Here is a 144,179-nt window from a genome sequence, read left to right on the forward strand (position 1 = left end):
CCTTTTGACCCAGCGTTTCAGCCTTATTCTGGACAGGTAACATGGGACAATGTATTCTCTTCTGGAACTGCTTCAAGCTGGCTTTGGGGCATTGTTGTCAGGTCCCCAAAAAAGGTTGAAAGGCTGGTCAAAGGCTGGATATAGCTGAAAGTTTACCTGTCTCCCACCCAGTCCACAGCCACTCAGACCCAAGTAAACACACAGAGGCTTATATTAATTAAAACTGCTCAGTCATTAGCTCAGGCTTACTATTTACTAGCTCTTGCACTTAAACTCAGCTCATTTCTGTTAATCTATATGTCACCACGATTGCTGTGGCCTTACCTCTGTGCCATTACATGTTGCTCCCTAGATGGTGGGCTGGTATCTCCTGCCTCAGCCTTCCTCTTCCCAGAATTCTCATTGCCTGCTTATCCCACCTATACTTCCTGCCTGGCTACTGACCGATCAACATTTTATTAACCCAGTGTACAAAAGCATTATCCCACAGCACTTCACCTTTTCTGTTTAATTAAAAAGGAAAGTTTTAACTTTAACATAGTAAAATTACATATAATAGAACAGTTAACAAGCAAGAATTAGTTACAATATCTAGTCTATTTGTACATAGCAAAATTAAAGAAAATATTCTAGTTATCCTATATTTGTGAGTCTAAGGTTTCATATCTAACTTATCTCTTATCATAAACAAGGAAAACCATAATTATAACTATCTAGTCTTCAACTACATCAAAGACCTCAGTTTCTTGCTCAAATGGCTATTTTTGCCAAGAAGAAGTTAAACTCCATATGGAGTGTCTTTGACACCTATCTTTCTCTTTGAAGTAAATCAATGCTCCCAGGTACAGATGTGTCTCATTGTCCAGAAAGTCTAAGTTTTTAAAACATTTTAAATGCCATATTCTGTAGGTCTTTGAAGTGTTTGAAGGTTACCTACTTAATTGAAATATATCTATGTTTATCTAGAAAACTTAACATGACTATAAGTTTGACTATCATAGAAGAATAATTATTAATCTGTATTTCTTCATTATACAGTACAATTTCAAATGAGATGAACAAAAGTACTTTAAACAAGAGTAGAAATAGACATACAGTATAACAAAATTAACTTTAAATTTGTATCAATAAACTAAAATCCATAGCAACATAAAACAATTTAAATAAGTAGGTTCAACAATCTTTCCTTTTATCCTATCATATCTATATCCTATCCCCTTACTATTTTTTTAGAAAGATATTGACTATGACCAATAACAATTTGTTACTAACAACCTAAATAAAGACAAACATCCATAATCCATTTTTTGGTAATATGGGCATAGTTTTCTAGGCCACTTCCTGCTGATAGAGGGCACTGGTAGTCTTACGGAGATCCTGAGAAAATTAAGAATTATGGTCAATTCCTGACTGGAGTAGTCTGTGAGGCTGCATTGTGTGAGCCAGTTGCCTTGAAGCCATTATGGGATGTTGGATCATCTGGGCCTCTCAGGGGGTCTTGACTGGTCAAACCATATTAGCCTGGAAGTAATCCACAGGTTCTCATCTTCTGTGGAAACAAAAGCAGAATCTCTTTTCCAAAGCAACATATCCTTAAACATAAATTTTGAGGTCAAGATAACTTTAAAATATACATATTGGTTTAACTGAGCAGCCTTTACAATCAAATGTCTCTCTGCAGTTAAAAATCCCAAAGACAATATAATCCAGACTCTCTGTGTAATATCCATCTTTATGTGGCTTATTTTTATATTCCCTTTATTGTTTCTTTAAAGACTTTACTTTCTAAAACTATTTTTATATAACTGTCTATATTCATTTTCTTCTCCCTTCCAAGCCTACATACATTTTTACACACATTGTAAACCATTTAAAGTCTTATTCCATCTGAATCTGTCTTATGGAGAAACTATAGCTTTAAACTGCAGTGATCAGTACTGAAGCAGCAGCCTTGGCTGCTGACTCCGCCCATCTCAGCTTCTCAACATGGTGGAGATAATTCGTTGCCACCTTTGGGAGCCAGGCTGTCCACTGATTCTGGGAGGCAGTGAGTCTATGCTTCTATCAATGCAGTGTGTAGTCCAAAAGTCTCTTTTTTCCATATGTACTAGCAAAAGTGAAATCCACCACCTGATCCGCAGCTGCTCAGACCCAAATAAACACAGAGAGTCTTATATTAATTAAAACTGCTCATCCATTAGCTAAGATTTACTACTGACTATCTCTTGCACTTAAACTCAGCCCATTTCTGTTAATCTACATGTCACCACATTTGCCATGGCTTTACCTGTGTGCCATTACATGCTGCTCCCTGGATGACAGGAGCTTTCCTCTTCCCAGAATTCTCCTTGTCTGCTTATCCCACCTATACTTGCTGCCTGGCTACTGGCCAATCAGCGTTTTTATTTTATTTTTTTTTTTTGTGGTTTTTTTTTTTTCCCCCCTTTGGATTCTTTTTTTTTTTTTTTTTTAATTTTTATTTTGCAATACAATTCAGTTCTACATATCAGCCACAGATTCCCTTGTTCTCCCCCCTCCCGCCCCCCTCACCTTCCCCCCAGCCCGCCCCCCATTCCAATCTCCTCCAGGGCAAAGCCTTCCCCACAGACTGAGATCAACCTGGTGGACTCAGTCCAGGTAGGTCCAGTCCCCTCCTCCCATGCTGAGCCAAGGGACCCTGCATAGGCCCCAGGTTTCAAACAGCCAACTCATGCAATGAGCACAGGACCCGGTCCCACTGCCTGGATGCCTCCCAAACAGATCAGGCCAATCAACTGTCTCACCCACTCAGAGGGCCTGATCCAGTTGGTGACCCCTCAGCCATTGGTTCATATTTCATGTGTTTCCGTTTGTTTGGCTATTTGTCTCTGTGCTTTATCCGACCTTGGTCTCAACAATTCTCTCTCATATAAACCCTCCTCATTCTCGCTAATTGGACTCCCAGAGATCCACCTGGGGCCTAGTCATGGATCTCTGCCTCCAGGTCCATCAGTAGTTGGATGAGGTTTCTAGCACGACAATTAGGGTGTTTGGCCATCCCATCACCAGAGTAGGTCAGTTCGGATTGTCGCTCGACCATTGCCAGCAGTCTGTTGTGGGGGTATCTTTGTGGATTTCTGTGGGCCTCTCTAGCACTTTGTTTCTTCCTATTCTCATGTGGTCTTCATTTACCATGGTCTCCTATTCCTTGTTCTCCCTCTCTGTTTTTGATCCAGCTGGGATCTCCCACTCACCCAAGCTCTCTTTCCCTCGACCCTCGCCCTTCACTACCCCCACTCCTGTCCAGGCTGTTCATGTAGATCTCATTCCATTTCTCTGTCGTTGGGCGATCCCTGTGTCTTTCTTGGGGTCCTGTTTTCCAGGTAGCCTGCCTGGTGATGTGAGTAGCAGTCCAGTCATCCTTGTTCCACATCTAGTATCCTGTTATGAGTGAGTACATACCATGTTTGTCTTTCTGAGTCTGGGATACCTCACTCAGGATGATTTTTTCTAGATCCATCCATTTGTCTGCAAACCTCATGATGTCATTGTTTTTCTCTGCTGAGTAGTATTCCATTGTGTATATGTACCACATTTTGTTTATCCATTCTTCAGTTGAAGGGCATCTAGGTTGTTTCCATGTTCTGGCTATTACAAACAACGCTGATATGAACATAGCTGAACAAGTGCTCTTGTGGTGTGGTTGAGCATTCCTTGGGTATATGCCCAAGAGTGGTATAGCTGGATCTTGGGGGAGATGGATTCCCAATTTTCTAAGAAATCGCCATATTGATTTCCAAAGTGGTTGTACAAGCTTGCATTCCCACCAGCAGTGGAGGAGAGTTCCCCTAGCTCCACATCCTCTCCAGCATAAGGTGTCTTCAGTGTTTTTGATCTTAGCCATTCTGACAGGCGTAAGGTGGTATCTCAGAGTTGTTTTGATTTGCATTTCCCTGATGATTAGGGATGTTGAGCAATTCCTTAAATGTCTTTCAGCCATTTGAGTTTCCTCTGGTGAGAATTCTCTGTTTAGTTCTATAGCCCATTTCTTAATTGGACTGTTGGGCATTTTGATGTCTAATTTCTTGAGTTCCTTATATATTCTGGATATCAGTCCTCTGTCAGATGTGGGATTGGTGAAGATCTTTTCCCATTCTGTAGGCTGTCGCTTTGCTTTGTTGACCGTTTCCTTTGCCCTACAAAAGCTTCTCAGTTTCAAGAGGTCCCACTGATTGATTGTTTCTCTCAGTGTCTGTGCTACTGGTGTTCTATTTAGAAAGTGGTCTCCTATGCCAATGTGTTCAAGACTACTTCCTACTTTCTCTTCTAGCAGGTTCAGAGTAGCTGGATTTATGTTGAGGTCCTTGATCCACTTGGACTTAAGTTTTGTGCACGGTGATAGATATGGATCTATTTGCAGCCTTCTACATGTTGATATCCAGTTTTGCCAGCACTATTTGTTGAAGATGCTTTCTTTTTTCCATTGTGCACTTTTGGCTTCTTTGTCAAAAATTATTTGTTCATAGGTGTGCGGATTAATATCAGGGTCTTCAATTCGATTCCATTGGTCCACATGTCGGTTTTTATGCCAGTACCAAGCTGTTTTTATTACTGTAGCTCTATAGTACAGCTTGAAGTCAGGGATCGTGATGCCTCCAGAGGTTGTTTTATTGTACAGGATTCTTTTGGCTATCCTGGGTTTTTTGTTTTTCCATATGAAGTTGAGTATTATTCTTTCCAGGTCTGTGAAGAATTGTGTTGGTATTTTGATGGGGATTGCATTGAATCTGTAGATTGCTTTTGGTAAGATTGCCATTTTTACTATGTTAGTTCTGCCTATCCATGAGCATGGGAGATCTTTCCATTTTCTGACATCTTCTTCAATTTCTTTTTTTCAGGGACTTAAAGTTCTTGTCATATAGGTCCTTCACTTGCTTGGTTAGTATTACCCCAAGGTATTTTATGTCATTTGTGGCTATAGTAAAGGGTGATGTATCTCTGATTTCCTTCTCCGCTTTTTTGTCCATTGTATATAGGAGGGCTACTGATTTTTTGGAGTTGATCTTGTATCCTGCTATGTTGCTGAAGGTGTTTATAAGCTGTATCAGTTCCTTGGTGGAATCTTTGGGGTTGCTCAAGTATACTATCATGTCATCTGCAAATAGGGAAAGCTTGACTTCTTCCTTTCCAATTTGTATCCCCTTAATCTCCTTATGTTGTCTTATTGCTCTGGCTAGAACTTCAAGTACTATATTGAATAAGTATGGGGAGAGCGGACAGCCTTGCCTCGTTCCTGATTTTAGTGGAATTGCTTTGAGTTTCTCTCCATTTAATTTGATGTTGGCTGTTGGCTTGCTGTAAATTGCCTTTATTATGTTTAGGTATGTTCCCTGTATTCCTGATCGCTCCAAGACCTTTATCATGAAGGGGTGTTGGATTTTGTCAAATGCCTTTTCAGCATCTAGTGAGATGATCATGTGGTTTTTTTCTTTGAGTTTGTTTATATGGTGTATCACATTGACAGACTTTTGTATGTTGAACCATCCTTGCATCCCTGGAATGAATCCTACTTGATCATGGTGGATAATTGTTTTGATGTGGTCTTGGAGTCTGTTTGCCAGTATTTTATTGAGTATTTTTGCATCAATGTTCATGAGGGAGATCGGTCTGTAGTTCTCTTTCTTTGTTGTATCCTTGTTTGGTTTGGGAATCAGGGTAATTGTAGCCTCATAGAAGGAGTTTGGTAATGTTCCTTCTGTTTCTATTGTATGGAACAATTTAGAGAGTATTGGTATTAACTCTTCTTTGAAGATCTGGTAGAATTCTGCACTGAAACCATCTGGTCCTGGGCTTTTTTTGGTTGGGAGACTTTTAATGACTGTTTCTATTTCGTTAGGGGTTATTGGACTATTTAAATAGTTTATCTGGTCTTGATTTAATTTAGGTATGTGGTACCTATCCAGAAAATTATCCATTTCTTTTAGGTTTTCCAGTTTTGTGGAATAGAGGTTTTTGAAGTATGACCTGATGATTCTCTGGATTTCCTCAATGTCTGTTGTTATGTCCCCCTTTTCATTTCTGATTTTGTTGATTTGGATGCTCTCTCTCTGTCTTTTGGTTAGTTTGGATAAGGGCTTGTCTATCTTGTTGATTTTCTCAAAGAACCAACTCTTTGTTTCATTAATTTTTTGTATTGTTCTCTTTGTTTCTATTTTATTGATTTCAGCTCTCACTTTGATAATTTCCTGGCATCTATTTTTCCTGGGAGACTTTGCTTCTTCCTGTTCTAGAACTTTCAGGTGTGCTGTTAAGTCACTAGTGTGAGATTTCTCCAGCTTATTTATGTGGGCGTTTAGTGCTATGAATTTCCCTCTTAGTACTGCTTTCATAGTGTCCCATAGGTTTGGATATGTGGTGTCTTCATTTTCGTTGATCTCTAGGAAGTCTTTAATTTCTTTCTTTATTTCTTCCTTAACCCATTGGTGATTCAGGTGGGTATTGTTCAGTTTCCATGAGATTGTAGGTTTTCTGTAGTTTTTGTTGTTGTTGAAATCCAACTTTAGACCATGGTGGTCTGATAGAACACAGGAGGTTATTCTAATTGTTTTGTATCTGTTTAGATTTGCTTTGTGACCAAGTATGTGGTCAATTTTAGAGAAGGTTCCATAGGGTGCTGAGAAGAAGGTATATTCTTTTTTGTTAGGATGGAATGTTCTGTAGATGTCGATTAAGTCCATTTGAGTCATGACATCAATTAAGTCCTTTATTTCTCTGTTAAGTTTCGATTTGGGGGATCTGTCCAGTGGTGAAAGTGGGGTGTTGAGGTCTCCCACTATTAATGTGTGGGGTTTTATATGTGATTTAAGCTTTAATAATGTTTCTTTTACATATGTGGGTGCCCTTGTGTTTGGGGCATAAATGTTCAGAATTGAGACTTCATCTTGGTGGATCTTTCCTGTGATGAGTATGTAATGCCCTTCTTGATCTCTTTTGATTGATTTTAGTTTGAAGTCTATTTTGCTGGATATCAGGATGGCTACACCCGCTTGTTTCTTAAGACCGTTTGATTGGAAAGTCTTTTCCCAGCCTTTTATTTTTAGGTAGTGTCTATCTTTGAATTTGAGATGTGTTTCTTGTATGCAGCAGAAAGATGGGTCCTGCTTTTTTATCCATTCTGTAAGCCTATGTCTTTTTATAGGTGAATTAAGTCCATTGATATTGAGGGATATTAATGTCCAGTGATTGTTCATTCCTGTTATTTTTTGGTGGTGATGTGTGTGTACTTTTCTTCGTTGGGGTCTACTGCTGTGGCTTTATCTATTGCCTGTGTTTTCGAGGTTGTATCTGACTTCCTTAGGTTGGAATTTTCCTTCTAGTGCTTTCTGTAGGGCTGGGTTTGTGGATAAATATTGTTTAAATCTGGCTTTGTCATGGAATGTCTTGTTCACTCCATCTATGACGATTGAAAGTTTTGCTGGGTATATTAGTCTAGGCTGACATCCATGGTCTCTTAATGTCTGCATTACATCTGTCCAGGACCTTCTGGCTTTCAAAGTCTCCATTGAGAAATCGGGTGTTATTCTGATAGGTTTGCCTTTATATGTCACTTGGCCTTTTTCCTTTGCTGCTCTTAATATTCTTTCTTTATTCTGTGTGTTTAATTGTTTAATTATTATGTGGCGAGGGGACTTTTTCTGGGGGTCTAGTCTGTTTGGTGTTCTATAGGCTTCCTGTATCTTCATAGGCATTTCCTTCTTTAAGTTGGGAAAGTTTTCTTCTATGATCTTGTTGAATATATTTTCTGTGCCCTTGAGTTGGTATTCTTCTCCTTCTTCTACCCCTATTATTCGTAGGTTTGGTCTTTTCATGGTGTCCCAAATTTCTTGGACATTTTGGTTCATGACTTTGTTGACTTTAGTGTTTTCTTTGACTGATGAATCTATTTCTTCTATTGTATCTTCAACGCTAGAGATCCTCTCTTCCATCTCTTGCATTCTGTTGATTATACTTGCATCTGAAGTTCCCAATCGTTTTCTCAGATTTTCTATTTCCAGCATTCCCTCTGTTTGTGTCTTCTTCATTTTTTCTATTTCCTTTTTCAGGTCTTGGACTGTTTCCTTCATTTGTTTCATTGATTTTTCTTGATTTTCTTTCAGTATTTTATTGTTCTCTTCCAGGACTTTATTGATTTCTTCTAATTTGTTTGCCCTTTCCTCTAGTTGTTTACAGCGTTCTTCACATTTTTTTGTCTTTTCCTCTACACGAGCCTCTAGCTTCTTCATGATGACATTCATAAGGCTATTTTCTTCTGCTTCTTCCAATTTCTGATGTTCAGGTCTAGGTGTTGGAGGAGGGCTAGGGCCTGGTGATGGTGTATTACTATTCATTTTGTTGTATGTGTTTCTGCCTTGACGTCTGCCCATCTCCTTGTGGTTCGTTCCTGGCCTTATCCGCACACTTGGTTCAGAGCTGACAGATTCAGGAAGTCTCTCTCTCTTGTCCAGATGGGAGCTCTCTTGTCCAAATTGGAAGTCCGGGGCAGGATGGAAGCTCTTGTTCAGAAGGGAAGTCCGGGGGAGGATGGGTGCTCTTCTCTCTCTCTCTCTCTCTCTCTCTCTCTCTCTCTCTCTCTCTCTCCTCCAGATGGGAAATCCACGGCAAGATGGGAGCTGGGGGCCGGCCTCTAAGTCTCAGGAAGAGGCTTGGGGCTCAGGCAGATGGGCGTGGGGGCAGGGCGTGGAGACTGCAGGGTCTGCCAGGGGTCTTGGAGAAGGGGATCCTTCCCGGTTGGGGTAGAAGGGCACCTGCCCGGGGTCCAGAACCTGGGCCCAAGTTGGGCAGGTCTTCCCCGGAGTGGCTGGTGCCCAGGGATGGGGTCGGGGGCAAGCTAGGGCACTCACCTGTGCTTCAGAAGGGAAGTCCGGGGGAAGATGGGAGCTGGGGGCTGGCCTCTAAGTCTCAGGAAGAGGCTTGGGGCTCAGGCAGATGGGCGTGGGGGCAGGGCGTGGAGACTGCAGGGTCTGCCAGGGGTCTTGGAGAAGGGGATCCTTCCCGGTTGGGGTAGAAGGGCACCTGCCCGGGGTCCCGAACCTGGGCCCAAGTTGGGCAGGTCTTCCCCGGAGTGGCTGGTGCCCAGGGATGGGGTCGGGGGCAAGCTAGGGCACTCACCTGTGCTTCAGAAGGGAAGTCCTGGGCAAGATGGGAGCTGGGGGGCCTGGCCTCTAAGTCTCAGGCAGAGGCTTGGGGCTCCGGCGGATGGGCGTGGGGGCAGGGCGTGGAGACTGCAGGGGCTGCCAGGGGTCTTGGAGAGGGGGATCCTTCCCAGTGGGGCTAGAAGGGCACCTGCCCGGGGAGCAGAACCTGGGCCCAAGTTGGGCAGGTCTTCCCCGGAGTGGCTGGTGCCCAGGGATGGGGTCGGGGGCAAGCTAGGGCACTCACCTGTGCTTCAGAAGGGAAGTCCTGGGCAAGATGGGAGCTGGGGGCCGGCCTCTAAGTCTCAGGAAGAGGCTTGGGGCTCAGGCAGATGGGCGTGGGGGCAGGGCGTGGAGACTGCAGGGTCTGCCAGGGGTCTTGGAGAAGGGGATCCTTCCCGGTTGGGGTAGAAGGGCACCTGCCCGGGGTCCCGAACCTGGGCCCAAGTTGGGCAGGTCTTCCCCGGAGTGGCTGGTGCCCAGGGATGGGGTCGGGGGCAAGCTAGGGCACTCACCTGTGCTTCAGAAGGGAAGTCCGGGGGAAGATGGGAGCTGGGGGCTGGCCTCTAAGTCTCAGGAAGAGGCTTGGGGCTCAGGCAGATGGGTGTGGGGGCAGGGCGTGGAGACTGCAGGGTCTGCCAGGGGTCTTGGAGAAGGGGATCCTTCCCGGTTGGAGTAGAAGGGCACCTGCCCGGGGTCCAGAACCTGGGCCCAAGTTGGGCAGGTCTTCCCGGAGTGGCTGGTGCCCAGGGATGGGGTCGGGGGCAAGCTAGGGCACTCACCTGTGCTTCAGAAGGGAAGTCCTGGGCAAGATGGGAGCTGGGGGCCGGCCTCTAAGTCTCAGGAAGAGGCTTGGGGCTCAGGCAGATGGGCGTGGGGGCAGGGCGTGGAGACTGCAGGGTCTGCCAAGGGTCTTGGAGAAGGGGATCCTTCCCGGTTGGGGTAGAAGGGCACCTGCCCGGGGTCCCGAACCTGGGCCCAAGTTGGGCAGGTCTTCCCCGGAGTGGCTGGTGCCCAGGGATGGGGTCGGGGGCAAGCTAGGGCACTCACCTGTGCTTCAGAAGGGAAGTCCTGGGCAAGATGGGAGCTGGGGGCCCTTTTTTGTGGTTTTTCGAGACAGGGTTTCTCTGTGTAGGTTTGCGCCTTTCCTGGAACTCGCTTTGGAGACCAGGCTGGCCTTGAACTCACAGAGATCCGCCTGGCTCTGCCTCCCGAGTGCTGGGATTAAAGGCATGCGCCACCACCGCCTGGCCAGCGTTTTTATTAAACCAGGGTACAAAAGCATTATCCCACATCAGCTGAGCAATGGGGCATTTGTCAGAATCATGTGGCTATCTAACCCTGTAGAGACAGGGAACAATTACATTGGCTGGTCTGGTCCACATCAGCTTTGAGCAAGTCTGGAGCTCATAGTTGTCTGGAGCGGTGTGCTCAGCAACTGAAGCTTGGAGGTGACTGCCAGCCAAGTAGAAATCTGTTGAGACAAACTTAAATTAGGAAAAGAAGTTAAAATTTATGAACTTATTTTAAACCCTTAGGTCCACATTCTTAGTAACTGGGAAGAGCAGGAGTCACAAGACCAGGAGAGAGAAAAATATACCATCCTTAGATGTACTTATCTGGGGTCCTTCCAAGCTCTATGAAGTGGATCCAAGTTTTATGACTCTTTTAATCCTCTGAGGCCTACATGAACTATCTCACAAAATGACATAAAAGTTTTAGATATATTAGTATTACCAATCTATACTGAAATCCATATCATAGATGAAGCAGATGATGGGTATCTGTAAAACAGCAGAAGTAGACTCATACCTTTGAGTCCCAGTAAGAACTACAAATTTGGGTTAAAGCTTGTGCATTTTCCTTCTGTCCAGAAAGACAGGTATAAATTGGACAGAGACTTTTGGCCTGATGAGAAGCACTTGTAGGTTTATATTTATATATATTTAGATGACATTTAAAATGTTAAGCTTGTGACTGAACAGTAAGTAGTCATTGCTCTAACAGCTTATCAGAGCTCTATTGTTTTGTGAATTCTCTGTTTAGCTCGTTAGCCCATTTTTCAATTGGATTGTTCAGTATTTTGATGTCTAGTTTCTTGAGTTCTTTATATACTTTGGCGATCAATCCTCTGTCAGATATGGGGTTGGTGAAGATCTTTTCCCATTCTGTAGGCTGTCTTTTTGTCTTATTGACTGTGTCTTTTGCCCTGCAAAAGCTTCTCAGTTTCAAGAGGTCCCATTTACTAATTGTTGTGCTCAGGGTCTGTGCTGTTGGCGTTATATTTAGGAAGTAGTCTCTGGTGCCAATGCGTTCAAGAGTACTTCCTACTTTCTCTTCTATAAGTTTAGTGTAAATGGATTTATGTTGAGGTCTTTTATCCACTTGGACTTGAGTTTTGTGCATGGTGATAGATATGGACCTATTTGTAATCTTTTACATATTGACATCCAGTTATGCCAGCTTTTCCATTGTATAGTTTTGGCTTCTTTGTCAAAAATCAAGTGTTCATATGTGCATGAATTAATGTCAGGGTCTTCAATTCGATTCCATTGGTCTGTGTGTCGGTTTTTATACCAGTATCAAGCTGTTTTTGTTACTATAGCTCTATAGTAGAGCTTGAGGTCAGAGATGGTGATGCGTCCAGAGGTTGCTTTATCATACAGGATTCTTTTAGCTATCCTGGGTCTTTTGTTTTTCCCTATAAAGTTGAGTATTTTTCTTTCCAAGTTTGTGAAGAATTGTGTTGGGATTTTGGTGGGGATTGCATTGAATCTTTAGATTGCTTTTGGTAAGATTGCCATTTTTACTGTGTTAATCCTACCTATCCATGAGCATGGGAGATCCTTCCATTTTCTGATATCTTCTTCAATTTCTTTCTTTAGAGATTTAAAGTTCTTATCAAAAAGGTCCTTCACTTGTTTAGTTAGTGTTATCCCAAGGTATTTTATATTATTTGTGGCTATTGTAAAGGGTGATGTTTCTCTGACTTCTTTCTCAGCCCTTTTATTATTTGTGTATAGGAGAGCTACTGATTTTTTGAGTTGATCTTGTATCCTGCCACTTTACTGAAGGAGTTTATCAGCTGTAGGAGTTCCCTGGTAGAATTTTTGGGGTCACTTATGTATACTATCATATCATCTGCAAATAGTGAAAGTTTGACTTCTTCTTTTCCAATTTGTATCCCTTTGATCTCCTTTTGTTGTCTTATTGTTCTATCTAGAACCTCTAGTACTATATTGAATAAATATGGGGAGAGTGGACAGCCTTGTCTTGTTCCTGATTTTAATGGTATTGTTTTGAGTTTCTCTCCATTTAATTTCATGTTGGCTGTTGGCTTGCTATAAATTGCCTTTATTATGTTTAGGAATGCAGAACTCTGTTAAATGTTAAGCTCTGAACTGTTATATCATAGAATGGGAGAGCGATCTGAAACATTTCTCATAATCTAAATCATTTATTTGTATCTTTACAACTTGCATTTATATCTTAAACCATTGTCTGTTATTCTCAAAGATTATAAGCTCTCATATCCTCAGATATTTCTTAGACCCATATTTAAATCTTTATGAATTATTTAAATTTTTATATCTTAGAACATTTTCTTAAAAATGAGCTAACAAGCTGGCTATAGCCTTGTGGAAGGATCTGGTTGTCTGATGCTGCCAAGCTGACAAAGTTATAGCTAACCTAGCCGTCAGTACTATCAGAGATCTGAGAAGGATAAACTATATCTGAGTGCAGACCAAGCAGCTTACAATTCTGTAAATGACAGGGACCAGTCCATACCCAGGTCTTCATAGCATTGGAGTACAATTGTCAGAACAGCATCATCTTCTTTGGTCATCAGGCCCATCAGGCAGAGTTTTTCCTGTGTAAGACAGACATGGGAAAGACTGATCTTTCTTTGTTTTGGCTAAAAGGGGTGCAATCAATTCCCCAATGTCATGCTGCTTGTCCACAGTCTGGGCTGGGTCCTGGCAGCAGACATTGCATTGGGGCGTCTTACCTTGTGGTCAGTGTTGTTGTAATCCAGGCAGAGACATTGTGGCACCCCAGATGTAATCTTCTTTGGAGACCTCAGGTCACTGCTAGGATCTGGAAGTCTGATATAATAAGCTTTTAGATCTTTTAGAATATCATATTCTGCAGATCTCTGAAGTATGAGGTCTGTGCAGGTATATCTGAATAGACAAACTTTCTTTCTAATTACTTGTTTTAAGCTCAACCCTGAAAACATATGCAAGGGACTGAGTAAAGCTTATCACTGTAATTAATTACATCAGTATTTAGTAAAAAACTTGATTATTTATGACTGACTATTTACTTATGTTCTCTAACAGTCTATAATAAGTAGCCTTAAAAACAATGATTTTTAAATTGAAGCTCTTGTAGTATCAAATATGGTTCAGTAAAGAAACTAAAACAAAATATCAATATAAAACACATATATGATTCAGTTTATCTAAATAGCTTAAGCATAACAAATTTAGCAAAGACAGGAGGCTAGACAAAATTCTTAAATCTCACTGGTTCTCAGCTTTCTCGATGCTATTTCATAACTGCAGATTTGCAGAGTTATGAATCTCAATGCAAACATCTGATATACAGGTGGTCCTAGGTTAACCCTGTAAAAAGTTTTTCAACCCCTAAAGGGTCAAGACTCATGGAGTCAGAAGCTGTTCTAAGCCTTTGTCAGACTGTTTAGGTCATTGTCTTGCTGCATCACAAGAAATGAACATCCCATTTTCTGGTTAGTATTTGGTACTTATGGCTGTGACCCTAATTTTTAGCCTTTTATTTTAAGTCCAAATATTAACAATATAGAGCATTTTATAAACTTAAAATATCGCATAGCACTATAAATTTAAATATTTAAAAAACTGTTCTTAAAAAGGTTAAGATCTTTCAAATGTCTTTCTGCAATTTCAACAATAAATTACTATTTTTATTTTAAGAGGGAGAAAACATGGCATCATCACAATCTGCATAAAGCAAAACCAAGCTCCAAAGTGCAAACAATCCCAAAGTTCAATATCTGGGATTCATTCACAATTCTTTTGATTCTTTTACTTTAGAGGCCTGCATGATTTCTTTGGTCCTACCCTTAGCAGCATATACATAGCCTGCCTTCTAGATTTCAGCTTGCTCCATTTCATTGTGGCTGGTGCTTCTGGTGACTGTCAACTGGGTGACTTTTAAATTACAAAGTTTCACTGCCAGAGAAAGGTACATTCTTGTGTATAAAAGCATTGAGGTGCAGCTTTAATGTTTATCAAATACCTTATTTATTAAACACATGTAGCCATCTATTTAAATTCTTTAGAAGCTTGCTGTTGAATACTTGGTAAAGACATAAGTACTTAGGTGGAAATCTCTAAGTTAGCTTTTGTTAACCTGAATGGATCTTTATAACCTTTATTAAAAGATGGCTGCCAGCCATGTGGCTGCCTATGAGGTCACCAGCCAAGATGGAGGAAAGCCACGTGGTTGCTTTTTAAAACATGTTTTTCTAAACAATAATTACTTGCCCACACATGCATAGTTGGATCCAAGTTACATACATTAACATACAGTTACAACTGTGCTGATAACCATGGATTCTGTGTGCTCATGAGAGCAATGGCCTCATCAGATCCAGAGGATGGCATTTCCCAGCTTTCCTCACCATCCTGCAGCCCCAACATCTTTTTTATTTGTTACGGTAAACAAGCTTTTGTTGTTGGTTTTGTATGTTTTAACAGGTTTATTTAAGATTTGTTTGTGTGTGCATGAGTGTGTGTGTGTGTGTGCGTGTACATGTGTGTGTGCGTGTGTGTGTGTATGCATGCCTACAAGGGCCAGGAGGGTACTGGATCTCTAGAGCTGGAGTTGTAGGTGGTTGTGAGCCACTTGATGTGGGTGGCTGGGACTTGAACTGGATCCTCTACAAGAGCAGTACATGCTTTTAACTGCTAAGCTATCACTCCAGCTTCTAGAGTGGTATTTTAAATGAAATTTTACTTTGGAAGAAAGAACTCAGAGAAAATTGGTTTACTTGAAACAACAAATAATAATCACTCAGTTACTATTTCAAAAGTTTAAAGAAATGTCCATAGATTTCTGCCAATGTTGGCAAAGGCATTTTTGAGTATGTACACACTCAAACCCCAAAATTGAATGAGAACATTTTCAACACAAATTTTATTATCAAAGAAAGTTATTAACCAATTTGTTAGGATACCTTTTGAGAAATATTTGATCATATGGATGAAAAAATAGCAACTCTATGGATTCTGTGATTATGTCAATGTGAGCAACTTTTATCTAGAAAATAACAGAATGCAAGCATCCCTTTAGGTGTGAAAAAAATTTCATAAGAGTATATGCTTTTAGTTAAAACTATTTAAGAGCATCTCTACTTAAAATATTAAGTTCAGAGGCAGAGGCAGGAGGATCAGGAGTTCAATGTCATCCTTAACTACATAGTGAGTTTGAGGCCAGCCTGGACTGCATGAAGTTCTGTCTCAGTATACTAAGAAACAAAAAACAAGCTCAACTATGTACAGAATACTCACACAATGGACTATTGTGTCATAGTGGAATACTATGCCATTCAAATAGTTATTCACGTTCTGTGAAAAAATGTCAGTCATGGGGCTGGGGAGAGGGTTCATTTGCTATAGTAGTTGCCCTGAAAGTATGAAAGCATGAATCTTACTATCTACAGAAAATATAGTGGGATGGTAACAATGAATTGCTCAGATGTGGGACCTTGAATATTAGTGACTTTTAAGTCAATTTAGGAGCCAATGAGGATAAGAATTTTATTTCATTTTTCCTCAGTTATCACTATTAATATTCTCATGAACATAGTTAGAGCACACATTTCTCTTGAGTGACTGTTGACATAAACTACTGTTTAAACTAAAAATTTCCAAAATCTCCCAGTATGATGAGCAAGTCATTCCACAAAAGGTCATTTTTTTATTATTATTTCCTCTTTCCTTTTCCTTCAGAGAACATCTCACCATGAAGCTCTGGCTAGTGTGGAATTTGCTATATAGACTAGGCTGGCCTTGAACTCACAGAGAACTGCATCCAGAGTAAGGAGAGCAAAGGCATGAGCCACCTCATCTAGCTCATTTCCTCTTTTTAATAATTTACTTTAATTTGATGGTAAAGCTAATACCAAATTACTGCAAAATAGTAAGCATATAAAATAGAAAATACGAGTTTCTCATGGTTGAGCTCATTAAATAAACATTTCTAGCAACTGTTAACTATATTGCATATCCCTTCAGACTCCTTTATAAATGCCATATTAGTGTAAATAATCACCACCATCACTGTCATTGCCATTATTGTCTTGTAGGATTGACACAGTCATGGAATTTCTCTGTTATTCTCAACTCGATCAGCTACTGGGTTATCTCCCCCATGTCAAGTCACCACAGATCCAGTTTAACCTTTGGCTGATACATATCTTTTCACAATATGTATGCTATAAAGGTAAATAATCTTCAAGTGGATCTTTATTTCCAATAACTTCAAATATTTATTTACATGACATTTATTCTAAATGTCACAATTTGCAATAACCATTCTTGTACATATATTTTGTTCACTATTTGTACATACAGATATATGTAGCATACTTGTATTAGGATGCAAAGAATAAATGATAATCTTCTCTCAAGTGTGTATTTAAAAGACAGGATGCCCACCTTCCTTGTATTTACTGAGCAGTTACATTTCTTTGTCAATATTTCTGTTCACAACTATCTTCATTTGGGAATATTTCCTTTCTTCCTTCCTCCCTTCCTTTCTTCCATCCTTCCTTCCTTCCTTTATCTCTCTCTCCTTTCCTTCCCTCCCTTACTCCCTTTCTCCCTCCATTTCTTCCTTCCTTCCTTCCATCCTTCCTTCCTTTGTGTGTTGGCTAGTTTTATGTCAACCTGACACAAGTTATAGTCATCTTAAAAAAAGGAACCTTGATTGAGAAAATGCCTCCATAAGATCATGCTGTAGGCAAACCTATAGGGAATTTTCTTAGTGATTGATGAGTGAGGGCTCAAGCCGTTGTAGGTGGTGCCATCTCTGGACTGGTGGTCCTGGGTTCTATAAGAAAACAGGCTGAACAAGCCAAGAGGAGCAAGACAGTAAGCAGCACCCTTCCAAGGCCTCTGGATCAGTTCCTGCCTCCAAGTTCCTGCTCTATTTGAGTTCTTGTCCTGACTTCCTTTCATGATGAACAGTGATGAGGAAATATAAGCCTATAAACCCTTTCCTCCCCAAGTAGCTCTGATCATGGTATTTCATCACAGCAATAGTAACCCTTTTAAATGTAAGAATTTTTCTTTTTGTCTGTCTTGTGTATTGGAGTATATGCATTCACCATGCACTTGTGAAGACCAGAGGACCACCCATGGGTGTCATTTCGCTCCTTCTACAAAGTGAGGCCCAGGGACTCAGGTCATCAGGCTTGAGAGCAATTGTCTAGTCACTGAGCCATCTGATGAGTCCCTATAATATTACTATTTTTCATGTTGATTATACAAAGTCTCTACACATTGTCCCAGAAAATTCTGCCATGTTTCTCTCTGCCTTTGAAATTTCATCATGTGCATTTGGCCATGAATTTTTTCAAACCAGGAGAGGGAGGACATCACCTCTCTCAAGGATCTCAGCACAGATGGAGGGTTTTCTTCAGCACTGCATGGACCTCCCTATTCCGCAAGCAGTAGAGGATTGGGCTACACATGGGCGTGGCCACTGTGTAGATGACTGACAGCACCTTGTTGAGGTCTGTGGATTTGATATGTCTGGGCCTGGAATACACAAAGAGGACCACAGAGTAGAAAATGCCCATCACGAGGAGGTGGGAGGCACAGGTGGAGAGGGCTTTGTGGCTTGCAGCAGCTGAAGACATTCGGATCAGCACCCTGCTGATGGCCACATAAGAGGCCAGAGCAACTAGCAATGACCCACAGAAGATGATGGTGGCTGAAATAAAGTCAACCAGCTCTGTGAGGACCACGTGGGTGCAGGACAGTTTGAGCAGAGGAGAGACATCGCAGAAGTGGTTGAGGACATTGGGGCCACAGTAGGACAGACTTGCAATGCATGTGGTCTTGATCACAGAGACCAACAGTCCACCCACCCAGGAGGACAAAGCCAATCCCCAGCAGACTTGGGGCCTCATGAGCAGTGGGTAGTGCAGTGGGTGGCAGATGGCCACATAGCGGTCATAGGCCATGGAGGCCAGGAGGGTGCACTTGGTACCAATGAAAGAAATGAATAAAAACAATTGAGCCATGCAGGATGTGAAGGACACGTGGCAAGGGCAGGACCTCAGGCTCTGGAGCAGGCTGGGCATGGTGACTGACACATAGCACATCTCCAGGCAGCTGAGGTTGCCCAGGAAGAAGTACATGGGCTTGTAGAGTAACTCATGGTGGCTGCAGATGAGATAGATAACTAGCATATTCTCTAAGAGGATCAGCAGATAGAGGGCCAGAAAAATAACAAACAGACCATCCCTGATGTCTTTCCTGGCAGACAAACCCAGCAGGATAAAATCCTGGTGAGTGGACCTGTTGGCCAGTTGCAGAGATCTCTCCATCTAAGTGAAGAAAGAAATAGATTTATAAAGACTTTTCTGAAGTATAAAGGCATCTATGGTCAAACCTTCTCAGAGCTAAATCAACTTGGCAAGGGATTGATCTGGGGCAGGTGGAGCAATAAGGAGAAACTGGAAAACTGCAAAACCAGAAATGGAAAATTAACACAAACCTGAATTTACTGAGTCCAAAATTTTAAGCAAGACATCCAACCTTATGATCCTCCATTACTGTATGGGTAAAACAGAGGCGAGGGGCTGGTGAGATGGCTTTGCAGTGAAGAGCACTGGCTGCTCTTGCAGAGGACCTGGGTTTGGTTCCCAGCACCTACATGGCAGCTCACATTCATCTGTAGCTCCAGTTCCAGATGATCCAATACCTTCTGACCTCTGAGGGCCCCAGGCACACATGTGGCACACAGACATACATGAAAGCAAAACAGTCATACACATACTATAAAATAATAAAATCTAAAGAGAATTAAATGGAATGAAATCCATCCTCATGAAGCCCTCGGCCATTGTGAATATTTAGTTTATAGGTGTTTGTTTTCTTTGCACTGCTGAGAATTGAACCCAGGGCCTTGCCCTTCTTAGATAAGTGCTGTACTACTGAGCCACAACCCAGCCCCTTCATATGATATTTAAGTATTACAATAGATGAGAGTGTGTTTTATCAAATAAGGAATGGTGGTTATTTTCTTACATTTGATGACCTCAAGTGATTGCTTCTGGGTCAGATTTCTTTCTTTGGAAACCCTTCATGACCCCAGAGGTTGTGTGCACTATTTTAAATAGAAGAAGACTTACAACAGTCTTTTGTGGGTATATCTCCCTTAACTGGGCTCATCTCTAACGGAAATGTGTCACTAGTAGAAAAAGGTGCCACTATAATAATCTTTCCATGACAATCTTCCTCCATGACCACATGACCACAGAAGATGGCAAAGGCAGGAATGAAGTTGACCAGCTCTGTGAGGGCCACCCAGGTGAAGGACAATTTGGGCAGGAGAGAGCATTTAGATTTATTTATTTTATGTGTCTGAGTACTTAGCCTGCACATATGCATACACGTCATGTGCAGCCTGGTGCCTGCAGATGTCAGTATAATGCACCTGGAACTGGAGCTAGGGACGGTTGTGCGTCGCCATGCAGGTGCTGACAATGGAACCTGTGCCCTCTGCAAAAGCAACCAGAGCTAGTAAGCTTGACGCCATCTTTCCAGCTCCTCACCTCTATTAGAACAATACAGCAACTAAGACTCATAAAGCTTGGGTAAAGGAAATTCTTCCAGAATGACAATAGTTTTGTTTGTTTGAGTGTGTGTGTGTGTGTGTGTGTGTGTGTGTGTGTGTGTGTGTGTTTCTGTTTATCTGTTCATATGTATGTGTGCATCTGTGTATGTGCATGGGTAGGTGTGTATCAATGTGTTTGTGCATGCATGTGTATGTGCATGTGTGTGTTTTTCATGCACATGGGTGTGCATATGCACCCGTAAGTGTACATGCAGTGGCCAGAGTAGAACATTGGGTGTCTTTCTAAACCACTCTCCACCTTTTTACCTTAAGACAGAGCTTCTCAGTGAACTGTAAACTTACAGTTTCCAGTAGGCTGGCTGGCCAATGAGGTCTCCAGACCCACCTGTCTTTGCCTTTCCATGCTGGGGTTACAGGCTCCTGCAGCCATACAAGGCTGTTTATGTGAATGCTGCATATCTAAACCCGGGTCCTAATGCTTGCTTAGCAAACACTTTTACTCACTGAGATATCTCCTCCATCCCCAGTGACCTTTTTAAAGGAAAGAAACTATGCATATTAAAATAATTTAGAGTCTACAGAGTATTCTAAATAAATATCATGCATAGGCACTGATCCAATCATGCATGTATGCAACTGTACTGGAGCTCATGAATTGTAAGTAACTTGTTCAAAGGAATTGTGACAGGTCCTTCCTGTCCTGTGCCAGTAACACTATAAGAAACAGTGTCAAGAATGGACAGTGCAATGTTTCAGCCCATTCAGCAGCAAATATCTAGTGTATAGTCCATCCCAGGCACTTGAAATAAAACAGTAAAAAAATGAGTCTTTGCAACCTTTTGAAATTTTTGTATTCTAAGTAATGAGAGATTAAAAAACTCAAATAAAAGGTCAAATGTAAAAATGACATCGTAGGCACTCAGGAGCAGTCACACAACTGTGACTCCTGTGCTGGCTTTGGGGAAGTTCTGGGTGGGTCCCCGGAGTTCTCTGGCCATATAGCTTAGCCAAACTTGTAACCCATAGGCCAGTGAAAGACCCTGTCTCCAAAACTACAGTAGGGAGAGACTTCAGAAGTCACCAAATGTCAACCTTTGGCTTCTACATACACTTGCACATACACACACACACTGAAAGAATTTCAGAGGATGGATGCTAAAGAAAAAAAAAACAGTGGGATTGTACAATGCCTATAATTCTCCAGGTCTGGAGTAGAACATTTTAAAAGTCAAAGAAGAATTCACTGGGCAGGATAGTAACATTTAAAGTTATTCTTGAATGCAAGAAAGGAAAAAACACACCTGAATATTGAAATAGTGGGAAAGCCCTCCACACGGATCAGAAAACTGTGTGCCTTTAGTTATCTGCACCGAAACACACACACACACACACATTCACACACACACACACACACACACACACACACACACACACACACACTCCAAGAGTGCCATTTTTGATCAGATGAAACTAAGAATTCAATGTGGATGTCTCTTTCAGATCGAGCACTGAACAGTTATTTATCCTCAGCATTTGAGCCAGTCATGAGTTTCTGTATTAACTGGTACCAACTGCAAAGAAGAAGCCACTTCTTCTTGCCAGAGAAGTCACACATAACATCACAATAAATAGAAAGATAGATAGATAGATAGATAGATAGATAGATAGATAGATAGATGGGGGGAGAGAGATTGTCGGGCCTGAAGGATGGGGAGGGGCCCTAAATGTCCTGTCTGCAGCAGGATAATGAAATTTTGAACGCGATGCAGCTGTGGCTACCTATGTAAGAACTGCACAAGAAGTATGACCTGAGAGCAGGAAAGGTCTAGTTGGGAAGAAGAAATGGGTAGTCAGGAGCGTGAGGCAGATAAGAGAAAGCATCTGGAGTGAAACTGTTTATACCATTGTATACCTGTATGAAATTGTCAAATTTTAATATATGCATTCAAAACATCCTCTAGATTTTCAGAGAACAGTGCAGAAGCATGTCTTTATGGCCTTTGGTGTACATAAAACAACCACAAAGGAAATGCATTTAAAATATCTGTCTCGTCAATGATCATATGTGCTCACAGAGACCGAGGCAGCAAGCACGGGGCCTGCACGGGTCTGCACCAAGTCTTCTGCGGATGTGTTATCGCTTCCAGTTTAGTGTTTCAATGGGATTCCTGAGTGTGTGAGTGAGTGGGTCTCTGATTCTTGTGACTTCTCTTGGGCTCTTTTTTTTCTGTTGGATTGTCCTGTCTGCCTTCGCTGTGACACTTTTATCTCCTTATATTTTATTTTGTTATATTTTAATATTATCTCTTTTTTCTAGTGCGAGACAGAAATGGGGTAGATCTAGACGGGAGAGAAAAATAGAGGGAGGGGGAACCCTCATCAGGATGTATTTTGCAAGCAAAGAGTCTACTTTCAATAAAAGGGTGACATTTTAAAAGAAATAAAACATCTGCCTCATATAAATTAAACATTTGCATGATGCAGAAAAATTCTGATCACTAGAGGGGAAAAAGTTACAAGTTAGGAAAATAGCCCCAGTGCATATTACTGACAAGGGACTTCTCTATAGAATATACTAAGACATTGGTTGATTGGCGTGGAGAGCAGATTTTTCACCAATCAAAAAAAAATAGATAAAGAATTAGTTAGTGGTGTTCAACCTGTGGGGCGTTTACCCAACCACCCCCACAGTTCCCCAGAGTTTTCTTGAGTGCGAGCATCAGGAAATATTAGATAGAAGGAATTATTGTGGAGAATATCACAGAGATAAACAGATAGAAAATAAAGGATAGCCTCGAGAGGGCCTGGAACCTATTCCAACGGGCCCTGATTGTCTCTGCCCCAGGGTTTTTATAGAGACGCCAAGGGGTGCAGCAAAAGACCTCCTCCCCCAGCACAGCCAAGTGCAGACCATCTCAGACACCTGTACTCAAGGCCCGTGGTCCTAATCATCCTCTATGCGGACCTGATGGGTAAAGCCACGAGGAACCCGAGAATGGGCTCCCACATCAACCTTCTAATGCTGGGACCCTTTAATACTGTCCCTTGTGTTGTGGTGACCCCAAGCATAAAATTATTTCATTGCTACTTCATAACTGTAATTTTGCTACAGTTATGAATCATAATGTAAATATATGATGTGCAAAGTATCTGATATGTGACTCCCCCAAAGAGGTCATGATGTACAGGTTGAGACCCATTGTCCTAAAGAAATACTTTGACCAAAAATAACTAATAACTTAAAACTAGGAAATTTTCCTGTCTTATTAGGAAACAAGGAATGGAAATTTAAGCTGAAATGAAATACCAGTTTTTACAGCCAAAGAGCTGTCGTGAATATGAACATTTGGACACATTAAGCTTCACTTTATGTTTTTCATACAATTTGGTGGGGGCCTAGATGAGTGTTGATTCTTGGAAAACGAAGTTGTAACCACTATCTAACAAATTTTAGAGTGTGGCTGCTGCATTAACAGTAGCACTTTTTGGTACCACCCCAAAAAGTGTCTCAACATTGCTAACGTTCAACAATAAAACTAACACATAAATCAAGCCCTGTTTTATATAATGAAGTGCTACTTTGTAAGTAAATGAGTCTAGCATCCTCCCTGGGCCATCTCAGAAGCTTACTCCTGCACTAAAAGAAAGATGCCTAAGCATACAACTGGTATAAAACTGCAAAAAAAGTTAGAGGCTGGGAAGGTGACTGAGCAGGTGAAAGAGCCTGGCCTACAAGCTCTTTAAATACTCTATAAATATTTCTACCAGACAAGCCTATTGAGACTCAAAGACGAGGCTAAAAGTGCTTTTCAGACCATCAACCTTTGTACTGGTCAGCCTGGATTTCTTTGACACCTAATTAGTGTCACCAGCAGAGATGTCCTGTACCTGAAATAGGAGTTGAACAACCTTGGAGTTGTCCCCGGTGCTGAAACAGTATCTGCTTTCCGGCACTGTGCTCTGTGGGCCATCTCTGGGTTCACGGAGCTGTCTGTGGTACTGAAACTAGTTCCTGCTAATCTTCCACTACAGAGGTTTCCTCCTCAGTTGAATGATTTCCTTCTCTGGTCTACTTATTCCTTGGTCATTTCTCTTCCATCTTTTCCATAATATACACCCTGCAGCTGATATAACTTCTCCTGAATGCCTCTTTATATTACCTTGGTTGTCTGACAACATAAGATGGACCTATGATCCTGACTGATTTTCTCAAGAATGATGACAGCATTTTAAAAGGTACTGGATTATCTGGAATGAGTCAAAAATAGCTTAAACCATGTATGGGAGAATAGACTTGACCTACTGTAGTCCATTCTGGTTTCAGACTCATTATATAGTGAAAGATAAGCTTAAGCTCTGACTGTATCTCCTGATTTCTGGGATTACAGGCATAAGGACCACATCCAGACCTACTAGTACCTTCTTTTGAATTATCTGTTACATAAGAACAGAGTTTGTAAATGACATTAAGCATCATAGCTTCCACCCGCTGCCTGTGTGCCAGGTATGTAATTTTATACGAATAGCAAAAAGAAAGCATTTTCCATCATGAATATGTCACAATGGCATGTATACATAAACACCAAGGACACCTTTTTAAAAGTTTAACAACACTCACCTTTATGTCACATGACTAGGTTTGACAGTGTCTTCACTTATGACAGACATGACTGGAGATGTTCTATTCTGTGTCATTTTAATGTTATTATTGATGCAATATTGTTCAATATTATCATTGACCCAGTAAGTTGACTTTATGAACTTCAGCTTGAAATGCACTGCCAACTTAAGAACAGAGTTTGTAAATGACATTAAGCTAGTTCTTATATTTTTGGTTGTGAGCCTAGCCTTTAACGGCTGAGCCATCTCTCCAGCCCGACATTAAGCTAGTTCTAATCTGTCTCTGTCTGCATATTCTCTGGCCTTATAAAGCTCACATAATCATCAGGCAGTGGTGACATAAGCCTTTAATCCCAGCACTCGAGAAGCAGAGGCAGGCAGATCTCTGTTAATTTGAGGCCAGCCTGGTCTACAAAGCAAGTTCCAGGACAGGCTCCACAGCTACACAGAGAAACCCTGTCTCAAAAAAACTCACATAATCATCTGCAGTATAAAAACAATATCCCATTTTCTTTTAAAAATATCTTATTATTGTATGCATTCATTGCAAACAATGTTAAGATAGGTGTAGACAACTACTTTTAAATATACTATGTATTTTGAACAGATTTACATCTTCCCAGTTCTTCCCTTTAGTCTCCCATCCTCTTTCCAGCTAATCTACTCTTCAATGCCTTTTCTGGTTTCATAGATGGCCTTGAATTCTTATGGTTGCCATGGAGAGTCATTCCAATGAAGTTGTGTATCATCCAGGCTGTTTCTAGCATCAATAGACATCCTATAGGAGAGAAAACTTTTTGTTTTTGTTCTCCTTGAAATCACACAATTGTACCTTTTTACCTCTCTGTTAAGGCAAAGTGAGTCTTCTTTCTTCCTTTTTAATAACATCCAGTTTCTCTCCTGGACATAAATGAAGATGTCAGCGACTTAAGTGGTTGGACAATGAATTCAAAGCCAACTGTTTGGAAAAGTTACCTTTAGTTCTGGGCAATGAGTTCTCAAGTAGGCTCTCCACATTTCAATACTTTTGTGTTTTCAAGAGAGTTCTGTTCTTCCAGCTGGCTGCAAGCAGAAGGGCCAACTTAAATCCAAGAGCTGGGCCTTGGAGGGCTCTTAGTCTCTGTGGATTTGGAGCAAAAATTCAAGTGAAGCTTTTCATCAGGTTGTACTGGGGCTTGTAAGGGTGACCCAAAGGCAGCATTGGTTCCAAATCAGTTCCCAGACAGTTTGCATCTCCTAACAGGACCAAGGACTTGTATCAGATGTTGGCATCAAACAGGCATGTGAAATCCAATCACTGTTCTCCAGCTGCTCCCAAGATAATGAAGGATACTGAACCTACAAAAGGCATTTATGAAATCTTGTAATAAATGGCGAGTGACATGCCATCTGCAGAGGGTGAGAATCTGGAGACTTGGAACTATTTGTAGGATGTATGTATGAACTTGGCCTCTCAGGGGTATCACAAGAACATGAGTGTTTGGTACAAGACAAGAAAAAAGAGGCAGAAGTTCCACCGACTCAAAAAAATTAAAATGTCTCCCAACACCACTAGCTGAGCATTGTGAAATATGATAAAATATTTTTATTATAAAAGAAAGACACGCTTAGCAGAGTAAGTTGACAGCAGACAGCAATGTGAGAAGCAATGCCTCCCACATGCTCCCACATGAAGATAATCATTATTAAACATTTAAGGCAATAATTTCTAAAACCTATTCTAGTTCTTACATAGAAATTGCATTTTTAAATTTGTTTTTGAGAGAGTCTCAAGTAGCCTTGGATACCCCTGAATTCACTGTGTAGTCAAAAATGACCTTAAACTCCAGATCCTTCTGCTTCCACCTCTCTGGCTTTGGGATTACTGGCATGTACCCTACACCCCAATTATGTAGAGCTTTGACTCAAACCTAGACTTTGTGCATGCAAGGCAGAAACTCAACTAACTGAGTTATATCCTCACCCTCCTAATGTATTTTTTCAAAACTGAAATGTAAACCTACTGTATGAAGCTGGGTATATTTTTTCAGATTTATTTATTTTTATTTCTATGTATGAGTGTTGTGCCTGGAACTGTGTCTGTATGCTGCATGGGTTTCTAGTGACTGCAGATGCCAGATGAGGTGTCGGATCTTCTGAAACTGGAGTTACAGATGGTAGTGAGCCACTGTGTGGGTGCTGGGAACCCAAAAGTCCTCTGCAAGAGCAGTCTGTGCTCTTAACCACTGGGCCATCTTTCTAGCTCCAGACATGGTTTTGTGACCTAACTTTTTGACATGACAACAAGTAACCATCATAGTTCGTGACATTCTTATGAGTAACTATAGCTATGTACTTGGGCTCTGTGTTTATCACACCATTTGTGTGGATGTGATAGTTTATATCATTGGACATCTATAATTGAATTTTCCCCAATAGCTCTCCATTAAAAGCACAAAATGGAGCTGGAGAAATGGCTCAGTAGATAAAAGCATGGCCTCTTCTGCAGAGGACCTGAGTTCAGGTCCCAAAACCCACATCAGGGAACTCACAACCACTTATAACTCCAGCTGCACATGAATCTGATGCCCTGATGCCATCTTCTAGTCTCTGAGAGCACCTGCACATGTGGGCATGTGCACACACAAATGCACTGAATAAATAAATAAATCTCTCTTAAAATACAAAACGTCATAAAGATGGTTACAGGTACATCACATATCCTAAATGATTTTCTTTGCAAAGCTTCTTTCAGTCATGTTCTGAGTCAACATTCATACACACTCACATATGTGATGCATACTGCAAAAGTCCCCTGACCACTGTATCAATTTTCGTTAATACGTTTTAATTATTATTGAAGTTTACAAATAAAAATTCACACTGTCCTTGATTTTTTCTTGGTTTCTCAAAAAGCCCTGTGCATATGCTCATTGGATGTATTTAATCTTTGTTTAAAGACATTTTACTCAAATATTTCTAAATTATAATTTTACTCAAAAGTTCAAATTTAAGGTTACAAACTTTACATACATTTTGTACACACTTCCTCCATATATCCCCCAACACATCCCTCTCCTAACCACACATCTTGTCATTAATTTTTTTTTCTGTAACTCATGGAGTCCCGTTAGTGCTGCTTGCCGGAATGTTGCTTGATTGTGTGGCGGTGACTGCAGCTGAGGTAGGTCATGGAATATTTGTTTAACTAGGCAGAGATGTGTTCCATTTGCTAATGGTACATTTGTTTAACTATGTAAAGATGTGTCGCGTTTGTGTTAATTAAATAAAATGAACGTAGGCTCAGAGAGGTGGGGTTGTCAACTAGTTGACAGGAAGCATCAGGGTGGAGCAAGCACAGGTTTTTTTCTTGTTTGTTTGTTTATTTTTTTTTTAGCTGTGGCAGTTTGGAAGGGAAAAGCGTTCTGGGATGCCAGCTAACAGAGAAAGTTAGACAGTTGCTACTCTAACTCTCTGAGCTTGCACATTTTCACCCTAGCCTTTGAATCTTGAGTTTTCTTAGAACAATAGAGATTTAGTAAAGCTACCTTTGTGGGCAGCAACAGAGCCATTGTCTGGGGGAACAGATTTTCCCCTAGCCTATGGCCTGAGCAGCCTGGCTTCTAGTAGCTTAAAGAGCAGTCACTGTGAGGAAGGTAAAAAGCAGCTCTGAGTTCATGAGTGCAGCCAGTGACCATGCCATGTTCTGAAGAGAGAAGTTCATGTGCACCCCTCCAAGGCCTCAACTTCTGCATCTTATATTTCTTCTGGTTTTTATTTTCATTTCCATTCTCCCTCCCTCCCTTCCTCCCTCCCTCCCTTCCTTCCTCCCTCCCTCCCTCCTTCTCTCCGACCTTCCGTCCCTCCCTCTCTCCTTCCTTCTTTTCCTCCTTTCCTTTCCTTTTACATTACTTTCTTTTTAACCCCAACACAAAGGAATGTATAGTTAGTTTGGTTGCCTGCCTTCTGTTTCTGTTCTCTGTCTCCCTGTCCCCACTTGTCTCTTCCACCTCCAGGCTCCCCGCATCCACTTTCATGTCACATGTGTTCTATTACCATCCCCCATCTCCCTTTAACTGTCCCTTCCTTCTTATGGGCTCATTTCTAGTGTCTTGGCCTCTGTACACATTCACTTCCACATAAATACACATGCACACCAATTAGAAACTGGGATCAACATGCTGTTTTAATGCATGCATGCATATGAATGTGAGGGTGTGCATGCCTGTGCATGCACATGCAGACTACAGAGCGAGGCATTAGGTGTCTCTCTATTCTCATCTGCCATGTACTCTTGAGACAGGGTCTCTCATTGATCAGCAAGCTTGCCAGAATGAAGGGCTGTGTTTGCTTGCCCATTGAGAAGTCTGTGCAAGCCTTCCTAATTTATCTTCTTTATTCACTCACCAGCTGAAGTAGAACTATGGACCATGGGCTTCTCATACCCAAAACTTAATCCCTTCTCAGTTTCCCTGCCATAGCTAGGAGCCATTGGCATATAGAGAGTTGTGCCATGACATGGTAAGACATGAAGATGCATGGGTGGTCAGGAGAAATCTTTAGGGACATTATAGGCCAGTGAGGAGACTGTGGATTTCTTATGTGTAGCTAAAGGCAAACACAGTCCAGTAGGTCAGAGGAAAAACCAGGAAGAGAGAAGTATGGCAAGGACAATGGTCTCTGGGGGAAGCAGTGGCTCCAGACTCTCTACCTCCTCTGTCTTCACATGGGGGCACAGAAATATGTAATGAGCACAAGTCTCCAAGGGTAGAGTCTGTAGGGCTCTCATTTTCTGTCCCGAGCCAAAGACTGAAAGCATTGGTTTTCTGAATCCCAATCAGCCCCAGGAGCTCCTGGTTCAAGGGAGTAGCTTTGTCACAACTTAGTTCCAGGCAGAAAGAGAAGCAGAAGGTGAGTGAGTTCTTCATGAAGGACAAGGCATCAAGCTGCAGGGAAGAATAAACATGGTCTCTGTTTAACTAACAGATACTGTAATGATCTTTGGGAGCAGAACATCAGCATTCTTTTTTACGTTCTTTGATGACGATACTGATGGAGATGTTAATCATGATGATGAAGGTTAAGATTATATCAATGTGGTGATTCTGCTGTTGCTGCTGTCGGTGGTGGTGGTAGTGGTGGTGATGATGGTGGGATGATGGAGAGATGATGGTGGTGATGATGATGATGACGATGATGATGATGATGATGATTAAGATTATAATGATTTAGTGATTATATGATTATGGTGGTGATAAGTAAGATTATAATGATATGGTGATAATGGTGGTAATGATGGTGATAAAAAGATGGTAAATGATAAAATGATTCAGATGACAATTTTGATGGTGACAATGGTAAAGATAACAGTGATGATAGTGATTGTGATGATGGAGTGATATTGTTTGTGATGGAGGAGTATGCTGAGAGTGCTGGTGATTATGAAGATGATGATGATGATGGCTAATTGCCATGGAAGCTTTTGAATCTCAGGACTTTGAACCTCAATACAGCCTCAGTTAATTCTCACTGACATTTTAGGAGCAGATACCACTAATTTCATGACTTTCCAGATAATGGAAAGAGAAGTTAATCCATTCTCACAATTACTAAATGGTAGAGTTTGGATTCAAGTTTCTATTCCACTCTTGGAAACACTTGGGGGCACCTATTCAGTGACAAATCTTTCTATTCCTTCTTTCTTTGAGCCCCAGATATATTATGAACTTCCCTTCACAGGTGGATGGAGGAGCACTCATCAAGGTAGAGGTCACACATCGAAGCCCTTGCTTGCTTTGGGTTATGCAGATCCCAATATAGGATTGTGACTTCCACCTCTCATTCCAGCTTCTTGTAGGAGGCACTGAGTCTTTGCTGAGAATTAGCTATCAACCCACAGCTTTTTTTTTCCCATTGAGAGATGGGCATCCTGGATTCTATTGGAGCTGTGTGGCAGGAACTGCTGGGTCCTGAAAAGTGCTGGTGACTCAGGCATGTGATCCTAGACATTGAGAGTCTGAGTCAGGGGGAATCTGCATACGTTGGAGGCCAGTCTGAGCTATGTTGTGAGTTCCAGACCAATATTAGTTGTACAGTGAGACCCAGTCTTTAAAAAAAAAAGAATGTTGTATTCTTTGTTTGCACATCCTAACATAGGGTGGGGTTCAGAGGGATGTTAGAAACATTTCTTATCCTTGGTCTATTCCATGATCATATTTTAAAGTGCTCTAACTCATTAGAAGAATATTGCTCTGGTGCTGTATTTCTTGGCTCAGGAATGGAACACAAACTTGATCACAGGAGATTCTGATTTGAGACACAGAAAGAATTTGTTTTTCCTCTTTGGGTGATGGAGAATTTAAAGGAGTGAGAGATCATAGCTCTGATTCCAGTTGCATGATTCTATTTGAAAAAAAAAACAACAACAAAACAATTACCCACAATGATTAATATCCAATCCAAACGTACATGCTGAGCCTGTGTGTGTGTGTGTGTGTGTGTGTGTGTGTGTGTTGTGTGTTGTGTGTTTGTGGTAGTGTGTAGTGTGTGTCTGCATGTCACCGTGCAGTGTGGCAGTCTGAGGACAACTTACAGGTTCTCTCTTTTCACCATGTGGAATCCAGAGATCAAACTCAAATTGTCAGGCTTGGCACCAACACCTTTACCCACTGAGCCATCTTGCCAGTCAGCCCACAATTTGAAAAGACCAATTTTTAAATTCCCTGGCTATTACTTCCAACTAGCATCCTCATGTTTGAGAGGAATCTCCATCATTTTTTAGAGTGTATCCTTTCCTATATTCATTGTACATTTATCCCTATTCATGAGGACTTGAAAGAAAAACAAGGTAACTCTGTAGTGTGTTTGCATCATACTATCTGTGCAGGATTGTTTTATGTCAACTTGACATAAGCTAAAGTCCTCTGAGAGACGGGAGCCTCAATTAAGAAAATGCTTCCCTAAGACAGTGTTGTAGGCATTTTCTTAGTCAGCAGTTGATGGGGGAGGGCCAAGCCCACTATGGATGGTACTATCCCTGGGCTGGTGGTCCTAGGTTCTATAGGAAAGTAGTCTGACCAAGCCATGTGCAGAGAGCTAGTAAGCAGCATCCCTCCATGGCCTCTGCATCAGCTCCTGCCTCCAGGTTCTAGGCCTGTTTGAGTCCCTGTCCTGACTTCCTTCAGTGATGAACTACAATGTAGAAAAATAAGTCAAATAAAAACCCTTTTCTCCCCAAGGTGCTTGGGCCATGGGGTTTTATCATAGCAATAGGAATCCAATCTAAGACACCACCTTGTTCTTCTTATTCCACAACTTGAGTTTTGGTGTACAATATTTCCTGAATATCTTCCATGTCATTGTACAGTGACTTTTCTCCTTTCCTCTCCTCTCCTCCCCTCTCCTCTAATCTCTTCTCATCTCTTCTCCTCTCTTCTCCCCTCCCCTTCTCTGTCTTTCCTTCCCTTCCTCACCTCTCCTATCCCATTCCATATTTTATATTTTGAGACATAGTCTCACATAGTCCAGGCTGACCTTAAACTCACTATGTGGTTGGAAGGGGCCTTGAATTCCTGATATTCTTGCCTATATCTCTATAGTGCTAGAATATCAACATGTATTACCATGGCCAATAGACTGCATCTCTCTCTCTCTCTCTCTCTCTCTCTCTCTCTCTCTCTCTCTCTCTCTCTGTCTCTGTCTGTGTCTTCTTTTCTCCCTTTGTTTCTCTCTCTGTCTCTCCTTGTCTCTCTCTGTGTCTGTCTGTCTGTCTGTCTATCTGTCTGTCTCTGTCTCTGTCTCTGTCTCTCTCTCTCTCTCTTTCTCTCTCTCTCTCTGGGTGTGTGTGTATATAAACATGGATATGCACCTGTGGAAGTCATGATCACCTTCGGTGTCTTCCTCTATCACTTCCCTTATATTTCAACACAGGGTCTCTGACCATTTCAGCTAGACCAGACGGCTGATGGTCCTCCCATCTTTGCCCCTCCATCCAGTGCTGAGGTTACAGCACATGCTTCCATGTTTGACTGGTCAGAACTTAGGACCTCATGTTTGTACAGCAGGGTTTCATCAGACATTATCTCCTCAGCCTTCTGACCTCCTTTAAAGATTGCCATGGCTGTGTTGGATTTTTAAGCACAGCACTTACTACCCCAATAAGTAGTACTGTGCCATGCAGCCCTCCAAATGAAATCCTGTTTTCACAACTTCACAGGTAAGACAGGAGGCGTCGAGGAGGCTGTCCTGCTCATATGTGGCAGGGATTTTCCCATCACTCTAAGACACTCATTATTAACCAGACTCTCTACTTTCTCATGTTATTAATTTACTGGGTGAGCCTTTGGCTCTGGCTGTTGACAGAAGAGCTGCTGTAGACAGCCACTGGGAGCAGTTAAACTTTAGAGCTGATAACTGTCACTGTTCATCTCTTACGCTTATAATTTTGTATTTCTATATTCCTGGACCCTTCAAAACTAAGGAAAGCAGAGTCAGAAGACAGAGGACCTTAAGGGCAAAGACAGGCTAGATCAGCGGGTGAGGTCATTTTGCTTCATCCCACATTCCCTGGGGGATTTAAGAAGGGCTCTGTCCATGAAAGCACTGGACTTGGTTTACCATTGTGTTAAGCGGCCCCTTGGGAGTGGGAATGATGGGACTCACAAGCTACAATTCTCACTTTATCTTCTCCTCCCTCTGATACTCCATAAGGTTCCTCCTGGGTCCTTAGCGCAGTGCCCTAAGTCCTGAACCCATGCCACCCTCCTGGGCATCACCTCCCTGGACTAATGAGAGCCGCTCACGTGAGCTGGAGTTCGTGCTGCTGGGCTTCTCACATGTGCCCTCCCTGCGCCCAATGCTTGCAGTGCTCTTCCTGGTCGCCTTTCTGCTCACGTTGCTAGGCAACACACTCATCTTCATTCTCACCAGCCTGGACCCAGGCCTGCGAGCACCCATGTACTTCTTCCTGCGCCAGCTGGCGCTGGTGGAGATCTGCTTCTCACTGGACATGGCGCCCCGTCTGCTGGTGACCCTGCTGCGGCCTGGACGCGGGATGTTCGCCACAAGCTGTGCTCTGCAGCTGCTTCTCGTGCTGTCCTTAGTCACATCCGAGTGTTTCCTCCTCACAGTCATGGCCTGGGACCGCTTCCTGGCCATTTGTAGGCCTCTGCGATATGGTGCCATCATGAGCTTGAAGCTGTGCCACCTGCTGGCCGCCGCCTGCTGGCTCGCAGGATTACCAGTAGCTCTCACCCACACCATCTGGCTCTTTAATTTCCCCTTCTGTGGGCCACTGGGTATCCGGCACTACTTATGTGACATAGCACCTCTGCTGAGCCTGGTATGCGCAGACACCAGAGACTTCGAGGCTAGTATGTTCATGGTCACAGTGTTAGTTATCATAGTTCCCTTCTGTCTTATAGCTACGTCCTACATCATGATTCTGGCTGCTGTCCTTCGGATGCCATCAGCCTCCGGGCGCCACAAGGCCCTGTCCACCTGTGCCTCCCACCTCATCGTGGTGATTCTGTTTTACGGCACTACTGGGGTCATCCATTTGCGCCCCAAAGCCAGCTACTCTCCTGAGAGCAAGCAAGTGGTGTCCCTGTCATACACCATTGTGACTCCCATGCTCAACCCTCTCATCTACAGCCTGCGGAACAAGGAGGTCAAGGCTGCCTTCGGGCGTGTCTTCATTCAGAGACGAGGAACCTTTATCCCCTGACCTCTATATGACTTCATTTACCCTGTCCTTTGGGGATCATCTCTGCCCTAGTTGACTTGAGGATCTCGATGTGTGAGTAAGTTAAACCCTTTCTGAAAGATTTTATGATGTCACAACTATCTAATGGCCCCTTGAACCCCGCCTAAATTTCGACTTGGTCCATGTATTGAGTGGGTAGCATTCTGTTTCTCCACTGGCATAGAAACTGGACTGGAGTTCAAAAGCATGGTGATGGCATCTTTCCTGGGTAAGTAGAATTGCCCACTGCAGCAGAGAAAAACACATTTTAGCAAAGAAAAAAAAAGTTAAAATTTAATCTCCTATAAATCAACTGATTTAGGGTATGTTGTGATTTGAGTATAAAACTTGCCCACATACTTACATGTTTAAACACTTTGGTCTCCAATGGCGGTGCTGTATTAGAAGTAGTGGAACCTATAGGAAGTGGAGCCTGGCGAAAGGAAGTGGGTCACTAAGAGTGAACCTCCATGTGTCATAGCCAGAACCCACTTCCTGCTTGCTTCCTGAATGCTGATGCAATGTTTCATAATCCTGCCACCCCCTTATGTGGTCACAAGGAACTGAATCTCAAATGGTGAGCCAATTGGCCATTAAGAGCTCTCATTACTCTTGCAGAGGCCTGGGGTACGATTCCCAGCACCCACCTCAGTGAATTCACTGCCTGTAACTCCAGTTCCAGGGGAATCTTGTGCCCTCTTCTGGCCTCCCTGAGCACTGCACACACATGGTGAACAAACATACTGGCCCACAGACGAAATAAAAATAATAAGTGTTTCAAAACAGCAAAACTGTGAGCCATAGTACACTCTTCCTCCCTAAGTTGCTCTTTGTCAGGTATTAGACATGGTGACAAGAAAGGTAACTAATACATGGCATGAGGCTATCCCATCTGAAGTTAAAAATATTCAAACATATATGTTACATTTATAATTTTATTTGTCAATAAAAAACAAGATAAAATTGGGGTCCAAAAGATTAAAATGAGCCATAGTTACATATTTCATGCTAAGACCCATTACATTAAGAGACAAAGTGTCGTGGTGCACATCTTTAATCCCAACACACAGGAGGCAGAGGCAGGTGGATCTCAGTAATTTGAGGCCAGCCTTAACCACATAGGAGTTGCAGGCCACTTAGGGTTGTAGTGACACCCTGTGTATAAAAACAAAACAAAACACAAAGAGTGTTAAGATTAGAAAAGGCATCGCAATGTGGGTGGTTTTATAGCTTGTCTTTGATGTTTGATCAGTAAGCTGTTTGGAGGAACATGGGGTTCACATTCATCTTACTAGGTGACCCTGCCTCTTTTGATTTTTGGTGGAATTTCCTTTACAAATAATTATTGCATCTCTCTGTCTCTCTCTGCATCTCTGTCTCTGTCTCTGTGTACACATGGTGCACATGTGGGGGTCAGAGGATAACTTGAGGGAGTCAGTTCTCTCCTCCCACCATGTGCATCCTTGGGTTTCCAACTGAGGATGGCAGGTTTGGTGGCAAACACCTTTCTCCACTGTGCCATCCCATCTTCCCACAGATTTCTCTTTAAATTATTCATGTAATTATTCATGTATATTCATGAAAAAGATAACAGGTTTTATGAAGATCTGTAAATATATATATATATATATATACATATATATATTTATTTATATATTCACACCCCTTTATCCTCTCTTGTACCTCCTTCCCTAGACCCTGGTCACCTTCCTCCTTTCCAAATACTTCCCCTTTTACTTAAACCTCTTAAAAACAACTCCATTCGACAAATAAGAGAAAACATGTAATATTTGTCTTTCTGATTCTGACTTATTTTCACAATGATCTTCAATTCTACCCATTTTCCTGAAAATGACATAGTCTTGTTATTTTTAAAAACTATTATTATTTTTAGTTATGTGTAGATGTATCTGTAGGTGGGTATGTGCATGTGAGTGTTGGAACCATCAAGGTCAGAGGCATTGAAACCCCTGGAGGTGGAGTTAGAGACCATTTTGAGGTGCCTGATATGGGTACTGGGAACTGAACTCGGGTCTTCTGGAGGAGCTACAGTGGTCAATTTGTTAAACTTCTTTTTAAATATTCGTGTTTATATCCATACATTTGTCAAGGAATCTTAGTTAAAGGAGCTGCTTGTAGTAGTGGTTAGTGGTTAATGGAGATACTCATTCTTGCTTGTCACGCTGAGAACAAGTGACTGGGTGCTCGGCTGCACATGGCATATCTTATCAACTCACTTACGAGGCTCAAGATACATCTCTAAGAGGAGGACAAAGGAATGGAAGAGCTGGAGGATGGGGAGGAGTGCTGTGAAATGCTGTCCTCTGGAGGTGACCTAACGTGTTGCACACATGAACTCAAGCAGCTGTGAGCACCCGTGCAAGACCAATCCATTTAGACATGGCAGCATGAGGAGGGCGGGGCTCATGGAACTCTACCCCGAGCTGAGAACAGGAGGGAGAATCCCTTTTCTTCTTTTTAAAGAATATTTTCTCTTATTTTATGTGCATTGGTGTTTTGCTGTGGGTGTCGGGTCCCATGGAACCAGAGTTACAGAGAGTTGTGAGCTGCCACGTGGGTATTGGGAACTGATCCTGAGTCCTCTGGAAGAGCAGTCAGTGCTCTTAACTCCTGAGCCATCTCTCCATTCCCTGAGAGTCCCCATTCTTTAGTGTGGCCACTGGAAGGTTGTCTAGGCCCATTGGATGATCTCATGCCCATGGGCATGTGGGCAGCATTGACTAGATTCAGCAGATTATAAAATAAATGTTGTAGAGGAAAACAAGATTAAAAGGGAAATATTATTGGGACCCCAGAAAGTTTTGGAATGATGGGTGAATGTGTTTAAGAGACATTGTATATATGTATAGAATTCTCAAAGAATAAATAAAAATTAAAATAAATCCTGTCTGCATTGAATACATAGACTTGTTTTTCTTATATTTTGCAAGCAATACATCATAAACAATATTATGTAGCTTTTATCTTATATTGGATATACAAGTGACTAGGAGAATACACTATCTGCTAATAGTATATTATGCTATAATAGCCTAATTGGCTATCTGCTAATACTGCCCCATCTGGTGGTATATTTTTAGAAGGTTGTGGAATTGGTGGAGGCAGGCCTTGAGATTTGAAGGTCCAAATCTACTTCCTGTCTGCTGTTTCCTAGTCATGCAATTTGATCGGCTGCCTTATGCTCCTGTTGCTCTGCTTTCATCCCTATGTTGGACAGCGTCACTTCTTAAGGTGTCAGTTGATTTTTGTCAACTATTTACTCACAACAACAAGAAAATAAATCCACCCCATGGGAGCTTCACACCCTCACATCTTGCAGGTGAACCATCCCAATCTTCTTTGAGTAAGATATGTCTTAGATTTTCACAATATCGTGTCCCCTTCCCACCACTCAAACAACTACAATGTTTTTGTTACATTTTTAGGGAAAAGTCCTGCTGCAAAGCCTCATCCTGGTTTCAAACTTATGCCCCTCCTACCTCAGTCTCCTAGGATTACAGGAACCTACCATCACATCTGGCCATAACTGAAATTTCAATTGCTCTTCTTAATAAATTTGAATTGATCTTGCACAATCTACTGCTTTATAGTTATCACCCAGTGACATGCCTAGTACTTACTAGACACTTAATAAATGCTTGCCAAGAGGATGAATGAGGAATGAGTGTCTGATGTTTTTGTTTTTCTGTTGCTGCCATAAAACACTGACCAAAAGAAACTTAGGAGAGAAAATGGTTTATCTGGCAGGTCATACATAGTCTATCACTGGAGGAAGTCAGGGCAGGAACTCAAGGCAGGAACCTGGAGGCAGAAACATGGAGGGAATGCTATTTACTGACCCCTGCTCTTTGCTTTCATCTACAGCTCAGGCACATATGCCTGGGGTGATGCAACCCACAGTAGGCTGGGACTGCCCACATCAACCATCAATCAAGACAATTTTACAGAGTCATACCCACAGGCTAGTCTGATTTAGACAGTTCCCTAACATGTTCCCTCTTCCCAGGTGACTCTAGCTTTTGTCAATTGACAATAAAAAGCAACCAACTCATGACTGTCCACATCTATTGATCAGAACCTTTTTTGTAGTTATGAGGTCTCTTTCCAGATAGATAAGGTAGTCAGTGGTCGAGAGCAGTTAGACACCTGGAGTTTTAATAATAAACTCATTTGTATGTTTGAATCACCGACACTGTCTCATTTTTACCTTGCTTTTCATCCTGTAAAATGGAAATTCCGTATTCTACTTCTTCACACTGCTAGCAGCCATAATTCTACTCCACGTGCTTAGAAATTTGACTCCTTTGGGTAACCCATACTAGAGGAACCACACAGTGTTCATCTTTTGTGAGTGCTTATTTCTCTCACTCTGACATCAAAGTCCAATGATGTGGAGCAATCCTTTTCTATGTTATGAATATGTATTATTCTTATTTTGTAATAAAAAGCTGATTGGCCAGTGTCTGGGCAGGAACAGTTTGAGCATGAGCACCAGACTGGGAGTATTCTGGGAAGAGCATAGGTGGAGTCAGAGAGTCACCATCAAACACAGAAAAGTAAGATGAGAATACCATACTGAGAAAACATTCCAAGCCACATGGTTAAACATAGATAAGAATTATGGGTTAATTTAAGTGTAACGGCTAGTTAGTAATAAGCCTGAGCTATTGGCTGAGCATTTATAATTAATATAAGCCTCTGTGTGGTTATTTGGGAAGCAGCTGCTGGATATTTGGGAATAGGTGGTTGGGACAGGAAAAATCTGGTTACACTCCAACCTTGTGTAATAACATATATCAGAATTTTTTTTCTCTTAATGGTTAAATAAGAACACGTTACATGAATTTACCACATTTTCTTCATCCAATTTCTTTCAATAGATTTGGCGTTAAAATGACATGGATACACAATTGTCTTTTTGGTCCCCCAATTTGAGTTCGTTTGTGACTTAGCTCTCTTTTTGATCAATGCTGTGTGGGACTCATTGCTTTTAGATGCATTTAAATTTCAAGTCTGTAGGGTTGTCTCTAAATCTATTTGAAGCACATAGATGAGAGTACATCTCTCTGTACTTATTGTTCTCTGGTTACAGGAATTACAGTGGCTGTTTCTGTCCAGAACGACTCAGCTTACCAAACTGAGTACAGATCAAAGAAATGTATCATTGTAAGACAAACTTCCGATACATTAACTAACCACAGAGAGAGGGGTTTGAGAGAGACTTGGGTTAAAATCTTGGCTACAAGGCTAGTATCTGGTGTTGCATACTTCTAATTGTAGTACTTGGGAGATGGAGGTAGGATGGTCAGGACTTCAAGGTCATTCTCAGATACATGTAAAGTTCAAAGCCAACCTGGGCTACACAAGACCCTGTCTCATGATAACAAACAATCCTGCTTACATCAATATTAGTTTATGAAAATATTTCTCCTATAAATGTGTCCTCAGTAATAAAATTAATTGAACTCTACTGCTTTACTACTTGTCTTAGTCACTTTTCTATTGCTGTGAAAAGACACTGTGACTAATGCAACTCCTATGAAAGAAGACATTTATTTAGGGACTAGCTTATGTTTCAGGGGTTTAGTCCATTATAATCATTGTGGGAAACACAGTGGAAGCATGGTGGCCTTCATGGCACTTTAGCAGTAACTGGAGAGCTACATCCTGATCCACAGGCTGAGGGAGAGACAGAGACAGAGACACAGAGAGATACAGACAAAGAGAGACATAGACAGACAGAGAGAGACCTCAGGCCTGGCATGAGATTTTGAAACCTCAAATCCCACCCCCAGTGACAGACTTCCTTCAACAAGACCACACCTCCTAATCCTTATAATCCTTTCAAATGGTGTCATTCCCTGGTGACTAAGCATTCAAATATTGCAGCCTATCAGGGACCACCTTCTTCTTCTTCTTCTTCTTCTTCTTCTTCTTCTTCTTCTTCTTCTTCTCCTCCTCCTCCTCCTCCTCCTCCTCCTCCTCCTCCTCTTCCTCCTCCTCCTCCTTCTCATCCTCCTTCTCCTCCTGCTCCTCCTCCTCATCTTCCTTCTCCTTCTTGAGACAAGATTTCTTTGTGTAGCGCTGGCTATTCTGAAACTCACTCTATAGATTAGGCTGACCTCAAACTCATAGATCCTCCTGCCTCTGCCTTCCTAGTACTGGGTTTAAAGGCATGCACCAGCACTGCCCAGCTAGTGGGGACATTCTACTTTAAACTACAACAGTAGTTGAGGGTTTTCCATGATTTTTCTACTCATTTAAAAATAAACGCTATTGGCAAGATGTGATGCCATATGCTTTTAATTCCAACACATAGAAAGCTGAGACAGGAGGTTATTTGTAAGTTTGAACTTGATCCTGGTCCACACAGTGAGACCCTCTCTCAAAAATAAGTAAGATATCAAATTTGTTGGTGGAAGTTTTAGCTTATTTCTTTATTTGTTTAGGCATGGTTTTACCATATATCTGAGGTTATCCTGGAACTTACAAGGTAGTCCAAACTGGTCTTTAACCCACACCCCTCCTGCTTTTTCTTCCTGATTGTGAGGATTACCATTATGTAATATGATATCTAGCTTCTTTTTATTATTTCATTTATAAAACAAAAGTTTTCTTGTGTGTGTGTGTGTGTGTGTGTGTGTGTGTGTGTTTGTGTGTATACCTGAGTGAAGGTTCCTGTGCCCATGCATGTTTGGAGTCCAGAGATCAGTGTCAGATGTATTTCTCTATCACTCTCTGTTTTATTTTTTCTTACTTTTACTGAACCTGGAGCTCTCTGATTGACACTTTTGAACTATGCAAGATATGCCACTTACCTGTTGTGCACTGCTGTGAGATTTTTACCTCGGAGTTTTTTTCTGATGCGTCTCTCTAACAACAGCAAATGAGATTAAAAAACACTCTTAATAAATGTTGCTTTACAGGCAGAAAATGTGTGTCTTATTTAATTCTATATAATTAATTTCTAATTTTCAATGTGATGATATTTGAAAGTTAGTGTTGGGGATGATCAGGGTTAAATGAAATCATAAAGTTGGGAACCTTACAGTGTTATTAGTGCCACTAAAAAGGGTATGGAGGGCCCAAGGAATCTTTTTTTTTTCAACCAAGAGCACAGCAAAGCATCTGTCAGAAAACCAGAAACCAATTCTTCAGCAGACAATAAATGTCAACCTCTTGACCTTCAACTTTCAGCCTCCAGAAAAAGAGAACAAACAGATGTTTAAACTACTCGGTACAGGACATTTGTTATGCACTCCGCACAAACTAAAGCAACCGGTTAGAGTGTCCATGGATATCCAAGATGTCCAAGATCATTATTGGTAGAGTCTATGAGTAATCCAGGCCTCAGAGATGACTATTATCATAGTCCCGTAGGAGAAGGGGATGGTAGATAATGTTCTAGGTAAAATCATCAGACAAGGCATGATAGTGAAATATGGAAGTGAGTAAGGACATCAGGGCATCTACCCTGGGCAGGGAATCCAGAGATGTGCAGAACCACAGCCAAAGAGGCAGAAAGTATTTCTTGGATTAGTGTAACTGTGGGGCCTGAAATGTCAGGCTGAGAAATACCAATTATACACTGAACTCAATGAGGGGAGATAAAGATAGAGAGGAGAAAGATAGACAGAGAGACAGAGAAACAGACATTGAAATAGAGACAGACAAGCAGAGAATTTGTGAGTGTGGCTATTCCTGGGAAGATGTTAAGAAGTAATGACTATTCACCCGAGATAGGGAATCAAGACAGACCAAAGTAATGATACTACCAAAGTCCAACTTGGTGAACCAGTGGGTTATACTGGAGTTATTTACAGGGGTAGAAATTACTAAAAAACAGCTTGTATCAACAAAAGCCTACTGTGGCATGGGTGATGGTGTGTGAGATCAGGAATTCTGGAACTCACTCCACAACTTTTCAGACATTAGACAGGTGAGAGTGTCTCTGAGGCACTTCAGCTGGTATGAGCTTCTTATAGGTCAGCAGCTCTTAATCTTCCTAATGCTGTGACCTTTTTAAAATTTACTTTTATTATTAAGACATTTTCTATTCATTTTACTTATCAACCACAGATCCTCCCTCCTCCCTCTTCTTGCCCCCAAGCCTTCCCCCCAAACCCACTCCCTCATTCCCACCTCCTCCAAGTCAAGTTCTCCCATGGGGAGTCAGAAGAGTCTGGTACATTCAGCTGAGGCAGGTCCAAGTCCTTCCCCCCTGCACCAAGGCTGTGCAAGGTGTTACACCTTAGGCACTGGGCTCCAAAAAGCCTGCTCATGCACCAGGGACAGATCCTGATCTCCCTGCCTGGGGTCCCCTCAAACAGTTCAAGCTAAGCAACTGTGTCACATATCCAGAGGGCCTAGTTCAGTTCCCTGGGGGCTCCACAGCTATTGGTCAACAGTTTATAGGTTTCCACTAGAGTGGCTAGTCATCTCTGCATGTTTTCCCAACATGATCTTGATGTCCTTTACTTACAGAATCCCTCCTCTCTCTCATTGATTGGATTCCTGGATCTCGGACTGGCATCCGACTGTGGATTTCTACATCTGCTTCCATCAGTAACTAGATGAAGGTTCTATGATGACAGAGTAGTCACTAATCTGGTTACCCGAGTAGACCAGTTCAGGCACCCTCTCTACTATTGCTAGTAGTCTAAGATGGGGTCATCCTGTACCCTCTCTACTATTGCTAGTAGTCTAAGATGGGATCATCCTGTGGATTCCTGGGAACTTCCCTAGCACCTATTTCTTCCTATCCTCATGATGTCTTCATTTATCATGGTATTTCTTTCCTTTCTCTCTCACTCTGTCCCTGTTCCAGCTCAACTCTCCCATTTCCTTACGTTCTCATTCCCCATTCTTTGCCCTCCATTACCCCCTTCCAGTTTGCTTATGTAGATCTCATCTATTTCACCTTTGCTGGGCTATCTATGTGTTCCTCTTAGGGTCCTCCTTGTTTGCTAGCTTCCCTGGAGCTGTGGGTTGTAGTCTGGTTATCCTTTGCTTTACATCTAGTGTCCACTTATGAGTGAGTACATACCATGTTTGTCCTTCTGAGTCTGGGTTACCTCACTCAGGATGATATTTTCTAGTTCCATCAATTTGCCTGCAAATTTCATGATATCATTGTTTTTACCACTGAGTAGTACTCCATTGTGTATATGTACCACATTTTCTTTATCCATTCTATGGGTTGAGGGGCATCTAGGTTGTTTCCAGGTTCTGGCTATTATGAATAATGCTACTATGAACATAGTTGAGCATGTGTCCTTGTGGTATGATTGAGCATTCCTTGGGTATACACCCAAGAGTGGTATAACTGGGTCTTGAGGGAGATTGATTCCCAATTTTGTTAGAAACCACCACACTGATATCCACAGTGGCTGTACAAGTTTGCACTCCCACCAACAGTGGAGGAGTGTTCTCCCCATCCTCTCCAACATAAGCTGTCTTCAGTGTTTTTTATCATAGCCATTCTGACAGGTGTAAGATGGTATCTCAGAGTCATTTTGATTTGTATTTCCCTGATGACTTAAGATGTTGAACATTTCCTTAAATGTCTTTCAGCCATTTGAGATTCTTCTGTTGAAAATTCTCTGTTTAGCTCTGTAGCTCATTTTTAAATTGGATTGTTTGTTATTTTGAATTCTTTACATATTTTGGATATTAGCCCTATGACAGATGTGGGGTTGGTGAAGGTATTTTCCCATTCTCTAGGCTGTCTTTTTGTCTTATTGACCATGTCTTTTACCCTTCAAAAGCTTCTCAGTTTTAAGAGGTTCCATTTATTAATTGTTGCTCTCAGTGTTTGTGCTACTGGTGTTATATTTAGGAAGTGATCTCCTGTACCAATGCATTCAAGACTACTTCCTACTTTCTATTCTATCAGGTTCAGAGTAACTGGATTTATGTTGAAGTCTTTGATCCACTTGGACTTGAGTTTTGTGTATGGTTATAGATATGTATCTATTTGCAATCTTCTACTTGTGGACATCCAGTTATGCCAGCACCATTTGTTGAACATGCTTTCTTTTTTCCATTGTTCACTTTTGGCTTCTTTGTCAAAATCAGGTGTTCATAGATGTGCGGATTAATGCCAGGGTCTTCAGTTCAATTCCATTGGTCCACATGTTGGTTTTTGTGCCAGTACCAAGCTGTTTTTATTGCTATAGCTCTGTAGTAGAGCTTGAGGTCAGAGGATTGTGATTCCTCCAGAGGTTGCCTTTTTTATACAGGATTCTTTTAGCTATCTTAGGTTTTTTGTTTTTCCATATGAAGTTAAGTATTGTTCTTTCAAGTCTGTGAAGAATTGTGTTTAGATTGTGATGGGGGATTGCATTGAAGCTGTGACCGTTTAGTACAGTTCTTCATGTTGTGGTGACAACACCCTTGGTCATCAAATTTTTTTGTTGCTATTTTGTAACTATAATTTTGCTACTTTTATAAATTTTAATGTAAATATAGGATATGTCTGAGGGTCTTGAGTAACCCCTGTGAAGTGGTTGTTTGTTCCCAGGGGGTCTAGACCCACAAGTTGAGACTCACTGCTCTAGGCAGATCAGCTTGTTAGAGCATGTCTCTAATTAGTCAGTCCATACTGTGTATACATGCTTGAGCAGGGAGAAGCCTAGTGCATTTGAACAGTTTTAAGGACTTCCTGAAACTTTTGAGTTGTTTACTTCCTTGGTACTACCCCCTCCTCTCCATCTCTCTCTCCCTCACTCCCCTACACTGTGTGTGTGTGTGTGTATGTGTGTGTGTGTGTGTGTGTGTGTGTGTGTGTGTGTGTGTGCAGGTGCACATGTGTGCATTCACATGCAGGTACCTGTAAAGGCCAGAAGATAGCATTAAATCTCCCAGATCTGGAGTTACTAGCAGTTGTCGGATGCATACTGTGGGTACTTGGAGATGAACTTTGATTCTCTGTAAGAACAGTAAACATTCTTAACCTCCAACTTATCTCTCTAGCCACTGAGAGCATTTATTTTAAACTTGTACCTATGATCTAATATGTATCTATTCAAGGGAATATTTCCTGACTTGTGCTGGATGAAGGCAGCCTTGGAAAGTCTCCTGGACATTTAATTTTGTCACCAATTTTCTCTAGGGTAACATGATCATATTGAGGTGGAATTGAAGTGGAGACCACCTTGGAAACTAATTGAGTGAATTGGTATAGGTGTAGGTCAGTCCATAGTGATAGTGAAGGAACTGTTAAAACTCCTTAGTAGAAGCAGAGTGTGGGGGTCACAAGACCCATAAGTAGAGTTCCTTCTTGCTGTCCTCCAGCTACAGGTCAACTTGGGAGATGCTGGAGTATACAGGAAGTAGAAGACTAACTGCAGCTGAGACTCCATGATGCAGCTTCTATGATGGGGTGGGAGACTTTGTGGTGATGCAGCTCTTTGGGGGTCCCCCACACTTCTGGGATTAGACACCTGCCCAGTTCTTTAAGTCAATTGAATGAAATCATTAGTTTGTCAGGTTGGATTCTAGTGGAGTCATCACCTTGGTCTGCCATTGGTGTCCTGTCTGTGGTGAATAGACATTCATTCATGTCTCCCTGGGAAAAGTTAATGCAACCTGTCTTCCTCTCTGCCACCCTCAGTTTCTAGTTCCATTTTCATATTGACCTTTACCAGGTACCTTGGGTACTGGGACAATGTCAGACTTATTCTAATATTCCTGGCATGGATACCACCATCCATCACAAAGAAGACAATGAATATTTGCTTATCAACATGGTGGAAAAACACCCCAGGCTGGGCATGCCTTTGCCCTGTTCCTCAAGCCTAATAGCTTTTCTAATTTAGAAAAAAAACCTCTTCCATCTGTTGTTTAATTCCACAGAGATTTAGGGCAGTCTCAGAGATCCTCAGACACGGCTTAAGCTAGCCTTTTTGCATGTCTCCTGCCTGTGAGTACAGAAGCAACTTGGCATTGTCCAGACAAGAAGCTCAGATACACAATGGGTAAAGGGACAAGGAGGATCTAGGACTCTTGGTTCAGAACCAAGGACAGTGCCCACAGGCGCACAAGTCACCTAGGCAATGTCGTGGACCACTGAGTGCTGGATCCTTGGTCTTCATTGCTGAGAAATCCATCTCTGAGTGGACACTCAGACCATTTCAGCACTAATTAGAGACCATGGTAGAGGAACATTTTACTCACGCTTCTCAGGTAAGCAAACTGGAAACCTGGTGCTGGGACTGGAGAAGGAAGGGAGAAAATGAGAAAAGTGGTCGTTTAGAGTCACATCCTCTGTGTCAGATGCCTTGTTGAATCTTCTTGTTTTATCTCCATGAGTTCTCATCTCAGCCCTGCGATGTAGTTATACCCACAGCCCACACTTTAAGGATGGAGAAACTGAATACTGTCAAGCCTATGCTGAAAAGAAAAATGTTGGCTTTCATACTAGTTTAGGATCTTGAATTTTAGTTCTGGGTCACATAATTCTGAACCCCAAGTTCTTTCCACCATAACAAGATTTCTCTTGAGGATGAGTGAAGTAGAGTAGGTGGGTTGAGAGGTGAAAAGGGCACTTGCATTTTCAACTAGCTGAGGGGCCCTGACCAAAGTGTGACCATGTCCTTTTGTGTTAGCTGTGCAGTTTCTTTTTGGTTTGTCCATAAATTTACTGAGTTTTTGCCTTTCTTTCTATTTACTCACTGATTATTTATTACCTTATTATTTGCATGAGTATAAATTCAGAGGTACATATACCACAGCACATGTGTAAAAGTCAGAGGATAACTTATGGGAGGTCAGTTCTCTCCTTACACCATGTGATTCCCAGGGATAAAACTCATGTTGTGAAGTTTCATGGAAGGTGCCTTTACCTTCTGAGCTTAATTTTTGCATAGTTGTCTTCTATACAGCCACAGGATCTAGTTTAGAGGCCAGGAGAAAGAGAGCTTTATAGTACTGCTTCACACATGTGTAGACCAAAGCAATGATCATTAGCTTCAGAGCCAGGTAGACCTTGGCTTGGTTCCTGGATTTGCTGCTTATGATCTCAATGTCCTCAGTCAAGCTTCATCCCCTTTCTGGGCTTTATTTCTTTGTCTGCAAGTATATGCAGTAGTGTCTTACTCCCAAATGCTTGGCAATCTGGATTCATAAGACATTGTACATTCCATAAGAGTGATATTTATATTTGAATGCTTATGGCTTAATCATAGTAGGTAGTATTTATTGTTTATCATGTTTCAGAAAGTTGGCACATGTGAATTTTACTAGGCCAACACTAGAATAACTCATAATTTGTCCAGGAGGAGATGGAGCCTCTAGGAGAGCATGTAAGTTCTTCTACAATCACTGCTATTAATATCTAATGTTGGAGTTCAGTTCTATTTGGCCCTTACTTGATGGTGGAGGCATACATTTTCAATGAAGATAATCATATTTGTTTTCAAAAGGCTATGAAGTATCATATGAGTTAGAGTAAGTTATCCAGGTTTATCCACTAATGAAGAAGAACGTAGAAAGCTCTGTCTGGGGCCAAGTCTTGCTTATTTCTCTATTCTCACTGTGCCTTCCTGGGGCATCTCAGTGCTGATGCTGGAGGCATGCTTGTAAGATGAAACCACTCTCATTTATTTGGATTACGTACTTCACAGTTCTAGAGCTGCTTTAAAACTAGAACATGACTTTGTGGTGTTATCAACGGGACAGTAACTGGAAAAATATCTGTCACAGTGACCCACAGAAAAGAAAAGAAAATTTGATATAACCATTCAGTGCAGCTGTGGACACGAACAACTCCTCTAGGAAATTACCACAACTGATGCTCTAACAGATGGGGTTAATGTTACCACTGTTTTTAAATCAGCAGGTAGTCAGACACAGAGAGAGTCAGAGAGATGAGAATTATGCTGTACCTCAGTGTGTCCAGGGAAATGACTGACATCCTCAGTAGTATTAACAGACACTTAAAAGGGTTTGGTAAAATATTATTTGGTAAAATATATAAAAAAATTAATAATAACTTGTTTCTATAAACTTTACTTTTTATTTTCTTGTGCCGTCTCCACCACAGCTCATGGAAGATGATAGAGTTTACTTTTAGTTCTACAGAGGAAAAACTGAAGCTTGAATAAATCCAGCATGTTGAGAATTGAAATAGGCACACAAAGAACCATTTTTGACTCACGAGCCATTCTCCAGCTGTTCCACGTTGTGTCTCTTCTAGCTCAGTATCTATCAGAGCTCAGTGTGGTGGCTCACATCAGCACTCCCTACACTTGGGAGGCTTGCTGTGAGCTAAAGGTGATCCTGGTTTACACAGTGAGTTCTAGGACAGCCTGGACCACAAAGTGAGACACTGTCTAAAGTCAACTCCAAAACCAAGCCCAGATAATTCAACAACTAATGTAAATTGAGCCTGAGTCCCAATGATCTTGAATTCAATTATTGTGAAACTTCTGGAGGGAGAGACTGATGCTTAGAAAGCCACCCTTGATCCACCATACATTATGAAAGGGTATGTACAGCGCACTACATGAGGGACCTTGACTGAGTGTGGACGACAGAGGCCTGAGTAAGACTGACATCAATCAATGCAATCCCCCCCCTCCCCGGGAGGCTTACCAATTAGTTAGAAAGAAAATGACCAATGGAAAAAAATCAGTGATTTAATTTTTCCCTTAGATTTGTTCATTTTATTTTATGCATAGGTATGTTTTTTGCCTGTGTATATCCATGTACACCAAGAGTATGCCCGGTGCCAGTGGAAGTCAGGAAAAGGCATTAGCTAGCTAGTAACTGGAGTTGTGGGTGGTCTGAGCCACCATGTGGGTTCTAAGAACCACACCCAGTTCCTCTACAGCAACAGCCTGTGCTTTTAAACACTGAGCCAACTCTCCAGACTCCGCTCAATCATTTAAACCAGTAGCAATCACTTTTACAAGAAGACTTAAGGAATGGGATAAGGAATAATGACCCAGGATTTGATAGGAGACTTTTGAGAGAGGCCTCTCTGGGGACAATGTTTTAAAATGAAAAGCAAGAATGTGAAGTGTTTTCCAGGCAAAAGGAACAGCATGTGGGAATTTCCTAGGGCTAGAAGGAGCTTGGATCATTTGAGGACATGAAAAGGGAACCAGGGGGTCTCAGTTGATGTGCAAAGGAACTAAACCCAAGTCATTTAGGGTGAGTGCACTGGGGGCTAGAATCCTGATGATAACCCATTATGATGAATTGGGTGTGGTTCACATGTTGGTAATCCTAGCATTCAGGAGATGGAGGCAGAATGATCAGGAGTTCAAGACCATTGTTAGCTATGTACTGAGCTCAAGACTAGCCTGGGCTGCCTGAGACACTGTTTAAAAAAAAAGAAGAAATTGTATTGTGGAAGTTATCTACTGTAAGAATAATAAGGATGGATGGGCATTTTAAAGAGAAAGGAGTGATCTTATGTCAGATATGTTTTGGGAAGACACCACTAGATGATACACAAAGACTTTTATAGGTCAAATTTAGAAGCATAAAGATCCAATCAGAAATGATATCAGGGCTGGCGAAACAGCTCAAAGGGTAAAGGTGCTTGTAGCCAAGATCAATGAACTCAGTTTGACCCGGGGAACCTGTACGGTGGAAGGAGAGAAACGGCCCCAGCAAAAAAGAGTCTTATAACCCTCATACTCACACCCCAGACCCTCTGCAAAACACATAAACATAGGAAAAGTTTTTAAAGAAGTGATTTATGCAGTTGCGATAATGGTGTTGTTCTAGGGTGGGATAAGATACAAGGAAAGAGAGTTAGAAAAAAACTTTGTAGATGTATTTTGTTTTTAGATGGAGAAGTCACTTGAATTGGGCAACATGACAAGAGTCCAAGAGTTTGTCCTACTGGGCTTGTCCACAAGGCTGGGGATAAGGGATGCCCTGTTTGTCGTCTTCCTGACTCTCTACCTGTTGACGCTCCTGGAGAACACACTCATCATCTACCTCATCTGTAGTCACAGTGAGCTCCACAAGCCCATGTACTTCTTCCTGGGCAACCTCAGCTGCCTGGAGATGTGCTATGTGTCAGTCACCATGCCCACCCTACTCATGGGGCTGTGGACAGGGCCCTGCCATGTTCCATTCACAGGTTGTATGACCCAACTCTTCTTTTTCATCTCTCTCATCTGCACAGAGTGCACCCTCCTGGCCTCCATGGCTTATGACCGCTATGTAGCCATCTGCCGCCCACTGCACTACCCACTGCTCATGAGGCCACAGGTCTGCCTGGGCTTAGCCTTGTCTTCATGGCTGGGTGGGTTGCTAGTCTCAGTGATCAAAACAGCATGCATTGCAAGCCTGTCCTACTGTGGTCCCAATGTCCTCAACCACTTCTTCTGCGATGTCTCTCCTCTTCTGAATTTGTCCTGCACCCACGTGGCTCTCACAGAGCTGGTCGACTTCATCTCAGCCATCGTCATCCTCTGGGGTTCACTCCTTGTGGCCATGGCCTCCTATGTGGCCATTGGTAGGACAGTTCTGGCCATGCCATCAGCTGCTGCCCGCCACAAAGCCTTCTCTACCTGTGCCTCTCACTTGGTAGTGGTGGGCATCTTTTATTCAGCCACTATCTTCATCTATGCTCGCCCTAGCCGCATAGAAGCCATGGACCTCAATAAGGTGCTCTCTGTCATCTACACAGTGGTTACCCCAATGTGCAACCCCATCATCTACTGTCTGAGGAACAGGGAGGTGCAATCAGCTTTCCGTAGAACCATGCACTGGTCCTCAGTTTGACCAGGTACTTAAGACCATGAGGTGAGACATCAATTTACTACATCCTACTTTTGTGTTTAGATATAATTCATATACCATTACTTTGCCTTTTAAACACATACAACTTAGTGTTTGAATATTTTTACAAAGTAGTACAACCATCAACATTGCAATTTAATCATTCCCAGAAAAATACTTGTATATTTTGGAAGTCATTTTCTGTGGTATCTCTACTCCTTAAAAAAATCACTATCTACCTTCTATTTGTATAGATTTCCCTGTTTTTGATAGTTTGTAGACAGGGAGTTATGCAATGTCACCTTTTATAGATGACTCCTTTTACAGTTCATAATGCATTATGTTTCTGAATATTGTAGAAGGTATCAGTGAGTCATTTATTTCTGTGACCTAATCATATTGTTTAGCATGGACAGACTATATTTGTCCGTTCATTAACTGATAGTTTGGTTGTTTCCAATATTGGGCTATTGTGAATTGATGTTTGTGTGAACAGTTATTCATAACTTTAAAAGCTTCTATTTTTATTTACTTATGTATTTACTTTTTTATTTGTGTGTATGTATGTGGGTGTAAGAACCTGTATGTATGTATGTATGTGTATATGCATGCAGGTCCCTGAAGAGACCAGAAGCTAGAGGTTGGATCTCCCAGAGCTGTAGTTACAGGTCATTGTGAGCAGTCTGATGAGGTTCCTGGAAATTGAACTCCAGTTCTCTGTAAGATCAGCAAGTACTCTTACCACAGAGCTATCTTTCCAGCCTCATACTTCATAACTTTTGAGTGCAAGTGCATTTCCTGTTCTCTTGTTCTTATACCCAGGTGTAGAATGGCTTGGCTAGTCATATGTTAACGGAATGGCTGACTTTTTGAGCAACTGACAAACTATTTGGAAAATGTTTAATACCTTTACTTTTAAAACATACTTTTAAGTTACTTGAGATTCATATCTTAAATTCACATATACATTTTAAGTCTCTCACACATATATCTTTTGCAGATAAATGCATAAGGTGGGCTCCTATGGGGATGAAGGATACCAGTGACAAGGGACAAAGACTTCTGGGCATGGTGAAGGAGGACAAAGTGTGTATGAAAATGCCACACCAAAGTCATTACTATTTTAATTTTTGCAAGTTGTTGGTAAGAACCCCCCAAATATATGTTCAGGGAGGTGGTGGTATTTATAAAGAAGTAATTGCTGAAACAACGTAAGTGTTCAATGAATTTAAAGGCCCCATTGACCCTCACAGAAGATGTTAAATAGAAAATCACACCACCACTACATCACATTGGGGAAGATTCAGCTCGTTTTCACATCCTGGCCTCTTTAGATTTTAAAAAAGATAAACATATGCTTATGTATTTCTGGGTGACATACCAAATTGTTCAAACTATCTTGGACAGTAACTACTTGCCAGTATAAAATGCTCAAAACTAGTTGTAAACGCTGACTCAGGTCTTCACTTATGTGAATACCTCATAAGATAATTAAAAACACTAGAGCATAGAAAATGAAAAATGATGTTGATTGGAACATTGTATCAAGTGTCTGAAACCAGAATGAATGATAATATTCACCAATAAGACAATGACTGAATATATGATGTTATCTCCATATAGTGAAATGTGATATAAAAAGGATTCATTGTGGTTGTGCTTATTCATAAAATGTATGTAAAGTTTGTAACTTGAAATTTGAATTTTAGAGTAAAATTATAATTTAGAAATATTTGAGTAAGATGCCTTTAAACAAAGGTAAAATACATCTAATGAACATGTACACAGGGCTTTTTGAGAAACCAAGAAAGAATCAAGGACAGTGTGAATTTTTATTTATAAACTTCAATAATAATTAAAACGTATTAACGAAAACTGATGCAGTTGTCAGGGGATATTTAACAGTATGCATTATATATGTGAGTGTGTATGAATGTTGACTCAGAACATGACTGAAAGAAGCTTTGCAAAGAAAATAATTTAGGATGTTTGATGTACCTGTAAGCATCTTTATGACGTTTTGTATTTTAAGAGAGATTTATTTATTTATTCAGTGTGTGTGTGCGTGTGTGTGTGTGTGTGTGTGTGTGTGTGTGTGTGTGTGTGTGTACATGCACATGCACACGTACAGGTGCTCTCAGAGACTAGAAGATGGCAGCAGGGCATCAGATTCACATGGAGCTGGGGTTATGTGTGGTTGTGAGTTCCCTGATGTGGATTTTGGGACCTGAACTCAGGTCCTCTGCAGAAGAGGCCATGCATGCCTTTATGTACCGAGCCATTTTGTGCTTTTAATGGAGAACTATTGGGGGAAATTGAATTATAGATGTCCAATGATATAAACTATCACATCCACACAAATGGTGTCATAAATACAGAGCCCAAGTATATAGCTATAGTAACTCATAAGTATGTCACAAACTATGATGGTTACCTGTTGTCATGTCGAAAAGTTAGGTTACAAAACCATGTCTGGAGCTAGGAAGATGGCCCAGTGGTTAAGAGCACAGGCTGCTCTTGCAGAGGATATATGGGTTCCCAGCATCCACACAGTGGCTCACCACCATCTGTAACTCCAGTTTCAGGAGACCTGACACCTCTTCTGGTCTCTGCAGTCACTAGACACCCATGCAGCGTACATACACACATGCAGGCACAACACTCATACATAGAAATAAAAATAAATAAATCTGAAAAAATATACCCAGCTTCATGCAGTATGCTTATGTTTCAGTTTTTGAAAATACATTTGGAGGCTGAGGATATTACTCGGTTAGTTGAGCATGTGCCTGAAATGCACAAAGTCTGGGTTTGAGCCCAAGCTCTGCATAAATGGGGTGCATGCCAGTAATCCCAGAGCCTGAGAGGTGGAGGCAGAGGATCTGGAGTTTAAGGTCATCTTTGACTACACAGTGAATTCAGGGGTATCCAAGGCTACTTGAGACTCTCTCAAAAACAATTTTAAAAATGCAATTTCTGTGTAAGAACTAGAATAGATTTTAGAAATTATTGCCTTAAATGTTTAATAATGATTATCTTCATGTGGAAGCATGTGGGAGGCATTGCTTCTCACATTGCTGTCTGCTGTCAACTTACTCTGCTAAGCATGTATTTTTTCTATAATAAAAATATTTTATCATATTTTACAATGCTCAGCTAGTGGTGTTGGGAGACGTTTTAATTTTTTTGAGTCGGTGGAACTTCTGCCTCTTTTTTCTTGTCTTGTACCAAACACTCATGTTCTTGTGATACCCCTGAGAGGCCAAGTTCATACATACATCCTACAAATAGTTCCAAGTCTCCAGATTCTCGCCCTCTGCACATGGCATGTCACTCGCCATTTATTACAAGATTTCATAAATGCCTCATTATCTTGGGAGCAGCTGGAGAGCAGTGATTGGATTTCACATGCCTGTTTGATGGCAACATCTGATACAAGTCCTTGGTCCTGTTAGGAGATGCAAACTGTCTGGGAACTGATTTGGAACCAATGCTGCCTTTGGGTCACCTTCACAAGCCCCAGTACAACCTGATGAAAAGTTTCACTTGAATTTTTGCTCCAAACCCACAGAGACTAAGAGCCCTCCAAGGCCCGGCTCTTGGATTTAAGTTGGCCCTTCTGCTTGCAGCTGGCTGGAAGAACAGAACTCTCTTGAAAACACAAAAGTATTGAAATGTGGAGAGCCTACTTGAGAACTCATTGCCCAGAACTAAAGATAACTTTTCCAAACAGTTGGCTTTGAATTCATTGTCCAACCACTTAAGTCCAGGAGAGAAACTGGATGTTATTAAAAAGGAAGAAATAAGACCCACTTTGCCTTAATAGAGGTAAGAAGGTACAATCATGTGATTTCAAGGAGAACAAAATGTTTTCTGTCCTATAGGATGTCTATTGATGCTAGGAACAGCCTGGATGATACACAACTTCATTGGAATGATTCTCCATGGCAACCATAAGAATTCAAGGCCATCTATGAAACCAGAAAAGGCATTGAAGAGTAGATTAGCTGGAAAGAGGATGGGAGACTAAAGGGAAGAACTGGGAAGATGTGAATCTGTTCAAAATACATAATATATTTAAAAGTAGTTGTCTACACCTATCTTAACACTGTTTGCAATGAATACATACAATAATAATTTTAAAAGAAAATGTGATATCGCTTTTATCCTGCAGATGATTATGTGAGGGTTTTTTTTTGTTTTTTCCCAAGTGCTGGGAATAAAGGTGTATGTCACCACTGCCCGATGATTATGTGAGCTTTATAAGGCCAGAGAATATGCAGACAGAGACAGATTAGAACCAGCTTAGTGTCATTTATAAACTCTGTTCTTAAGTTGGCAGTGCTTTTCAAGCTGAGATTCATAAAGTCAACTTACTGGGTTAATGATAATATTAAATAATATTGGGTCAATAATAACATTAAAATGACACAGAATAGAACATCGTCAATCATGTCTGTCATAAGTGAAGACAATGTCAAACCTAGTCATGTGATATAAAGGTGAGTGTTGTTAAACTTTTAAAAAGGTGTCCTTGGTGTTTATGTATACATGCCATTGTGACATATTCATGATGGAAAATGCTTTCTTTTGTTATTCATATAAAATTACTTATGGAGCAATATTATAGCTTGCCGTGTCTAAGTCATGCAATACCTGGCACACAGGCAGCAGGTAAAAGCTATGATGCAGTGTCCTTATGTAACATATAATTCCAGAGAAGGTACTGTTAGATCTGGATATGGTGCCTCATGCCTGTAATCCCAGAAATCAGGAGGTAGAGGCACAGCTCAAGGTTATCTTTCACTATATAATGAGTTTGAAGCCATAATGGACTACATTAGATCAACTCTCACCACACATATATGTTTTAAAACATTTTTGACTTATCCCAGATAATCCAGTACCTTTTAAAATGCTGTCATCATTCTTGAGAAAACCAGTCAGGATCATGGGCATCTTACATTATCAGAGAGGAAGGTAATATAAAGAAGCCTCCAGGAGAAGTTATATCAGCTGCAGGATGTATAAATTGGAAAGGATGGAAGAGAAATGACCACGGGATAAGTAGACCAGGGAAGGAAATCATTCAACTGAGGAGGGAAAGTTTGTAGTGGAAGATAAGCGGGAACTAGTTTCGGTACCACGGACAGCTTCACGAACCCAGTGATGACCTGCAGGGTGCAGTCCCGGAAAGCGGACACGGTTTCAGCACCGGGGACAGCTCCAGGGTTGTTCACCTCCTGTTACAGGTACAGGACATCTCTGCTGCTGAGGCTGGTTAGGTGTCAAAGGAATCCATGCTGACCTGTACAAAGGCTGGTGCCCTGAAAACACTGTTAGCATCATCTTTGAGTCTCAACAGGCTTGTCTGGAAGAAGTATTGCGCTTCTGTATTTATACAAAATATTTTTTAATTAAAAATGATTTTAATTTTTGTGTGTGTACATATATTTATGGAGGGCAGATGATAACTTATGAGTCAGTTATCTTTTGTGTTATTGGGTCATTAGGCTGGGTGATGAGTTTCTTTACTCACTAAACTGTCTTGCTGGCTTAACATTTTTCAAACTTTTATCATCATCGTCATTATTTATTGTGTGTTTTTGTGCCTAATGTGTCAGGAAGCATGCAGGTATGCATACACATGCCTCAGCATGCATTTGACATTAAAGGACAGCTTTCAAAAGTCAGTTGTTTCCTTGCATAGAGGATTCCAGAAATGGAACTCAAGTAAATCTTCCCAGCCTCTAACATCTAACATTTTTTTTTCAGTTTTATTTTATATAAGTGATCAATACCAGTTGTATGCTTAGGCATCTTTCCTTTTGCTCAGGAGTATGCTTCTGAGATTGATCAGGGAGGATGCTAGACTCATTTACTTACAAGGTAGCACTCCATTATATAAACAAGGCTTGATTTATGTATCAGTTTTATTGGACGTTTGCAAACGGTACCAAAAGTGCTGTTGTTAATGTGACTTTTCATGCAGCAGCCACATTCTAAAATTTGTTAGATGGTGGTTACCACTTCATTTTCAGAGTCAACACTCACCTAGGCCCCCACCAAAGTGTGTGAAAAGCATAAGGTGAAGCTTAATGTGTCCAATAGTTCATCTTCACGACAGTTGTCTGGCTGTAAAAACTGGTATTTCATTTCAGCTTAAATTTCTATTTCTTTGTTTCCTAATAAGACGAGAAAATTTCCTAGTTTTAAGTTTAGTCATTTTTAGTAAAAGTATACTTTTAGGACAATGGATCTCAACCTGTGGGTCATGACCCTTTGGGGGGTCACATATCAGATACCCTGCACAGCAGATATTTACATTATGATTCATAACTGTAGCAAAATTACAGTTATGAAGTAACAATGGAAAAATTTTATGTTTGGGGGTCACCACAACACAAGCGACTGTATTAAAGGGTCCCAGCATTAGAAGGTTGAGAACCACTAACCTAAGATTTTATCTAATTTTTTTTTTGATTGGTGAAAAATCTGCTCTCCACACCAATCAACCAATGTCTTAGTATATTCTATGGAGAAATCCCTTGTCAGTAACATGCACTTGGGGTGTTTTCCTACCTTGTGACTTTTTTCTCTCTGGTGATCAGAACTTCACTGGATCTTCCAAACTTTAAATTTTATGAAGCAGAAGTTTTATTTTTTTTAATGTCAACCTCTTATTGAAAATCGATTATTTGCTCACAAAATATATCATGATGAGGGTTCCCCCTCCCTCTACTTTTCCCAGTTCCTCTTCACATCCTCCCCCATCTAGATCAACTCCTTTTCTGTCTCTCACTAGAAAAGAGATAATATTAAAATATAGCAAAATAAAATATAAGGAGATAAAAATGTCACAGCAAAGACAGACAGGACAATCCAACAGGAGGAAAAGAGCCCAAGAGAAGTCACAAGAATCAGAGACCCACTCGCTCACACACTCAGGAATCCCATTGAAACACTAAACTGGAAGCGATAACACATCCGCAGAAGACTTGGTGCAGACCCGTGCAGGCCCCGTGCTTGCTGCCTCAGTCTCTGTGAGCTCATATGATTATTGACGAGACAGACATTTTAAATGCTTTTCCTTTGTTATTGTTTTATGTACACCAAAGGCCATAAAGACATGCTTCTGCACTGTTCTCTGAAAGTCTAGAGGATGTTTTGCATGCATATATTAAAATTTGACAATTTCATACAGGTGTACATACAGGTGTATGAAGAGTTTCACCCCAGATGCTTTCTTTTATCTGCCTCACACTCCTGACTACCCATTTCTTCTTCCCAACTAGACCTTTCCTGCTCTCAGGTCATCCTTCTTGTGCAGTTCTTACGTAGGTAGCCACAGTTGCATCATGTTTAGGATTTCATTATCCTGCTGCGGACAGGACTTTATAGGACTCCTCCCCATCCTCCAGGCCCGACAATCTCTCGCTATCTATCTGTCTATCTATCTATCCATCTATCTATTGTGATGATATGTGTGAATTCTCTAGCCAGAGAAGCTTCTTCTTTGCAGTTGGTACCAGTTAATACAGAAACTTGTAACTGGCACAAATGCTGAGGATAAATGGCTATTCAGTGCTCAACCCTGAATGGGACATCCGCATTGGATATATAGTTTCATCTGATGAAAAATAGTGCACTTGAAGTGTGTGTGTGTGTGTGTGTGTGTCTGTCTGTCTGTCTGTCTGTCCGTCTGTATGTGTATGATGTAAGATTTTTCTTTATTTTTGTTTTGGTGTGGATAAATAATTATCCAGACACAGAGTTTTCTGATCCGTGTGGAGGGCTTTCCCACCATTTCAACACTCAGGTGATTTTTTTCTTCCTCATTATTCAGGGATTAAGTGTTACTTTCCTGCCCAGTGAATTGCTCTTTGACTCTTAAAATTGTCTTCTCCAGGCCTGGACAACTATAGGCATCCTAGGCTCCCACTATTTCTTTAGCAACCGTCCTCTGAAATTCTTTCTGTGTGTGTGTGTGTGTGTGTGTGTGTGTGTGTGTGTGTGTGTGTGTGTGCTTGTAGAAGGCAAAGGTTGACATTTGGTGACTTCTGAAGTCTCTCCCTACTGTAGTTTTGGAGACAGGGCCTTTCACTGGCCTATGGGTTACAAGTTTGGCTAAGCTATATGGCCAGTGAACTCCGGGGACCTACCCAGATCCTCCCCAAAGCCAGCACAGGAGTCACAGTTGTGTGACTACTCCGAGTGCCTACTATCTCATTTTTACATTTGACCTCTTATTTGAGGTTTTTTTTTTCTCTCTTTACCTAGAATACAAACATTTCAAAAGGTTGCAAAGACTCCTTTTCTCACTGTTTATTTCAGCTACCTGGTACAGACTATACACTAGATATTTGCTGCTGAATGGGCTGAAACACTGCACTGTCCATGCTTGACACTGTATCACATAGTGTTAGTGGCACAGGACAGGAAGGACCTGTCACAATTCCTTTGAACAAGTTACTTACAATTCATGAGCTCCAGTACAGTTGCATACATGCATGATTGGACCAATGTCTATGCATGATGTTTATTTAGAATACTCTGCAGACTCTAAATTATGCTTAATATGCATAGTTTCTTTCCTTTAAAAAGGCTGCTGGGGTGGAGGAGATAGATCAGTGGATAAAGGTTTTTGCTAAGCTAGCATGAGGACCCGGGTTTGGATATGCAACATTCACATAAACAGCCTTGTATGGCTTCAGGTGCCTGTAACCCCAGCATGGAAAGGCAGAGACAGGTGGGTCTGGAGACCTCATTGGCCAGCCAGCCTACTGGAAACTGTAAGCTTACAGTTCACTGAGAAGCTCTTTCTCAAGGCAAAAAGGTGGAGAGGAAGATACCAGATGTTCTACTCTGGCCTCTGCATGTACACTTATGGGTGCATATGCACACCAATGTGCATGAAAAACACATATGCACGTACACATGCATGCCCAAACACACTGATACACACCTACCCATGCACATACACAGATGCACACATACATATGAACAGATAAACAGAAACACACACACACACACACACACACACTCAAACAAACAAAACTATTGTCATTCTGGAAGAATTTCCTTTACCCAAGCTTTATGAGTCTTAATTGCTGTATTGTTCTAATAGAGGTGAGGAGCTGGAAAGATGGCCTCAAGCTTATTAGCTCTGGTTGCTTTTGCAGAGGGCACAGGTTCCATTGTCAGCACCTGCATGGCGATGCACAACCGTCCCTAGCTCCAGTTCCAGGTGCGTTATACTGACCTCTGCGGGCACCAGGCTGCACATGACGTGCATGCATATGTGCAGGCTAAGTACTCAGACACATAAAATAAATAAATCTAAATGCTCTCTCCTGCCCAAATTGTCCTTCACCTGGGTGGCCCTCACAGAGCTGGTCAACTTCATTCCTGCCTTCGCCATCTTCTGTGGTCATGTGGTCATGGAGGAAGATTGTCATGGAAAGATTACTATAGTGGCACCTTTTTCTACTAGTGACACATTTCCGTTAGAGATGAGCCCAGTTTAGAAAGACATACCCACAAAAGACTGTTGTAAGTCTTCTTCTATTTAAAATAGTGCACACAACCTCTGGGGTCATGAAGGGTTTCCAAAGAAAGAAATCTGACCCAGAAGCAATCACTTGAGGTCATCAAATGTAAGAAAATAACCACCATTCCTTATTTGATAAAACACACTCTCATCTATTGTAATACTTAAATATCATATGAAGGGGCTGGGTTGTGGCTCAGTAGTAGAGCACTTATCTAAGAAGGGCAAGGCCCTGGGTTCAATTCTCAGCGGTGCAAAGAAAACAAACACCTATAGAAACTAAATATTCACAATTGCTGAGGGCTTCATGAGGATGGATTTCATTGTTTAATTCTCTTTAGATTTTATTATTTTATAGTATGTGTATGACTGTTTTGCTTTCATGTATGTCTGTGTGCCACATGTGTTCCTGGGGCCCTCAGAGGTCAGAAGGTATTGGATCATCTGGAACTGGAGCTACAGATGAATGTGAGCTGCCATGTAGGTGCTGGGAACCAAACCCAGGTCCTCTGCAAGAGCAGCCTGTGCTCTTAACTGCACAGCCATCTCACCAGGCCCTCACCTCTGTTTTACCCATACAGTAATGGAGGATCATAAGGTTGGATGTCTTGCTTAAAATTTTGGACTCAGTAAATTCCTGTGTGAGTCTATTTTCCATTTCTGGTTTTGCAGTTTTCCAGTTTCTCCTTATTGCTCCACCTGCCCCAGATCAACCCCTTGCTAAGTTGATTCAGCTCTGAGAAGGTTTGACCATAGATGCCTTTATACTTCAGAACAGACCAGGGGCTTTATAAACCTATTTCTTTCTTTACTTAGATGGAGAGATCTCTGCAACTGACCAACAGGTCCACTCACCAGGATTTTATCCTGCTGGGTTTGTCTGCCAGGAAAGACATCAGGGATGGTCTGTTTGTTATTTTTCTGGCCCTCTATCTGCTGATCCTCTTAGAGAATATGCTAGTTATCTATCTCATCTGCAGCCACCATGAGTTACTCTACAAGCCCATGTACTTCTTCCTGGGCAACCTCAGCTGCCTGGAGATGTGCTATGTGTCAGTCACCATGCCCAGCCTGCTCCAGAGCCTGAGGTCCAGCCCTTGCCATGTGTCCTTCACATCCTGCATGACTCAATTGTTTTTATTCATTTCTTTCATTGGTACCAAGTGCACCCTCCTGGCCTCCATGGCCTATGACCGCTATGTGGCCATCTGCCACCCACTGCACTACCCACTGCTCATGAGGCCCCAAGTCTGCTGGGGATTGGCTTTGTCCTCCTGGGTGGGTGGACTGTTGGTCTCTGTGATCAAGACCACATGCATTGCAAGTCTGTCCTACTGTGGCCCCAATGTCCTCAACCACTTCTTCTGCGATGTCTCTCCTCTGCTCAACCTGTCCTGCACCCACATGGCCCTCACAGAGCTGGTCGACTTTATTTCAGCCATTGTCATCTTCTGTGGGTCATTGCTAGTTGCTCTGGCCTCTCATATGGCCATCAGCAGGGTACTGATCCGAATGCCTTCATCTGCTGCGAGCCACAAAGCCCTCTCCACCTGTGCCTCCCACCTCCTCGTGATGGGCATTTTCTACTCTGTGGTCCTCTTTGTGTATTCCAGGCCCAGACATATCAAATCCACAGACCTCAACAAGGTGCTGTCAGTCATCTACACAGTGGCCACGCCCATGTGTAGCCCAATCATCTACTGCTTGAGGAACAAGGAGGTCCATGCAGTGCTGAAGAAAATTCTCCATCTGTGCTGAGATCTTTGAGAGAGGTGATGTCCTCCCTCTCCTGGTTTGAAAAAATTCATGGCCAAATGCACACGAAGAAATTTCAAAGACAGAGAGAAATATGGCAGAATTTTCTGGGACAATGTGTAGAGACTTTGTATAATCAACATGAAAAATAGGAATATTATAGGGACTGATAAGATTGCTCAATGAGTAGACAATTGTTCTCAAGCCTGATGACCTGAGTCCCTGGGCCTTACATTGTAGAAGGAGCGAAATGACACTCATGGGTGGTCCTCTGATCTTTACAAGTGCATGGTGAATGCATATACTCCAATTCCCAAGACAGAAAAAGAAAAATTCTTACATTTAAAAGGGTTACTATTGCTGTGATGAAATACCATGATCAGAGCTACTTGGGGAGGAAAGGGTTTATAGGCTTATATTTCCTCATCACTGTTCATCATGAAAGGAAGTCAGGACAAGAACTCAAATAGAGCAGGAACTTGGAGGCAGGAACTGATCCAGAGGCCTTGGAAGGGTGCTGCTTACTGTCTTGCTCCTCTTGGCTTGCTCAGCCTGTTTTCTTACAGAACCCAGGACCACCTGCCCAGGGATGGCACTGCCTACAATGGCCTGAGCCCTCACCCATCAATCACTAATTAAGAAAATTCCCTATAGGTTTGCCTACAGTATGATCTTATGGAGACATTTTCTCAATCAAGGTTCCTTTTTGTTTAGATGACTATAACTTGTGTCAGGTTGACATAAAACTAGCCAGCAAACAAAGCAAGGAATGAAAGAGGGAAAGAAGGAAGGAAGGAAGAAATGGAGGGAGGAAGGTAAGGAGGGAGGGATGGAAAGGAGAGAGAGATGAAGCAAGGAAGGAAGGAAGGAAGGGAGAGAGGGAGGGAGGAAGGAAGGAAGAAAGGAAATATTCCCAAATAAAAACCAAATAAAAATAGTGTGAACAGAAATATTGACAAAGAAACATAACTGCTCAGTAAATACAAGGAAGGTGGGCATCCTGTCTTTTAAATACAAACTTGAGAGAAGATTATCATTTATTCCTTGCCTCCTAATACAAGTATGCTACATATATCTGTAGGTACAAATAGTGAACAAAATATATGTACAAGAATGGTTATTGCAAATTGTGACATTTAGAATAAATATCATGTAAATAAATATTTGAAATGATTGGAAATAAAGATCCACTTGAAGATTAATTACCTTTATAGCATATATATTGTGAAAAGATATGTATCAGCCCAAGATTAAACTGGATCTGTGGTGACTTGACATGGGGGAGAAAACCCGGTAGGTGATAGAGTTGAGAATAATAGAGAAATTTCATGACTGTCAATCCTACAAGACAATAATGACAATGAGTGATGGTGGTGATTGTTTACACTAATATGGCATTTAGAAAGTAGTCTGAAGGGATGTGCAACATAGTTAACAGTTGCTAGAAATGTTTAGTTAATGAGCACGACCATGAGAAACTGGTATTTTCTATTTTATATGCTTACTATTTTGCAGTAAGTTGATATTAGCTTTATCATCAAATTAAGTAAATTATTGAAAAGAGGAAACGAGCTAAATGCAGTGGCTCATGCCTTTGCTCTCCACACTCTGGATACAGTTCTCTGTGAATTCAAGGCCAGCCTGGTCTATATAACAAATTCCAGGCTAGCCAGAGCTACATGGTGAGATGTTCTCTGAAGGAAAAGGAAAGAGGAAATAAAAATGAAAGAATGACCTTTTGTGGAATGACTTGCTCATCATACTGGGAGATTTTGGAAATTTTTATTTTAAGCAGTAGTTTATGTCAACAGTCACTCAAGAGAAATGAGTGTGCTCTAACTATGTTCATGAGAATATTAATTAGTGATAACTGAGGGAAAATGAAATAAACTTCTTATCCTCATTGGCTCTTAAGTTGACTTAAAATTTACCAATTTTCAATGATCATTTTTGCTATAGACAGTATGATTCAGGTTCTCATGCTTCCAGGTCAAGTACTGTATCAACTGAATCATCTCCCCAGCCCCATAACTGACATTTTTTTCACAGAATGTGAATATATATTTGAATGACAGTATTCCACTATGACATAATAGTCCATTGTGTGAGTATTCTGTACACAGTTGAGCTTGTTGTTTGTTTCTTAGTGTACTGAGACAGAACTTCATGCAGTCCAGGCTGGCCTCAAACTCACTATGTAGTTAAGGATGACCTTGAACTCCTGATCCTCCTGCCTCCACCTCTGAATTTAATGTTTTGAATAGAGATGTTTTCAAATAGTTTTCAGTAAGAGCGTAGAATCTTTTGAATTTTCTTTCATAGCTGAATGGCCACCTGCATTCTTTTTTATTTTCTGGATGAAAGTTGCTTACATTGACATCATCACATAATCCGTAGAGTTTCTAATTTTTCATGCATATAATTAAATGTTCCTCAGAAGGTATCCTCACAATTTGGTTAAAACCTTTAATTGCTACTAAAATTTGTTTTGAAAATGTTTTCATTCACGTTTCAAGTTTGAGTCTGTATATCCTCAAAATATCCTCTGCCAACATTGGCTGACATGCATGGGTATCTCTTTAAATTTTTAAAAATAGTAACTGAGTGAATATTTTTTTCAAGTAAATCATTTTCCCCTGAGTTCTTCCAAAGTAAAAACTCCATTTGAAATACTACTGTAGGGGCTTGAGTGATGTTTTAGCAGTTAAGAGCATGTTCTACTCTTGCAGAGGACCTAATTTCAAGTTCCAGCCACCCACATCAGGTGGCTCACAACCACCTATAACTCCAGCTCTAGAGATCCAGCACCCTCTCCTGGGCCTTGCAGGCATGCACACACATGCATTATACACACACACACACACACACACACACACACACACACACATTCATACAAACAAATCTTAAATAAACCTATTAAAACATACAAAACAACCACCACCAAAAACCTGTTCACCATAACAGATGGAAAGGATGTTCGAGCTGGGGATGGTGAGGAGAGCTGGGAAATGCTGTCCTCTGGATGAGACAAGGCAATTGCTCTCATGAGCACACAGAAGCTATGGTTAGCAGCACAAGAGCTATCCAGTCAATATTACAGTATGGATGTGGGTGGGGCTCACGGGGCTCCTTTCTTAACCATGGGTCTATTGGCAACTGGTGCCTGTTAGAGAAAAGTAAGCCATTTTTCTTTAGGGATGTGGACGCTGGCAGGTTGCTAATGCTCATTTAGGCAGCTGTAGTCAGGCTCAGAGGATTAAGGAAGAGCACATAAAGGTTGAAGGACACAAGGAATTTGAGGGGGTGGGATTGGTCAGTAGGATCAAGATACAGTGTATACATGAATGCCATTGTCAAAGAATAAATAGAAGTATTTTTAAATTTTTAAAGTGATATTCACACTGACTGCCCCTCCCAGAACTCACATGGTGGCTCACAACTGTCTGTAACTCCAGTTCCAGGGTATTTAATGCTGCCTTTCTGGCCTCTGTGGGCACCAGTCACACACATGGAGTACAGAAATACATGCAAGAAAATATCCATAAACAAATAATAACAATTACATCTTTTTACAATATAAAAAATGTTCATAGCTGCATTAGACAAAAGATTTCCCCAAAGTAGAACCAACCCACATGTCTATTAACTGGTAAGTGAGCACATAGAATAGGGAGCATCAATACAACATAATGTCATTGGGTACAAACAGAAATAAAGTACTAATTAATGAGGCAATGTGCACAGCCTTCAAAATATGCCAGTCACAATAGCCACATATAACATAAACCCCTTACTATAAAAGATCCAGAACTGATGAATTTACAGAAACCAAATATAGGCTGTTAGTTATTGGGGTGTGGAGTAGTGAGTGGTGGGCGTTAGGAATGATTTCTAATATGGCTAGGTTTATCTTCAGGGCAAATAAAATGTTCTGGGTTTGACAGTGATGATGATTATGTAATTGGAAGCAAGCTAAGAAGAAAATACTACACTGTATTGTTTAAAGGTGAAATTCATGGTATCTGAATTGTATTTTAATAAAAAATAGATATTGGTAATTTAAGGTCCCTCCCACATGACTCAGTCATCTGGTCAACCTCAGGACCAGTGCATGGTTCTGTAGAAAGCTACTTGGACCTCCTTGTTCCTCAGACAGTAGATGACTGGGTTGCACATGGGGGTGACCACTGTGTAGATGACAGATAGCATCTTGTTGAGATCCATGGCTTCTATTCGTTTAGGACGGGCATAGATGAAGATAGTGACAGAGTAGAAAATGCCTACTACTACCAGGTGGGAGGCACATGTAGAGAAGGCCTTGTAGCGGGCAGTGGTAGAAGGCATGGCCAGAACTGTCCTACCAATGGCCACATAGGAGGCCATAGTCATGAGGAAGCAGCCCCAGAGGATGACAATAGCTGAGATGAAGTCTACCAGTTCTGTGAGGGCAACATGGGTACATGACAAGTTGAGTAATGGGGAAACATCACAGAAGAAATGGTTGAGGACATTGGGGCCACAGTAGGACAGGGTGGCAATGCATGTGGTCTTGACCATAGAGACCAGTAGCCCACCCAGCCATGAAGTCATGGCCAAGCCCAGACAGACCTGGGGCCTCATGAGTAGTGGGTAGTGTAATGGGCGGCAGATGGCCACATAGCGGTCATAAGCCATAGAAGCTAGAAGGATACACTCTGTGCCTACAAGGACAATGAAGAAGAAGAGTTGGGTCATACAGGCTATGAAGGAAATATGATAGATTCCATTCCACAGACCCATGAGCAAGCTGGGCATGGTGACTGACACATAGCACATCTCCAGGCAGCTGAGATTGCCCAGGAAGAAGTACATGGGCTTGTGGAGCTCACTGTGACTGCAGATGAGGTAGATGATGAGTGTGTTCTCCAGGAGCATCAGCAGGTAGAGAGTCAGGAAGACAGCAAATAGAGCATCTCTTATGTCCAACCTAGTGGACAATCCCAGCAAGATGAACTGCTGAACCCTAGTCATGTTGGCCAACTCCAGGGACCTCTCCATCTGTAGACAGACAAAGAAAATGGTTAACATTGCATCCCTGGTGATACACAGTGATCAAAAAATCTGGGAAGACATTTAGAGTGCTTGGAGATCCACTACATGTCTGTTGGGGTTGTTATAGAGAAAGACACAGCAGATTTATGGGGCACTGTGTGAGCATAGTATCTCACTCTTATTGAATCTGTGACTTCATACAGAGCACCCATGCCTGTTATTCCTGAGTATATATTAAAACCAAGCAAGTGCACCAGTGGGTGATAAAAATATTATGGGCCTTGCCAAGTGTGGTGGTTGTTTAATCCAAGCCCTTGGGAGACAGGGGCAAGCAGTTTTCTGTGAGTTAGAGGCTTGCCTGGTCTATGCAGTGAGTCCCAGGCCCGCCAGAGCTTCATAATACCACTGTGTCTAAAAAAAAATTATGAGCCTGGAAGATGGCTCAGTGGATTAAATGATGGCAACCAAGCATGAGAATATGAATTTGAATCTGCAGAAACCCCATAAAGTCAGATATTGTGGCATCTGTCTATAGTTCCAGAACTCCTCTAGTTAGCTGAGGGGCAGAAAGAATCCTCAGAAGCCTTGGGGGCAGAGAGCCTGTCTAATACCCTGATTTAAACACTGAACAAGAGACACAGATTTAAACACTGTTTTGACAATGAGGACTGACACTCCAGGTTGTCTTCTGACCTCCATACCCATGCTTGCATATGGGTCTGCACACACACACACACACACACACACACACACACACACACACACACACACGGAAACACACACACATCACAAAGATGAAAACCAATTATACTGTGTCCGTTTTTGAAAAAAAAGTGTAGTCTTTTTAGCTGTGTTTTCTTTTCTTTCAGTCCCTGACACACACATTAGGTACTCTATAAAGTCCAGAGCGGAGTAATAGTCTCTCTCTCTTTCCTTCTCATTCTTCTTTCTCCTCCCCCTCACCCCTCCTCCTTACCCATCCTCTTCTGCTGCTGCTTCTGCTTTTCCTGACCCTCCTCCTTTTTCCCCCTCCCAATTTTCCTCCTTCTCTTCCTTCTTATCTCTCCCTTCTTTTTTTTTTCTTTCTTTCAAGATAGGGTTTCTCTGTGTAGTTTTGGAGCCTGTCCTGGAACTCACTCTGTAGACCAGGTTGGCCTTGAACTCACAGAGATCTGCCTGCCTCTGCCTCCCGAGTGCTGGGATTAAAGGTGTGCACCACCACCACCTGGCCCTTCTCCTTCTTTTTGATTCTTCCCAGAACACTGTAAAAATGCCATCTTTGCCCTTGTTTTACAAGAAAGAATAAAACTGTAGAATAAAACGCTAAAATGGGGCCCAAGAGATCACTCAGTGGGTAAAGCTGCTTGCTACCATGCCCAACAACCTGAGTTTGATCCCTGGCGCTCACATGGTGGAACGAGAAAACAGATTCCTGCAAGCTGTCTGTTGATTTCCACACACATGTCATGACACAAGCACACATGTGGCACACACACACACACACACACACACACACACACACACACACACTTTTCATTAAAGATTAAAACCCAGTTAAAATGGCTTGCTCTAAATCATATGACCAACAAGGGAAGTGGGATCAAATCTCTGGATAACTGGAGTCCCTGTCCAGCCACTCTCTCTAATTGTTATTTGTCTAGTTAGCATCATTCTAAACGGTAGCGGCACAAACGTCAAATGATTAAACTCCATAGTACTAATAATCATCATATCCTAAGCCAGTGGATCTCAACTTTACTAATGATACAGTTCCTCACGCTGTGGTGAACCCCAATCCTAACATTATTTCATTGCTACTTCATAACTGTGATTTTGCTACTGTCATGAATTATAATATAAATATCTGATATGCAGGATATCTGATATGGGACTCCAAAGAGAATGCAACCCACAGGTTGAGAACCACTGTTCCTAGCTCCTCCTTGGGTCAAAGTCTTGGTTTCCACTGCAAAGAATTTTAACCCTTTAAAGCATCACAGACCTTTGTGAAGATGCTTTTTACCATTGCAACATCACAATGGAGGTCAAGTTTGAGAAGTTACGTACTCAAGACAGAAGGGAGAGAATGAGTAGAGCTGGTTTACACACGGGGCTCTCACAAAATCGAAGTTCTCTGTCCTGACATCTTAAGTGTCAGGCAGCGAGTGAATGAATACAGAAGATATGGTGTTTATACACACTAGGGTTTTAATCAGTCATAAAGGAAAATGAAACAATGATTGCAGACAAAAATGGTTGGAATTGGAGGTCATCATGTTAAGTGAAGTAAGTATTGGATATTCTCTCTGATATATTAAATTTAGGGAAAAGATATAAAGAAGGATACAGTAGGAGAGAAATAGGGAGGAGAATCAATGAAGAGCAAATTTTATTTTAAAAAATCCATAATGAAGTTGAACACTAAAGATGTATGAAAAAACCAACAGAAGGCAATTGTTTCACAGGTCTGATAGGTGACCACTTGTGTATTCCCCGTGCTCTAGCAGATGACTCCACACCCATGCACACTCAAATGGCACTAATTGGACTTTAGGAGAACATGATGTTGGGAGCATGGTGTGTTGGGTGGGTTACAGGGAGAGGGGAAGGGTGGATATGATCAAGACATTATATTCATGCATTAAATTAAAAAATAGAAAGAACAAAATCAGAAAAAAGTTTTAATGGAGGCACTCTGTATAGGTAGATAAGTATCTTTTAAAGCTCAAGATTAAAAATAAAATAAGAAAGTAAAAGGAATATTATGGATATGGGACAGGAAAAGAAGGTGTGAGGGGGAGGTGGTAGTACAGGTGGGAATATTATCAAAGTACATTATATGTACACATGGAAATGAAATGCCCAACCCAGTGCTTTATATATTAACTTTTAATAAAAGTTAATCAAATTTTAAATTCCTATATTTCCGCCATTCCATAATATATCTCAGAAATTAGGTTTGATCAAATTTCCACTTTATGGGTTTAAATATTGACTTGGAAAAGCTCATAAGAACTCAATAATTATTTTGCCAAATTTTCATAAGCAAGATGATACACTTTCTAAGAACCTTCATGGTAGAAGTATATGTGTGTGTGTGTGTGTGTGTGTGTGTGTGTGTGTGTGTGTGTGTGTGTGTGTGTGTGTGTGTTGTGTGTAGGGATGGGGACTGGATTCAAGGCTTTCACATACTAGTCTGATTCTCTACCATTAAGCAATATTTTCAGATCTTAAAGACCACAAGAGAAGTTCACACTAGTCTTATTACCAGGGATGTACGCCTATGCTTTGTCTTCAACAGGAATCCCCCAGCCGCCATATCTGAACAGCATGGGACTGATTGTGTCTGTGTTGCTAAACACAAGCATCCCATTAGCTTGGGTTTTTGTCTTGGTAGTAGGTCTTTCCACAAGCTTACACAAGAGCTCTCAAGAGTTAGGTTCTGACTCTCTGTAGATGGAGTTCTATTTGCTATTGCAAAAGGAATCTTCATCATCCAGGCTCTGGACTGATGCCAAAACTCTGAAGAGTCTGGCAGTGACTTCCCTGCCAAGACTCCCTTTTATTCTCCCTTCCCCCATATCGCTTTTCCCTATTTTCCAGTTCTACTTTGAGCATCATTCTGTTCCCCTTTGTACCGACCCCACACACTGCTCAACTCTTCTATAAATCTTTTCCTTGGTAACTCTTCCTTTCTAACAGGTTGAAATGCAGCACAGCACTCCATAACAATCATACAAATATCTACCAGTCACCCAAAGTGTCTCACCACATCAGGAGAAACAGAAGACATACCCAGTTCCATAATTTACGAACTACTCAACAACATGTACCCTAGATTCAAAAGGATGTGATGGATAGCCTGATTCTGTCGGCTCTCCAAAGGGATATAAGCCATGATGATTTCCCAAATCTGTGCCCTGGGAAGGCTAATAACTCTCTTCAATCATTTACTGTATATTTTTCAAAATGAGAGACAGTCATTTACTCTGGTGAATATCATTTCTCTGCCCCACAGAGGAAGAAATATCATGTTAATACAAACCTTTACTATAAGGTTTGACCTTGTAAGTTAAATGGGGACAGGTTGTAAACCTCTTGTCTTACATAAAATCTAGAGGCTTTTTTCTCAATGAGACTATTGACTCGATAGTTATTAATTCTACTCCATTCCACAAATGCTTATGAAGGAAGGCTTCGTGCAGAGAGCAGAACGCAAGAGCAATGAATACATGGTCACGAAAGAAGTTGAGTTTTTATCGTCACGATGTTTGAAAACCTTGAACTCGTATGTCTCTAGGAGTCACTTTGTCTATTTCAACCCATTTTGTCTTCTCTGTAATGCAGTATTATTTCTTTTCTTTGAAATGTAGAGACTCCATAATCGTCTTTATTGCCTGCCCAGCTTCTCATCTTTGGGATGATAACTGAACCTTTGCTGAAAACAAGAGTCTGAAGTCACCATGACAGTTACCTCTCTCTTGTAAGTACATGGTCTTTAAGACACCACCTGACCCCTCCATGCCATCACTCTCACTATCTCTACCCATACATGCATATATTCTTAGATGCAGTCGTCATGAGCATTACATCAATATCTTTCAAATATTTGGAGCTGGTACCTAGTAAACAATTATGTATTCTATACAATATTTTTTCTATAGCCAAGCATATATCACTGTTATCACATACGTATAATTCTAGCACTCCAAGGCTGGCTAAGGTGGGAGAACCACAAGTTTGAAGCCAGAATGATCTTGACTAAAGAAACAGCATATTCTTTCTGCTGTTCCTTGTATTGGTTTTTAGATAAGGTCTCATATATCCCAGGTTGGCTTTGAACTTGTTACCTAGTGGAGGATGACCTGAGCTGACAATCCCCTGCCTCTGTTTTCTAAGTACTGAGATATCAAGTGTATGCCACCACACCCTCTTTTATGTAGGACCTGGGTTCAAAACCAGGGCTTCTGGCAGGTTAGGCAAACACTTAACCACCTGAGCCATGTCCTCAGCCCTGTTGTTTACTGTTTCACTCCCTCAAAGAATTTCTCTGGATCTTCTCACCTATTGGATGAAGGCAGACAAGTACAGATCCTTTCCTGCTGATGCTCAATGTGGGGTAGGCTTTGGTGGTGGCCAGATGGAATCAGCTGGCCCGAAGGAGGTGATGCCAAGGATTGGAGCCTTTCAGTACGTCTTGGGAGAAGCTGTCTTTGGTCTTGAACAAACATGCATGTGTGTGCATGCACACACACACACACACACACACACACACACACACACACACACACACCTGTGTCTCTGCTCTGGAATGTCCCAGTCACTGAGTTGGCTATACTGTGAGACTAAAGGCAAGGAACAAGCTTAAACCATCTCTCTAGACCTGAGAGGATTCCCTGGTCCCTGTGGATGTAGAGAAACTGGGGGAAGGAAAGCTTTAGAGAAGATGGAAGATAAGAATTAACACCTGAAGTTGTCCTATGACCTCCATACACACACACACACGTTAAGGTGCAGGCATGCACACACACACACACACACACACACACACACAAATATGCACACACACACACACAAAGGAATTTTGTACCACATTTTTACTTGGTTTTTAAATTAAATATACATATGAGTTAGGCATATTTTCATGGTAGAACATGAAATGACTCAGTTGTTAAAAGCATTCACTGCTCTTGCAGAGGACTCAAGCTTGAGTTCCAGCATGCATGTTGAGTGACTCACAACTGCTGGCAACTCTGCTCCAGAGAACTCTGATGTCTACGAGCTCTGTGGGCACCTGCACACTGTGCACATACCCCACACATAGACATAAAAGTGTATCCATAATTAAAATCATAAAAATAATTATTTAAAACATATTTTTACAGTCTCATATTTTATCTTATAATTAAACTATTATTACATATAAATACTATTGATCGGCATTTAAATTGATTCTCTCTTTTCACAAACAATGATGCAGTAAACTTGTTAATTTTTGTACAGTATCTTTCTATCCTTGTAGACTCATACGGACTCGATAAATGTTAATCAGCCAATTGTCAATAAAAATTCTAGGACTATGAAATATGCATGTGTGAGTGATTTTAAGCATATAAAAATGTGGGCTACTGAATATGTATAATTACTCATTAACTTTGATCATTCTCTAAAGTGATTTTTCTCTTAATGATTGTCCTTAGCTAAACTCCTAGGCAAATATTTTCTCCAGATTTTAGTTAGCATTTAAAGACTACTTGTTGTGGTTGGGCCATGAAAGATATGAACCAAGGTGTGAGAGGTTCATATATGGAAGATGGTGATCAAGGCCAATGGAGAGTCTTTCTCAGCACAGTGTGGACCTCCTTATTTCTCAGACAGTAGATGATAGGGTTGCAGAGAGGTGTGACCACCGTGTAGATGACAGACAGCACCTTGTTGAGGTCCATGGACTTGATGCGGCTGGGGCGGCAATAGATGAAGAGAGCCGCTGAGTAGAAGATGCCCACCACTACCAGGTGGGAGGCGCAGGTGGAGAAGGCCTTGCGTCGGGCAGCAGCTGATGGCATCCGGAGGACGGCCATCCCAATGGCTGAATAGGAGGCCAAGGACACCAGGAGCGTTCCGCAGAAGATGACGATGGCCGAGATGAAGTCTACCAGCTCTGTGAGGGCCACGTGGGTGCAGGACAAGTTGAGCAGAGGGGAGACATCACAGAAAAATTGGTTGAGGACATTGGGGCCACAGTAGGTCAGGCTTGCAATGCATTTTGTCTTTATTGCTGAGACCACCAGCCCACCAAACCATGAAGACAAGGCTAAGCCCAGGCATACTTGTGGCCTCATGAGCAGTGGGTAGTGCAGTGGGCGGCAGATGGCCACATAGCGGTCATAAGCCATGGAGGCCAAGAGGGTGCACTCTGTGCAGATGAGAGAGACAAAGAAGAAAAGCTGGGTCATGCAAGTTACAAAGGAAATATGGTAGGGTCCCGTCCACAGCCCCACGAGTAGGGTGGGCATGGTGGCTGACACATAGCACATCTCCAGGCAGCTGAGGTTGCCCAGGAAGAAGTACATGGGCTTGTGGAGCTCGCTGTGACTGCAGATGAGGTAGATGATAAGTGTGTTCTCCAGGAGCGTCAACAGGTAGAGAGTCAGGAAGATGACAAACAGGGTATCCCTTATCCCCAGCCTTGTGGGAAAGCCCAACAATACAAATTGCTGGACTCTGGTCATGTTGGTCAACTCCAGTGAGGTCTCCATCTGTGGAGAGCAAATAACATCGTTCACAAACAAGCACAATGACACAAACTTTGGATTTCACATTTCCTGGAGAAATTAGTGGTGCTGGCAACTGTCCAGAAAGGTAGAGTGTTAGCCAATTTTTGCAAGAAACTCTAGCATGGTTCTTGTCTGTACTGGTTACTTTTCTTGCTGTTATGGTGAAACATGGCTAAGGCAAGTGAAGGCATCAAGAGAGAGCTTATGTAGCTCATGGCTCCAGTGGGGATAAGAGTTTGTTCTGATGGGAAGACATGGCAGCAGGCGGCAAGCTTGACAGCAGGAGTGGGAAGCAGAGGGCAAACCTCCTCAATGGCAAGTTTGAAACAGACAGCAAACTGGAAGTGGATTGGAGTTATGAACTCTCCTTTTTTTTTTTTTTTTTTTTTTTTGGTTTTTCGAGACAGGGTTTCTCTGTGTAGCTTTGCGCCTTTTCTGGATCTCACTCTGTAGCCCAAGTTGGCCTTGAACTCACAGAGATCCGCCTGCCTCCGCCTCCCAAGTGCTGGAATTAAAGGCATGCACCACCACTGCCCTGGAGTTATGAACTCTCAAAGCCCACCACTCAGTGACTTACTTCCTCCTGCCAGCAAGGCCACTCCGCCTAAGTTTTCCCAAGCAGCATCACCAGCTGGTACGAAGTGGTCAATACCTGAGTCTATGGGAGATGTTTTTCATTCAAATCTCCGTACAGGTTCCCTAAATCTGCACACACACACACACACACACACACACACACACACACACACACTAAAATATAATTTTTGAAAGGGGGTCTGCAATATGATCAGTGGGTAATATACTTTTGGCCAAGTCTGATGAACTCATCTTACCCTCTGAGATTCACGTGATAGGAAGGAGCCTGAAACTTTTGACCTTGTAGGAATAATGTCTCCAAATAAAGCAAAAAAGAATAACATTTCCTTGTTGTAATAAGTGAAGCAATGAATGACACACTCTGTACCAAATAAGTAACTAGATCACTTTTATGTATTGCTCTGTAATAAATGTCACCTGTCTAGATGGTTTTTAATTTTCTTTTTAAACGCCACACAAATTTAGTCATACCTATAAATCAAGAGTGTTATAAGACTGTTAGTTTTTTTTCCTTCCAAAAAATATCTCTTTTCTCTTATTTTCTATTGCTGTATTATATTATGGGCCATCCACACAATGTTTACTACTTCTTGTGTGTATGTGTATACATGTAGGGGTGCACATGTAAATGTGGAGGCCAGAGGTCAACCTCACATGTTGTTCAGAAGTAATCTCCCTTGCATTTAAAAAATATGTTTATTTTACGTGTATAAATATTTTTGCCTGCAAATATGAATGTGAATCATATGGCATGCCTGGTACCCATGGAGCCAGAAGAAAGAGCTATGTCCTTGGAGCTGGATTTTCAGATGCTTGTGAGCCACCATGTAGGTATTGGAAATTTTATCCAGGTCCTCTGGAAGAGAAGCAAGTGCTCTTAATTACCGAGCTAGCTCTCATACACACCTCCAAGTGCTTTTAAGACAGAGTTGCTCAAAGAGCCCCAGGGATCTCCCTGTATCCATCTCCTTACAGTTGAGATCACAAACATGCACCGTCAATGACCAGGTTCTCCTGTTGAACATGGGTCCTAATGCTTGCAAGACAAGCATTTTACTGGTTGATCCAAGCTCCAAAGATCAATGTTGATGCTGTTTGTTGCTTTTCTTTCTCTTTCCTTGCTGGCAAGATCCTTTGCAAGCAACTAACATCCTTGTGTACAGTATCTCTCAGAATCAGGGAGTCCCACAACAACTGACACACTATTTATCAGAAAGTTTGAAAATTGTGGAATGCAGCCAATCTTTTTGATTGTAATACATAGGCACACACTATTTCCTCACTGTACCATTTGAGACTATCATAGTTCATACAAAATATTATTGATGCAAACAATGCTTAGAACCTACTAATAAAAAAACCCCTTTAATCCATGAGTTCCTCCTGAATGTCAGGACCATATTAAAAGCCTAGTTATTTTCTGCTCTTGTAGGAAGATAAAAGGCTCAAAGTGGCAAATCTTTTGCTCTAATTCACAGTCTGGGAGTGAAATGGTCAGGAAGCTGACCCAATATGATCTTGTTTCAGCACTGTGTAAATTCCATTGTCTCCCATCATCATACTCAAGACAGGGGAACCCAAGCACTCTTCCACCTCAGAGACTTGGGGATTAGAGCTAAAAAGTCCTCCTCAGTGCAGAGAATCATGGAGAAAATTAACTCAGACATTTACTGAAGTTCTTAGGTATTAGTCATTGACTTGGGATGCTGGTTTGTGTGTGTGTGTGCATGTGCGTGTGCGTGTGTGTGTGCGTGTGCATGTGCGTGTGCGTGTGTGTGTGTGTGTGTGTGTGTGTGTGTGTGTGTGTGTGTGTGTGCATAAGTGGAGGTCAGAGGACAGCTTCCAGGAGCCTGTTCTTTCCTCTATCACATGGATCCTAGGAATTAAACTTCATCATCAGTCTTGGTGGCAAATAACTTTAGCCATAGAGCCATCTTGCCAGCCAGCCTCTAGTTGTATTTATTCTTTGAGAATTTCAAACTCAATATATTTTGAAAAAAACAATAGGCCAGAGGCAGTGGGTGAGTCCACAGAAACACTGTCTTCTGGACACAGTGGAGCAGTTGTGACAGCATGCCTGAGACCGGTGTAAGCTCAAGCTGGGCAAATTCCCAATGAGAAGAGGGGGGTTGGGCATGAAGTCTCACCCCCAGGAGAGGAGCTGTTGGCAACTGATGGCTTCTGAGAAGGGGGCGAGGGTCTCAGTTTTTGTTAAGAGTGTAGGTCCTGTAAGTTGGCCATGCTCCAGTGGAAGGCCACACATACAAGAATGCATGGGCAAAACAAATGAGGTTTAATTGGTGGAAATACAGAAGAGGAGAGTAAAGGGGACACAAAATCGGGTGGGTAGGAAAGTCAGAGTAGATCCGGGAGGAGTTGGGGAAGGGTGAATACGATTAAAAGAGCCTACGAAGTTCTCAAGGGACTAGTCCAAATTTTAAAAATAAAAATAGACTTTAGATACGAATAGAGTTCTCAAAAGAAGAAATACAAACGGCCTAGAAATATTTTTTAAACTTTCGATGTCCTCGGTGATCGGGGAAATGCAAACTAAACTACTTTAAGATTTCATCTTACCCCAGTCAGAATGGTTAAGATTTTTTAAAAAGTTGTGCAACAAATGCTGTCACGGCAGCGGGGAGAGGGAAACATCGATCCGCTCTTGGCGAATGTGTAAAGTAGTGCAGCTACTGTGGAAATCAACATGGAGGTTCCTCAAAAGGAGAAAAATAGATCTATCATAAGACACAGCCATACTAATCCCTGGAATTTTCACTAAGACTGTACCTCCTACTACAGTGATATTTGCTCATCCAAGTTCATTCACAATAGCCAAGAGAAGATGTTTGAGACAGATCCTCTTGGGAGTCTGAGGGGCAGGAATTGTGAGGAATGTTGGACATGCAGGGCTTGTTACTATTTTTATTCTTATTACAGAGAGTCAGTTTCTCGAGGATCCAGATTTGGAAACATTGGGGAACATTTGATTTTAAGGTTCTAGGCCAAGCATAAAGGTCATGAGTTAACCAAGTCCTAGAGACATGGAAGAGCTGGGTAAGGTTCTGATGTGAATCCAGCGGTCCACAGTTGTCAGGCACTAAAGCTCCCATTCCAGACAATAGCTCCTGGCTATCATACAATCATTTTTCCTTTGCCTTTGAACCAAATGGTCCAAAGTCCATCTGCATTCCATGACAAAGGATATGACTTTGGATTTTCCCACAGTCTTTCAACAATTTTCAAACCACTATGATGGGTACCATTTTTCTTTTCCTCATGCAATTATTGAGATTATATTACAAAGCATAGCCACATGGGTGGTAGCTACTGTTCATATTTTTATTGAAGTTCACGTCAGTGTCCACTGTGGTTCAATGGATCTATCTTTTGCTCCAATCGAGGTCTTTTCTCTGACTGAGCACTAGTCTGGTCTGAAGAAGCTATTTTTTTAATTTCTTAATGAAAACGAGATTCTCAAGAAATTGAGTTTGAATTCTAGTGGTAATCTTAAACAAGAGTCCTGATGCGGTGAGTTTCTAGTTCCTGGAGTAGAAATTGTCTTCAGTAGTTAAAAAGGTCACTTAGCGCTGTGGAGATACGTTAGCCTGTAAAGTGCCTGCTGTACATGCACGAGGACCTGAGTTTGGATCCCATCACCTGTGTCAAAACTGGGTGTTGTGGTGTGAACCTGTATCCCTAGCCCTGGGAGAGGAACATAGAGGATGGATACCTGGAGCTCCCCAGCCAGATTAGCCAGTTGCTCATCTCCAGGTTTAGCTAGAGAATCTGTCTCAAAACTCAAGGTGGAGAGAAATAGTAGAAGACACCCTACATGAATTCAGACTTCCACAAAACTTATCTAACACACACACACACACACACACACACACACACACACACCAAAACAAAAACAAAAACAAGCAAGCAAACAAACAAACAAAAACTTCCCAGGTTGATTACTGGGTGAGGGAAATTGTTTGCATTCTCAGGAGCTTGTGACGTGGTCTCCTCCAGTGGTCTTTCCCCTCCACTGAGATTCCTTACACTCCGCTCCCGTCACAATCTACCTCTGACCTTGTAGTACCCACTCCACACTCTCCTCTTGCATGGATTCTTCTTGTGGCTACATAATCTGATTGCTGACCCAGGAGTACTTATATTTCCCTATACGACCATTAGAAAGACTGTAAGTGCACCCCCAAAGGACCACCACAGCACCCTGAATCCAAAGAGCTAGAACACATAAAAACTGATTCAACTGAAAATACATGTGTGGGCCCTGTGCTTTCTTCCAACAGTTTCTCTATATAGTAAGGAGATACAGTGATGAAGGAGAAATGATTCTACTACCTAGAAGAGTTGGGGCCATGATGCTTTCTATTTACTTCCTTGAGCATTTCATGCCTCAATGTCTTTTTAATAAGATACTAGAAGCTAAAGAGATGGCTTAGAGGTTAAGAGCGCTTACTGTTTTTGCAGAGGATCTGAGTTCAGTTCCTAGCACCCATGTCAGGCAGCTCACAAACACATGTGACTCTAGCTCCAAGTGACCTGACCCCCTCTTCTGGCCTCTGCAAGTGTGGCACATGAGCTTACCCCAGGCCTAGACACAGACACAGAGATGGACACACACACACACACACACACACACACACACACACTAAATTTTTATAGTTAAAAACGTAGAGACATTAATATGCATCTTGAATTGTTTTTTTCCACTATTGATAAAGCGGGAATGTAATGTGGAGACCACTTGGGTGTCTGAGTTACAAGGAATATATCTGTTCTGAACAAAATAGAAGTCTTCAATGGCCTATAGCTCCATTCATTCCATTGGCATTTAAGAAGCAGAGTCATTAGCTGAAATACTGGCTGCTGATGAGTTCTGGAAAAGGGATCATCATTATCTTCAGTTTTGTTCCTACTGAGATGCCCAACTGGTTCCAGCGAATAGTTTTTAAAACAACATGAATGTTTGAAAGGGAATTATAAGGAGAAGAGGGTTAATAGGGATAAGAGGGACATTGGAGAGGATAGGGCTGTTACAATAATCAGAATCCACTTTAAATTTGTAAAAATTGTTAAAAAACAAACTCAATAAAAAGTAGAGAACTAAGGATGTACCCAAAAATACAATGCATTAGGAACTACATGCACAATGACGTACAGCTGCACTTGATTCTACAAGCATTGGAAGAGCTATTTATTACTCTAGGAAAGTTGGTCAATGTACTTAATCTTGTTGGTCTATTCTGGGATGTAGGAGTGCCCAGTTTTCCCTAGAATGAGCTTAATCCATTCAATAGTAAGGACTTCATGCCAGCCCTCTTTTGGGTGGTATAACATCACAGTTAACATTTTTGAAGTCAGACAGGAAGTCTCTCCCACCCTAACTGGTCATTAGGAAGCCACTTAGATGGGGTATGTGTTGTTACTAATATTTAACTTCTAGATGTAACTATTGTTACCACCTCTTCATCCATTCTTCTGATGCTTAAATTTCTTTACGTCTCCAAAACCAGTCAGTATCTGTGTGCCAGAGGTGTTCACCGAGGCTCCTTGCTTTCACCCCCCAAAGGACAACGCTGGAGCATCTCACCTGGCGGTTGAAGGTAGCAGGTACCGATCCTTCCTCACAGGTGGGATCAGGAGCCTCTGATACTCAGCCACTGCCTAGAGCACATGCCAGGAAACAGGAGAACAGCCCTTCAGGGCATCTCGGGAGGAGCTGCTCCTGGTCCTGTAACAATCCTGCCAACCATACCTCCAATTCTCTTTGTGGCTCCGGAGTCTCTGAGGTGCTGGAGGTACTGCCTGCACTAAAATGAGGAGGCAGGGGCACAGCCTTAGAACGAAGCTCTGGACCTCAGAGACTTCCCTGGCCCCTGAGGATTCGGAGGAGTGGTAGGAAAGAAAGCATTTTACTGACACATTTTAGAGATTGAAGTAGAAAGGTCTGCAGACCACTCTTGATTGGAGTTATTTAAAAACATGTGTAGGTGTGGTTATCTGAGGGGTGGGGGGCATGTGCATGCAAATGCAGATGCCTGAAGTGGCCACAAAAAATGCACTGGAGCTGGAGTAACAGGCAGTTGTGAGCCACCTAACCTAGGTACTGGCAGCTAAAGTTGGGCCCTCTGCATAAGCAGTTTGTGCTCTCAATTTCTGGGCCATCTCTCCAGACCCACGTGGGTCTCACCCAATGTAAAGACTATACTTGGAGGTGAAGTATGTAAGTGTGCAAAGAAACTGGTCCATCTTTCAGTTGACTGATCTTTAGTATGGAGAAACATGCCACCATGGAATATACAACCTGTTTATCTACAGGGGTATAACCTGTTTAAGGAAACATGGTTGGTGCTGAAGACACAAGAAAGAATGTAACAGTTCAGACAAGGGGGTAAGTCTTAAGTATTCCTGCCATAAAAGTAACTATGTGCATAATTAATACAGGCCAACTAATATAAAAGACACGGAATCAAAGTTTATTGGAAAGAGGAAAGAGAGCATCATGGAGTGGGAGGAAGACAAGGGAAGGTCATGAGGGGTGAACACGCTCACGTACATTATATACATGCAAGAAAATGCTGTAATGAAGCCATTTTGTGCAATTAATATATGCTAATATGGTTTTTAAAGCTTTATTATTACGTACTTATACATTACTGTGTGTATGTGCACATGAGTGCGGGTACCTATGGAGGCCAGAAGAAGGTGACAGATTCTCCCAGAGTAATAGTTATAGGCTGTTGCGAGTTGCTTTATGTGTGGTTGCTGGGAACTGAACTCAGGTCCTCAGCAAAAGCAGCAAGCACCCTTAACCACTGAGCCATCTGGCCAGCCCCTTATTTGATTTATAGTTTTCCCCCGTTATTTGATTTTTTAAAAATTTAACATTGAGGGGCTGGAGAGATGGCTCAGAGGTTAAGAGCACTGACTGCTCTTCCAGAGGTCCTGAGTTCAATTCCCAGCAACCATATGGTGGCTCACAACCATCTGTAATGAGATCTGATGCCCTCTTCTGGCCTGCAGTCATACATGCTGTATACATAATAAATAAATAAATCTTTAAAAAAAAAGATAAAACGATTTTCTAAAAAAAAAAAAAAAATTTAACATTAATACCCACCATAACACACCAAAAAATCTTTTTTCTTTTTATTTAAAAGAATGTTGGTTATCTCACAATTAATTTGTTTAATTCGCCCATCATTAGACATTTGGTTGCTTCTAAACTGCAAATGGTAAAGCAACAAGGATTCTGCACCCCTAGTTACCTGCATTCAGTTAAAATGTCTCACTCTTCTAGGAATAAAATGATGGATGCTCAAGCTACATTCCCTGGGTTATGACTTAAGAAATGGATCACCAGCCATGAACACATAATATCTGTCTTATTTTCTGTTGGAATTTGCTGATTTCTCCTTAGGTATTTCAGATTTAGTTATTGCTTGGTGTGTGACTATCACATATTAAATGGAAAATGTTTTATTCTATTTTTCTTTGTAGTTAAACGTTTATGGAGTTTTGGAGCCAAGAAATATTTGTACTTCTTTTTTCAATGGGTTGGGGATCAAATCCAGGGCCTGTGCATGCTATGATAGAGGTCTACCACTGAGTTATATCCCCAGACCTCAAGGGATGTTTGATCCAGAGAGAGAGGGGTCCACAGTTGGAAGACCATGGTCAAGGCCAGTGGAAGGTCTTTTGTAGCACAGCGTGGACCTCCTTATTTCTCAGACAGTAGATGATAGGGTTGCAGAGAGGTGTGACCACCGTGTAGATGACAGACAGCACCTTGTTGAGGTCCATGGACTTGATGCGGCTGGGGCGGCAATAGATGAAGAGAGCCGCTGAGTAGAAGATGCCCACCACTACCAGGTGGGAGGCGCAGGTGGAGAAGGCCTTGCGTCGGGCAGCAGCTGATGGCATCCGGAGGACGGCCATCCCAATGGCTGAATAGGAGGCCAAGGACACCAGGAGCGTTCCGCAGAAGATGACGATGGCCGAGATGAAGTCTACCAGCTCTGTGAGGGCCACGTGGGTGCAGGACAAGTTGAGCAGAGGGGAGACATCACAGAAAAATTGGTTGAGGACATTGGGGCCACAGTAAGACAGACTGGCGATGCATGTTGTTTTGGCCACTGAGACCACCAGCCCACCAAGCCATGAAGACAAGGCTAAGCCCAGGCATACTTGTGGCCTCATGAGCAGTGGGTAGTGCAGTGGGCGGCAGATGGCCACATAGCGGTCATAAGCCATGGAGGCCAGGAGGGTGCACTCTGTGCAGATGAGGACTATAAAGAAGAAGAGCTGAGTCATGCAGAGTGTAAAGGAAATATGGTAGGGTCCCATCCATAGCCCCACAAGTAGGGTGGGCATGGTGACTGACACATAGCATATCTCCAGGCAGCTGAGGTTGCCCAGGAAGAAATACATGGGCTTGTGGAGCTCACTGTGACTACAGATGAGGTAGATGATGAGTGTGTTCTCCAGGAGCGTCAGCAGGTAGAGAGTCAGGAAGACAGCAAATAGGGCATCTCTTATGTCCAGCCTAGTGGACAATCCCAGCAAGATGAACTGCTGAACTCTAGTCATGTTGGCCAACTCCAGGGACCTCTCCATCTGTAGAGAGACAAACCATTTGTTAACATGTGTCCTTCAGAAGCATCATAGTAAAAGTAATTAGAAGGCTGTTCACAACGATTTGAGCCTCTAGTGCTTAGTCATATCAACATCTGTCGAAACTGGCTAAGAGAAAGATTCTTCATCTTCTTGAGATGAATGCTGCAGCTGGTGATTTTAATGTATACAAAGAATGTGACCATCTGAACATTCAGAGGATAAATTTTGCTTCCTGTGAAATTAAGTGAAGGAAATGATTGACATTTGTTATGCTAAATATTTTATAATTATTTTCATTTCAGTTTTTAAAAAAGTATTATTCCCAGGTTGTTCCTCTACACACCAATTTAGGAATATTCTTTAAAATCCAGAAACATTAACTGCTATCTCTGATGTTCTAAAACTGGGTTTAATCTACAGCCATACTATCCTGAATGGGCCTGATCTCATCTGAAACGGAGCTCCTTTTTTCTTAAAGTGATTTTTATTTTACAGAATTGCATTATGCTGTAGGTATCAAAACGATTACGCCAAGAGATAAAAAGTTTTGTTCTGAATAATATTGTTGGAATTCTAAGAAAGTTGGCATCTCATTTAACAGAAGTTTGGAGATTCCATTGTATAGGCCCAATCAGTGTGGTCAAATATACAATATTTACTTACATTTTGTATAGTGTTGCAATTGGTTGGAGGTTGGAGATTCTATTGGTTGCACCCAATGTAGATGATCATACTTCCTCATCATTCACATACTGCTGTTTAGGAGGAAGCTGGGAGATACACAGGGATTATGGATGCAATCTGGGGTACCCATCCAGATCACAAAAACCTCTAAGATCTTTTACTTTACGTCAGAAACATGTCATGATGACTTTGCTATTTTATTCAGCACTATTAAGTTCTGGTATGACTTAGTTATTCTTTGTTTTTTCAAGTTTTTTGTTTTATTTAATCTGTGTGACCAGTACCCGCATGCATGTCTATGTATCACATGCATGCAGTGTCCACAGAGGCCATAGAGGGCATCGAATCCCCTGGAACTGGAGCTACAGACGTTTGTGAGCTGCCATGTGGGTACTGGGACTTGAACCAGAGTCCTCTGGAAGAGCAACCAGTGCTTTTAACTGCTGAGCCATGTTTCTAGCACCCCTGACTTAGTTTTAAATGGCATAGTTATAGTCTTTGCCTCTGTCACACATGGTAAGTGTAGGGACTCAGGGAGGTACATCACAGCCCAAGATGACCCAGCCAGGAAGCTGCTGTAGCTCATTTCAACTCCATTCCTGTGTTAATTCCATCGGATGACATTACCCATCCTGAAAGCCAAGAGCAGAACAGTCTCCAATGTCCAAGACATAGTCTAGAGATCCAGAAAATTATACAATTTTAGAGTCCTTCTTGCTTTAGAGTATCGTGCATAGATTCCGCTTGGTGGAATTAAGCTCCTGTGATGAATTAGACACCCTAGCAGTTGTCTTCTTCTTCTTCTTCTTCTTCTTCTTCTTCTTCTTCTTCTTCTTCTTCTTCTTCTTCTTCTTCTTCTTCTTCTCCTCCTCCTCCTCCTCCTCCTCCTCCTCCTCCTCCTCCTCCTCCTTTTTCTTCTTCCTATTCTTCTTTCTTTTTTGTTCTTCTTCCTCTTCCTCCTCTTCCTTCTAATTCTTCTTCTACTACTACTATCACCACTGTTACTACTACTACTAGTACTACTACTTCACTACTACTAATTCTACTAATTCTTCTTCTTCTTCTACTACTACTACTACTACTACTACTACTACTACTATATAATTCTTTTTCCTCCTCCTCCCCCTCCTCCACTCCTCCTACTCTTTTTCTTCTCTTCCTCTCATTTCCCCATCTCTCTTTTATTTCTTTTAAATATGGGAATATTCTTTTATATCTTGTCATTATAAGCAAATACATTTACTAAGCAATTCAAGGCAACATTCTTCTCATATGTTAGGAGCTGACTTCTTACAGGATGTAGAGCCAATGAAAAGATATAAAGACTGGGATTTCAGAAGAATTTAGAGCTATTATAGAGCTAATGAACCACATTATCTTGATATTAAAGGCTCCTCATTCATAAATGATTAAGAGTCTAATGCAGGAGGTGAGAGGCCCTCATCTACCACAGAAAAAGATTGAGAAGGGCATGTTAACAAAGCAACAGCAATGGGAATGGTTTGAGGATGAGGAAAACTGCCTCCCAGAGAGCCTGTGTCATCATCTAACAGATTCTCTCCACTTCAGATTTTTAGCTTCTCGTCTGGTTTCTCCTTCAAGGAAACATCGCTAAATTCCCTGGAACATTTCATTTTTTAAAACTGCATTGACTTACATGTGCATACAGGCATGTGCACATGCACCACGGCTCATGTGGGAAAGCCAGAGGACAATCTGCAAGAGCCAGTTCTCTCCTACCACGTGGACCCTGGAATCTAACCCTCGTTATCACACTCAGAGGTTAGCCCCTTTTTGAGCCTGTCACTAGTCTTCTTCAAGCATTTCTCACGGACGAAGCATTCAAGCTTCTCCCAGAACGATCTCTGCCTTGCACACCGTCATGTGACCCCACCATAGGAAAATGGAACAAATTCAACTCGCCGTTCTCTTCCAGACCAACTGAAGGCAATGTGGCAAAATTCCAGCCTCCAGATCTGGTCTCCAAAGCCCCACATGATAGATTACTGACAGCCCTTGCTCCAGTTTTTACCTGTGAAGATAAACTAGTTCATTCTCTCCTCTCTTTTCCTCTCTTCTCCTTTCCTCCCCTCCCTCTCCTCTTCTTCCCTCCTCTTTCCTTTCTTCCCCTCACTTCTCCTCCCTCCCTCCCTCCTTATCCCTGTTTCTGTAGCTGTCTCAGTCTGTCTGTCTGTCTGAGTTCTTCTTTCTCTCCTTCCCCTTTCCTTTATTTCTCTTAAGTATATAGACATTTCATTCTATGCCTTGCTATGATAAGCAAATATATTTACTAAATAATCAACTCAGTATTTGTCTCATCATTTACACTCAGTTGGACACTTACCAAGCCAGGTTCTTAGAAGCACGATTTCAGTCAACATCCTCACACATAGGCACATGTGTCTTGGAAAACACCAGACACATTCAACACCTCACTGTTTTCACCAGTAACTTATCCTCAGACAGATCCTATATCTGCACAGAGCTGATCCTTTCTTTTTAGTAGAATCTAGATGGCACCTCATGTAGTTCACAGAGTCCAAGTTCCTTATTAGAAATTGTTCCACTTTCCAAGCCCATCACAGAGATCACAGAGCAAGCCAAATTGCCTTCCAACCTCCACATCCCAGCACGGCACCTGGTACAATAACTGCATCTTATGTGTCCAAGAGAGTTAAAAATCCCAGCAAGGAGATGGGAGGGTCTCCCAATATTCCATCCCTAGCTGAGGACCTAAAGGCAGTTGACGGAAGTGAAGGGAGGAAGAGTCACTTTTCTTGTGTGGCTGTGGGGATTTCCATTTTCAGGTTGCCCATGCCCCATGGATGACCCCAAACAGAACATATGGACAGCACTAATTGAACTTAGTGGGCTACCAAATAAAAAGACAGGATGTTGGGTGGGACAGAAGTGGGAGGTATGTTGTGGAGAGACAGGGTGAGCTGGAGGGAGGGAGTGGAGGATGGATATGACCTAGATGTATTAGCCCCTTAAAACCTCTCTAGGATTACAGTTGCTGGGATGGGGTTGTGGCTCAGTGATGGAGTGCTTGCCTGGTGTGCATACATCCTTAGGTTCAATCCTCAGCATCACACAAAAGAAGGAAAATGTGATTTCTTATCTGAAGTCAAAGCACTAAGCTCTGATATTAGTAACTTGCCTAAAACACAGAGAAGGATGTCTAGAGCTAGGGTCTACAGAGAACTCTTGATATGTGGGTGACAACTCTCCTCTACCCCATGCTTGGTCTGTTTTTTTTTTTCTTTTTAGTTTCTAGGGTTTTTTTCCCAAATGTTTAATATTTTGGCATGGACATATGTGTATTATAGACAACATGAAGCTGAGATTTTTAGTGTCATCAGGTCTCAATTTTAGAGATATTACATAGGACCTGTGCTTTGGTAGACATCAGTTGGATGTAAGTCCAGTCACAGACCCTTACGTAGAGTCAGACACTAAGCCAAATCCAACTATGTCCCATACACATTTTTCCAAGCAATGGGGGGATATAATCAATTATCCTCAAGAATTTATTGGGAGAAAAAAATAAGGGATAGCTACATCAATGACAGCTGTAAAATGCAGACCAATGTGAGTCCTGGAAAAGGATACCTGTTATTTTAGTTCCTATCAAGGATGCCTCAATGCTAAGCATTAACTCTAGGCTGTGGAGCCACCCATGGGCTTCTTGAGCTTGGGTTTGGCTTCTATCTTTAGTGTTTACTACAATCTTAAACAGACGCATTACTAATTAGTTATCAGTGAGACAGTTTTAAAATGAAAGGTGGCGCTGTCATCAACCTGGTGGGACCCTCTTTTCCTCTGAGAAGTCTTCTGCCCTCCTTCTGAGATTCTTCCTCCATTCCTGGCCTTCCATTGCTCTCTTTTTGCCTACTCACATCACCTTCTTCACTTCTGTGCTACCACCCATAACTGAGTGCTTCAAATGCAGTGAGATACTCTTAGAAATGCATTTGAAAGAACTCATTTGTACACACACAGATGGAGGGAGCAGAGCTCTGAAGCCCAGAGATAGAATATTCAGAGAATACCCAGCCTCAAAGTGTTTACTAGTCCTCTCCTCTCCTCTCCTCCCCTCCTTTCATCTTTTCTCATTTCCTTTCTTCCCCTCTCTTCTGCTCCCTCACTCCCTATCTCTGTCTCTGTAGATATCTCAATCAGTCTATCTGAGTTCTTTCTCTCCTTCCCCCTTCCTTTATTTCTCTTAAGTATATAGACATTTCATTCTATGCCTTGCTATGATAAGCAAATATATTTACTAAATAATCAACTCAGTATTTTCTCCTCCTGTGCACTCAGTTGGACACTTAGCAAGCCAGATTCTTAGAAGTATGGTTTCTGTCAACATCCTCACAAATAGGCATATGTGTCTTGGTAAACACCAGACATATTCAACACCTCACTATTTTCACCAATAATTTATCCTCAGACAAATCTTATATCTTTAATAGTTGTTGTATAAAATGGACAATGTAATGTAGTCATGAAAAACAGGGTCTAAGGGTCACATGGGATATGTGGGAAAATCAACAGTAAAGACATTCTTTGTACAAGGATTTCGGTAATGAAAAGGGTTTTCTGATAGGTCCTCTTGGGTTCTAGGATCAACAACCCTGAATAATATTGTGAGGGCAAGAGTTAAAGCTACTATTTTTTCTAGTTGTGGCAAATCAGAAAATTTTGAGATATTAGAACTGGAGACATGGACAAATGTTTTATCTTGAGGTTACGTACAAAGGAATAAGGATTTGGACCTAATTTTATTTTATTTATTTATTTATTTATTTTTTTATTTTTATTTTTTTTCCGAGACAGGGTTTCTCTGTGTAGCTTTGCTCCTTTTCCTGGAACTCACTTGGTAGCCCAGACTGGCCTCGAACTCACAGAGATCTGCCTGGCTCTGCCTCCCGAGTGCTGGGATTAAAGGCGTGCGCCACCACCGCCCGGCTGGACCTAATTTTAACTCTGAGTATCAACAGATGTTGTTTAAATCCCTTCAATTATTACAGACAAAACTGAGGCAATCTCTCAAGAGAAGGTAGAATATTAACTGATCTACTATCGTCTCTAATTCCACAACCACTTGTCAAAGAAGGATCTGGTGCACAGACAGCAGACCCTGAAGGGTCAGAGATATGGAAGCATGAAAGAACCTGAGTTTTAGCTAAAGGTGCTTGAAAATTTGAAACAGTGTGTCTATGGGAAAACAGTCTACTTAGTACTTTATGCATGTTCTGTCATGTAAAAGCAATCGTTATTCGCTTTGGGGACATCCATGTTGTACATTATGGATGAATTCTTTGAGATGGTAGAACACAGGAGTGAAAAGCAAAGGTTGTGGAGTGTGAGAGACAAGCACAACAGGGTATTTCTCCACTGATAAAATTCTAATATGCAAAAGCCACTTGATTCATCTATGTCAGTTCTGTCTGTCTGTCTGTCTGTCTGTCTTTCCATACATCCTATCTATTTATCATCTATTTACCTACTTACTATTAATCAATCTATCTATCTATCTATCTATCTATCTATCTATCTATCTATCTATCTATCATCTATTTATCATCTCTGCATCATTACTCTGTCCTATCTATCAAATATCCATCTATGCTAATCTCCATCTATCATCTATGTATCTTATAAAAATTTATCTAATCTGTCTATTATCTATTATCTATCTATCTATCTTATAGCTATACAAACACCCATCTTCTAAAACCTATGTATCTATGTATCTCATATCTATTATCTATACATCTACTATATCAATATTATCCATCATTTATTGCTCATGTATGTATGTATCACATATCTTTTTATATATTGAGATAAAACTACTATTCCTGAGGATTAAGCCATTTAGTGTCTCTAAAGTGCTCAGAATCTATAATATGGACCTGATATCTTGTCTACTCTAGAAAAGAAAAACATTTGTTCCTGTTATTCTTTGATTTTACCCACAAAGAATAGCACTGGGTCTTCATACCTGATAGCTGTCAGTAGAGAAGTACTGATCCTTCCTTGCTGATTCTGACTGTGGAGAAGACTCCGATACCTACATAGATTCAGCTTCTGTTTAGAGAAGGAGATGCCAAAGAATGAAACCTTTCAATTTTCCTTGAAAGGAAGTGTTACTTACACACACACACACACACACACACACACATACACAAACACTTTGTCTCTTTTCTGTCTTTAGCTCTTGAAGTTGCTGAGTGGACTGTCCACACTGTGAGAAGGAGTAGGCATGCAAATTTAAGGCAGAACTTTGGACCCCAGAGACTTCTGTGGTCTCCGTGGATTGGGAAAGGATTGCAGAGAAAAGTCTCTCACTGAAGCTCTGCAGAGACTGAAGAGGATGGACAGAGGCCAGGAAACTTCTGAGCCACCTTCCCTTCATGCTAATGGGCATGGAGGGTGTTTTCTCGAATTTCAGGCCCTTCTCTTGGTGATGATGTGTCTGATGTCCATAGAAGAGGAAAATGTAATAGACAGAGGCTGGAAATGCTGCTTATTGAAAGCCTATCTGTCACCTACATCCACAGCATCAGTGTCTAGAGTAGCCAGAGGTGGAAGGAACCAGATGTTCTTTGAAGAGGACACAGTGGAATATTGTTTAGCCTTAAGAAAGAGAGGGGATTCTGACAGATGCTACAACATGGAGGACCTTGAAAGCATTGTATCAAGTGCAATAGTCACAGAAAGACTAGAAGGGGCTGGAGAGATGGCTCAGAGGTCGAAAACACTCAGAAGTTAAAGTTCCAGAGTGCCTGGGTTCAGTTCCCAGAACCCACCCGGTGGTAGCTCCAGTTCTGGTGAATCTGATGCCCTCTTCTGGCTTCTATAGGAATTGCACATATATGGTGTAAAGACATAACAGATAAGCAAACATTCATACATTAAAAAAAAAACAACTAAGAAATCTTTGTCCTCGAAATATCATCAAACCCTAACTGAAATAAACTATTTTTGAGACAATGTTTCTCTGTGTAGCCCTTGATGTCATGGAACTCACTCTGTAGACCAGGCTGGTCTCGAACTCACAGAGATCTACCTGACTCTAACTCCTAAGTGCTGGGATTAAAGGTGTGTACCACCACCACGCAGCAAATTTTTTTCTTTTAAAAATATATTTTTATCTGTTCTTTGAAATTCTATATATGTATTCAATGTATTTTCATCATATCCACGCCCATTTCCTCCCCTCCAACTTCCCCTGCCCCCTCCAACATTTTCACATACTAAAGGTCTAAAAATTATTTGTATTTTCTTTCTCCCCAAAACCACAGTTTATAGCAACCAAAGAAAAACCCATAAGTATATTATAGAACATTTTTCCTAACGTACTGTTTACTCATCCTGTTTTTTCAATATTTTATTTTAGAATATCTTTTGTTTATTCTTTTGACAATTCATAAGTGCACACAATGTATCTTGACCATATCCATCACAACTTCCCCCTTCCACTTCCCCCAGACATGTTCCCCTCTCACCTTTGGTTCCACTCCATTTTATCTTCAAATGCACAGAGTCGAATTTGTGCTGCCTGCGGAAACGTGAATTAATTCTGCCAGCTTGATTCTGTGCAGGTGAACGCACCTCTGCTGAGCTCATGTATGCAACAGCCATGTCGTGTCCTAAAGACAGCGTTTCCCAGCCCTCCTCCCTATCCTTCAGCTTTTACGTTCTTCTCATTGCTTCTTCCATATTCCCTAGCCCTGGATGGTGTGTGTGTGTGTGTGTGTGTGTGTGTGTGTGTGTGTGTGACCTTTTGCCTTTGCATGTAACCTAGAATGCTTGTGCAAAGCCTTCCACACACTTTATCCTTAATCATATAAACACTTGTGACAAAAAGCATATTGACTCCTGATCTCCATCCATCTATTCATGCTATTGACTCCTGATCTCCATACATCTATTCACGCTACGACAGATTATTTTTTTTCTTGTGATGAAATAGGATTCATCTTTTAAAAGTTAAATGGAACATCACACTATTTGAAAAATATTTACTAACTCCTTCTGTCTCTGCCCAAACAGAGCTGAGCTCCTTCTCCAAGCAAGTCACGTGGTGGGTCCATAGTTGACCGTCTTCTGAATGAGGACAGAAAAACATCACAGAGTTGATCTCAACAGATTTGAAACTCAGCTTTTGACCTATATTTCAGAAGCTATACACCTTGACAAATTAAGCTGATTTTAAACCACCCAAATAAATCACTATGACCTTGCCTTTCTCTCAGGATCATTGAGAAGACGAAAATAGTGAGTGTAGATGTCACTCAGCTCAGTATAATTTAGATTATCTGTGGTGATGTGTTGTGTCCCCCAATATACTGTGTCTCCCAATAAAATTTACCTGAGGATCAGAGGACAAGGCTAGCCTAGTAAACACAGGAGTCAGACAATAGCAGCACATACCTTTAATTCTATCACTTGGCAGGCAGGGATCTGTCTGGATCTCTGTGAGTTCAAGGCCACACTGGGAACAGAGCCAGGCACATGTCTTAAATTCCAACACTAGTTAACCATGGAGGTCTGGAGGTCTGTACAGACAGACAGGAAGTGACAGAGCTGGGCAGGAAGAGGAAGTGATGTAGTTGGACAGAGAGAGCAAATCAGATGGCAGAACAGCAAGGCATATAGGCATGGGTAGACAGGAAGTATCTCACATTTGGAAGTTGTGGAGTTAGTGAGGTGAGGTTAGCTGTGGCTGTACCTATTCCTCTGATCTCTCTCAGGCTTTAACTCCTATATCTGGCTCCTTGTTGTTTTTTTTTTTAATTTAATAAGACCATTTAGAAATTCATCTACAATTACCCTCCAATGGGATCATTTTCATTATTACCATTATGCAGGTATGAAGTATAGGCACTTTTGAAAATTAAATTAGCAGAAACATTTCCCATGTTGGCATGAAAACCGACACTGAGTAGGTAGAGTCTCAATAAATACTAGTTGATTTCCATCACAATGTTACAAGATATTGCTTGGTGTAGTAACCACTCTCAGGGTCTTCTGAGGTAGTAGCTATGTTTTGTACAAAAGGGCGTAAGATTAAACAATTATTTAAAAATTGTAGTACTGTGGGGGTTTGAATGATGAAAGTCTCCCATCATCTTGGGCAGTTGAATACTTGGTCCCCAGTTGGCGGCCCTGTTTGGGGAAGTTTAGGTGTGGTCTTTCTGGAGATGTGCCACTGGGAATGGGCTCTGAGGTTTCGAGTGATATTCCCAGCTCATACTTCCTCTGCTTTCTGCTTATGGTTCAAGATGTAAGATGTTAGCTTCCAGCTCCACTCAGCCATCGTGGACCCAGCCCTCTGAAACTATAAGCATAAATAACTCTTTCTTCTAAAGTTGCTTTGACCATGGTGCTTTATCACAGCAACAGAAAAGTAACTATTGTAAGTGTTCAGGATGGACCACAATCTTCTAAACACGATGTTGCACAAACCATCACACCTTCTTTAGGGCTTACTTTATGCTCTGTGGACAGGAAGGAGTGGGCTTGGGGCTCATTGGTCTCTGTGGTGCCTAACACCCAGGGTTGCTGTAGAAGTATAAGGAGGCAGTCCGTGTAAAATACACATACTAGATGATGGTGGTGGTGGTGATGATGTTAAAAGTCAATGTGCACAGTTATTGTAGAGGAATAAAGAGGCAGTCAGTGGGGAAAAAAGAGGTAGTCAGTGTAAAATAGTAGATGGTGATGATGGTGGTGGTGATGATGATGATGATGTTAAAAGTCCATATGCACAGGGTTATTGCAATGGTGCTTTGATACTAGTGCCATGTGTATGAACATCTTTATTTTAACTCGGCCCAGAGCTGTTTTTTAACTGAGACGATTTCACAGAACAAAATCCTTCCATTTCCTATGTAGTGGCAATAATGTTGCCATAGTTACCACAATCACCATTGTCATCCCTATCATCACCATCACTGCCGCCATCACCACCACCACCATCATCATCACTATCATTACCTCTCAAGTACTAGGCTAAAGGTTAGGGCTAAAATCAAGAGTCACATCAAGAGATAGAAAACTCAACCCAAACAGGCTTAAGTAGAAGTGAATTTATTTGTTCACAGAAGGGGACTTTCCATGGGTAGACCAAACTTCAGGTAGGATTGGATGTCATTAGGACCCCATTGCTGTCTCTCCACTAGATCACTCAGTTTTTCTTTTGTTGACTCATTATCAAGCAGGAACTCCTGTTTCTTGCTAACATGTATATGTACATTTTGTTAATATGTATATGTGTGTGTATACATTTATGTAAGGGTATGTGCATCTCTGCAGTTCCCACATTGGCCAGAAGAAGACACTGAATCTGCTGGATCTCCGGGCAAGTGATAGCCAACATGGATGTTGGGAAGGTAATTGGTCCTCCAGAAGAGTAGTGAGTGCTCTTAACTGCTGAGTCTTCTCTGCTAAAGCCCAAATAGTAGCATCTACATCTCCTGCAATCCTATAAATGTGTTGGTTAGTTTTACATCCACTTGACACAAACTAGAGTCATTTGGGAAGAGGGACTCTCAATGGAGAAAATGTCTGCATGAGATTGTAAGTCTGTAGAACATTTTCTTGATTAGTGATTGATATGGGAGGGCCTTGTCCACTGTAGGTGATGGGCTGATGGTCCTGGGTTATATAAGAAAGCAGCTAAGCAAACCATTGGGTGGTCCAAGTAAGCAGTACTCCTCCATGGTCTCTGCTTCAGCTCCTAATTCCAGGTTCATTTCTTCAGTTCCTTCCCTGACTTCCTTCAGTGATGGACTGTGACCTAAGAGTTTTAAAATGAAATAAACATTTTCCTCCTCATGTTACTTTTGGCTATGGTGTTTTATCACAGCAACAGAAACTGTCATTAAGGGGCTGGAGAGATGGTTCAGAGGTTAAAATCGCTGACTGCTCTTCCAGAGGTCCTGAGTTCAATTCCCAGCAACCACATGGTGGCTCACAGCGATCTGTAATGAGATCTGGTGCCCTCTTCTGGCCTGCAGCCATACATGCTGTGTACATAATAAATAAATAAATCTTAAAAAAAAAAACTCATTAAGATGAAGAAAAAAATCTAAGAGAGAAATCTTGAGATCTGGCTTTCTGATGTAGATTTATTAATGTCTGCAATTCCTCAATTACCCCCTGTGAAGGTTAAGTTTTCATATAACTCTTGCCTCTTGACTTTAGATCTTCCCACAGGCTTTCGATTGTCTAATCTAAATAATAGTGTGCATGTGACCAAAATTTTGACAATCCCTTACACAACTGGATCTCCTCTCTTATATTTCAGCTACTGTAAGAAAAGCCATGCCTTACTCAGCTCTTTGGTCTCAAAAGAAGTATGTGGGTCGAATCTTCTTCATTTAAACCATGCTAACATTGATCAACACCCATTTGCATGAGCAAAATTAGCCCTTGTCAAAATACCACGAAGGTAGGTCCAGCCGAGGTTACCCAGCACTCAACCAATTGAAAGTGAATGAGAATAAGTTACAGGCTTTAAGACACTAAATTTGAAAATGATTTGTTACACAACATTCTTTCAGAAGATGCTAGTTAATGCATTATAGTGGGCTTAAAGTGGATTTGTTCGTCCACCTTTATTTAAAATAACCAATGATTGGAGGTGTTGTGCCTTTTCTTGGGTAGGAAAATGGAAGCAGCCATGGGTTCCCTAGAAGAAAGTGAGAGTATTAAGCCACCCTGGGAAAGTGGGCTTCAGCAATTTCTTCACTCTGAAAGGTGGTAGAGGACAGAGTTCACTCATGGAATCTAGACCCTTGCCGTCCACAGCACACACGCCCGAAGGCAGCCTTGACCTCCTTGTTCCGCAGGCTGTAGATGAGAGGGTTGAGCATGGGGGTCACCATGGTATATGACAGGGACACCACTTGCTTGCTCTCAGGAGAGTAGCTGGCCTTGGGGCGCAAGTGGATGACTCCCGTGGTGCCGTAAAACAGAATCACCACGATGAGGTGGGAGGCACAGGTGGACAGGGCCTTGTGGCGCCCAGAGGCTGATGGCATCTGAAGGACAGCAGCCAGAATCATGATGTAGGACGTAGCTATAAGACAGAAAGGAACCATTATGACGAGGACAGTGGCCACAAACACGTTGGCCTCAAAGACTCTGGTGTCTGCGCACACCAGGCTCAGCAGAGGTGCTATGTCACAGAAGAAGTGCCGGATGCCCAGTGGCCCACAGAAGGGGAAGTTAAAGAGCCAGATGGTGAAGACCAAAGCCACTGGTATTCCTGAAAGCCAGCAGGTGGCGGCCAGCAGGTGGCACAGCCTCAAGCTCATGATGGCACCATAATGCAGAGGCCTGCAAATGGCCAGGAAGCGGTCCCAGGCCATGACCGTGAGGAGGAAACACTCGGATGTGACACAGGACAGCACGAGAAGCAACTGCAGGGCACAGCTTGTGGCGAACATCCCGCGTCCAGGCCGCAGCAGGGTCACCAGCAGACGGGGCGCCACGTCCAATGAGAAGCAGATCTCCACCAGCGCCAGCTGGCGCAGGAAGAAGTACATGGGCACACGCAGGCCTGGGTCCAGGCTGGTGAGCATGACGATGAGCGTGTTGCCTAGCAACGTGAGCAGGAAGGCGGCCAGGAAGAGCACTGCAAGCATTGGGCGCAGGGAGGGCACATGTGAGAAGCCCAGCAGCACGAACTCCAGCTCACGTGAGCGGCTCTGATTGGTCCAGGGAGGTGATGCCCAGGAAGGTGGCATGGGCTCAGGACTCAAGGGCAGGGCGTTAAGGACCTGAGAGGAGCCCTATGGAGTACCAGAGGGAGGAGGCGATGAAGTGAGAATTGCAGCCTGTAGGTTCTGTTCTCTATAATCAAAGGCAAGCCTATCCAAAATGCAGATCAAATCCTCTCACCCCCAGGGACTTTCTTCAACACCTCAGTAAGTGTAGAATGAATGAAATGGCCTCATCTGCCCGACCTAACTCCTCCTTATTTCTCTGGTCTATGTTCCATGGATCTCCATCCAGCATATTTGTACCACCTTTACACCATTTACAGGGTCTTTACACCTCTCATTCTCTCTTCTCCAACCACTCTTCCCATGTCAGTTTACAAGCACAGACGTGTGCTGGGTCTTGGCTACATCTCCATACACATTTCCCTCTATTCTTCCAAGAAGTTCCCATGATCCTCAACATTCTTCCCCCAAGCAGCCAGCATGCCCTCCCTAGGGCCTTTGCATATACACAGTTCTGTTCCTTCCATATGTTGGCATCGTTAGACCATTCTCAGTCTCCAGGTCTATATTAAAATATCACCTTCAAGGCGGCCAATATGGCTCAGTGAGTAAAGGAGCTTGCCGCTAAGCCTGAAGACCTGAGTTCAAGCCTCAGTACCATACAGTGGAAGAAGAGACCCAACTCCTGTAAGTTGTTCTCTGACATCTACGTGGCACATGCATTCACCCGCTTCCACATTCCTTCACACACAAATAGATAAACAAGTAACAACTCTGAGAGCACGTACCTCGGTGGCCAGAATAAAACAAGTGACTGCCCCTTCTACTATTTACATTTCCTGATGGTAGTTGCAATGGAACAAATACTAAGTTGAATTTACCTTCTACTCAACCAAGTCTAATTATTCTGTAATCTGTGAGCATCATGGGTCATGCTACCTCATCTGCTGTCCAGGAGATTATTCTCCACTAAATACCATCAAAAAATTGTCTCTCACGTGGGTTTTGTGAAAAATCAATTTTGAGTAGGATATATGGAGTTTCTGGGCCCGGGGAGATAGCTCTGTGTGTAAAGAGCTTGCTACGCAGACAGGAAGACCTGAGTTTAGAAATCCATCACCCAAAAGCAGAGGGCTGCCTCTGTCACCCCAATGTGGCTCACGGGAGATGTGGCGTAGAGGCAGGCAGCTCCTAAGGGCTGCTTGTCAGCCAGAGTCTGACTGAAACAGCGAGTTCCACATTCAGTGACAGACCCTGTCTGAGAAAACAAGGTAGAGGGGTTGGAGCAATGGTGTACTGAGTAAGAGAGCTTGCTGTGTAAGCCTGAGGAGCTGCATTCAAGTCCCTAGCACCCCTGTAAAACCAAGTAGAGCTTAATATGCCTGTAACTGCAGTGTTGGGGAAGCAGAGGCAGGTGCATCATGTGAGCTCCCTTTCCAATGAGTCTGGGTGAAATTGCAAGCTTCTGGCTCACTGAGGGGCCATGTCTTAAAGGAATGAGACAGTGAGTGAAAAAGAAGACAAAAGATCCTCCTCTGGGGCTGGAGAGATGGCTCAGCAGTTAAGAGCACTGACTGCTCTTCCAGAGGTCCTGAGTTCAATTCCCAGCAACTGCATGGTGGCTCACAACCATCTGTAATGAGATCTGGCACCCTCTTCTGGCCTGCTGTCATATATGCTGTATACATAATAAATAAATAAATCTTAAAAAAAAAATCCTCCTCTGGCCTCTGGATGAGTGCTTATGAATACACAACACTCATCCATGTGCATGCTACGTGTACATACCACACCAGAAATTGTTAAAATTAAAAAGTGGAGAACAGTGGGTGAAGACACCAACCCTGACCTCTGGCCTCTACGTTCAAATGCACAGGCAAGCATACCTGTGTACACATGTGTATACACACACACACACACACACACACACACACACACACACACACACACCCCAGAGCTGGGTCACAGTCAAATGTCCAAAGACATGTCGGTGACTTCAAAGCCCTCCTTTATAGACTCCTACTGCATGCAAGATGAAGCTTAATTGTCTCATCATGACATTCTCTTGGGGGGCAGCTCCCAAATCCATCCATCCATCCATCCGTCCATCCATCCTCCATCTATCCATCCACCCATCCATCCATCCATCATCCATCCATCCATTCACCCATCCATCCATCCATCATCCATCCATCCATTCACCCATCCATCCATCCATCATCCATCCATCCATCCACCCATCCATCCATCCATCCATCTATCCATCCATCCATCCTCCATCTATCCATCATCCATCCATCCACCCATCCATCCACCCATCATCCATCCATCCATTCACCCATCCATCCATCCATACAATCCAGAAGGTAACTCACAACACCAGATACTACACCAGGAACTGACCTTGGATCCAAGTTTTAAATGGAAAGGGACCCATTCCTCAACTTCTGATGCTTGAGCAGACAGCGGGGATTCTTAATCAGAAAGGGAAAGGTTGCACAGAAGGATGTCGTAGAATGACATCCTAACACCTGGTCTCCTGTGGAGCTCATAACACATTCTCACAGCAACATTTGTTGCATGCATATCCCTTTGTTTTACTTAACACAATGCCTGGCTCATAGTGGGTGAAGAATTTGTATTTACAAAATGGTTGAACACCTATCTTGTTCATAATTCCACCTCTAGTTTTTACTTCAGTGCCTGGCACAGATAACGGAAAAACAGAAGTACTTATTTTGTTTGTTTGTTTTTCAAGACAGGGTTTCTCTATGTAGCCCTGGCTGCCCTAGAACTTGCTCTGTAGACCAGGCTGGCCTGGAACTCACAGAGATCTACCTGCCTCTGCCTCCCAAGTGCTGAGATCAAAGGCGTGTGTGACCATCGCCTGGCTCACAAGTGTTTCTTTTTTGAACATCTGTGGACAGCCCTTGTTCTCGTGCTCCCTTTCCTTAAAACATCTTTATAATATCCCACATATTCCCACTCTCTCTTCATTCCTGCTGTGTGCTGGCTTCTCACACGCACCTTGGTGGTAAATGCTGTTCCCAGCCGCTTCACATCGGCCTGAAGTTAATTCAGTCTCAGACCACGTGGTGCCTGGCTGTGCATCTCCACATCTAGAAGTGAGTTTTATAGCGAATGAAACCGGGAGATGGTTCAGTGGGTAAGAGTGCTTGCTTTGCAAGTACAAGGCCCTGAGTTCAATCCCCAGTAGCCAGGCGTGGCTGCATGTGCCTGGGAACCCAGCGATGGGAAGGGGAACATAGGCAGATCCTCAGAACTTGCTGCCCGCTAGCCTAGTCAAAAGGGCTGGTTCAGTGACAGACCCTGTCTCAAGGTAATAAGGTGGGGAGAAAGAAGACACTCTACATCAGTGGTTTTCAACCTGTGGGTCGCGACCCTATGGAGGTTGAATTACCCTTTCACAGGTGACACCTAAGACCATCTGCATATCTGACATTTACATTATAATTCATAATAGTAGAGAATTATAGTTATGAAACAGCAATGAAATAATTTTATAGTTGGGGGTCACCACAACATGAGGAACTGTATAAAGGGGCTGCAGCATTGGGAAGGCTGAAATCCACTGCTCTCCTGCTCATGCACAGGCACGTACACTAGCACACTCATGTGCATGTACATTACCCCCACAGAAGTGGGCAGGATCTATCTTAAGGATGCAACAGAGGAGAGTTAAACAGAGATAACCAACATCTTTTCAACTCCAAGAGGAAAGCAATACTCTTAACCAATTTCCAGTGACATGGCAGGTTGAATGTAGATCAGAGCTTCACATTTAAGCTTTTCTATCTACCAGGCTTGGGCTCCCAGGTCTAAAAAGAAAAAAGTAATCTTGTCAAAATGCACTCGGTGCAGTAAGTGGATACCATCTCCATGGCAACCTCCTCAGCACAGGTCATCATCACATTTCACATAATGAGTCTTGTAAGTTCATAACTGGCCATTCTTCTTTTCTCCTTGGCCTCTCCAATCCATTTTTTCAGTGCATTCACTGGAATTATGAGTGAGTACATGTGTGTGTGTGTGTGTGTGTGTGTGAGAGAGAGAGAGAGAGAGAGAGAGAGAGAGAGAGAGAGAGAGAGAGAGCAGAGAGAGAGGTTGAGTGTGTGTGAGAGACTCTGAAGGAGACTGCAGTATTGAGAATCACAGAAAAATCCCTGCACTCCTTCCTCAAGATGCTGCCTTCGTAAATATGCCTTTGGTGGCTGTATTTTTAATTCCTCTTCAACTGGTACCCAAACCACCAAAAGTCTTCATCACCTCTTCAGGGAGACAAGGGATGTCTCAGCTTGTTTGAAGGATTCTATCTAGTCTTACTTATTTGAGCCATATTTGTTGAGCATTTTTCTGTTTTATTTCCCAAAATGGGCAAGGCAACAAGGGCTCTCAACTGAAGAGCGTCTGGTGGCAAAGTTCCTTGAACAGTCCTGGATGTGAGGGGTGCTGCTGGCTGCTATGTAGAAGCAAATATTTCTACAGGGAGATGCACAGAACCAACTCTGGAGGCTACATCTCTGGCTACTGCTGAAGGATTGGATGCGAGGGAAAGGATGGAGAAGAATGAGACCTAACTGCTAGGAGTCTGTCCATAGACACAGGATGATGGCCTTTACTAAGACTGAAAGATTCAAGGATGCTCGAGTTTGGTGCTGAGGTGGGAAGGAAGAAGGAATGGCTTTGGTAAGTTAGGAGAGTCTGAGACTTTCCTGCTGGGTTGTGGAGAAGGCTAACATTAGGTGTTTTCCTCTGTCACATCCACCTTCCTTTCTGAGACAGGGTCTTTCACTGAACTTGGAGCTTGCACTTTCAGCAAGGCTGGCTGGCTGGCCGGCGAGCTCCCAGGATCTGCTTGACTCCACCTCCCCTTGCTTCCCATCTCTGATGTTACAGATAATCCTTATGTGGATTTTGAGAACCCAAAATCAACTCATTATGCTCGGCACCAAGCAGTGTAACCACTGAACTGTTTCCCCTGCCCCTGCCCTATAGAGTCCAGTTTTAAAAGTAAAATTGCAATTGGTTTCAAAGCAGATTTTGTGTCTTTCATGTTTTCATCCATGGGATATTTTCCCCTGTTACTATAACTGACTGGGCAATTGTCTGCCTCATGAGGCTGGCAGATAATATCCAGTCAATTAAATCACATGGGTCACACAGGGAATCCTTCACGTCATCATCCATCCAGTGAAGTGGACAAAACTCCCAACTTGTTTCATGGAGCAACAGTGAGGATGAACTGAATCAATGCATTTAATTCTCTGCCTGTGAGATGGCTCCGTGGGTAAAAGTGCTTTCTGTCAAACTAAATGATCTGAGTTCAGTTACCGGGATCCACATGATGGAAGTTAAAAAAATGACTCCCCAAGTTGGCCTCTGACCCTCACACATGTACTATATAGCCACACACAAATAAACAAGTGCAATAAAAAACTAGAAGAATTCTATGCATGGTCCCAGCACACAACAATCATTTGATAAATGCTATTTTATTATTACTTTACACAGTGAAGCTGCCTTCAGTTTCATTTTTTTAATAAGGAATAGGACATGATGGTGCGTATCTGCAATTCCTGTCCTCAGGAGGTTGAAACAGGCGTAGTATGAGTTCCAAACAACCTGGGATATATACTGAGACCCTGTTTAAATCCCTGCCCCACCCTCAATAATGAAATGGGTGTTTGTAGACAAACTTCAGGTTTGTCTTACTTTTAAAAGTCGATTGTGTTGTGAGATAATTGAGAGAAGGAAAAGACATAAAGGAAAGAAGGAAGAAGGTGAAGAGACAGAAGAAAGACAAGAAGGAGGGTGGTAAGCATGGAAGGAAGGAGTTAGGAAGAAAGGGAGGAAGATGGGAAGGAAGGAAAAGGGAGAGAAATGAGGGGAAGAAGAATGGAAGAGAAGGAAGAAAGCAGGGGAAGAGGGAAAGGGAGAAGGATTAGGGATTAATTGCCTTACAACTATTGAGTATAATGTTTTCCTTGAGATCAGCCATTGTTCTTGATTTTCACATCAGGAAATGAGAAGCTCAGGATGGTCCTTCCCAAACACTCGGGGAATTCCCAATCCCCACCACTACCCACCTGTCACAGTTCTGTTCTGTAAAGTTCTTGGGTGATGACTGAGTCAAGAAACAGAAGCCCGGGGACCTTCTAAACTCACAACCAAAAGCAGAGACACCCGCTCCTCCTACCTTTCCAGTAATGTGTTTAAAGAGACCGTCCCTTATCCTTGAGTAACCACACAGTCCCAAGGAGAACAAAAATGGAGACTCTCCTCCTTGCTCACCTGCAGTCACATCTGGCTGAAAGCAGGTCCCAGGGTTATCAACCTCTGACCAGGGATATGGAGCTGTTTGTTTTCCCTGAGGAGTGTAGACTCCAGGCTCATTACCCATCCTCACTGTGCCCAATGGAGGTCAGGGGCAGGCAGCCTCTTTCTATTCATCCCTCCATCCATGGCACAGGTAGGTTGAGTCACCTCCATGGAGAGAAGGCCTGCTGTTGGCAGGGGTCTGGAGGGACAAATCCCCTCCTACTGTCAAGGTGGGAGTGTTAGCTGCAGAGCTTGCTTTGGGGAAAGTTGATAGAATCAAATCAGCGTCAGAGCAAGCCTTCCAAACAGCTAGGCAGTACTACCATGTCTCAGTACCAAGTGAAGGAAATGCTCATACGAGGGGCTACATGGGCACATGGAAGGATGTGTAAGGAGCACCAAGAGTGACATTGGACATATACATTGATAAGGCCTGGCTATAATGATTCATTCACTCTGCAGGAAAACAATGCAGGCCTCTCTGTATTGAAAAAAAATGAAGATTTCCCAAAATATTTAATTGAGTAAAGGTAGCTCTTTGCAGAGTGATATGATGGGGTAGCTCTCAGGAAAAATGAGGAATATGAAGAGGAGGAAGAAAGGTGGGTCTAAAGTGGAGGAGGAGAAATGAAGGAGGACAAGGAGAGGAAGAGGAGGAAGAAGAGGAAAGAGAAGAAAAGGAAGAGAATGAGGAGGAAGTGGAGAAAAGAAGAAGAGGAGGAGGAGAGGGGAGGAGGCGCATGTGTGGAGGTCAGAGGACAGCCTGCAGAGGTCAGTTTTCCCCTTCCACCATCTTGGTTCTGGGAATCAAACTCAGGTCATCAGACGTGGTGGCAAGCATAGTTTGTTCCCCACCAAGCCACTGCACTGGCCCACAACTAGACATTTCAGACAGCCGAGGTCAAAGCACTTGGACAGATGCTCAGTTAAATGGTGTTTAAACGCTCTCCTTGCCCCGGCAGGATTGACTCTGGAGGACATTATGGCAAGGGAAACCTGCCAGTGACTGGTAAACAAGGGCCCCAGGATCACACCATGAAGACTCGAAAGAGACTGAGTCTACAGAAGCAGAACGGGAAAGTGGGCTTTGCCTGGGTCCACAACATGGGGGAAATAACAAGCTAGAAGGAGTCAGTCAAACTTCAGGACAGAAGATGTGTTCTGTGGGCTTATTGCACAGTGTGGTACAATAGTTGACAATGAAGTACTGTACACTTGAAATGTGCTAAGAGACTCCTATGTCTACACCACGTGTGGTGCACACACATGCACACACCTGCCCAAATGATGATGCATGTGTTAATTCAGTGGTGGCAATCATAATGCGTCGGTATATCAAGTGGTCAAGTTAAACACCTTAAGTCAGTCGGCATCCCAGGAGGCAGCGCTAATTAGACTCTGAGTTTAAAAAGATTAAAAAAAAAAAAGATAAAACAAGGAAGGGCATGCTGAGATGACTGGAGGGAGTGGGAGGGATGGAGCTGGGGGTGGGTATGATCAAGATCCACCGGGTATGTGTGTGAAATTGTTAGAGAATAAATAAAATATATTTCTAAGAGTTATATGCCTTGAGTAAACCAAACTTTTATTGGTCCCTGATACCTCAATAAAACTTGAAGAATAAACTCTATCTCAGGCTCAAAAATGAAGCCTGATTTAACCGAAGATTAAACATGTTTTTAGAACAACTTTAATAGGTTCTTCCTGAAAAGGACCTATAAAGGCATTTACTACACGGTTGAAGTTTAATAATCTCTTTTAAAAAGAATGTGGTGGTATACACCTGTAATTCCAGCACTTGGAAAATAGAGGTAGAAAGATGAGGTGGGTGTTTGAGGTCAGCTTTGGCTACATAGTAAGTTGAGATCTAGCCTGAGCTACATGAGACCTTGTCTTTAAAAAAAAACCAATGACAGGAATACTTTGTCACTGTGGTTTTTTTCAAGAAACCCCCGAGACAAGGTTTCTCTGTCTATCAGTCCTGGCTGACCTGGAACTCACTCTGTACACCAGGCTGGCCTTGAACTCACAGAGATCCACCTGCTTCTACCTCCTGAGTGCTGAGATTAAAGTCGTGAGCCACCACAACCCTGCACAAATACATTTCTTTAAAAGATTCTTTTTTTTTTATTTCATGTGTGTAAGTGCTCTGCCTGTGTGTATGTAAGCGCACCACGCATGTGCAGTGCCTGCAGAAGCCAGAAGAGGGTGCTGGATCCCCTGGAACTAGAGTCACAGACAGTTAGGAGCAGAAAATAAACTCAGGTCCTCTGCAAGAGCAGCTAGTGCTCTTAACTGCTCCAGAACTTTTTATAAAGGATGAGATGATAAATATTTTGGGTGTTGCTGTAGCTACTTCAGTTCTGCTACTGTAGAAAGGCCTCCAGATAAAGCCAGAAAGGAATTAGGGCCTGCATCCAGAAAACTATTTGTGGACACTAGCAGCTGAATATTGTATAATGTCTGTGCATCATAAAATCTTATTTTAATTAAAAAAATATTTATTATATGTGTACATGTGTATGCCTGAGTGTATGTCTGTGCACCATATATATGCGATACCCACAAAGGCCAGAAGAGGGAATCCAGTCCCCTGGAACTGGAGTTAAAAATCATTGTGAACTGCCATATGGACGCTGAGGATTGAACCTGGGTCCTCTGGAAGCCAGTACTCTTAACCACTGGACCCTCTCTACATCCCATGAAAGGTATGTATTATCTTGCATGCACTACTCAATTCTCATTTTATAGAAGAGGTTTGGTTTTTTCTTTTTCTTTCTTTTTTTTTTTTTGGTTTTTCGAGATAGGGTTTCTCTGTGTAGCCTTGCGCCTTTCCTGGAACTCACTCTGTAGACCAGGCTGGCCTTGAACTCACAGAGATCCACCTGCCTCTGCCTCCTGAGTGCTGGGATTAAAGGCGTGGGCCACCACTGCCGGTTGCAGAATAGGTTTGTTGGGGTTTTTTGTTGTTGTTGTTGTTGTTGTTGTTTTTTAATATGTTTAGGAACTAGGGTTCTGTAGGAAATGCCTCAAAAATGCTGGCACGGCCATTTGAAAGCAGTCTACATGTGGTAGGTACTCAATACACATATGCTGAATGGAATCAGGAGTTGTTTCCCTGAGGGAACCATTCTCTCTCTCTCTCTCTCTCTCTCTCTCTCTCTCTCTCTCTCTCTCTCTCTCTCTCTCTCTCTGTGTGTGTGTGTGTGTGTCTGTGTGTGTGTGTGTGTGTGTGTGTGTGTGTGTGTGTGTGGTTTGCTATGAGCTAGGAATGCAACAATAGACGAGAGAGCATCCCTAAGTCTACCCAGAGGGGTGAAATGCATTTACTGAGTAGATGCCAGATTTGTCCAGCTTGTGCTCCATGGACCACATGCAGCCAAGGACCACTGCGGATGCAGGCCAACACAAAACCATAATCCTACTTAACACATTACGAGAGTTGTGGTGCCAGGAGATTGCTCAGCAGGTGAAGTGCCTATCCTGCAGGTATGAGCAGCACTTTAGCCCCAATCGGACTTCAGCACCCCCACAAAAACCCAGTCAGAAAGAAGAGCTCAAAAGTTGAGGAGGATGGAGAGGGAAGTGTGAGGCAGAAATGATGTAAATACATTATTCACGTGTGAAATCCTCAAAAACAAATGAATGTTTAAAAAAAATAACAAGATAAAAGGTCAGATGAAATAGTGCTTGGTGGTAGGGACAAGCAGATCTCTGGAGTGTGCTGATCGAAAACCTAACCAGTCAGTGAGTTTTGGGTTCAGTGTGACACTCAGTCTCAAAAAACAAGGAGGTGAGAGAGGAAGCTGATCTCTGGTCTCCAAACATATGTAAAAAACACAATACACAGACACACAAACATGCACATATATACACACTACGCACATCTACACACATGCAGCATTTTTTTAAACTCTGAAGTTGGGGCTAGGGAGATGGCTCAGTGGTTAAGAGAACCAGTTGCTTTCCCAGGGAACCCAGGTTCAATTCCCAGCACTCACATAGCAACACAGAACTGTCTGTAACTCCAGTTCCAGATGATCTGACACCCTCTTATGGCCTCCATGGGTACTGCATTCACATGATATATATACATACATGCAGGCAAAGTACCCACACATGTAAAGTTTAAAAAGAGCAAAAAGTAGCAGTCCAGTCATCCTTGTTCCACATCTAGTATGAGTACATACCATGTTTGTCTTTCTGAGTCTGGGATACCTCACTCAGGATGATTTTTTCTAGATCCATCCATTTGTCTGCAAACCTCATGATGTCATTGTTTTTCTCTGCTGAGTAGTATTCCATTGTGTATATGTACCACATTTTGTTTATCCATTCTTCAGTTGAAGGGCATCTAGGTTGTTTCCATGTTCTGGCTATTACAAACAATGCTGATATGAACATAGCTGAACAAGTGCTCTTGTGGTGTGGTTGAGCATTCCTTGGATATATGCCCAAGAGTGGTATAGCTGGATCTTGGGGGAGATGGATTCCCAATTTTCTAAGAAAGCACCATATTGATTTCCAAAGTGGTTGTACAAGCTTGCATTCCCACCAGCAGTGGAGGAGAGTTCCCCTAGCTCCACATCCTCTCCAGCATAAGGTGTCTTCAGTGTTTTTGATCTTAGCCATTCTGACAAACATGGTATGTACTCATACTAGATGTGGAACAAGGATGACTGGACTGCTACTCACATCACCAGGGAGGCTACCTGGAAAACAGGACCCCAAGAAAGACACAGGGATCGCCCAATGACAGAGAAATGGAATGAGATCTACATGAACAGCCTGGACATGAGTGGGGGTAGTGAAGGGCGAGGGTCGAGGGAAAGAGAGCTTGGGGGAGCGGGAGAGCCCAGCTAGATCAACAACAGAGAGGGAGAACAAGGAATAGGAGACCATGGTAAATGAAGACCACATGAGAATAGGAAGAAGCAAAGTGCTAGAGAGGCCCACAGAAATCCACAAAGATACCCCCACAACAGACTGCTGGCAATGGTCGAGAGACAGTCCGAATTGACCTACTCTGGTGATGGGATGGCCAAACACCCTAATTGTCGTGCTAGAAACCTCATCCAACTACTGAGGGATCTGGATGCAGAGATCCATGACTAGGCCCCGGGTGAATCTCTGGGAGTCCAATTAGCGAGAATGAGGAGGGTTTATATGAGTGAGAATTGTTGAGACCAAGGTTGGATAAAGCACAGAGACAAATAGCCAAACGAACGGAAACACATGAAATATGAACCAATGGCTGAGGGGTCACCAACTGGATCAGGCCCTCTGAGTGGGTGAGACAGTTGATTGGCCTGATCTGTTTGGGAGGCATCCAGGCAGTGGCACCGGGTCCTGTGCTCATTGCATGAGTCGGCTGTTTGAAACCTGGGGCCTATGCAGGGTCCCTTGGCTCGGCCTGGGAGGAGGGGACTGGACCTACCTGGACTGAGTCCACCAGGTTGATCTCAGTCTGTGGGGAAGGCTTTGCCCTGGAGGAGATTGGAATGGGGGGCGGGCTGGGGGGAAGGTGAGGGGGGTGGGAGGGGGGAGAACAAGGGAATCTGTGGCTGATATGTGGAACTGAATTGTATTGCAAAATAAAAATTAAAAAAAAAAGAAAAAAGAAAACTAAATAAATAAATGAATGAAAAGAGCAAAAAGCAAAAGAGAAACAAGAACAAAAACAAAATCCCTCTGAGGTTTTTTGTCATTTTTTTTTTTGCAACTCAATTGTGTGATTCTCAAAAGTAGGTTTTGTGGATGATGACATCCTCTTACAAAGTCCAATAGTTGGAGATCCCTGATACAGCATACTGATCTCAGATATGTACACACTTTATATAGGTAATTATGGAGTTTTGATAATGCAATTACCAAAAAGTAAGTCAGAATAATCTAAATCAGACCATATCCCCTGCTGAATTAAAAATCTGCCACAGCACCCTACTGTGACAGAAATAAGTCAAAACACCCCATTGCTGTGGGATGTTCTGTATGGCAAATGTGTTGCTGATTAGTCAATAAATAAAACACTGATTGGCCATTGGCTAGGCAGGAAGTGTAGGTGGGACAAGGAGGAGAATAAAGCTGCGAAGTAGAAGGCTGAGTGAGAGAGACACTGCCAGCCGCCACGATGACAAACAGCATGTGAAGATGCCGGTAAGCCACGAGCCATGTGGCAAGGTATAGATTTATGGAAATGGATTAATTTAAGCTGTAAGAACAGTTAGCAAGAAGCCTGCCACGGCCATACAGTTTGTAACCAGTATAAGTCTCTGTGTTTACTTGGTCGGGTCTGAGCAGCTGTGGGACTGGCAGGTGAGAGAGATTTGTCCTGATTGTGGGCCAGGCAGGAAAACTCTAGCAACACCCCATCTTTCCATGGCTCCAAGGTTTCTTAACACCTGCCTGATCTATTCCTTTGTTTATGGGAACCCCCCCCCTCAGAAATGCTGTGCAAGCATCTGGAAGCAAGAGGTTTTGTGTGTGTGTGTGTGTGTGTGTGTGTGTGTGTGTGTGTGTGTGTTTCCTCAGTCTCTCTCTACCTCGCTTACAGAGGTAGGGTCTCTCACTGAATCCGCAGTTCACTAGTTTGTTTAGGCTAGCTACACAGCTTGATCTGAGGATCCCTGTTTGGTTCTCCCAAATGCTGGGATCTCCAGTAGGCTGCAACACTCAGCTCTGATATGGGTGCTTTGATTATGAGGCTCCAAGCTCCTGTCCCTCAACCTTATGTGGCTAGCACTTTATCCACTGAACCATTTCCCCGTCATCCTGAGCATAATGTTTGTTTTTTTCATTTCGGTTTTTCAAGACAGGGTTTCTCTGTATAACAGCCCTGGCTGTCCTGGAACATTTTGTAGACCAGGCTGGCCTTGAACTCATAAAGATCCACCTGCCTCTGCCTTCCTGAGTGCTGGGATTAAAGGCATGTGCCAACACTGCCCAGTGAGCATGTTTTAAGAAAAATAAAGTTCAGTGACATGATAGAGTGACTGGGTGTCAGAGGGCTAGCCTGGCTAAGATTCGCACACTTTGTAAAATGGGACACAATAGTACCTAACCTACAATGGGTCATCTTGATTGTCAAGTTGACTGGACTTAGTAACACCTCTTGGTATTTCTCCAAGGATGTTTTCAGACAGGTTTAACTGAGAAAGGAAGGTGGGTGGCATTATCTCATGAAAAAAAGTCCCAGCCTGAACAAAGAGGGGGCAAGGAAAATATGAGCTGAGCACCAGCATTCACCTCTCTCCCTCTCTCTCTCTCTCTCTCTCTCTCTCTCTCTCTCTCCTCCCTGGTCCAATGTGACCAGATTTCTCACAGTGATATCTCCGTGCCTTCCCTGCACTGATGGACTACACCCTCAAGCTGTAAGCCTAAACAAACCCACCCTTCCTTCCACTGATTTTGACAGGCATATTGTCATAGCAACGAGGAAAGTAACTAATAGGCCGTCATGGGATTCTCATAAAAATCAAATGAGATATTGTATGGAAAGTGTCATGAAGTAAGAGCTGACTGAGTGGTAGCCATCATTATTGAAATATTTTTACAGTTACCCTGGTATTATTCCCCAATGAGGAGTTTAATGGCTTGAATGAAGAAGGTCCCCCGTAGGCTTGCATATTTAAACACGTGGTCCCCATTGGCGGTACCGTTTGGGGAGGTTCTGGAACTTTTTTTTTTTTAGAATGTGGAGCCTTGCTGGAGGAAGTGTGTCACTCAGGTGGATGTTGAGGGTTATAGCTTTTCCCTATGTCTAGCTCATTCTGCCTCCTGTTTACCATAGAAGACAGCTTCTCAGCTTCCTGCTGTGGCCTCCTGTGCCATGCCTCCCTTACCGTGATGGACTCACCCTCTAGAACCACAGATCAAAGTAAAGCCTCTTCCAATACAAGGAGCGAGCAGCCACTACACCCCGGTGGTGGGAGGATTGAAGAAAGCATGGCACACACATGCACCCACCCACATATCCATATACACACATGTACATATGCAAAAAAACCCATTATCTTCAAAATCGTCTTTTGGATTTATTTCATTGTGACTTTGTCCTTTGACTCTCCTCCAAAGAGATATTTTTCTGGAGCAAACATTTTTAATGCTTTGTCCTTTGCTCTGCCTCTAGTGCCTGGAACAGTGATGAGGATGTCTGACCCACTCCTGCTATAAATGTGCAATGATTGAATGGATAAAATCCCCTCTATAGACGCAGAAATGAAGGTTGACAGAATTGGAGAGTTATTGTATGGCAATTTCCTCTCAATTGAAACATTTCTTTCAGGAAGGAGCAGAGGGGCTTAGAGACTCAGGAAGTAAACAAACTTGTATGTCTGGGAAGGTGAAAACTTACAAGATTCAAGAGGACCACTCAAGGTTATAGAAGCAACAGTCTACTGCTGGGGGATAAGACTCTGGCGGAGCTGCAGAGGAGAAATTCCCAGACCTGTCAACATGGCTGCAGGCTGTGCAGTTCCAATGATGCCGGTTTTGTGGAGTCATCCTGTCTGCTGGGGTGGACCTTTCAGTCATGTGCTGGTTTCAAGTCACCCATATTCCTGAAAATAACCCCCACCCCCAAATCATGGGTTCATCAAGCTGTATTTTGATAGAATTATTATTGTGGTCTGTGTAGTGGGTAGCCATTCCAGCTTTGATCTGGAAGTTCCAACCCCCACTGAGGCTTCGGTAACTGTCACACCTACAAGGCGGGGACAAGAGAAGACCCCGAAGGCCTGAGATCCGGATGTGGCACCTTCTCTTGGTTCCTGGATCCTGGATGCTGGTGGTAGACCTGAGCAGAGTTCTCCAGAGAACATCGCCGGACTGCGCCACACCTTTCCCAGACCCTGTAGCCTATCCCTTCACTTGTAAGTTACCCCACAAAATAAACCTCCCTTTTAACTACATGGAGTGGCCTTAATAATTTCACCAATAGGTCTGTTGTGGGCTTTCTGCCTGGGGTGAGTAGATATGTGTGCTGTGACTCCGTGGAAAGTATCACATGACAAGGGTTTGTCCTGAACCTTGTGGAGTTAAGTGGCAGACCTTGCATTTTCTCATGTTATAATGCTCTTTGAGCTTTCAGAATCAGGGTGACAATTCAAAATAATGAGAACATTTTGCTCATTGAAAATGGTCTCATTTTCTTAACAGCTGGGGGAGAGATGGAAAGGGGGAGCAATGAAAGAGATATCTTGATAGAGGGGGCCATTATGGGATTAGGGAGAAACCTGGTGTCAGGGAAACTCCCAGAAATCCACAAGGATGACCCCAGCTAAGATTCCTAGCAATAGTGGAGAGGGTGCCCTTCTCCTGTAATTAGGTTGGTGACTACCCTAATTGTCATCATAGAACCTTCATCCAGTAACTGATGGGAGCAGATGCAGAGATCCACAGCCAAGCACTGAGCTGAGGTCTGGGAGTCCAGTTGAAGAGAGGGAGGAGGGATTATATAAGTAAGGGGGGGTCAAGATCATGATGGGGAAACCCACAGAAACAGCTGACCCAAACTCATGGGAGCTCACAGACTCTAGACCAACAGCTAGGGAGCCTGCATAGGACTGACCTCGGCCCTTGGCATGTGGGTGACAGTTGTGTAGCTTGGTCTGTTTGTGGGACCACTAGCAGTGGGGCCAGGATCTGTCCCCTGAAACATGAGCTGGCTTTTTGGAACCTACTCCCTATGGTGGGATGCCTCACTCAGCTTTGATGTAGGGGAGAGGAGCTTGGTCCTGCCTCAACTTGATATGCCATGCTTTATTGACTCCCATGGGAGGCCTTACCTTTTTTGAGGAATGGAAGGGAGGCGAAGGAGGTTGGGGAAGGAATGGGAGGAGAGGAGGGAGGGGAAACTGGTTGGTATGTAAAATAAGTAAATAAGTAAGCAAATAAATAAGTAGGAAAAAAAGATTGCAAATCTTGGTGTTGGAGAAATGGCTTACTGGTTAAAAGCATTGGCTCCTCTTCCAAATGACCCAAGTTCAGTTCCCAGCACCCACATGACATATCATGACTGCCTGTAACTCTAGTCTCTGGGGATCTGATACACTCTTCTAGCCTCCTAGAGCACCAGGCACACATGTGGTATACAGATATACATGCTGACAAATCATCTATATGCATAAAAATAATAAATAAAATATTTGAAAGATCATAAGTCTTGTCTAATTGGGCTAAGTTTATGTGAGATAACTGGTTTAATATATGTTTGAGGGCCTCAGAAATGCAGATTTACCCCATCATTAAAAAATAATTGCCCATGTATGAAAAAAAGGCCTCATACTGACTATAAAAGTTGAGTCAAGGGCTGGAGTGATAGCTCAGCAGGTAAAGATATTTACTAGGAAGCCTGATGATCTCTGGGACCCACATGACAGAGATAACCTATTCTATAAATATCCTCTGGCCTCCACATGTGTACTATGGGACCTGCACTCACATAAATAAATAAATGAAAAAAAAAAGAATACATAGCAATCAAAATAAATATCCACATGCTAAAACAAACACAGTCTTGTACCTGCCATAAAAAAATGAACTCAAGGCTGGGTGGTGGTGGCGCACGCCTTTAATCCCAGCACTCGGGAGGCAGAGCCAGGTGGATCTCTATGAGTTCAAGGCCGGCCTGGGCTACCAAGTGAGTTCCAGGAAAGGCACAAAGCTACACAGAAAAACTCTCTCTCGAAAAACCAAAAAAAAAAAAAAAAAAAAAAAAAAAAAAGAACTCAAAATGGTATTTGAGGAGAGAAAGTGATGGAAATAAGCCCCAGAAATAACTGAGATGTTGACTTGAAGGAACACCCTTCACAGTCCTATCAGACACCATGATGGGCACTCCTCCAAGAGATCTTGCCATAGTTGTGAAGATATAATAAGCACAGAGATTCAAATGCACCAGGTGCCTTTGTATGAAACACATGGTCTCTGGAGTAGATGTATCAGTGATGTTGGGGCTCTGGTTGGGGCCCATCTCTTCTCTTTTTTTTTTAAAGCCATGGGCAGACAGGATGACTGGGGCAAAGTAGAAAATTCCAAGCTTCCTTATTTTAAGTGGCCATATCAAGAATCAAAGCTAAATGAATCAGATTCAAACTCTAATTTTTGAAATAAGTTCTGTGTCCTGCCACTTTGCTGAAATGTCTGATCATTTCTAGAATTTTCCTGCTAGAATTTTTGGCATCTGTTATGTATAATATCATGTCATCTGCAAATAGTTGACTTATTATCCTATGGCTATCTCTTTAATTTCCTTCTCTTGTGTTATTGCTTTGGCTAGTGCTTCAAGGACTATACTGAAAGGGAATGGGGAGAGGGGACAGCTTTGTCTCATTCCTGATTTTAGTGGGATTGCTTCAAGGTTTTCTCCATTTGGGTTGGTGCTGGTTGTGGAGGGGCTGGGTCTCTCTTTTTGTCGGGGGGGACATCTTTATTTTCAAACAAAGTAAAAGCATTAGACCAGAGGTAGAGGAGCAGGAATGATGGTGTCATTGCTGCAGTACTGTCTTGGTTACTGTTCTATTGCTGTGAAGAGACACCATGACCAAGGCGACTTTAAAGATTAATGCATGAACATCAGGGAGGGAAACATGGCAGTGAGTGGGCAGGCATGGTGCTGTAGCAGTAGCTGAGAGATCACATCTGATCCACAATCATGAGAGAGAAAGAGAGAGAGAGAGAGAGAGAGAGAGAGAGAGAGAGAGAGAGAGAGGAGAGAGAGAGAGACTGGGCCTGGCATGGGCTTTTGAAACCTCTAAGTCCACCCACAGTGACACACTTTCTCCAACAAGGCAATGCCTTCTAATCCTTCCTAAACAGTTCTGCCAACTGGGAACTAAACAGTCAAATACATGAGCCTAAGGGGACCATTCTTATTCAAGCCACCATAATATAATTTGGAAGAAATTTAAGAATTATTTTTCTACTGTGTGAATATGATATTCTTCTCATTCAGTCACCATTTCATAGACATTTGAGTATGTTGTATAATGTAATTCAAGGGAGATGTGAACAACATCTAATCACCCCAGATAGCTAACCAATGATAGAACAAAGCAAGGATATCATCAAAGTCCAACTAGGTAAACCAATGAGTTTTACTAAAATTACTTAAGGGGTTACTTACAGGAGCAGAAATGACTCAAAGACAGTTGAATCACAAGGCCCACTACAGCATGGGTGCCAGCTCATTAAAGCTGGTAACCTGGAGCTTACTAAATTTATAGGCAGCTCTTCACAGGTCAGAAAGTGTCTCTTCCCAGAAGTTTGCTTGTCTCTCTTCTCAGCAGTCTATACTGTTTATATAACCATGGGGAGAGAGGGAGGATCCTTGTACATAAGTTCAGGTTCAGAGACTTCTTGAACCTCCTGGATTGTTCAGTCTTTGAGTTTGCCTTTAGAATGCTCTGAATCTTACAAAGCCCTCTTTAGAACTTCCTGGGGTTTTGTTTGTTTGTTTGTTTCCTTGCTTTTTGAGACAGGGTTCACTATCTAGCCATGGCTGAACTAGAACTCTCTGTGTAGGTCAGGCTGGCCTTGAACTCACAGAAATTCACCTGCCTCTTCTTCCTGCTAAGATTAAAGGCATATGCCAACACGCTAGGTACCATTTCCTTGATCTTAATGAGCTTTAGGGGAAATTGCTACACTATATAGAATCATTTTAGAATGATGATCCTATAAATATTTATGTCCAAGTTTTCATCTGGATATATATTTATATGTATTAATTTTTATTCAATTGGTTCTTCATAGGAAGGCAACTCACTCAAGAGTACAAATTGGACTTAATAGGTTAAAAAACAAGGACACAAAGCTGTATGGGTAGGCAAAGGAGTGGATCTAGAAGGAGTTGGGGAAATGTTTAAAATATATTTGTGTGAAATCATCAAAAGAATTAATAAAATATGAAAAAAAATCATAAGAAAAAAATAGAATTACCATTTAGTCTAAAAATCTTACTTCTGCACATTTCCAAAAGCAGTGAAATCAGGGGGCTCAGGAATGGCCTGGTGGGTAAAGTACCCTCTATCCCTGAACCAGTTCCTCCGATCCTGAATAGCAAAGGCTACAGTCACACACTGACCCCTTAATCAACGTTATTGTTGTTGATTGGCTAAAGATGACGTCCTAAACTAACATCTTGGACTCTGATTGGCTGAGCATGAGGTCATAGAGACACTACATTGTTGAACTAATCTCTTGATTGGCTGAGGTCACTGTCTTCATTCCTAGAATTCTCATGCTTGAAAACTGAGCTTTCTACTCAGATCATACAGACCAAGGGTGGAAGAGAAAAATATGACATCAGAGTGGAGAATAGCTTCTCTAGGGGGACCTGGTAAATGCTCATCATAGGAAATACACATATTGCTGGTGGGATGGCTCAGTGGGTAAAGGCACTTGCCATCAATTTGACAACCTGAATTAGATCTGCAGGACCCACATAGTGGAAGGAGAGAACTGACTCTTGAAAGTTGTCTTCTGACTTCCATTTGGGCGCTATGGTTCAGTTCCCCAACTAAATGAATGAAAAAGTTCTGTACATACTGAGAAAGAAAAAAATTCCCATTGATATAGAATTTATGAGCAGAAGAGAACTGGAGCTGCCTTGTGTGTAGCATAGTGTTCATGAGGAGGGGAAGCCAGTCGTTAACTTTGTAACATGATGAAGAGCTCAGAGATAGGAACATGAATGATTCTGGTTGAATTTGGAGACCTGAAGACTGTTCCCCAGAAATCACGGTTGTATTAAGTTCTGAGAAATGAAGAATTTGTCTTTCTGGCAGTTTGTAGTAGGGTTCCTGCTTGGAAAGATGAGATGGTGTTCTGCTTTTATTTCTGTTACTGTGACAAAATATTCTAAGATGAAGCAACCGAGAAGAGAAAGGGTTTATTTCAACTCACAATTCTGGTTTGTAGTCCATTATTATTGGGAAGTCGAGACACCAGGAACTTGAAATAGCTAATCACCCCACAGATGAGAAGATAGAATAAATGCATGCATACTCACTTGTTAATGCTCAGCTTGATTTCTCCACTATTATACAGTTCAGGACCTTCTGCTTACCAAATGGTGCTACCATGGTGGGCTGTGTCTTTCTACATCAATTAGCATGAAACCCCCACAGACATACCCACAGGCCAACCCAATGTTAACAATCCTTCATTGAGACTCTCTTCCCTGGTAATTCAGGTTGTATACAAATGACAATTTGCCCTTCACACATGTGTGTGGAAGGAAAACAAAAGATGCCTATTGAAATAGAATCTATGAGAAGAGAGATGGAGTTACTTTATTGATAGTGTCCCTGGGAAGGGGAAACCAGTCATTAACTGTGTAACATGGCAAAGGGCACAGTGATTATAGGAACATGGAGGATTGGCAACTAAATCCAAGCTCATATAAAAAAGATCATTCATCACAACCAAGTTGGCTTCATTCTAGAGACTCAGGGATGATTCAACATAGGTAAATCAGTAAATGTTATCCATTATGTAAGTGGACCCAAAGACAGAAATCACATGATTACCTCATTATATGCAGAAAAGAGGCCTTTGGAAAAGTCCGACATCTCTTTATATAAAAAGCCATGGAGAGGCTAGTGATGGAGGGATTATACCTCAATATAATAAAGGCTACATGCAAACATGTTGCTGGCACATAGCAATTAGAGAAAAACTCAAAGCATTTCCACTAGGATTAGGAACAAAGTAAGGATACCCACTCTCCACTCCTAGTCAATATATTTCTTGAAGTCCTATAGAGCAAGAAGAGAAGAAAATAAAGGGATGCAAACAGGAAAAGAAGTCAGTGTATCCCTATTTGCAGAGAGCAGGAAATGGGAAGGGTCTAGGGACAAAATACTATGAAGAATTTATCTCCAGTGACCTACTTCCTCAAGGAAAGCACCACCTTCTAAAGGAGTTTCCAGAAGTTTCCAAAGCAGTGCCACCCTCTGGGGACTTAGGAATTTACTCATGGGCCTGTGGAGAATGGTTCATATTCAAAGCAGAACACTGTACTTCAATTTCTAGCTCTGATCACTGGGATTTCTGTATTCTTCTCCAGAAGGTTCTTATGAGAATCAAGTGAACTGCTTGGTAGCAAGGCATCTAAATGCTCAATCAGTGGGTTAGTGATTGATATTGTTTGTATTTATGCACCTATAGCCTTGTGTGGTGGCTTAAATGAAAATAGGCCCCAAGCCCATATGTTTCAATACTTGGTCCCCCGTTGGAGGAACTGTTTGGGTAAGATTAAGTGTGACCTTGTTTAGGGAGGTGTGCCACTGAGAGCGAGTTTTGAAGCTTGCCTGGTGTTTTCTCTGCCTCCTGTTTGTGCTTTTAGAGATGAGAGCTCTAGGCTGTTATACCTGCCATGCCTTTGCCCCACTATCATGGACTCTCGCCCTCTGAAACCACAAGCCCAGTTAAATGTGTTTTTTAAGTTGTATTGGTCATGGTATCCTACCACAGGGGAAAAGTAACCTGAACACTTTCTATGTGGGAATGTTTACTCGCTTCCAGCCTGTCATCTCTCATCAGATGGTAACCTCAATACAGGTGGAGACTTCACCTTTCCCATGAAGTGTCCGCGGTCAAGTGAGAGGTCTTTGTTGTTCTTCGATATAATTATGGAGGGAATCTTGGAGATTGGGCTACTCGGAGGCATTGAGATATAACTCCCTGTTCTTGTTCTTTTTACATATTTTATGTGTGTGTGTGTGTGTGTGTGTGTGTGTGTGTGTGTGTGTGTGTGTGTGTTTGCATGTGTGGTCCTATGTGTCTGGAGGTGCAGGTGCCCATGTGTGTGAACCTGTGGGTGCCCAAGGTTGATGTTGGGAATCATCCTAATTCCCTCTTCCAACTTATACATTGAGGAAGGGTATCCTAGTTAGATTTTTAATACTGTGATAAGCAACATGACCAAAGGAAACCTGGGGAAGAAAGGGTTTATTTCATCTTATATGTCTCAATCACACTCTATTTCAGAGGGAAATCAGGGCAGGGACTCAAAGCAGGATCCTGGAGGTAGGAACAGAAGCAGAAGACATGGAGTGCTGCTTACTGGATTTCTCTTCATACTTTGCTCATCCTACTTTCTCATCGCACCCAGGAACACTTGCTCAGGGGTGACACCACCTACTGTGGGCTGGGACCTCCCACATCAATAATTAGTCAAGAAAATTCCCTACAGACTTGCCTGCAGGCCAATCTGATGGAGGCATTTTCTCTTCCCTCTTCCCAACTCTTGACAAGTTGACAAAAATAACATCCAGCACACAGGGTCTCTCAATCAAACCCAGAGCTCACTGATAGCTTGCTCTAGGGACTCCTGGCAGCTGGAGTTTTCTTGTGTCCCCCCAGCTCCTGTAGCTGCTCAGACCCAAATAAACACACAGAGATGTATATTACTTATAAACTTTATGGCCGTGGCACGCTTCTTGCTAGCTAGATCTTACATCTTAAATTAACCCATTTCTATAAATCTATGCCTTGCCATGTGGCTCATGGCTTACCAGTATCTTTACATCTTACTTCTCATGGTGGCAGTGGCTGGCAGCACCTCCTGACTCAGCCTTCCACTTCCCAGAATTCTCCTCTCTGCTTATCCTTCCCTTACTATACTTCCTGCCTGGCTACTGGCCAATCAGCACTTTATGTATCAATCAATCAGAGCAACACATTCACAGCATACAGAAAGACATCCCCAGTAACTCCTCTGTTTCCCAAGACTAGAACTACAGGTGGGCCAGTATGCCCACCCAGCATTTACTTGGGTTCTGGGCATTGGAACCTCAATCTTCATGCTTGTGGGGCAAGCACTTTAACCACTGAGCTACCTCTCCAGACCGTAACTCCCCATTATCTATGGGATGGGTTGACCATAGAGTCCTCAATTCATGGCTTACTCATTGCCATAAGTGGGTACCATTGGCTACACCACATCCTGGTTAGTGACAAACAGCAATGGCCAATTCCCTGCTCATTTCTTGCATGGCTCACAAGCTAAGTTTCTTCAAAGACAGAAATCACATGGCCATCTCAAAGAAAAAGCCTTTGTTCTCTATGATTGATCTCTCCCCTCTCTTTGAAGGACCTTTTATTTTTATTTTCCCTGAATCCCCATTGCTTATTCCTATTCTGGCCTCCAATATTCTTTCTCCACAATTCATGCATTTTCTTTTACCTGGGCTGTTCTCTCTACCTAAAACTCATTTTTCTTAATATGTGCTGCCACCTTTTCAGAGACATCTCTCTTAATTATTCTTTTTTTCATTGTTTATTTTTCCATTTTATTTACATATGCATGTGGAGGTTTGTAGCTAGAGTTTTCCTGCCTGGCCCACAGTCAGGACAAATCTCTATCAGCTGCCAGTCCCACAGCCTCAGACCCGACCAAGTAAACACAGAGACTTATATTGCTTACAAACTGTATGGCCGTGGCAGGCTTCTTGCTAACTGTTCTTACAGCTTAAATTAATCCATTTCCATAAGTCTGTACCTTGCCACGTGGCTCATGGCTTACCGGCATCTTCACATGCTGTTTGTCATCGTGGTGGCTGGCAGTGTCTCTCTGACTCAGCCTTCCACTTCCCAGCTTTATTCTCCTCCTTGTCCCACCTACACTTCCTGCCTAGCCAATGGCCAATCAGTGTTTTATTTATTGACTAATCAGCAACACATTTGCCATACAGAACATCCCACAGCAGAGGTTGATGTTGATATCAAGTGCTTAGTTAGGGGTTCTATTGCTGTGATAAAACATGATGACCATAAGAAATTTGGGGAGGAAAGGATTTATTCAATCTTACACTTCTAAGCAATAGTCCATCACCAAGGGCAATCAGGGCAGGAACTCAAGGCAGGAATCTGGAAAAATATTTATTTTTTATAATGTGTATGCCTGTGTGTCTGTGTGTGGGTATGTACACACAGAAGCCAGAAGAGGGTCCTGGATCTCCTAGATCTGGAGTTACAGAGGGTTGCAGCCCAACATGGGTATTAGCAGCTGAACTCCAGTTCCCTGGAAGAGTATCAAGTGCTCTTAGCCACTGAGTCATATCTGGCCCCAATAATCAGTCTTACCACAATCATAAGTAAGCCCACTTCCACCTTTAATATATATTGCCTCCTATACCTTTAATATACACTGCCTTATATTTAACTTCTTTTTCTGTTTTGGGGTTTTTTTTGTGGAAAAGATTTTACTAGATGCTTCAAGATGTCCTTGACTCACAATCTAACTCAGGCTGGCCTTGAACTCAGGACAATCCTTTTGCATCAGTCTCCACGATTGCGCAATACTTTTTTCTTAATGTGCATACCTTTAAAACTTTTAATTTTTTTCTTTTATTAGCACTCCTAATTAATCACACACTGTACACGTTATCGATTCTCCTGTTTATTGTCTCTTTGGTGTAATAACACAGATGACACAAGTTCCAGGATCTTACCCACTTTATTCGTTATGGTCCTGACACATGTTAAAGTGCAAATTAACCATGGTCCAAAGATATGAACAATTCACATACTTTTCCTTTCTTGCTTTATTCTATTACGAGCAGTTTTAATTCCCCTGCTACAACTTGTTTTTGCTTTTGACATAGAACATGTCACACTGTGTACTGTTGCACGTGCATATACGTGTGGATTATGCACAAGTGTGCGTGTGTATTCACATGTAGGTACACATGCATGTGGAGGTTGATGTTGATATCAAGTGCTTAGTTAGGGGTTCTATTGCTGTGATAAAACATCATGAGCATAAGCAACTTGGGGAGGAAAGGATTTATTTAATCTTACATTTCCATCATTGAGGGCAATCAGGGCAGAAACTCAAGGCAGGAATCTGGAAGCAGGAACTGATGCAGAGGCCATGGTTGATTTTCTCCTTATAGCTTGCTCGTGTGCTTTCTTATAGCATCCAGGACCACCACCCCAGGGGTGGTCCTGACCAGTGAGCAGGGCCCTCTCACATTAATCATCGATCAAGAAAATGCACCATAGAGTTTCTCACAGGCCAATCTGATAATGGCATTTTCTCAGTTGAGTTCCCTCTCCCCAGATAACTCTAGGTTGTGTTAAGTTGACATAAATGTAGTCAGCACAGACAAATTTCTTGATTGTGATCTGCCTTTTTATAAGACTTATTTTTGTTTTCATTTATGTGTACGTGTGAGTGTCTGTAAGCAGGTATGAGCACATGTGTGCAGTTTCCCAGAAAAGCCAGAAAAGGGCATCAGATTCCCCTAGAGCTATAATTACAGAAGGTTACCAGTGATTCGTAAACCATCATAGGTGCAGGGAACTGAACTTGAATCCTCTGCTCAAACAGAACAGGCTGTTAAACACTGAACCATCTCTTTAGCCTCAATTACTCTCCACTTTATACATCTAGGCAGGGTCTTTCACTGGACCCAGAGATCACCAACTGCCCTGGTATGACTAGCCAGCTTGCTCTGGGATCTCTGCTTCCTTCATGCTGGGATTATAGGTGGGCTGCCACACCCACGTGACTTTTATGTGAGTTCTGGGGATCTGTACTCTGGTTTTCACATTTGCACAGAAGACACTTTTACTTGCTAAGCTCTTGTGTTCATGGGATGCACTCATCTTACCACACTCCCTGCCCCCACCATCCTGAAGCAGCTGCCCTGACACAATGATAGAATAGCCTTTTAAAGATAGTGCTAAAGTTTCCATTGAGTGGTTATAGCCTGAAGAGCTGGGGAAAGGTTCTTCAGAAGGACACTTCCACATCCCCAGTTAAGTCCCACCCACTCTAGTCCCCCCACCCCACCCCCTGTCCTCATTCACAGTACCTTCCTAGAGTTTGAAACTTATTATTTTTGGTTTTTCTTATCTTATCTTTTTTTTTTTCTAGACAGGGTTTCTCTGTGTAGTTTTGGTGCTTGTCCTGGATCTCACTCTGTAGACCAGGCTGGCCTCGAACTCACAGAGATCCACCTGGCTCTGCCTCCCAAATGCTGGGATTAAAGGCGTGTGCCACCACCACCCGGCCAATTTTTGGTTTGTCAAGACAGGGTTTCTCTGTGACATAGTCCTGACTGTCCTGGAACTCACTCTGTGGACAAGGCTGGCCTTGAATTCACAGAGATCTGCTTGCCTGTGCCTCCCAAGTGCTGGGATTAAAGGCATACACCACCACTGCCCCACAAGTTTGAAACTTATTTTAAGGGGAATTTCAAGTTAACAGAGGAGTGTGAAGATAGTATATATTGCACCCATAAATACTTGCACATAAGATATCCCACTCATGCACAACACATTAATTATAATCAGTAAAAACATTGACATATGCTACTTTTCTTTGTTCTCATCTCATGTCCTTCTGCTCCAGCATCTCAGCCAGGACACCTTGTCACAGTTAGGTATCACATCTCCTTAGGCTCCTTTTGGCTGTGAGAGTTTCCAGAATTTCTTTCATTTTGAGTGACCCTGACCAGTTTGAGGAAAACTGCTCAGGTGTATTATAAGATGTTTCTCTAGCATGGTTTGTCTGGTTTCATTCCATTATTGGAATGAGGTTGTGGCAAGTGTGCTTCAGATCTAACCTCTGAGCAATCATCAAACACAACTACAATATTATGAACTACAGCTGCTGTGCTGTTCATTAGAACCCTGGAATATTTAAAATCTTATAAGTAAAATTTTGTACTCTTTGACAGACATCACTCCAGCCCGTTACCAGCATCCTAGTCCTTGTTTCTGTAATTTCAACTTTAAAAACAAGTATTACACATAGAAATAATATTGTGTCAAAATTGTCTTTTTGAGTCTTGCTTGTTTCACTTAACACAATGTTCTCCAGGCTTGTCCATGTTGTTGGAAAGATTTGTTTCCCTTTTATTTATCTTTATGTGTACAGTGTGTGTGTGTGTGTGTGTGTGTGTGTGTGTGTGAACATACATGTGTGCACTACCTGCAGAGGCCAGAAGAGGGTGTCCGATCTCCCAGAGCTGGAGTTGCAGGTGGATGTGAGCCACACAATGTTTGTACTGGGAGCTGAACTTGGGTCACCTTCAAAAGCAACAAAGGTTTTTAGCCACTGAGCCCTCTCTTCAGCTCCTGGCTGTCTTCCTTACTTGCTTTCCATCTTAGATTTTTGAGACAAGGCCTCTCACTGAGCCCTGAGGTCATTGATAGATCTAGACTGACTAGCCAGCACTCACCAGGAATCCTCCTGTCTCTGATTTCCAAACACTGAGATTTCAAGTACTCGCTGCTGTGGTCACCTTTCTACGATAGTGCTGGGGAGGTAGCTCAGATCTTCATGCTTGCATGGCGAGCACTTACTAACCAAGCCATCTCCAAGACCCTTTGTTCATCTTCTCAATCTTCTCTTTCTCTTCCCTCTCTCATGTTGTATATGCGTATATGTACACATGTGTATTTGTGTATGCTCTCTTCTCTATCTCCTCCCCCGTGTGTGTGTGTGTGTGTGTGTGTGTGTGTGTGTGTGTGTGTGTACCCAGAGGTTGACATTTGTGTCTTCCTCCATCACTCTTCACATTATTATTTGAGATGGGGTCTCTCACTCAAACTGAGCTCTGTTTCAACTAGACTGGTTAGCCATAAGCCCTGGGGATCCACCTGTCTCTGCCTCCTGGGCTGGAGTTACAGGTACAAACCACTATGCATGGCTTTTACCTGCATGCTGAGGATTCAAACTCAGGTCCTTATGCTTACACAACAGGCACGTCATCCATTGAGTCATCTTCCCAGGTCCCTTATTCCTCCTTGTGCACTGTGAGCTCCAGAACATGGAAGTGGGTTATTGTCCTAGTTTTAACTGTCAGCTTGACACAGCCTCAAGTCACCTGAGAAAGGAGTCTCAATTGAGATGCTGTCCAGATCAGAGTGGTGTGTGGGCATGTCCATGAAGAAACTGTCTTGGTTATTAAGTGGTGTAGTAGGGTCCAGCCCACTGTGGGTGGCATCATTCCAATGAACAGTTGGTCCTAGGCTGTATCAGAAAGCTAATGAAGCATGAGTCTATGAGCAAGCCAGCAAGTAGCATTCCTCCATGGCTTCTGCTGTATTTCCGTGGCCATGTGTGAGTTCCCTAGTCAGAGGCAATGCCTCATGGAACAGCAGCTACTTCTGTATCTTTCAGTTCCTACCCTGAGTTCCTGATCTCATTGCCATCAGTGATGGACTGTAATCCAGAAATGTAAACAAAATAAACCCTTTCCTTCCATAAGGTGCTTTTGGTCAGAGTGTTTTTAATCACAGGAAAAACCAAAACCAAAACAAAAGGAGAATAGGGCAGTTAAGAATCAGTAAACAAATCATTCTTAACTATGGCATTTGGGGATCTGATCATTCATTGCAGTGGGGAGGGGGCTGCCCTGTGCATTGCAGGATGCTAAGCAGAATCCCTGGCTTCTACTGGATTTCAGTATCCCCCATACAATGTGGCAATTAAAAATGTCCTCTGGCATTGCTAAGGGTCTCCTGATGGATGGTCACCTCAAACTGGGAACAAGTGTTGCCAACAAAACATCCAAGTGAGTCCTTTCAACCACTCAGCCCTGTCACTCAATCACTTCCCACCTCTCTATCTTCCCCAGCATGCTTCAAGCAAGGCACTGGTTCAGGCCCTGAAGACTCAGAGAGAAGTGCGGCACAAGCCCCATGCTCGCCTGCACGCACTCTCATTTGACAGAAGGCAAGCTAGGCTCTCATGGAACCAAGACATGCTTGCCTAAGCAGTGGCTGCAGGAGGCTGTGCCAAAAGTCTTTTCCTCTCTGGCAACTCCAGGGTGCATTTCCTCAGCACAGAGACAAAGTTGCTGCCCCTGGGAGAGGTCTCAGCCATCGTCAGCTTCTTTGCTAATGAGTTTAACCAGTCAAAAAGTTTCTTTACAATTCCCAGACCAGCCAGGGCTTGTCTGCTCCTAACAAGCAGAGAGCACTCATCTCTAGAGGCTACCCCAGAAGAAAGAGAAGGCCAATTACTCCAGCCCTGTGGGGAGGAGACCTTGCTGGGTGCTCCAGGGTTAGCAGAGTTCTCACCCCTGGGAAGCCACCAGAAGTTTCAGCTTAATGAGACATCTCTTAGCCTTAGGAGAGTGGTTTGTTGTGTTGATCTAAACTGACTTGGGCTCTTAGAATTTCCAACTTGTGAGAGCAGGTGAGAGGAATCTCCCTGGGCATTGGAGACTTCAGGGAGCAGTTAGAAGTTGGCTGCCATCAGCCCTGGGTTATTTGTGTTATGTTCTTCGACTTATCTCACCTCTCTGTATGAATGTGATCATCATCCCAGGTGTCAATGATGATTTCTTGGGCACACACACACAATACCAACTTCTCTCAGTCCTGTGACTTTAGTTACCATTGATATTCTACTCATGGCTTCTCTGGATATCTGTCTGTCTATGTTCCCACATATGTTTATCTATCTTCTTCATTGATCACCTCTGCCTGGATCCCAAACTTGCACAGCATTTCCAAATGGAAATCTAACAGAAATCTCACAGTGAACACATTGAAGTAGAAACAGCCCTGTATGTCTCCCAATCTTCTCTTCCTTCAGTTTTTCTATTTTTTATTTTTTTGTGAAAATAAATGTTATCATTATCCGGGAACATACTCAGGATGAAAGCCCAAAGCTCACCCCTAGCACTAAACCATGATGGCTAAAGGTAGAGTCATATGAATGAGTTCAAACCATGGCTTTTCCACATACTAGCTGTGTGGCTTTGGACAAAAAAAATGTTGTCTGTGTCTCAGCTTCATCTGTAAAAATAGAATATGATAGGACTTACCTCATTGAGTTTTTGTTAGGTGGGAAGGAGATGTGTAATGATAGATGGGTAGATAAGTCATATATATATATATATATATATATATATATATATATATATATATAGCTAGAGTTTTCCTGCCTGGCCCACAGCCAGGACAAATCTCTCTCACCTGCCAGTCCCACAACCGCTCAGACCCAACGAAGTAAACACAGAGACTTATATTGCTTACAAACTGTATGGCCGTAGCAGGCTTCTTTCTAACTGTTCTTACAGCTTAAATTAATCCATTTCTATTAATCTATACCTTGCCATGTGGCTCGTGGCTTACCGGCATCTTCACATGCTGTTTGTCATTGCGGTGGCTGGCAGTGTCTCTGACTCAGCCTTCCACTTCCCAGCTTTATTCTCCTCCTTGTCCTGCCTATACTTCCTGCCTGGCCACTGGCCAATCAGTAATTTATTTATTGACCAATCAGAGCAACACATTTGACATACAGACTATATATATATATATATATATATATATATAGAGAGAGAGAGAGAGAGAGAGAGAGAGAGAGAGATGATAAATAATAGATAAATAAGATAGATTGATAGATATTAAAAAATAGATGATAGATCAAAAGATGGAAAAAATAGTTGAACAGATTGATAAATATAGGCTGATAGGTGATAGATAGACAGATAAAAGATAGGTGATAGAAAATAGATAAATGCTAGACAGAAAAGATAAATAGGTAGGTAGGTAGGTAGGTAGGTAGGTAGGTAGGTAGGTAGATAGACAGATAGATACTATACAGAAAATAGATATACAAATGGCAGATAACTGATAAATAAAGATAGATAAATAGATACAGACTGATAAATCAAAGATAGGTAAATACATAGAAGATAAATAGGTAGATAGAAGATAAACAGAAACTAGAAATAAAAGATAAATAAATCAATAGGTAGATAAAATATAGACAAGTAGATAGACTATAGATAAATAAAATATAGACAGATAGATTGGTATACAGAAGATACTAGGAAGGTTATAGATGATACACAGAATGATAGAAGAGAAGTAGATATGTAGATGATAGATAGATGGTAGATAAATAAAGAAAATTAATTAGAGTTTAAAATAAAAATCCCATATTGTTGAAATTATTAAGGCCACTCCACATAGTTAAAAGGGAGGTTTATTTTGTGGGGTAACTTGAAAGTGAATGGATAGTTTACAGAGTCTGGGAAAGGCGTGGAGCAGTCTGATGGTGTTCTCTGGAGAACTCTGCTCAGTCTACCTCCAGCATCCAGGGTCCAGGAACCAAGAGGGCTGGCGAATCCAGATCTCGGGTCTTCAGGGTCCTCCCTTGGCCCCGCCTTGTAGGTGTGACAGTTACCAAAGCCTCAATGGGGGTTGGAACTTCCAGATCAAAGCTGGAATGGCTACCCACTACATATCCCCCTTTTGTCTAAATAAGGTTCTAACCTAATACAAGACTACATATAAAGGAATGGTTATCAAATATTGTCCAGGAGTAATGAGGGATAATGACCTGGATAAGGTGGAACTACAACCAATGCGAACAATATCAAGCAAGAAACACATACTAAAATCCAGAGATGTCTAGAGTGTAGGTAAATGGCATGTTACAAAGATCATTCCAAAAGGTGTCCTATCCTAAAGAACCTGAATCTAATACTTAATATGTTATATCTAAGATAATATATATATATATATATATATATATATATATATATATATACTAAGTTGTAACTATAACTGCTAGTCTTCAATCCCATCAAAGACCTGAGAAAAAATAGGGTGATATTTTATTTGTATTAAAAATGTTATTTGTATGTTAATAAATAAAGTTGCCCGAGGTCAGAGCTATTAGCAAGCCATAGGAAAGCAGGGCAGTGGTGGCATATGCTTGTAATCCCAGCACTTGGTAGGCAGAGCTAGGTAAGTCTCTGTGTGTTCAGGAATACAGCCATTATTGGGTACACATGCCTTTAATCTCAATACCAATCATGGAAAACCTGGAGGTCTATACAGACAGGCCGTGACGAGGTGGTCATGTGGTTGGGTTTACAACCAATGAGAAGGCAGAACAGAAATTCTATATAAGAACTTTAACACAGAAAGTAGCTCTGGTTCAGAGAGGTAGGACCACCGCAGGAGGAAGGGTAAGGTTTTAGCTCTTAGCTCGGACCTCTTGGCTTTCTTCTTTGCGTTGGTTCTGTGTTTCTTATTTAATAAGAAGGTTGGTTACATCTACAGGAATATAATGGTACCTGAGAAATGGAAGATGGATGCAAGCAACTTTTGGGAATCTTGCAATAGTAGACAGAGACAGCTGGCAGCCTGGAGAGTCACCTAATGCTTCTCAGCATTGTTGGTGCATTCAAATTGGCTACAGGCCTAGACCTGACAGACCATTTTTAGAAGCAGGAATTCTGAAAGACCATCTTACCCTGTCTTGGCAGAGTACAGTGGTCGCTTTCCTTGTGTCCCAGTTGTCCAGAAGAACAACACTTGTATTGTCAGCAGTTGAGGCAAGGGCAGTTCTTTGCCCAATAGGCCATTTTGTGCCAAGAAGACAAACTTCCAAATGGAAATGTCTTAGAAGCACAACGTTCTCTCGGGATCAAATTGGTGCTTCCAGGAGCAATTGTGTCTCACGTCAACAGAATTCTAAGTTATGGCTACCCACTACAATCCCATGGCAGGCAAGGTGTAGAATATAGATAGATTGGTAGACAGAAGATAGATAAATTAACAGAAGATAGTAGATAGCTAGAAGATAGAAAGATAAATAGCAAATGATAGGTAGATAGATAGAGAGACAGATGACAGATTAGATAGATATGGAGCACAGATAAACATTGTTCACTATTGTCATTTTGTGCTATTGCTGTTATTTCTACCACACCAATGGCAAGACTCTCCAAGTTCATTCCATACTACATCTTTTTATGGTTTGGTCTCTACATTAGAATTCAAGCAGGATTTTAAAACTACCATTCAGGCTATGTCCTTCTCAGAAAATCCCCTCAAGGGCATGTGACCATGCTGAACTTCATATCTAACCCACAAAACTGAGGTCCTCTCTTGGAGTTCTTAAGAATGAACTAAAACAGAAGTTCAAGGGCAATTTTATTAGCGTTTAAAAGAAAAACCCCAGGGCAGTGAAGGTATAACTCTCAGCAGCTTCCTGTAGGAGAATGAAGGAAAAAAGAAAAACAAAAAATAAACAAAGAAGAGCATGCCCTTCCAGACATATGGTGGACAAGCAGCCACATAGTTGGGGGAGAGATTTTAGAGACAAAGAAAGCTCAAGATGTTGTGGGAATCCAAAGTGTTAAAGGAAGCCTGCTTAGAAAAGAGATAGAAGAAAAGAAGTGCTGTGGAATAATCCTTCAGTATGCTGTGTATGTGTATTACTCTCATTGGTTAATAAAAAAGCTGACTGGCCTATTGCAAGGCAGAATAAGTCTAGGTGGGAAAGCCAAACTGAAAGTGCTGGGAAGAAGGGCAGAATCAGAGATGCAGGCCAGCTGCCCAAGAATCAAGACAAGCTAGAGGGCAGGTAAAGCCATGAGCCACGTGGAAATACATAGATTAATAGAAATAGGTTGATTTAAATGTAAGAGCTAGTTAGTAATAATAAGCCTGAGCTATTGGCCAACCATTTGTAATTAATAGCAGCCTCTGTGTGTTTATTTAGGACCAGGCAGTCAGGACAGGATAACTCCCCTTAAAAAGAACTAATGTTTTTCAAAGCAGGCAGACCTATGAAACAACATGGCTGCAGCCTTGTAAGCTGCTGTGATAGTGCTGGAATTCTGGGAAAGAAAAGTACAGCATCTCATTTGAGGACTCATTAGTCCACTCATTTTTTAGCACCACTCATGGTTAGCCCGCCTTCCTGGAGATGCCCCTTGGCTTGGTGATTGACCCAGCCCAACTGGAATGTTAGGTCTCCACCTAGCCAAGAGATTCAGATTAATTTAAGAGAAGTTTTCTCTTAATGGGCGTGGGCTTTACTGCTAACAAACATATACATTATATATTATAAAGGACTACTAGAATGCAATAAGAAAATGGCAGTGTCTTAGTCACTGTTCTATTGCTGTGAAGAGGCACCATGGCCATGATAACTCTTATGAAAGAAAGCATTTAATTGGAGCTTGCTTACTGCTTCTAAGGTTTAGTCCATTATCATTATGGCAGTGAGTGAGCATGGGGGCATGCAGGCAGACATGGTACTAGAGAAGTCGAGAGTTCTACATCTGGATCCACAGGCAGCAGGAAGAGAGAGATGACGCTGGGCCTGACTTGAGCATTTGAAACCTCAAAGCCTACACCCAGGGACATACTTTCTCCATCAAGGCCAGACCTACCTCATCAAGGTGACACCTCCTAATTCCTGTCCAGTACTGCCACTCCTTAAGGACCACACATTCAAATATATGAGCCTGGGGTTAGGGATTTAGCTCAGCAGTAGAGTGCTTGCCTAGCAAGCGCAAGGCCCTGGGTTCGGTCCTCAGCTCCAGAAAAAAAAAATCAAATATATGATCCTATGGGGGGGGGGCATTTAAATCACCATAGGCAAAAAGCCAAAATAAAGAGATGGAAAAAGATTTTGAACCCACTCCAATGAGATGGCTCAGTGGGTAAAAGTGACTGTAGCCAACTTTGATGATCTGAATTCAATCCCCAGAACCTACATAGCAGAATTAAAGAATCAATCCCCACAAGTTATCCTCTGACCTCAACACACGTACAGTGTGGCACACGAACATGCACATACTCACATACATACATAAACAAATAAAAATGAATAAAATAAAATAATCATGAACAAGAAAGGATATTTAGGCAATGTTAAGTAAGTAAAGAGAGCAAATGCATTTATTATTAAGAAAGATTAATTAAACATGGAAAATACAAAATACACTTAACTATATGGTCTGATAAATTTTATGAAACAAGAGTTACATTTTAATAAATATCTGTTAAAACAAATGGAAGAATTGCTTAGGGGTTAAGAGCATTCACTGTTCAACCATGAGGATCAGAGGTTGTATCCCAGCACTCATGTAACAAGCCAGGCATCCCACACATATGTGTAACTCCAGTTCCAGGGACAGGAAGATGGCTGGGGCTTGCTGGATTCCAGCCTAGGTGAGAGAACACAAGCTCCAGATTCAGAAACAGACCCACCTCAAAGGAATAAGCAGAGGGTGATAGAGGAGAGATCTGATGTGCTCTTCTGGTCTGTACATACATATGTGTGCACACACCACAGTATATGTGCATGCATTTGCATATACATAAATAGATATTAAAAATAATAGATATGATCACACACCCTTCAGAATGACCTGGCAAGGAAAGCATGGTGACAGGAGGAAGGGCAGCTGCCCATTTCATCTGTAGTCAGGAAACAGAGAGAGTGAATGCTGATACTCAGCCCAAGTTTTTTCTTTTTATTTAGCCTGGGATCTGGGCTTATAGATTTGGGTTTTTCCACCTAAATTAACCCATTCTAGAGACTCTCCTCACAGATATGCCCAAAGATTTGCCTCCAATCATGATACTAGATCCTGTCCAGTTGGCAATCAATATAAAACATTGCACTATGGAAACATAAACTAAAAAAAAAAATAAGGTATTTTGGCCATTGGCTAACCATGAGTTTAAAAACTATCCAATTAGTCATAAAGACAAACATTGATTCTTAGACACATAACTCATATATATTGATAAAGTGCATTTATATTGAGTTGAATAATTTCCCAGGAATAAAGTGTGCACACCCATTAATTCAGCAATTCCAATTTATTGGAAATACCTGTGCCTACACACAAAGAGGGAATGTATTGTTTTATAAACAGATAGAGGTATGGTTGGGGAGATGGGTCGGTGGTTACAGCCCTTGCCAACATGAGGACCAGAGTTCAGGTCTCCAGAACTAAATAAATATGGATGAGTGTGGTGGCCCACCTACAATTCCAGCCTCACAGGGGATTCTCCAGTGCAAGCTGGCTAGTGATCAGCCATATGGGTCAGCTTTGAGTTTGACTGAGAAGCCCTGCTTCAGTGGCAAAACTGGAAGAACTCTTGATGATGATTCTAGACATCAACCTAAGGCCTCCACGTGCATACATACACATACAAAATCATATACATACCAGTGGCCAAACATACAAAAGTATACACACACACACACACACATGCATAGACCACACACACATAGATGAAAATGGAAAAATAAAATAATAATAAAATAAATGGATATAAGGTAAAGCGCAAAGATCGATAATATATATGAATATCCACTGTAATCAATAAGAAGATATTTTGAAAATGAGATGCCACTTACAAGAGCAACCAAACCCAAGGGTGATGACAAACAAAAAGTATACTAAATAATACGTAAGGAAATTTGTTGAACATACTTAAAAAGATATAACCTAAGATTTTAACTTTTTAAGACTTAATTGATGTATATGAGTAAACATATACAACGTCAGATGTTTATTTTAAAATATTTGTTTACATGTGAGTGGGTACACATGCCAGGGTGTATGGAGACGAGCAGAGAGTGCTCAACATCCTCCTCTATCATTCTCTACTTATTTCTTTGACGCAGGGTCTCTCTGTGAATCTGGGTCTTTTGTTTTCTCTGCTAGACCAGAAGTCAACAAGCCCCAGCGATCCTCCTGTCTCTGCCCAACTCACACTTGAGGTTGTAGGAGTGCACAGGATCTCTGGTCTGTTTTATGGGTGCTGGGATTTGAACTTTGTTCCTTGTGATTGTGCAGCAAGAGCTCTCAATCAGTGAACCGTCTCTCTGGCCTATAACCCAAGATATTTGGGAAAGATGTAAGAATGCCAGTTGCAGAACCATTAGCCTTGGCCAAAAGGTTGAAAACAGATGAAGAGTCCACTGAGGTGAAAATGGACACCTTAATTTTTTATCTACAGCATGGAGTTATCTGCAGGTTTATTTCAAAAGGTATTTCTACCTAAGAGTCCTATTTAATATGTGTCTGAGACCACTTTAAATGCAAAGTACCTAGAAAGGCAAAATAGTAGATAACATAATGTCCACTACCAATGAGCATTATCAGAAAATCCTAGGAAGGTCACAGCTGGAGCCAGGACTGATCTCCTGCCCGCCAAAGAGACTCATCCTCAGAGCTTAGAGCCACCACAGCACATAAGGTCCCAGAGGTGAGCCTGGGCAAACTCCCAAGAAAAGCAGAGAGAAAAAAGGTGGAGCTGTGGCTCAGAGCCAACCTCAAGGACTTTAGGAGACCTGGCCTATCCCCAAGGCTGTCCTTGCTATAGCTTAAAAAGTGTGGCTTCATCCTTGAGTAAAGAGTTCCTATCTTGAATATGTACCCGAACGGCCCCTCAAGGACCTGGTCTCCCACTAGCCCAGCCCAGCACCAAATAGGCTTCAGCTTCACCTACTGTATGGGGACAGTGGTCAGCAGCCAGGTAGGTTGCCCTGCTACACATTTCTAAGCAGCTGCCATTTTGTGCCTGGGATGCCTGAGACAGCGGAGGTGTGCTCATCTTGGGTTGTGGAGGTAGGTCAGGCAAGGCTCAGCTTAGCACGACCACAACAGCGTCAACATAAAATAAACCTGCTTTATAGAGAACAAGGAAGTTGTTTATTCTTAGCCAAATCACCATCACACAGGAGCACAGATTTTAAAGTTATCCTTTATCCTGATGGACATGGTCCCTCTGCAGAAGTTACATAAGTAACTTTACAGTCACAGGAGTGAGCCAAATATGGTTTTATCAGATAGGTATATATAGAATATGTAGGTATATATAGAAGGTATATATATGTATACATAGAAGAATCTCTTCTATAGGGTTCAGAAGCTAGGGGTCTGCTTGGCTCATCATAAAACCCAAGAAGTTTTGTGTGGTTGTTTATTTGAGACAGGATCTCCTTGGCTGGTCTCAAGCCAACTCTGTAATTGAGGCTGGCCATCGATTCTTGATCCTCTCACTTCTATGTCCTGAGTCCTGGGCTTGTAGTCTATCTAGTAAGGAAAATATTGGATGCAGAGGTCGATACCGACTAATAAAGGGCATGGAGAGAGTCTATGATAACTTTGGCTCTAAAGAGCCTGCAAGATTTCTCCCGTCAGTTATGGTCTAAGGGTCTGTAGGCTCTTGAATACCCACATGGCTTCTTCTGAGGACCTCAATTGCTGTAGCTATGAGAACTTGGGCAATTTCCTTCACATCTCTGTGCCTGTGTTCTGCCTGAGAGATGGGGGACAGAGAGATGACTGCCTCCCAGGGTGGGTGGGAAGGTAAATGGTTGTTGCAGAAAGCATTCAGAGCAGAGTCAGCATTCCAGGGATGTTGAAATATTAGTTATTGCTTGACTTGGGTAGCACAAGGCCTCCAGTGTGAGAGGCCTGGGCCTCAACTTCTCATCTGTGAGATGGAAACAGCGACAGTGACTTCCTTGGATTTCTGGTCCTCGTGCTGGGAGAGACAATGCAATTGATAAAGTGCTGGCCATGGAAATCTGAGGACCTGGTTCAGATCCCCAGCACTCACGTAAAATGCAGGTGTTAAGGGACAGCATGCACCTGTAATTCCAACACGAGGGAAGCCAAGACAGGAGGATCCTGGGGCCTGTGGGACAGCTAGTCTATCCTGTTTCAAAAGAGGAGGTGGAAAGCCACTGGAAGAGACACCCAACATGACCTTCATGGGTGCACTGTCACCTGTGTGTGCTCACCTTACACACGAATAAATAAACGTGAGGAAAGGTTAAAATTCATTGCACTGCAGATTAAAAAATGAGAGGACAGAGAAGTCAAGCAACTAGTGAGTGGTGGGGCTGGGAACCCCGAACAATCTGGACTGTTCTGGATAAAATTCTCAGACTTTACTTTTTCATCGCAAGATCCTGTCATTGAAAGAAAGGGTATCCAGCAACCCAATTAAAAAAAAAAAAAAAAAGATTAAAAAACATACAACTTTTGTTAGCTGAAGGAAAAAAGGCAAGATTCCCCACAAGATAAGATCCCCATGCCCTGGAGGGGCTCCAAAGAACAGTGGGAGTAGGGGGAATGCCCTGGCCACTGCCTCTTCTGCAAATTTAAAAAAAAAAAAAAAAAAAAAAGGGCAAATGGTGAGTGCTAACAGGCCAGTGAGGGGTCACCCTTCTGCATACCGTGCACCAGGAGACACATTCACATGCAAATCTCACAGCTTTTCCAAAAGATAATAAGGATGGAGGGTGGATGCTTTATTTCGTCCAAAAATTTTTTTACTGCATTTTATTTATTTAACTGTGTTTGGGGAAGGTACATGAGTACCACACATACATATGGAAGTGAGTTTGTGGGAATCAGCTGTCTCCATCCACCGTGTGGTTCCCAGGGATTGAACTCAGGCCATCAGGCTTGGCAGCAAGGTTGTTTGTTGTTGTTGTTGTTGTTGTTTTTTCCTGGAACATCAATGTGCATTCCCCTCTCTCTTAGCAGTAATACATGAAGTTGGTATCTGACGATCCCACTGAAATAAGCACAGTAGTCCTCTATTTCTGCCTGGAAACCCTCTCTCGCAGATGCTTGTGTCCTAAAGAGGGCAGCATCTTGTGGTAAAGGGAGGGAGGAAAGAGAGAAACTGCACGGAGCCTCCTGAAGAGGAGCAGATGGTGGTATTTGCTTAGCAGTTTTACTTCCCGGTAAAACAGGGCAACTGGAGGGTCCCAACAAGCAGCTGGCAGAGTCCCGGTGAGTCTTGCAGGGAGCCCTCTGGGTCTCCCAGGCAGACCACGGGAGCAAGCTGAGAACTGTCCAGGAAGAGAGAGGTGTTGTGATGAAGTAGTGGTGTTTGGCAGTCACCCTGCCTGGTGACTGGAGTGGATGAAGCCTGTGGAGGGGAGCGCAGGTAGCCTACTGGTTTCTGCACATTATGTGGGTGAGCAGTAGAGATAACTACACACCTAGGTGCAGCTGTGTGCTGCTTCCTGAAGGGATTGCTGGGAAGTAAAGAGATGAGTAGGTAATTGTAGCTAGCGTTTTCCTGCCTGGACCACAGTCAGGACAAATCTCTCTCACCCGCCAGTCCTACAGCCGCTCAGACCCGACCAAGTAAACACAGAGACTTACATTGGTTACAAACTGTATGGCCGTGGCAGGCTTCTTGCTAACTGTTCTTACAGCTTAAATTAATCCATTTCCATAAATCTATACCTTGCCACATGGTTCGTGGTTTACTGGGATCTTCACATGTGGCTTGTCATGGCGGTGGCTGGCAGTGTCTCCCTCACCCAGCTTCCTGTTCTCTCAATTCTCCTCTCTGTTAGTCCCGCCTATACTTCCTGCCTGGCCATTGGCCAATCAGTGATTTATTTATTGACCAATCAGCAACACATTTGACATACAGACCATCCCACAGCACTTCCCCTTTTCTTTTCTTAAAAAGGAAGGTTTTAACCTTTACACATCTCCAAAGTCAGCTTGGTATATTTGGGAATTTGGGCGTAGCTTCTCTTACTACTTCCTGCTGGAGGGGGGCGCTGTATCTTATGGGGACACAAAGAATATTTTAGAATTATGGAGTAGTCCATGAGGGTGTATCGTCTGAGCCAGTTGTCTTGAAATGGTTCTGGATGTTGGATCATCTGGGCCATGGTGTCATCGGAGACCTTTCAGGTGGTCTTGGCTGGTCAAACCTGATGTATCTTAATCTGGAACAAATCCATAGCCTCTGGCTTTCTGTGGAAACAAAAGCAGAGCCTCCTTTCCAAAGCAACATATCCTTACATCCAAATTTTGAAGTCAACGTACCTTTAAAATATACATTTTGGCATAACTCAACAGTTTTTGTAATCAAATGTTTTTCTTCAGTTACAAATATCAAAGAGAACATAATCCAGATTCTCTGTGTGGTAGCCATCTTTATGTGGCTTATTTTTTTATATTAGCTTGAGCCTATTGCTTTAAACTGCAGCCTTCTTAACCTGAAACGGCACTGGCGCTATGGCTGCTGGCTCCGCCCACTTCAGCTTCCCAACATGGCGGTAGTATGTTTTCCGCCAGTTCTGGGAGCCATCAACTCTCAGAAATAGTGGGTCTATGCTTCTATCAAAGCAGCGTGTAGCCCAGAAATCTTTTTTTTTTTTTTTGTACTAGCAAAGGCTAAATCCACCACACAGCTTAATGTGCCACTTGCAGAGGCCTCATTCCCGCCATACTGCAGGTCGAGCATGCACGCCAGGAACCTGCCATAGTAGCTCAAACACGCAGGCTGCCGCTAGCTTGAAAGAGACAACTAGGAGCTGTTTTTAGCTCCGTTTTAGAATCTTTTTACTCAGGTTTTAGGTGGAAACTCTTGCCAACACGTTGGACGCCATTTGTAGCTAGAGTTTTCCTGCCTGGCCCACAGTCAGGACAAATCTCTCTCACCTGCCAGTCCCACAGCCACTCAGACCCAACCAAGTAAACACAGAGACTTATATTGGTTACAAACTGTATGGCCGTGGCAGGCTTCTTGCTAACTGTTCTTACAGCTTAAGAACATTCCCATAAATCTATACCTTGCCACATGGTTTGTGGCTTACCAGGATCTTCACATGCGGCTTGTCATGGCGGCGGCTGACAGTGTCTCCCTCACCCAGCTTCCTGTTCTCTCAATTCTCCTCTCTGTTAGTCCCGCCTATACTTCCTGCCTGGCCATTGGCCAATCAGTGATTTATTTATTGACCAATCAGCAACACATTTGACATACAGACCATCCCACAGCAGGAAATGATCTCTGGTTTTTTGTTTGTATTGCTTTTTTAGGGGTTGAGGGGTAGACTGGATGTTCTACTTAAGAAGCCATGGGGTTGCCTAGAAATATGCATGGAAGGCTGGGAATGTGGCTCAGTTGGTAGAGCCCTCGCCTGGCATGCATGAATCCCTGAGCTCAGTACCAGCACTACCCAAACTAGGTGTGGCCGTGCACACCTGTGATCCTATCACTAGGGATGTGCAGGTAGAAGGATCAGGTGTTTAACGTCATCCTCAGCTACACAGTGAATTTAAAGCCAACCTGAATTATATGAGATCCTGTCTCAAAGGAAAAAAAGAAAGACAGACAGATGGGTACGTGGTAAAATGAAAAAAGCGTTAAACTAATGGAGGCCATAGACAGATATCAAACATCTTCCTTCAATTGCTCTCCCCCCCCTTATTTTTTGAGGCAGGATCTCTCCCTGAACCTACGACTGGTAATTCAGCTACATGGACTGGTCCACAAGCCTCGTATTTCTACCCCACCAGCATTGGGATTACAGATGCATGCCATACGGCCAGCTTTTTCATGTGGGTGCTGGGAACCAAACTCAGGTCCTCATGCGTATCTAGCAAGCACTTTACAGCTGAGTTATGCATTTTAATTGACACTATATGAAAGTCAAGAGATTTTACATAGAGATCTGGAACTGGCAAGCCTCATTTGGGCAGAATCCTCATTTTCCCAGTCTCCACCATTCCCTAATACATTCTACCCAGCTAGAGTCTCTTACATGTGTGGTGTCTCTGTAGGTATCTTTGGGATTTCAATGGAAGATAAGAAACACATTTGGGTTTTAATGAAGAAATATGGAGGTTGGGGATTTAGCTCAGTGGTAGAGAGCTTGCCTAGCAAGCACAAGGCCCTGGGTTCGATCCTCAGCTCAAAAAAAAAAAAAAAGAAAAAAAAAAAAAAAAGAAAAGAAATATGGACATTCTCCTCGGAGGCAACTCATCCTTTTAAAAAAATGGTTTTTAGGCCAGACAGTGGTGGCACACGCCTTTAATCCCAGCACTCGGGAAGCAGAGACAGGCGGATCTCTACATCTGAGGCCAGCCAGGACTACAGAGCAATTTCCAGGACAGCCAGGATTCCACAGAGAAACCCTGTCTCAAAAAATAGAAAACAGAAACAAAAAGATTTTTATATATTCTTTTAAAATTTCACCCACGTATACAATGTATCTTGATCATACCAACCCCCCATTTCCCCACTCCCTCCCAGAAACCCCCCTCACATCTTCCTCATAACTTCATGTCCTTCTTTTGTAACTGTTAATTTTAACTCACTGAGTCCTATTAGTGTTGCCCATATGTACACAGCTCTGGGGCCATCCACAGGGGTGTGGCAAACTTACCAGTCACCACACCTCAAAGAAAAGGGACTCGCCACCATTAACTGCCATTAATTCCTGAGGCAGAGATGGGACCCCATAAGCCCCTCCCACCCATGCTGAAATTACACCTGACTTGTGTAGGTAACCACAGCTGGTGTAGGTTTGCAGCAGGATGGCCATGTCATGGCCAGATGACAGCATTTCAGAACACCCGTTCTCCACCATCTGGGCTCTTACATTCTTTCTGTCCCCTTTCCCATGATATTCCCCGGCCCTGGGAGAAAAGTTGATAAAGATATTCCATCTATGGCTGGGCACTCACAGCCATTTATTGTTAGTGCTTTCAAGGGTAATACATCTCTGCATTAAGCACTATCCACTGCAGTAAGAAGTGTCTCTGACCAAAGCTATAACCATAAACATCTTACCTCTTTTTCTTCCTTTCCTCATAGGTCCTTGCTATGGTTGCCTGTTTTCTTCATGCACCCTCCTTGTTCCGATTTTCCAGAGACACGCCATGGCCAATCTCTCTGTCGTGTCTGTGTTCATTCTCCAGGGCTTCTCCACCGTCCCTGCATTACAGCTGCTGAGCACAGCCGCCTTCCTCCTCATATACGTGGCTGCGGTTCTGGGGAATGTCTCTATCGTGATAGCTGTGACTCTCAACACCCGCCTGCACACACCCATGTACTTCTTCGTCAAACACCTCTCCCTGGTGGATCTCTGTTCTACATCCACCACTCTGCCCAGGGCCCTGGTGGCTACCATGGCAGACACCAAAGAGATTTCCCTCCCGGCCTGTGCATCCCAACTCCTTGCTTTTGTCTGCTTTGGCTCTCTAGAATGTTTTCTCATCACCTCCATGGCTTTTGACCGCTGTTTAGCCATCTATCGGCCCCTGATATATGGGGCAACCATGAGTTCTCAGACCTGTGTGTCCCTGGTAGTGGTGGCCTGGGTCAGTGGGCTCCTCTTTTCTACCTTCCACACCGTCAACACCTTTTCCTTGCCCTTCTGTGGCCCCAACATGATCGACCACTTCTTCTGTGATATCCCCCCACTCATGCATCTAGCCTGTGGTGACACCGAGGGCCACGAGGCTGTGGGCTTTGCAGTCAGTGGCTGCATTATCATGACCTGCTTTGTCCTCACCTGCCTGTCTTATGTTCTCATTGTATACACAGTGGTTCACATTCGTTCTTCAGCTGGCCGCTGGAAGGCCTTCTCCACGTGTTCTTCCCATCTGGCCACAGTGCTTCTGTTTTATGGCACCGGAAGTTCCGCCTACATGCAGCCCACAGCCCACTACTCCCCTCTGCAAGGGCGCATGGCGGCGGTATTCTACTCTGTCCTCACGCCCACTCTGAATCCACTTATCTACAGCCTGAGGAACGAGGACATGAAAGCTGCTCTGCACAAGCTTTATCCACGGGCGCCATCTTGGAACCTGGCATTTAGACATGGGAGGGCCCAGAAATCCACCTGCATCGAATTTCCCCTCTAGCCATGCTGGAGACTATCAGAAAGGCCGACGCTACTCTTTAAAATAGTTATTGGCCATTTGTGTTACTTTTGTGGGTGTGTGTGGGTGAGGGGAACTGTATTCATTAGCCCATGTGTTCATTGGTTATTTCCTTGGCTTCTCCACCTTATAGTGTTGTATTTCCTCCAAACTAAAATACGTAGTCTGGATGAGGAATGAGGAAGACTGGAGAGGCTCATGAGATTCACAAGAAACAGAGAAGACTCACCAGGGCCCCTCGCAGAGGGCAAACAAATGGTAAACTTGAGGTAGCTGCCAGCATTCTGTGCAGGAGCCTCCAGGAGCACAGCTTTCCTGAGACACTACCCATGCTGAGGTGAAGCTACCCAAGTCATTTACAGTCCCCCACTAACGCCACAACCACACTGCTGTGACTCACTCCAATAAACTCACTGGCCACCAAGCCAGACTTGGATGAAAATCACTGCTTTGGCTTGTCACTGCTCTGACCTGGGTGAGCAGGCATTTCTGTGCCTCTTCCTAGGAAAAGGATGTACTAGGTATTTATATCTATTCAAAAATCACTAGCTCCCTGATTTTGTAAAATGGGTTTGGCTGGCTTGAACCATGCAGTGGGGCCTACTGAGGGAGGCTCCCACGAATATCTGGATTCCCTGGCAATGCCAAAGTACCCTGTTTCTGAGATGTTTGGGATTTTAAAAGTGAGGAATGTACAGAAGAGTTTACTCCATAAGACCCACATGCTAGGGCTGGAGGGATGGTTCAGCAGTGAAGATCATTTGCTGCTCTTCCAAAGGACCAGAGTTTGAGTTCCAGAACTTCAATGAGGCTGCTCACAACAGCCACAACTCTAGTTCTAGGGGATATGATGCCCTCTTCTGGCCTCTACAGGTACTGCACTCAAGTACAGGAAAAAACACACACACACACACATTCAGTTCACACAAAAACACATGTGTATGTAAAAATCTTTTTAAAAAAATACATACCTACAAAAACAAAGAGAAATAACTAAGAAAAATGAGTGATCATATAAGATAAAAAATATACAACTACTGACCGATACAAAAGCTAGACTATATAAAAGGCTAAGGTCATACTCCTAGTGCTAAGATTAAACGTAACAATGTTAATATTCAACCAGACAAGATGGCTCACTGGTTTAAAATGTTGGCTGCCAACTCTGACAACTCAAGTTCAAAACCCAGGACCCACATGGAGGAAGGAGAGAACTGAGCCCTGAACATGTTCTTCTGACCTTCACACGTGTACCTCACACACATAAACAACACAGAGAGACACTATACATATATGTGCAGATGCACTTATGCACACACATGTAATAAATTTTTTTTAATGTTAATTTTTTATTGTCTCATTTATAAACTCATTGCAGCAAACCAAAAGGCTTTTCAATTAGATTTTAATGTGGATTAACAATCATAGTCATCATATCTTCTTAAAAGCAGAAAAATCACATATACATTTACAGCACAATGATTGAAGACTCAAATATACAAAAATTACAAAGAATGCCGATGTAAGACAAATTAAGGAAAAAACAAATAAACAAAAAGCCCATTGGCCCGAGCTGGGTCCTGCACTATGCAATATGACCTTATCCGTCATTTGCTAATTCCTGATTCAATGAGGGCTCCTTAAGGAAGACGGACCTTTTCACACACACATCAACCAGGTCAACTCAAGAGTGGCTAGTATGTAATTAAATAAACAAAACCTCTACAATAAAGCACGTTAATGCTTACAGCGGGTAAGATTCTGTAGGCTTGGGAAAGAAAATAAAATGACTGGCTTATACGATGAATTGAAGCCTTGCTGGGAAAAAAAATATTCAAAGAAAGTCTCAAACAAACTGAGGAAACATGTGGGGACAAAATAAGCCTACAAAGAGAGCAGTTGAGAAAAGGAAGATATTAAAGAGAAATGACTGAAAAGCAGTGAAGAGAAAACCATGTGCAATGAGCTTCCAAAAACATGTTTA

The 144,179-nt window shown here is 42.4% G+C and overlaps 9 protein-coding genes and 1 long non-coding RNA gene across 10 annotated transcripts; 5 read left to right on the forward strand and 5 right to left on the reverse strand.

Annotated features, from left to right (window-relative positions):
- Positions 1-17,795: 17,795 nt before the first annotated feature.
- On the reverse strand, positions 17,796-18,774 carry LOC131902599 (olfactory receptor 6Z7-like). Its single transcript, XM_059253615.1, has one exon. It carries the CDS (start codon positions 18,772-18,774, stop codon positions 17,836-17,838), a length of 939 nt encoding a protein of 312 aa, XP_059109598.1. The 3' UTR covers positions 17,796-17,835.
- A 14,604-nt stretch (positions 18,775-33,378) lies between these two features.
- LOC131926295 (olfactory receptor 10A7-like) lies at positions 33,379-92,907 on the forward strand. The gene is made up of 3 exons (XM_059281641.1): positions 33,379-34,426; positions 71,816-71,951; positions 92,716-92,907. The coding sequence occupies exon 1, from the start codon at positions 33,379-33,381 to the stop codon at positions 34,348-34,350; it is 972 nt and encodes a 323-aa protein (XP_059137624.1). The 3' UTR covers positions 34,351-34,426; positions 71,816-71,951; positions 92,716-92,907.
- LOC131926304 (olfactory receptor 6Z7-like) lies at positions 50,191-51,135 on the forward strand. Its single transcript, XM_059281652.1, has one exon. It carries the CDS (start codon positions 50,191-50,193, stop codon positions 51,133-51,135), a length of 945 nt encoding a protein of 314 aa, XP_059137635.1.
- Positions 61,499-62,440, forward strand: LOC131926315 (olfactory receptor 6Z7-like). Its single transcript, XM_059281664.1, has one exon. The coding sequence runs from the start codon at positions 61,499-61,501 to the stop codon at positions 62,438-62,440; it is 942 nt and encodes a 313-aa protein (XP_059137647.1).
- On the reverse strand, positions 66,536-67,474 carry LOC131926332 (olfactory receptor 6Z7). Its single transcript, XM_059281688.1, has one exon. The coding sequence runs from the start codon at positions 67,472-67,474 to the stop codon at positions 66,536-66,538; it is 939 nt and encodes a 312-aa protein (XP_059137671.1).
- On the reverse strand, positions 73,789-74,733 carry LOC131926339 (olfactory receptor 6Z7-like). Its single transcript, XM_059281701.1, has one exon. The coding sequence runs from the start codon at positions 74,725-74,727 to the stop codon at positions 73,789-73,791; it is 939 nt and encodes a 312-aa protein (XP_059137684.1). The 5' UTR covers positions 74,728-74,733.
- LOC131926323 (olfactory receptor 6Z7-like) lies at positions 83,032-83,970 on the reverse strand. Its single transcript, XM_059281675.1, has one exon. The coding sequence runs from the start codon at positions 83,968-83,970 to the stop codon at positions 83,032-83,034; it is 939 nt and encodes a 312-aa protein (XP_059137658.1).
- Positions 92,908-94,621: 1,714 nt separating the features above from the next.
- Positions 94,622-102,413, forward strand: LOC131926353 (uncharacterized). The gene is made up of 4 exons (XR_009383475.1): positions 94,622-94,802; positions 95,975-96,118; positions 101,798-102,104; positions 102,201-102,413. It is a non-coding gene; the product is annotated as an uncharacterized LOC131926353 (long non-coding RNA).
- On the reverse strand, positions 96,241-97,459 carry LOC131926345 (olfactory receptor 10A7-like). The gene has a single exon (XM_059281714.1). It carries the CDS (start codon positions 97,416-97,418, stop codon positions 96,444-96,446), a length of 975 nt encoding a protein of 324 aa, XP_059137697.1. The 5' UTR covers positions 97,419-97,459; the 3' UTR covers positions 96,241-96,443.
- A 38,777-nt stretch (positions 102,414-141,190) lies between the features above and the next one.
- LOC131902493 (olfactory receptor 5AR1-like) lies at positions 141,191-142,177 on the forward strand. Its single transcript, XM_059253513.1, has one exon. It carries the CDS (start codon positions 141,191-141,193, stop codon positions 142,175-142,177), a length of 987 nt encoding a protein of 328 aa, XP_059109496.1.
- Positions 142,178-144,179: the final 2,002 nt, after the last annotated feature.

The sequence above is a fragment of the Peromyscus eremicus genome, chromosome 1 (genome assembly GCF_949786415.1).
Source record: "Peromyscus eremicus chromosome 1, PerEre_H2_v1, whole genome shotgun sequence".
Classification (NCBI taxonomy): domain Eukaryota; kingdom Metazoa; phylum Chordata; class Mammalia; order Rodentia; family Cricetidae; genus Peromyscus; species Peromyscus eremicus.

What these genes read in the sequence shown, in the direction of transcription:
- LOC131926295 (XM_059281641.1), top strand. Translation starts at nt 33,379, where the DNA reads ATGCCACCCTCCTGGGCATCACCTCCCTGGACTAATGAGAGCCGCTCA.
- LOC131926304 (XM_059281652.1), top strand. Translation starts at nt 50,191, where the DNA reads ATGGAGAAGTCACTTGAATTGGGCAACATGACAAGAGTCCAAGAGTTT.
- LOC131926339 (XM_059281701.1), bottom strand. Translation starts at nt 74,727, where the DNA reads ATGGAGACCTCACTGGAGTTGACCAACATGACCAGAGTCCAGCAATTT.
- LOC131926323 (XM_059281675.1), bottom strand. Translation starts at nt 83,970, where the DNA reads ATGGAGAGGTCCCTGGAGTTGGCCAACATGACTAGAGTTCAGCAGTTC.
- LOC131926332 (XM_059281688.1), bottom strand. Translation starts at nt 67,474, where the DNA reads ATGGAGAGGTCCCTGGAGTTGGCCAACATGACTAGGGTTCAGCAGTTC.
- LOC131926315 (XM_059281664.1), top strand. Translation starts at nt 61,499, where the DNA reads ATGGAGAGATCTCTGCAACTGACCAACAGGTCCACTCACCAGGATTTT.
- LOC131902599 (XM_059253615.1), bottom strand. Translation starts at nt 18,774, where the DNA reads ATGGAGAGATCTCTGCAACTGGCCAACAGGTCCACTCACCAGGATTTT.
- LOC131926345 (XM_059281714.1), bottom strand. Translation starts at nt 97,418, where the DNA reads ATGCCACCTTCCTGGGCATCACCTCCCTGGACCAATCAGAGCCGCTCA.
- LOC131902493 (XM_059253513.1), top strand. Translation starts at nt 141,191, where the DNA reads ATGGCCAATCTCTCTGTCGTGTCTGTGTTCATTCTCCAGGGCTTCTCC.